This window comes from Lissotriton helveticus, chromosome 6, assembly GCF_964261635.1.
Source record: "Lissotriton helveticus chromosome 6, aLisHel1.1, whole genome shotgun sequence".
Taxonomy (NCBI): domain Eukaryota; kingdom Metazoa; phylum Chordata; class Amphibia; order Caudata; family Salamandridae; genus Lissotriton; species Lissotriton helveticus.
In genome coordinates this window covers 1,206,776,898-1,206,921,076 of record NC_136067.1, presented here as the reverse complement: position 1 = coordinate 1,206,921,076, position 144,179 = coordinate 1,206,776,898, and positions in this window count along the sequence as shown.

Below are 144,179 nucleotides of genomic sequence, written 5' to 3'. Positions count from 1 at the left end.
TATATTTCTTTAGGTTTGCACGCGGCTTCGGTGATTTTTTCTCAAAGAAAGATGCCTGCGTGCATTTAATGCTGGTTTTATAGGCTTTTATTGCTGATCTGTAGTCAGTTTTTTGGGAAGGAGAGTAGTCAAGGCGCCATTTCCTTTCTAATTTTTGCCAGGCGCGCTTCAAATCTCTAAGTTCAGGGGAGTACCGGGGGCAGTCTATTTGCTACGTTTAAGTGTAGGATGGGAGCACGGAGTCGAGTGACTCGGAGATCCAATTGTTGAATTTCTCATTAGCCCGAAGAGGGTCGGAGGAACTTGGAGGTCTGGAGGTCTGGAGGTTTCAAGACCTGCCCCCCACACAGCTAGGGGAAGTTTTGACCAGTTACGGCCTCTGCGAGCTCCTGGAGGTATAGGGAGGTGTGGTTTGGAGGTACACCAGGATAGGGGAATGAGGAAATGGTCAGTCCAGGGTAGGGGGGAGGGACATCCTACTTGCAGATCTGAGCAATTGGAAAATATGGGGTCAAGGAGATGGCCCTTGTTATGGGTCGGGTCAAGCACTAACTGTTTTAGCTGCAGAGCCGAAAGGCTGCTGATCATTTCTCAGGCAATGGGGTCTGCGGGGTCATCGAAATGGATATTGAGGTCCCCTAGGAGGGTGAAGTTATATGGGCTGATGGTATATGAGCATCCCCGAGAAGGTGGTGGTGGGGGAAAACTCTATGGTGAAGGAAAGACTTTCGCAGTCTGGTATTAAGACAAAGGAGCTCCGGCATCCACAAGCATTTTTGTAAATAACTGCTAAGCCTCCTCCCCTTCCCCCTTTGCGATTGCCGCAAAGTATTTGGTAGCCTTGGGGGAGGGTTTGAACAAGGTCGGGCTCCGACTGGGCATGCAGGCATGTCTCGGTTAGGAATAAAATGTCGGGGTTGAGCTCTTCTAGCAGCATAGAGTTTTTTAGGGAGTGTATAGGGGAGGGACCTGCAGTTTAACAGAAACATGCTATGTTGTGCCACTTTGGGTGGGGAGGTGGGGTGGAATCGAAAGCCACATTGAGGGCAGATGGTTTGTTGGGCTGCTGGGTCCCAGGAGGGGAGTCATGAGGCAGGGGTACCTCTTCTCAGTTGATGCAGAGACTTTGGGCTGTATCTCCTGATAGTGGGGGGCGTGTGGGCAGGGGTTGTGGCCCCTGGCCCGACCGGTCGCGGACGGGCGCAGACGGGCTTGCCTTTGGCGCGCCGCCCGCTGCGCACGTCCGCTGCGCGCGTCCACTGCGCGCGGAAAAAGGCATCTGGTTTATAGGGGCGGTGCAGTGGGTGGTGCGAGTTAAGTCAGCCAATAGCGCTACGCCCTCCTCCCCTCTAGCCCGGAAATGGTTTCAGTACTCCGCCCCTCCCTCCACATCAATCGGGAAGAATCCCGTGGTGGACCGAGGAGGTGCAGGAAACCGAGCGTCAAAGGGTGCAGGAGTGCGAGTAGGTGCTATCAAGCTTCGTGATACTTAATTCTAAAATGCGGCGGGAAAATATACAAATTACACACAAACTTTAAAAAAGCAAGACTAGCTCAGCATGAATCATCAGGATTTGCATAATACTCATTGCATTAACTGATGGTAGCTGTTCAAACTATAAGTAATTGCAGGGATAATATGGAATCCTTGCCCTCTGTAACTTAATGCCACAGTACAAGACTGGGGTTGGGGAGGTGGAGCAAGAGGAGATTTATAACTTTCGTGTTATAGAGACTATTGGGTTTCTGTTGTGAGGGCAGATAAATAGATGCTGTCATGCTGAGCATGTTGGCTGAACTTTACTGTGGGCTGCGAGAAATGTATAGTGAGATACAGGATAATTTGCCATATATGATATGAGATTCCACTATGCAATATAGCTCAATAGCTAGGAACATCTATGGGTTGCGACACAGATTACGTCTGCAGATATAAGGTATACCTCTCCACATCCACTAAGTTGGATGCAGTTGTGTGAACTTGGTGGACCCCCTAGGTGGGTGTACCCCATTTAAAGTTAAGTTATGTTGTCAGTTCTTGGGGGACCATGTCTTTGGCATAGTTGGGATGCTGAAGTGGGTGTGGGGAGGAGGGAGGGATGTTGGACGTTGTTTTGTAGACCAATGCACTTGAGAAACATCGCTGTAATCCAAACAAATACTGTGCAATACTGCAACAAAATGTACTCTGGAAAATAAGGAAGATGAGTACTATAGACACCATGAATCATCATGTAAGCTAACAATGGTTAAGAATGTCTACTGAAAAATTGCAACCAAAAACATTGAAATTGCTAACTTGGAACGTAAGGGGGCTAAATAACCCTAAAAAGATAAGATAGGTATTTGTGTAACTAGATAGACAACAAATAGATATTGCACTCCTGCAGGAGACACATTTGGCACCAAATGGCAATATCAATATAGGACGTAGGTGGGCAGAATCAATACATATATCGTCCTATTAATCCTACTCTAGGGGAGTTATTATATTGATTAAGAAAGGAGTACAATTCCACATAGATACTACTGTCTCTCATGAAATGGGGCAATATGTGATAGTAACAGGCGCACTAAGAGGCCGTAGACTCGCTATAATCAATAACTATGGACCAAATACTGATGATCCTGATTTCTACAGAGTGGTACAAAAGGGGGTGGTGATGGACGGAGCATCTAAACCAATCAAATACTCACACCCAGTCAACAGATCTGGGTTTAATCCATCACCGTTCTTTAGCCCACTCTGCCACCCAAGTTCAGACATGGCCATATGCAAATCAGTCTGACCCTGTGCCTCGTGGGAACAGTCCAGCCCGAACTGCCAAGCCATGCCTTCCCTGGACCAGAAACAAGCTTCCGAGGACCGGTTTCTGGCATTTCAGCCATCTTCAGCCCGGCTTGCTTGAATCCAGTGGCAAAGTGAGCAAGGGACTCACGTCTGAGCATACCCTGCCAACTTATGGCGGACAAAGTGGTACAAAAGGGGGTGGTTATGGACGGAGCATCTGAACCAATCAAACACTCACACCCAGACAACAGATCTGGGTTTAATCCATCACCGTTCTTTAGCCCACTCTGCCACCCCAGTTCAGACATGGCCATATGCAAATCAGTCTGACCCTGCGCCTCATGGGAGCAGTCCAGCCTGAACTGCCAAGCCATGCCTTCCCTGGACCGGAAACAAGATTCCGAGGACCCGTTTCTGGCATTTCAGCCGTCTTCAGCCCGGCTTGCTTGAATCCAGTGGCAAAGTGAGCAAGGGACTCACGTCTGAGCATACCCTGCCAACTTATGGCGGAAAAAGTGGTACAATAGGGGGTGGTGATGGACGGAGCATCTGAACAAATCAAACACTCACACCCAATCAACAGATCTGGGTTTAATCGATCACCGTTCTTTAGCCCACTCTGCCACCCCAGTTCAGACATGGCCATATGGCAAAGTGAGCAAGGGACTCACGTCTGAGCATACCCTGCCAACTTATAGCGAACAAAGTGGTACAAAAGGGGGTGGTGATGGACGGAGCATCTGAACCAATCAAACATTCACACCCAGTCAACAGATCTGGGTTTAATCCATCACCATTCTTTAGCCCGCTCTGCCACCCCAGTTCAGACATGGCCATATGCAAATCAGTCTGACCCTGTGCCTCATGGGAACAGTCCAGGCCGAACTGCCAAGCCATGCCTTCCCTGGACCGGAAACAAGCTTCCGAGGACTGGTTTCTGGCATTTCAGCCGTCTTCAGCCCGGCTTGCTTGAATCCAGTGGCAAAGTGAGCAAGGGATTTACGTTTGAGCATACCCTGCCAACTTATGGCGAACAAAGTGGTACAAAAGGGGGTGGTGATGGACGGAGCATCTGAACCAATCAAACACTCACACCCAGTCAACAGATCTGGGTTTAATCCTTCACCATTCTTTAGCCCTCTCTGCCACCCCAGTTCAGACATGGCCATATGCAAATCAGTCTGACCCTGTGCCTCATGGGAACAGTCCAGCCCGAACTGCCAAGTCATGCCTTCCCTGGACCGGAAACAAGCTTCCGAGGACCGGTTTAAGTTGGTTTAAGTTGGCAGGGTATGCTCAGACGTGAGTCTCTTGCTCACTTTGCCACTGGATTCAAGCAAGCCGGGCTGAAGACGGCTGAAATGCCAGAAACCCGCCCTCAGAAGCTTGTTTCCGGTCCAGGGAAGGCATGGCTTGGAGTTCGGGCAGGACTGTTCCCATGAGGCACAGGATCAGACTGATTTGCATATGGCCATGTCTGAACTGGGGTGGCAGAGTGGGCTAAAGAACGGTGATGGATTAAACCCAGATCTGTTGACTGGGTGTGAGTGTTTGATTGGTTCAGATGCTCCGTCCATCACCACCCCCTTTTGTACCACTTTGTCCGCCATAAGTTGGCAGGGTATGCTCAGACGTGAGTCCCTTGCTCACTTTGCCACTGGATTCAAGCAAGCCGGGCTGAAGACGGCTGAAATGCCAGAAACCGGTCCTCGGAAGCTTGTTTCCGGTCCAGGGAAGGCATGGCTTGGCAGTTGGGTTGGACTGTTCCCATGAGGCGCAGGGTCAGACTGATTTGCACATGGCCATGTCTGAACTGGGGTGGCAGAGTGGGCTAAAGAACAGTGATGGATTAATCCCAGATCTGTTGACTGGGTGTGAGTGTTTGATTCGTTCAGATGCTCCGTCCATCACCACTGCCTTTTGTACCACTTTGTCCGCCATAAGTTGGCAGGGTATGCTCAGACGTGAGTCCCTTGCTCACTTTGCCACTAGATTCAAGCAAGCCGGGCTGAAGACGGCTGAAATGCCAGAAATTGGTCCTCAGAAGCTTGTTTCCAGTCCAGGGAAGGCATGGCTTGGCAGTTCGGGCTGGACTGTTCCCATGAGGCACAGGATCAGACTGATTTGCATATGGCCATGTCTGAACTGGGGTGGCAGAGTGGGCTAAAGAACGGTGATGGATTAAACCCAGATCTGTTGACTGGGTGTGAGTGTTTGATTAGTTCAGATGCTCCGTCCATCACCACCCCCTTTTGTACCACTTTGTCCGCCATAAGTTGGCAGGGTATGCTCAGACGTGAGTCCCTTGCTCACTTTGCCACTGGATTCAAGCAAGCCGGGCTGCAGACGGCTGAAATACCAGAAACTGGACCTCGGAAGCTTGTTTCCGGTCCAGGGAAGGCATAGCTTGGCAATTCGGGCTGGACTGTTCCCATGAGGCACAGGGTCAGACTGATTTGCATATGGCCATGTCTGAACTGGTGTGGCAGAGTGGGCTAAAGAACGGTGATGGATTAAACCCAGATCTGTTAACTGGGTGTGAGTATTTGATTGGTTCAGATGCTCCGTCCATCACCACCCACTTTTGTACCTGATTTATGCAGAGCATTAGAGAGGAAAATACAAGATTTGCCAGACATTCCAATAATCTGGGAAAAGACTATAATATTGCATTGCAAGATGACATTGACCGATCAGGGACATCAATGGAACCTCATGAGTGAGCATTGGGTAAATTACAGGATATTATGGCTGTAAACCAACTTACTGACATTTGTTGATCCCGCCATCCTGAGCAATTAGAAGCCACACACATATGAGGAGCGAACAATAGCTGGTCGTGTATCAACTACTGGCTGGTTACTGACGAAGTCTGGATATGGGCAAGGTCTGTGAGCCATATGGTTAGGACATAGTTAGATCATAACCCGGTCATGCTCACAGTAGGACTACCACATTATACGCCACCACCGTATAGTTGGAGGTTTAATGCTAAAGCACTGTTGGACCCAGTATACACAGACACAATCAGTCAAGCAATAACTGACTATTTTGATTTTAATCAATCAAGCACTAACGATCCTGGGCTTTTGTGGGAAGCCTTTAAGGCCACAATTAGAGGTACTTGTATAAGCACAACTGCTGGTATTCTTTAAGATATAAGGAGACAACTCTCAATGCGCGAAGAACAACTGCGTACACTAGACCACGAATATGAGTGCACAAGATCCACAAAAACACTAGGGGATATTAGAGGTATTATGTCAGAATACCAAACATATGCAGAAGATGAGCTTAAATATATAATGAAGAGACAGGTGGCGAGATCTTATGGGGAAGGAGGTAGACCGGGCAGAGCATTAGCTGGGAAAATCTGCTCAGGACATGCACCCCAGATAGTAAAAGCGATTAGGGACATAAGCGGGAACCTGAAATACGATACACAGGAAATACTACAGGAATTTATGTACACATATGGGAAACTATATGATACGCAGCATTCAGTTACCTCAGAGGATATATGAGCCTACCTGGCAGATGTAACCATAGCGTGGTTATCTGACGCACAAAGAGAATACTTGGCGTTACCAATCACAGTAGAAGAGGTGACTGAAGTAATAAAGTCGTTGCCTAATGGTAAGGCACTAGGCCCTGACGGCTTTACCTGCGAATTCTAAAATACCATTGTGGATAAACTGACGCCTCATATAGTGGAACTATATGGGGATGCACATGAGAAACAGATACAACGCCGACAATGAGAGAAGCAGTGTTGATTGTACTTTTAAAACCGAACAAAGATCAAGAATGCTGCGAGTCATATAGACCACTATCCCTAATAAATGTCGATACCAAAATTCTGGCCAAAAACCTTGCCACTAGAGTACAACCACTGATGACTAACCTAATTTTACCAGACCAATCTGGATTTATCCCCTCACGCTCTACAGACCACAACACTAGAACATTATTTGCATTATCCCACTATCTGATTCCGACTACTAAAGCAGCTGCGATTCTTTTTGATGCTGCTAAAGCATTTGATTCTATTGAATGGGAATATTTACACACGGTATTAATAAGAATGGGCTTCCCCCCAATTTGCCTGCAATGGGTGAAGTTACTGTACACAGTTCTAACTGCACGTATCAAAGTCAACAAATACATATCTAGGGCCATACCAATTACCGGGGAGACAAGACAGGGTTGTCCGCTATCACCCTTGCTATTTGCAATCACACTCGAACCATTAGCTTGTAAACTCAGACAAAAACATCATTATTCAGCACTACAATTTCCTCGGAGACCCTTGCATATATCACTGTACGCAGACGACATGATGCTGTATGTGCGCGAACAGGAAACCCACTTAAACCCTATATTGAGAGAATATATCAGGTTTGGGCAGCACTCAGGCCTGAACATAAACTGGTCTAAGTCATTAATTATACCATTAACGGACACTGCATCCCCACAAACCACAGGCTATCAGCTGGAATGGCAAGAGGAACCTGTTAGATATTTGGGAGTTTGGTATCACCGGAACCCGGAGGTTGTGATCCGCACTTAGTATGGTAGAACAATTAGTATATTAGAGGAGAAAATAGAGAGGTGGATTCAGTTGCCATTGACGTTGGCAGACCGGTTAGCCATTGTAAAAATGGCTATCCTGCCCAAACTGTTATATTTGTTTAACAATATCCCGATCAAACCTCCAGCAGAAGTATTTTGCAAAATATCCACAATGGTGCTTAAACGCATATGGGCAGGTAAGCATGCCCGAATTCAGTTACGTAACCTGACACTACCTTACTCGCAAGGGGGGTTTAAGGTATTAAACTTTTTCCTATATTATCTATGTGCCCAAGCACAATATGCACATTACTGGTATCACACAATCCCCCATCTAACGCATGTTGCAATTGAGGAAGGAGATGCTGCGCCAATTCCACTAAACTCCATCATAACGCACTGTAGACCCCCGCTGCATAACAGAGACATAAACACAATAGACACAACAAACAAAGCATGGCAAATAGTCGGACACAAAGCAAACAAGTTGCCACTATATGCTCCCTCTTTGCCACTACATTATCACCTGGAACTATCGGTTACCCAGGAAGGAGTAGGTATGACATTGATGCACCAGGTGGGCATAGATACAATGGGGGATTTATACAGTAATGGTGTTTTTAAGACAATGGCGGATTTATCATACATAAGTAATCAAACATTGCTGTTCAAATTTACCTATCATCGGTTACAGGGTTCAATAAAAAGGTGTACCCAACCTACCCTACAGAACCACCACAGCTAGATACGCTACAGCTGCTCATTGCAACTCCCCGCGCTAAACACATGGGGCCAGATGTAGGTGGCCATTTACCTGCCGGTAACGACCGATTTCGGCCGTTACCGACCGGTAAATGGGTTATTGGGATGTAGGGAGCCAATTTTACCGAATCGGTAAATTTACAGAATCGGTAAATTTACTGATTCGGTAAAATACCGAATCGGTATTTTACCGATTCGGTAACTCTAGATGTAGGTGGGACTCTTCTGAGTCCCAAAGGCCTTTCAGATTCTGTATTTTACCACCCAATCCAATTGGGTGGTAAAATACCGAATCCAGGTGTGCATGCACATGTGTGCATGCACACCTATGCCATGTGACAGACAGACATGCCCTTAGGGCATGTCTGTGTGCCACATGGCACACATGCCTGTATTCGGGGTGCTAGAGGGTGTCAAAGTGACACCCCCTGCACCCTTGCTGGAATCAGTATTTACCGAATCGGTAAATACCGATTCGGTAATGCCCATTGATTCCTATGGGCTTCAATGCCCATAGGAATCAATGGGCATTACCGAATCGGAATTTACAGAATCAGTAAATACCGAATCTTAACGATTCGGTATTTACCGATTCTGTAATACCTACATCCCCCCTCTTTTTTACCACTTCTTAAATACCGAATCGGTAAAATTCGGTATTTAAGAAGTGGTAAAATGAAATTACCTACATCTAGGCCATGGTGTCTAAGCTATACACTAAAGTGCAGGAAGAAATAGCGGATACTGCCCGTGAGGCGATGAGGAGGAGGAATGAGTGTTTGGAAGAACAACTTACGGAGGAGGAATGGTATATTACTTGTTCATTGACGGGTATGCTGACGCCTAATGGAAACTTAAGGATGTTACAGACGGCTGAAATGCCGGATACTGCCCGTGAGGCGATGAGGAGGAGGAATGAGTGTTTGGAAGAACAACTGACGGAGGAGGAATGGTATATTACTTGTTCATTGACGGGTATGCTGACGCCTAATGGAAACTTAAGGATGTTAAGCTATAAATATTTGCACCAAACCTATGACACCCCGGAGAGGTTATATAGCTACGGGTTTTTGACTGAATCTAGATGCAAGAGATGCCAGGCGGATAATGCAGATTTTTTACATTTAGCATGGTCATGTGCTGCAGTGGCACAATTTTGGGAAGAAGTGACTAAGATGTTGGGGGACATGTTGGACATTGATATTAATTGTTCAGTGCGTGCATGTTTACTAGGGCTGGTGCCAAATGTACGAGCAACTAAAATAACATTTTGTGTAATAGCACTGTAATAGCTAAACGCAGAATATAACTATGTTGAGGTAGTAAAAAGAACCCAAATGTTAAACAGTGGTTAACAGATCTAGCATACTGTAAAGATACCTTGAAAATGTACGAAGAACTGCCCACAGGGTCGAAACCCAGAGATTACTGCAAATACCTAGTTGCATACTTACAAACGCATCAAGTGGACTAAATATGAGTAATGGCCATGTTATACTAGTATATTCCCAGAAGATAAGATATGTACAGAACTGGATATAGGATTGTTGTGCAAAGGTCTATATGTTTCTTACAAATTGAACACTGTATGTCTTTAAAATGCCAATAAAGAAAATAAAAAATAAAAAAACTTTGGCAAAGCCAATAGTTTTACCGAGGAGCAACCACAGCTCTGCAGGTACTTAAAAAAACCGCAAGAACTGAAGAGAAGCAGACTACTTGGGACAAGGGTCAGCCCCACCCCTTCCCTTAGCTCCCCCCGATGGAAACAAGTCAGTTTGTCTCCAGTCATACAAACATCACATGTAATATTTTCATTCGTGTCTTCTCTACAGTGCTGACATCTCACATTCAGCCACGTTACAGGGCTTGGTGACAATAATGTATGTTGAGTGGTTGCTTTTATGTCCTTTCTTCAAGTGCATCAAAGTGCAAGCTGCATGGTGGAATGCTTTCCGAAGGATCTCCTGTGTTCGATTGTGGCTTCAGGTGAACCTACACTCTGAAATATACAGTGAAGGGGTCCTTATCCGTGTCTCAGGGTTCTCCTCAAAGTGCCACTTATGAAAATCAGTGATGTAAAAGAAACCAGGCACTGGAACTGCGGCTTCTTTCTGCTAGAATTGCGCGGCTTAAGAATACAACTTAAATTATTAAAAAAAGATAATGTTCGCCTTTCATTCTGCTTTATCTGGAGAGCTGAACGGAATACTGAAATATGTACTGTATTCTGTCCACTACTACAGCCCTCGACTAATAAGCAGCACACCCACCTTTTTATTAACCCTAGGTGGAGTTGCGCTTCGCAAAACTTTGCAAAGAGGAAAAAAGCCTCAGCTGCGCTCCGCGGAGCTCCGCAAGGGGCATAGTGCGATAGAAAAATGCCATTTGCAATGATTTTCGGTGCCGGATGCTTGTCCGCACTGTGCAATCATTGCCAATGGCTCCATGCACAGCGCAAGCAGGTGCTGCTTTCCTTTCTGCCTGTCGAGTAGATTTTTACTCAAGCAGCAGCTTTCTCAACGCGAACAGGCAGTTTCGCAATGCAAGCGGTCGTGAGCAAACACAACCACTCGCAATGAGAAACCTGACCCCCCCTGCATTGAAAAATCTCACTGGGAAGTTTATTTTCCACGCTCGCGCTCACCAACTTGATGTTGACGGTCACGAATGAGCAAAAAATCTCGCGGGGTGGTGGATTTCCTTGATCGGCAACCTGACGTTGACGAACGTGAGCGAGGAAAATAACTCTGCTCCACTACTCGCAGTGGAGTTTTTCCAATCTCTGCGAGTTACGCGTAATGTGGCGTGTGGAAAACTCCGCAAACTCAGTGAGCAGAGCAGAGTTCACTGGCCAAGCCTACTTTGTATGTGCCACTGGTGTAGCGTTAATGTAACCATGTGTGTGTGTTCACGTGTGTTGTGTGTGCACCTGTCTGTGTGCATCTCAATGTGTTGCTAGTGTTTGTTTGTGTCTGTGTGTCTCTTTATGAGTGTGTGTGAGATCTGCCCTTTAGATCACATAATCAAATTCCTGCAGAGCTGATGCAGCCTTTCACTCTTTCGGGATAGATAAAATAAGTGTTTGAGAGCACACTCATATGTGCTGCCTGGGGTGAGGTCAAAACCTCCCACACACTAAAATACAACAAGGATGCAAGGGGTACTGGGCCCGGAATGAAAGGGTGATTGGGCCTAGGATAAAATGGGTGACCGGGCCCTGACCACTGGGCGAAAGCCGCTTCTCTTGGGGGCTGCGGCTGGGAAGTCAGACTCGGCCATAACTGTCCACTTCTGAGGCGAGGGCACTTGTGACTCCCACAGAGAGTGCACTGCAGTCCCTCTCTTTTGAGTTTGTGGGTGCAAACATAGGTGTCTCTCCAGGAGATACGCGTATTTCCCGCACACAGAACACTAATGCAAACAAAGAGTGAGGTCAGCTCCTTCACCTATATCCAAGGCCCTCATAACTGGTCACCCCCGGCATTTATATGTTTCTACCAGTTCTCACAAGGAAAGGGTCTGGCACGAGCTGCAGGAGCATCTAGATCTAATAGTTCAAGTTTATGAAGTGACAGCGCAGGACACAAGATGAACTGTCCCTGCTCTTAAATTACAGGCCTCCTGGATGGAGCTCTCTCATGGACAGGGTTTAAATATGTAACCTGCAAATGACACAATGACCTCTGAATCAGGTGCATAGCCCGCTGTCCTTTCTCACTGCTCATTTCCAGGCCACAGGCAGGAGAATGACAGAAGCGGCAGAGCTCTCCCACTAAGCAATAAAATTGATAACATAGTCAATATGTCATGTTTGAGGACACACACACCTCTGACTTATGTACTAGCACACTGTAACACAAATACTGTCTGATGGAGAATGTCCATACTATGGACTACAAAAAGAATCCTCCATTGAAATAAATAGGAAATTTACACCCAGTGGAATGATGTGTTCATAAATGACATTCTGAGGTACAACTTACTTGTTTTCAGAGCACTTGGAGACAGTAGGACACTGGATCATAAATATGGAGGTATACCATGCTAGCTAAACAAAGTAAAAATGAAAAAGATACATGAAGCTAATTGTGAATGACGAACATGGAAGAAAATTAAAACAATGCAACTAATGTACAAAAACAAACAAGCATTAAAAATGCAATAGACCTCGCCTTTGATTAAGTTAAAGCCATTTGCTTTGCTAATGGTATAGTATAGCAAAACGAATGGCTTTAACTTAATGAAAGGTGAGACCTAATGTTAGTCAGTGTCAGTCAGTGTCAGTCAGTGTCAGTCAGTCAGTCAGTGTCAGTCAGTCAGTGTCAGTCAGTGTCAGTCAGTCAGTGTCGGTCAGTCATTGTAAGTCAGTCAGTGTCAGTAAGTCAGTGTCAGTCAGTCAGTGTCAGGCAGTGTCAGTCAGTCAATGTCAGTCAGTTTCAGTCAGTGTCAGTCAATCAGTGTCAGTTAGTCAGTATCAGTCAGTGTCAGTCAGTGTCAGTCAGTCAGTGTCAGTCATTGTCAGTCAGTCAGTGTCAGTCAGTGTCAGTCAGTGTCAGTCAGTCATTGTCAGTCATTGTCAGTCAGTCAGTGTCAGTCAGTCAATGTCAGTCATACAGTGTCAGTCAGTCAGTGTCAGTAAGCTTCAGTCAGTGTCAGTCAGTCAGTGACAGTCTGTCAGTGTCAGTGTCAGTCATTCAGTTGCAGTCAGTGTCAGTCAGTGAGTGTTAGACAGTGTCAGTCAGTGTCAGTCAGTGTCAGTAAGTCAGTGTCAGTCAGTCAGTGTCAGTTAGTCAGTGTCAGTCAGTCAGTGTCAGTCAGTCAGTGTCAGTCAGTGTCAGTCCTTGTCAGTCAGTGTCAGTCAGTGTCAGTCAGTCAGTGTCAGTCAGTCAGTAAGTGTCAGTCAGTCAGTCAGTGTCAGTCAATCATTGTTAGTCAGTCATTGTCAGTCAGTCAATGTCAATCAGTCAGTGTCAGCCAGTCATTGTCAGTCAGTGTCGCTCGGTCAGTGTCAGTCAGTGTCAGTAAGTGTCAGTCAGTGTCCGTCAGTCAGTGTCAGTCCATCAGTCAGCGTCAGTCAGTGTCAGTCAGTGTCAGTCAGTCATTGTCAGTCAGTCAGTGTCAGTCAGTGTCAGTCAGACATTGTCAGTCAGTCAGTGTCAGTCAGTTTCAGTCAGTGTCATTCAGTCAATGTAGGTCAGTTTCAGTCAGTTTCAGTCAGTGTCAGTCAGTCATTGTCAGTCAATGTCAGTCAGTGTCAGTCAGTGTCAATCAGTCAGTGCCAGTCAGTCAGTTTCAGTCAGTGTCAGTCAGTGTTAGTGTTAGTCAGTCAGTGTCAGTCAGTCAGTTTCAGTCAGTCATTGTCAGTCTGTCAGTGTTAGTCAGTCAGTCAGTGTCAGTCAGTCATTGTCAGTCAATGTCAGTCAGTGTCAGTCAGTGTCAATCAGTCAATGCCAGTCAGTGTCAGTCAGTGTCAATCAGTCAGTGTCCGTCAGTCAGTTTCAGTCAGTGTCAGTCAGTGTCAGTCAGCGTTAGTGTTAGTCAGTCAGTCAGTCAGTGTCAGTGTCAGTCAATGTCAGTCAGTGTCAGTCAGTTAGTGTCAGAGTCAGTGTCTGTCAGTCAGTGTTAGTGTCAGTCAGTCAGTCAGTGTCAGTGTCAGTGTCAGTCAGTGTCATTCAGTCAGTGTCAGTCACTTTCAGTCAGTGTCAGTCAGTCAGTCAGTGTCAGTCAATGTCAGTCAGTATCAGTCTGTGTGTGTCAGTCAATCAGTGTCAGTCAGTTAGTGTCAGCTAGAGCAGCTCTGCTGACCTGTTTATCTGGCTCTAAAGCAGCTCTGCTGACCTGGTTCTCTCCCTCTAAAGCAACTCTGCTGACCTGGTTCCTCTGGCTCTACAGCAGCTCTGCTGACTTGGTTCGCTTTCTCTAGAGCAGCTCTGCTGACCTAGTTTTCTGGCTCTGCAACAGTTCTGCTGACCTGGTTCTCTGGCTCTAGAGCAGCTCTGCTGACCTGGTTCTCTGGCTCTAAAGCAGCTCTGCTGACCTTGTTCTCTGGCTCTAAAGCAGCTCTGCTGACCTGGTTTTCTGGCTCTAAAGCAGCTCTGGTGACCTCGTTCTCTGGCTCTAAAGCAGCTCTGCTGACCTGGTTCTCTGCCTGTAGAGCAGCTCTGCTGACCTACTTCTTAGGCTCTAGAACAGCTCTGCTGACCTGGTTCTCTGGCTCTAGAGCAGCTCTGCTGACCTGGTCCTCTGGCTCTAAAGCAGCTCTGCTGACCTGGTTCTCTTACTCTAGAGCAGCTCTGCAGACCTGGATCTCTCCCTCTAAAGCAGCTCTGCTGACCTGGTCCTCTGGCTCTAAAGCAGCTCTGCTGACCTGGTTCTCTTACTCTAGAGCAGCTCTTCTGACCTGGTTCGTAGCCTCTAGAGTAGATCTGCTGACCTGGATCTATCCCTCTAAAGCAGCTCTGCTGACCTGGCTTGTCTGGCCCTACAGCAGCTCGGCTGACCTGGTTCTCTTGCTCTACAGCAGCTCTGCTGACCTGGTTCTTAGGCTCTAGAGCAGCTATGCTGACCTGGTTAGGCTCTAGAGCAGCTATGCTGACCTGGCTACATGGCACTAAAGCAGCTCTGCTGACCTTATTCTCTCCTTCTAAAGCAGCCCTGCTGACCTGGTTCTCTCCCTCTAAAGCAGCTCTGCTGACCTGTTTGCTCCCCTAAAGTGCTTTGATAGGGATCACGCTACACAAATAACATGCAGTCCCCAAACACACTTGAGCACAAAGGAAAAAGAAGACATATAAAAGGCGGAGAAAAAGTTCAAAGGGAGTACTTGATCCAAGCTCCACTAGTAAGAAATGACAGAAAGAGAAAGATGAACACAATAGGAAATAGCATGCTGCAACCAACAGAAAACAAGGAAAACCGAACCGAAATCATACGAACAAATGGAATGTAAGGGCAGGCTGTTAGCACCTTTTAGGATTTATTTTTTTTAAATACAAAAGACTTGGCAAACTCAGTGCAAGCACTGTGCAGGTGAAACCTAAATAGTAGCTCTTCAAAAGTTAGTAGTGGAAGTTCACAAGTAATGGGCCAATGCTCCAGATGAGGGCCAAAGACAAGTAGTAAGGCCCACACAAGCTGACAAATAAAAAATAAGCATAGGAAATGACAGTAAAGTCAACCAATGGTAAGCAATGGGTGGGCTCTAAGCCCACTGTAAACAGGCAATAGTTCTTTTCACCAACAGACATGTTCAATAGTCAGGTAGGCGAGGCCTTAAAAAGAAAGTAGATGTCACCATTTTGTACCTGGCAGAAAATGCTTAGCCACTACCAGACATAATTACAAGATATTTCCTATCTGCTCGAGACACCCCTAAGTGCAGTGGTGTTGCTGAAGGTGGTAGTTTGTTCAGTGGTGGTATTGATTGTTGGCTGCTGTCAGACATTTGGGGTTCAGACTACATGAGACACTGGGACAAGATGTTAGCACAGGCACACTTTGAGGCCATAGCTTGCATTTAGAATTGCCTGAAGATTGGCATAAAAGACAGAGTCATTATTTCCTGTACTAACTAGACTTCTGAACTTTATGAAATCAATCAATCAATCAATCAGAGTACTTGTAGAGCGCGCAACTTACCCGTGAGGGTCCACAGGTGCTGAGGGGAGGGGGGTGCTTCTACAGCTCGAAGAGCCAGGTCTTGAGGAGTCTTCTGAAGGTGAGTAGGTCTTGGGTCTGCCAAATGTGGGTAGGGAGGGTGTTCCAGGTCTTGGCGGTGAGGTAGGAGAAGGATCTGCCACTGGAGGTCGTTCGTTGGATGCGGGGGACAGCGGTGAGGCTGGCGGAGCGGAGCTGGCGGGTGGTCGTGTGGAAGCTGAGTCTGCTGTTCAGGTAGGCTGGTCCGGCGTTGTGGAGTGCTTTGCTTGCGTGGGTGAGGAGCTTGAAGGTGATCCTCTTGTCGACGGGGAGCCAGTGTAGGTCTCGCAGGTGGGGGGTGATGTGGCTGCGGCGGAGGACGTTGACGATCAGTCGGACGGAGGCGTTTTGTATGCTTTATAGTCATCGTAGGTGTTTGGCTGGGATTCCTGCGTAGAGTGTGTTGCCGTAGTCCAGTCTGCTGCTGACGAGGGCCTGTGTCACTGATCTTCTTGTTTCGGTCGGTATCCACTTGTAGATCCTGCGGAGCATGCAGAGGGTGTTGTAGCAGGAGGAGGAGACGGCGTTGACCTGCTTAGACATGGAGAGGGAGGAGTCGAGGATGAATCCTAGATTGCGTGCATGGTCAGTGGGTGTTGGTGCTGTTCCCAGTGTGGTCGGCCACCAGGAGTCGTCCCAGGCTGAGGGGGTGGATCCGAGGATGAGGACCTCCGTCTTGTCCGAGTTCAGCTTCAGACGGCTGCTCCTCATCCAGTCGGCGACGGCCTTCATTCCCTCGTGCAGGTTGGTTTTGGCGGTGTGTGGGTCCTTGGTGAGGGAGAGGATGAGCTGGGTGTCGTCGGCGTAGGAGATGATGTTGAGGTCGTGATGGCGGGCCACTAGTGCGAGGGGGGCCATGTAGACATTGATCAGCGTCGGGCTGAGGGATGAACCCTGGGGGACGCCGCAGATGACGTTGGTTGCTTTGGATCGGAAGGGTGGGAGGAGGATGCTCTGGGTTCTGCCGGTGAGGAAGGATGTGGTCCAGTCAAGGGCCTTCTCTTGGATTCCGGCTTCTAGGAGGCGTGTCTTTAGAGTGCGATGACAGACCATGTCGAAGGTCGCTGACAGGTACAGGAGGATGAGGTCTTATGTTTCGCCTTTGTCTAGTTGGCGTCTGATGTTGTCTTGAGCGGCGATGAGGGCTGTCTCAGTGCTGTGGTTTCGTCTGAATCCGAACTGGGATGGGTCTAAGATGTTGTTGTCTTCCAGGTGGCGGGTCAGTTGCATGTTGACGATTTTCTCAATGACCTTTGCCGGGAACGGGAGCAGGGAGATGGGCCGGAAGTTCTTGAGTTCCTTGGGGTCTGCTTTGGGTTTCTTGAGGAGGGCGTTGATTTCGGCATGCTTCCAGCTTTCTGGGAATGTCGCTGTTTCAAAGGAGAGGTTGATGACCTTCCGTAATTGGGTTGCGATGGCTGCATCTGCTTTGTTGAATACGCGGTGTGGGCACATGGTCAGACGGAGATCCTAAGTGGATGGAGTTCATGACCTTGAGTGTTTCGTCGTCGTTGATGTTGGACCAGGAGGTCAGGCGGTTGGCGCTGGTGGTGTTCACAGGGGAGGTGGAGTCTGGCGTAGTGGGGGCGGTCATGGTGTTGAAGCTGTCATGGATGTCAGCGATCTTGCTGTGGAAGAAGATGGCTAGTGAGTCGCACAGTTCTTGTGAGGGCTGGATGTCGATGGCGTTGGCACTGGGGTTGGAGAGTTCCTTTACGATGCTGAAGAGCTCTTTGCTGTTGTGCGTGTTGTTGTCCAAGCGGTCTTTAAAGGAGGATTTCTTGGCTAGTCTGATGAGGTGGTGGTGTCTGTGGGTGGTGTCCATGTGGGCTCCAGTTTTCGGCATGCGCGTTTGGAGGCCTGGAGCTCGTTGGTGAACCATGAGGCTCTCTTGCTGGTGTGGCTGTTGGAGGGTTTCTTGAGTGGGGCGAGGGTTTTGGCGCAGTCGTCAATCCACTGTCTGAGGTTGCGGGCTGCGTCGTCAGAGTTGGTGGGGTCGGGGTGGGTTCTTGGCAAGGGAGGTTAGCAGCTGGTCTTTGGTGACTTTGCTCCAGGAGCGGCGAGGCAGCTGTTGGGTGCGATGGTGAGTGGTTGGTTTCTTGAAGGTGAAGTGGATGCATCGGTGGTCGGTCCAGTGGAGTTCGGTGGGGTGATCGAAGGCGACGAGGGAGCCTGTGGAGAAAATGGGGTCAAGCGTGTGGCCGGCAGCTTGAGTGGGTGTGATGACTAGTTGTCTGAGGCCGAGGTTGGCGAGGTTGTCGATCAGGGTGGCGGAGTTGGCATTGTTGTTGTTCTCGAGGTGGAAGTTCAGGTCCCCGAGGAGAATGTAGTCCATGGAGGTGAGTGCATGGGTGCTGGCGAGGTCGGCGATGGAGTCGCTGAAATGAGCCCGGGGTCCGGGTGGTCTGTAGATGAGTGTTCCCCTGAGGGTGGTGTTGGGTTCGGTGTGTATCCGGAGGTGCAGGTGTTTGGTGGTGTTGAGGGTGTCGTCTGCGTGGGTGGCGACTTTGAGGGTTGACTTGTGGATGATGTCTATTCCTCCTTAGATTCCGTTGGCGCGATCCCTGCGGGTGATCTTGTAGCCGTCCGGGATGACTATGGTGATGTCGGGTGCCGAGGAGTCGTTCCACCAGGTCTTGGTCAGGAAGGCCACGTCTGGGGCGGAGGTGTCGAGCGGATCCCAGAGCTCGACGGCGTGTTTGCATGCGGAGCGGGTGTTGAGGAGTATGCAGCGGAGGTGGTTGGGTCCAGTCCTTGGAGGTTTGGTGTTTCTGTCGCAGGTGAAGCTGCAGGTGGGCAGGAGACGGGTCCGTGGGTCTGTTTTGGGGCGGCCTGGAAGCAGGTGTTGTTTCGGCCGGCGCTGAATGCGTGTAGGGTGCTGGTGTCATAGTGGATTCTGGTGTCATGGCATTCGCGGGGTCCAGGGGTTCTGGTGCTGGGCGCGGTCCAGGCGCGGATGTGCGCAGACGGTCTTGCCTTTGGCGCGCTTTTGGTGTGCCAGCGGCGCGGCTGCTTCTCAGCGTGCATGGGAGGGAGGAGCAGCTGGGAGGCAGGAGCGAGGAGGCCAATGGGTGTGCTGGGGTGGGGGCGCAGGGAGGCAGCGGCGGGAAGGCCGGGTCGGGAGCGGTGGGGGGCAGGGGGAAACTGGCACGCAGGGTGAGGGAAAGCCCAGGTACCAGGAGGCAGGCAGCAAGGGGCACAGGAACCAGGCAATCCGGCTAACAGGTGACGAGTGGTGGTGTGGGGGCGACCTGCCTGCAAGCAGGGTAAAAGGTTGCTCCTGTTACCGTCACTCGGCCTGTATTTGAGGAGGCTTGGGAGGGAGGGCCAGCTGGGAGGCGGGAGCGGGGATGCCAAATGGTGTGCTGGGGGTGGGGACGCAGGGAGGCAGCGGCGGGAAGGCCGGGTCGGGAGCGGTGGGGGCTGGGGGGAAACTGGAATGCAGGGTGAGAGAAAGCCCAGGAACCAGGAGGCAGGCAGCAGGGGGCACAGGAACTAGGCAACCCGGCTAACAGGTGACGAGTGGCGGTGTGGGGGCGACCTGCCTGCAAGCACAGTCAAACAAACTGCACAGCCTGTCTTTATGTTTGTTTTGGAGAAAGACAGGGAAGAGCTCAAAAGTAGATGGAAAGCTGTCTGAATAGATAGAGGCAGTACAGTACACACAACATGCACCATATTATGGTGATATGCTTTTTATCACCTGAAAACAAATGAACAAACACAGAAAATGAGAGGGTAGGAGAGGTTGTGTTTGCATTTTCTCTGTGGATCGGGGAGGGGTCGTGAAAAAGACAGATGTGTTTTATTTCAGTGCAAGGTGAGAGTGAAAGCAGCCTCTTGATATGAATCCAGCGCAAAGCACACATTGTTCTGAGGCATAAAATGATGAAGTGAGAAGGCATGCAGTGGAGGAAGTAAGGGTCAATGGGGGTCCGAGAAGAAAAAGTGAATGGAGGAGGCAGCAAGAAGGGCAGTGAAAAAACAAGTGGAATTAAGGAGGTAGAGGCTGAAGGGAAATGCAGAGACTGGAGGAGGAGGTGTGGGAGGAGGTACAAAGATAGATAAACGGTGACATTGTGGGAGAAGGGGAAAGAAAAAGTACAGAGGAGGAGAGAGATAGAGAAGAAATGGAAGAGAGGGAGGAAATCCACAAACAAAGAGAAAGCAGAGAGATGAGAAGGGGTACTAGGGCAGAGAAAGACGGAGTGGTCACAAGGCGAGATGTAAAAGTAGACCTCAGAAAGGCCTACCGGTGCTAGGGGTTCGCCCTTCTGCTCACTAGTTCCAAGACCAATAAGTAGAGATTGGCACGGAAGCTAGAATATCAAAGAAAGGATTTATTGAAACCTCATGAGATGGAACTACATCCATACACAACCCTTCAGCAGTGTATGAGGTAGCACAAAGAGTAGAAGAACTGTGGGTCTTTTATACCCACACAGGAGCTAAAAAAGGGGCGGTACAGGTACACATAGGAAGAGTTACATACATAGATAGTCATACAGAGAATGCACAGTCAACAGAAGGGAGGAGTAATGAGTTGCTGACATCGGTTAAAACGGTCTGACATTTACAGACTAGGGCAGGTGCATGGGCAGTTACAGACTTCTTCTGAGCATGTGCAGTGTAGCAAGAGCTAAGTATAGACAGTCCTCTAGCAAAGCACAAGGGTAGGCAACAGCGAAGATGGATGGGGGACATGGCAAGCACATGGTCAGTCAAGATGGCTGCCAGAAACAATATGGCTTAAGCTCAGGCTAACAGTAATCTTGGTCAATTTACAACAGAGAAAGAAATAGGAGAGATGAGAAGTACTTGCACTGGTGTTTGAGAAGGATGTGGTGGTGGGCCCAAATTTAGGGAAAAAAGAGTGAGGTAGGTGGAGAAGAGATTTGCAAATTGAGGAGGAGAGTGAGATGGAAAGGAGAGTTTGGATATGAGCACATGGGAGATCCACGAAGCTCAGAGCTGGCCAGCGCCATTGGAGTAAACTTTCCTGCAGTAATCTAGCTCTGCCTGGCAGAAACAACAGAATCTGCACCAGGGAGAACACATGGAGCCTAATTACAATGTCGGGCGGAAAGCCTCTGGTCTCTGGAGGCTTTCCGACTGATACTGTAGGTTTAAAATCCGACTGTTATATTACAATGATGGCAGTCGGAGTTTAAACCTGCCAGTGAATCTGACTGGGTTCCGACAAGCTTAAGGAGTGCATCGGCCAGTCAGAAAAGCCTCAAAAACCCTTAAGAATGGCGTTTTCTCCATCGGGATTATGATGGCACTTTCCAACAGCAGTTCCATGTTGGCCTTTCTAACATGGAACTGCTTTCAGAAAGTGTTTTGGCGGGCCCTAGCAGTACCCCCTTCCTCCCTGTACCACCGCATGTGGCCCTCGGTGGCACCACTTCACATCCCTGTACCATGAGGTGCCTGCCACATGGTGAAGGGATGTTTAAAAACGACCATTTTTTAATGGGAGCTTGTGCTGTGTCCTGTTTATGCCCGCCGCACAAGATCCCTTTCAAAAATGGGAGTTTGTGACTGCCCCATATGTGGTTGCATCCTAATTGAGCTGTTGGAACCGCTCACCTGAGGTCGGTGTCTTCCCATTAGCAGCGATGTCAGTTGGAGGCAACTGAGACCAATATCATAATCAGTGCCATGGTGTCCACACACACAAAGGCAGACATGCATACCTTAACACTCTTACAGACCCTCACCTGCATACATGAGCACACACCTTAATATTTGCACAGAACCTCATATGTGTACTTGAACACAAACTGTTGGGACACTCACACCCACTCATTCACCCTTCCACAGGTAGGTAGGCAACCTCTGTTGCGCAATCAATGAGACACGGGTGGCCAAGCCACTACAAAGCACAGCCTTCACTTTGTACACATACTTCATTGAGAGAGCTTACTCCCTACAGACAAAAAAATCCAATTAGATGTTCAAGACTCTTCTTTGCACAGTCTTTACATTATACAGGACCCTTTGCTGGTAGGTGACCTCTTGTGCACAAACAAGATGTGAGTGACCAAGCCACTACAATGCACAGCCTTCTCTTTGTTTAGAGGTTTTTGTGGAGAACCCGTTCCTGCAGACACCCAAATCCCATTTAATGGCTAAGCCCCTCCTACATACAGCTTTATCCCTGTACCAGGCCCTTTTTAGATAGGCAACATTTTGTAAGCAATCAGAGAGATGCAAATTACTATGCCTCTACAACAAACAGCCTTTGCTTTGAACAGAAGCCTTCACGGAGAGACCACTCCTTGCAGACACTTAAGCCATATTAGGTGTCCAAGCTGCTACTACTCACAGCCTTAGCTCTGTACTGGACCCTTTGTGGGTAGGTGGCCTGTTATGCACAATCAATGAGATATGGGTGGCCAACCACTACAATGCACAGCCCTTGCTTTGAAGAAACGTCTTCACAGAGAGCCCACTCCTTCCAGACACCCAAACCCCATTAGGTGGCGTAGCCCCTACTATGCACAGCCTTCGCCTTGTGCACAGCTCTTCATGGAGGAACCAAATTCTCCTGATACCCAAACTAACTTTTATTTTAGTTATTTTATTTTTTGTGCTTATATAGCGCAGGAAGTCAACCCTCGAAATGGTATCTCCGCGCTTACACATTACCAAAGAGCCAGGATCGGGATCTAGACAATAAAAAAGAGAGGAAGAGAGGCCTAACAAGCAACGAATAAAAAGGTTTTCAGTGATTTCTTGAAGGATTGAAAATTAACAGTGTTTTTGAGAGCCGAGGGCAGTGAGTTCCAAAGGATGGGGCCTTTGTAGGACAGGGCTCGCCCTCCCTGCCTAGCTTTTTTTATCCTAGGAACCTGGAGTTGTTGCTGACTGCTGGAGCGAAGGGTGCGACTGGGTATATAGGGTTTGAATATGTTTTTTAAATATTTAGGTCCATTGCCAAACAAACATCTGTGAATAGTGCAGCAGATTTTACATTTTACACACTGTCTGATTGGCAACCAGTGGAGTTTAGTAAGAAGGGGAAGTGAGGCAGACCTTGGCTGGGCGTTGAGAACTAATCTCACAGCAGTGTTCTGGACTACCTGTAGTCTCTGTAGTTGTTCTTCATTTGCTGAAATCAACAGGCCATTACAGTAGTCCAGTCTACTTATAACCAAGGCCTGGACGAGAGTCTTCCTAAAGGAATCTGATAAAAATGGGAAGACTCGTCATAACAGTCCAATAGCCTGAAAGCAGGAACCTGCAACTTGATTTGAGTGCTCTCTAAACAAAAGTGATTTGTCTAAACGCACAGCAAGATTTTTGACGATCTGCTTGGGGCTTGGTGTTGATCCTAGGTCCGGGGGCCACCAGTCCGGAGACCACAGAAGTGTGGCCTCCCCAAACAGCATCACCTCAGTCTTGCTTACAGTGCACTGGAGGCAATTAGTGGCCATCGAGTGGGATATTGCCCTCATTCCGTCCGCAAAGGATTTTTGTATTGCGGGCGTTAGGGTTTTAAAGGGGAACAAAAGCTGAGTGTCGTCAGCATACGACACAGGGGTGAACCCATGAGATCTTACAATATCCGCCAAGGGGGCCACATACACGTTGAAGAGTGTGGGGCTAAGGCATGAACCCTGTGGCACTCCCTTGGTGAGCTCCCTTGAGATGGAATGATGGGAGCCCAGTCTTACCTCTTGTTGACGATCCGAAAGAAAGCTTTCCAAGCAGGAAAGAGCCACTCCCTCTACTCCCCTCTCCCTCAGACGACCGAGAAGACACTCGTACCAGCAGCCTTCACTCTGTGGACACGTCTTTATCAAGAGTCCACTCCCTCCAGATCCCCTTAGGTGGTCAAGATCCTTCTACGCACAGACCCCTACTAAATACAGCATCTGCCTAGTACTAAACCCTTTGCGCATAGCAGGCCTTTTGTGAGCAATCAGCTAGATAGGTGTAGGGAGGAGCCCTTTCTGTGGGTGGTCTTTCCTTTGTATATATTCCCTTATGGACAGGCCAATCTCTTTAGACATTCAAGAATCCTTAGGTATGAAACCATCACTATGCATTTTTTTAAACTTTCTCAGATGTTTTTGGGGGGAGGGTGGGTTAGAATCCTTTTTTTAAAATGCTAGATTGGCACATTGGGACTTCAGCTATAGCAGTTAAAAAATACTCAAACAATTCACAAAAACGTACAATCTGTAAACCAAGCTCAAGCTTCTTCTGCCAAATTTGGTATATTTCCATTTAGCAGTTTTTCCGGTATCACTGATAAAAAAAGTCTATCGGACATGAGTGGGAAAATTTGCTTTTGGGACCTCCCTTTTTTCTTGGTTCCGACTTGTGAGATCTTCCCAAAACTTTCCAGGAAGGAGCTGAATTTAATTTGGGCTTTTTTTTAGTAGAGTTTTGTGAAGATGTGTCAAACTGCGCCAACATTATTAGCAAATATACATTTAGGTAAATATATATTTTTACTATGTTATTATTGTAAAATAAGATACAAATACCTCTATTCTAACCTGTATGATTCTGTACAATGAGTAAATCACAAGATATTACACAGTGGACGCTAAATGTAGGAAAAAGTTTTTATTTTATTTAGTCATATTCTTCTTTACTTTTCCATTTTACTTTTTTTGTTTTTTCATATTTTATACATATATTTTTGTGTAAACAGATATAATCATCATTTCATGAAGAACCCCATGTCATAAGTATAAGAACATCTCTCTCATTCCATCATGCATACTACTACAATCGCTACCTGGACTATTGACAAAACTAAGACTATTAAATACAACGGAGATTTAACATAAAAAACATCAGACAAAAAAGAAGAACTGCTGAGGGTCCCCTATAAGTATATACAGCATCAAATGTTACATTTTCTTTTTCACTAGTTGTTTTTACATTTTCTGATCATTTTCATTTTTCTTTTTTCTTTTCTTTTTACATTCCTTTTGGCTTTTTATGTAGGGGTCTCAGATGCGTACGGCCTACGTACGTTTCGGTGATTTAAGATTTTTTTGTTCACCTTCCTCAGGGCCAACAAAAGACTAAACAAACAATACACTTGTGTTCACTCAGATTAAAACCTGGGGGTTCTTTGGTATCTAGAAAAAAGACACATTAAGTTCAAAATTAATTACAATACTGCTGTGTGTGTCCACTGCAAAACATTTATTAAAAAGTTATTTATTGTGCCATAGTGTAGTAGCCAGGCTAAATCTGTAATGCCCGTGCTACTCTATTTTGGAAACAGCAAGTGATGAGGTAGAAGGCAACCAGGATGTTTAGTAGGTATATATGAAAAGGATGTATAGAAGAGTGTTTCAAGTTTGAGCCTCCACCAGATGGGAAACAGAGAACAGACCTAGTTGTAAGAGAACATGCACCCATGCTGTAGCTTCGTGTCATTTATAGTTGGGTTAGTTCAGGTTCATTATAGGGGCACAGACAAAATCTGCGAGCTAAGAGAATACCTTTGTGAGACTACAGGGATGGATATTTCTACAATCTTTTTATACACTTCCCAGATATGCAGTGTAGTCAGCTACCTATAGGTAGAAGGCAATGACAAGATTTAAAAAGATTATTTATAATTGCCGAGAGGGAAGAAACTGGTATGTCATATATCGATATTACCTACTTAGATGTAGTCATCCATAGGGATAGTGCTCTAAAAGGAATTCTAAGGAATTTTCAATACTTCGTGGTTCCTAGTTGCTCCAATTGGAGGAATCCAGCAAAGACAATCTGCAAGATTTAATTAAAGCTCAATGTATCTTTGGAGGAGCATCTGAAACTCTGTTAGTAGTAGATATTTTAATAGATAATACTCTACCTTATTTACTTTACGAAAGTAAGGCTGGACCGTTGCGACCAGTTATCAATCAAATTAGAGTGAATGATTCTTCTCTTTTCATTCTCTGCCATTTCTGTGTAGGCAAAACACAATTGAGACTAACTTGTAGGGGGATTTTAAACACCATTGTTCATTAACGCCATGCTGTGCATCAATGTGTTACGCATTTTAATGTGTTACGCATTTTAAGACTAGTAGTGCGAGATGCATTGAGGTACTCAGTCTAGCTATATGTGCCGATATATGTAACATTTAGAGCTATATTACGAAACGGAGAATTTGTATAATGCTGCTGATTTGTATAATACTGGCAAGCCGTAGGCTAAACTAAGCGCTGTTGTTGATTAGGTAAAGAGTTCATTGGTTTTGGTCACACTGATAGAGCTACAAATCAAGACGGACTGCAACCGCGGGGATGCTGACATAGACGAATGTTTTGGCGTTCGAAACTATTTCCTCAAAATCACATAGAAATACAATTGACGAAGCGCGCTCTTATACTACCGGTCGCGCTATTAGGGTTGTGGCTCGAAAACGAGCAGCGGCCGTGGGGGCACATTCATTATTTTGAATCAGGGGACGCTAACGTGACATATACAACAGCATGCTTCAGCATGATGCAACCCTGCACCAAACAGTTTTCTTTTTCTATTTTCAAAAAGAAAATCCTAAAACTGGATTTTCTTTTTAAAAATTAAAAAAGTAATGCTGCCTTTGCCATAGGAGTCATCTCCCACTGCAGGTGGAGCATTATTTGCCTTTCATCACCACTTACGCTTGGTGGTGACAGACAGTAAAAAAATGGCTACATGTCCGCCCATCTGGATCGGGTATGTGGACATGTAGATTGATTAAGGGCCATCAGAGAGGTTTGGCTATGGCGGTGACAGAGTAGTAACCACCGTATGAGAACTAATAGTCCGCCTTCACTGAAATTAGGCTCGTGGACCAGTATGTTGGTGGTGTATCTGCCCCATCACTCTTGTGACAGATTACACACACCGCCAGTATTTATTTGGCCCCTTAGTCTCTTTTACAGAAGTCAAAAATCCTCTAGTGACAGAAAAACTGCAGGGTGGAGCTGACGAGGGCTCCATGTAGTCAGACACCCTTGCTACTAGGAGCCACTTAACAGGATTTGCTGCTGCAGAGAAGAACTTAGCAGGAGCTGCCATGAAGTCATGCGGACCGCAACCCACCTGGAGCGGATCTGCAAGCAGGAAGTTCCCAGTCTCCTCTCAGTACTCAGAGCATTTTCTGGTAGAAAATTGTCCCAAGGTTTGGATTTTGACTATCTGGGCAACTTTAGCACTGCTTCCAAGGGTTGATAACAGGAGTAGCACCCCTTGGAGTGTTACAACTCCCCGAGGCTGGGTCCGGGTGCCAGTTCAAGACGGTTGGATCCTTTTCTGTCCCTAAGGTTGCAATCAGGAGGACAGCCAACAGTCCTCAGGAGTCACTCTGGAAGTCTTGGGTTCAAGCATTGAAGCATTAAAGCAAGCAGGGCAGTCCTCTGACAGCACATTACAAGCTTTGGGTAGCTTGGCTGTCCTCTTGGCACAGCAGAGCAGTTCTCTGAAGTACATAGCAGGACACATGCAGCAGGGCAGTCCTCTGAGAGTCGTTATAAAGGTCTAGAAGTGGACTGAGGAGTGAACCTGAGGGTCCTGTTTATATACCTAAGGCCAGCTTTTAAGTTCTAGAAGCCACAGAAGTGTCTGGAATTTCCTGCCTCCCTGACTTGGACCCAGTCTGTCTGCGGTTACAATAGGACAGTGTGAAGTTCGTTGTCTGTAAGATGAGGCAGTGCCTTTGAGGTGCAAGCACGGCTGTGCAAAGCTCTGTCCTTCCCAATCCTGTGCCTACACTAAGTCCTTCTATTGTGTGGCTGTCTGGGAGGAATACGCAAAGGACAACTGCTACTGCACCTAGTCATATAACACAGGAATTGGGCTACAGGCACAAAATGGTTAGGAAAAGAAAATTGCAACTTACTAAAAGTGTTTTTTCAGAATTGTGAATTAAGTTCCAAATTTACCATTGAAGAGGATTTCAGATTACAATTCCCTGGACACATAGGTCATCATTACGATGTTGGTCGGACTCTCCTCCGACCGGCACCCTAGTAGAAGCGGGACCACCTGACAAGGAGTGAGTGGTCCCGCTGCCTTGTAGGTGCCTGCCCTTATTACAGGGGTCGCAAAGTGTGTATTTTGTATTGCAGCTTGTGCTGCGGGCAGCACCACAAGCCGCAAAAGAAAATGTACACATTGAAAATATCCCTGCACCGTGTGGCCGGCACCATGAGGTGCCTGCCACATGGTGCAGGGATGTTTAGGGGGCACCATAGATGTCAGCAACAACAACAAAAAATATTAGGAGGGGAGTAGGCAAAATGTTTAGGGAAAGACAACACTAAGGCTGAAAGTTCTAACACCCAACCTCCTGGAATCCAATAAAGGCAAGAATAATTCTAGGCTATAGAGTGTCCAAGCATGCATGTAATGCCAAATTCCACTTACCAGAGATATTGTGTCTTCATTGATGAAGATCACAAAACGGCTGCCCACCTGGCTATTTCTATTTAATTCTCAAAAATAGTGGTTCAAGCAAAGCAAGGAGTTCAAACTGTTCAGTGACCCCATTTGAATTTATTTTTGTTTGCGTTTTTAGTGGCATTTGCAATTTTCAATGATATTTGTATAGTATTATGCACATGAGCACAAATATAATCATTAATGTATTTATGTTCAAGCATGGAACTGCTCCCCACCAGTTTGGTAGTAAGCAACAGACATATTAGGATGCAATGAGCCCCTCACAACTGTGGGAACTGGGAGCCTGTGCACCTGCTTCATTTGTGATAGATGTGCCTATTTTATGTTTAAGCCTAGACTATGGTTTCTACACCCCCTTGTCACTCTCAGTTCGACGGACCTATCTCTCTGCAGGAAAAAGGGCGGAGTGCTAGCATGGACGAAACGGGTCCTGTGAGCTCTTAGTGTAACTGGCAGTTAAAAAAATAAGAATAATATTAATAAGAATAAGATTAAGAATGATACGAATAAATAATTATTTCAAGTGGGCACATCTTTCTGAAAATCGTAGGTGGAATAACAAAGAAGGTGAAATATTAATTAAAAGAGTAAAGTGTAAAACAAAGGAATAACACGGAGCTGGCGCGATTCACACATCAAAAATTCCATTTTAATTCGTAACACAGCTCCTGAGTTTAGTTTTTGTTTGTAACACATGCTCTGATTGGAAAATTGAAAAGAGCGTAACATCCATCTGCGAGCCCCAGCCCTTGACTTTTATAATCAATGTATTCTCCTCTCAGGGAGTTCGTTGTTAGTGAGTAGTTGAGAAAATAGTTTGGCCGAGGAAATCCTCTCGTAGAATTAGCTGCTGCTGAAGTTTAGCTGTGAAATTAAGTTGTGAAAAAGAAGTAAAAGCTGCAAACAGTTTTGCTAAACTAGCAATTACAGTACATCACCATCTGTTTCAGCCCACAGAAGTGTTTCAGCTTTTAAAAACCTAAGCACAGTGTAATGAGCAGGAAAAAATGTTAAGCCCAGAGATTTGTTAATTTAAACCTTTTGAGCCTAGGTACATTTGCGCATGATTAGAGGGGTTTGTAAAGCAATATCTTCTGCCTGCTGGGGAAAATTACAGAGATGTAATAAGAATTTACTTACCCGATTGCACTTTACCTCTAAGAGTGTCTGGTAGCCTGAAGCGCCGCAAACCATACATTGAGCTGCCCTGTTCCATCTGGAAGGAAGTTAGCAGCATCACTGGTTAAACCTTCAGCGCTATTTCAGGAGTAGAGTTTGCTTCTGTGATGACAAAAACAAAAATCCAATGAAAATATGCTTTGATGTAAACACTTAATATGAATTAAGTAATTTAGTAAAGGTGCAAACTATTCATTTTGTGTGTGCATATGTGAGATGTGAGGATAGATAACCTATGAAAAGTGGTGCAAGTGGTTCTTGGGGTCTTGTGGAGGGGTCCGGGGGTTGCGATAGGCTATCACAGCTGGCCATCTACTTTTTTTTTTTTTCTAAACAGCAATGATTAGAATAAAATCACACTGGATTCCACCGATGGCTGTTCATTCACCTGATTAAGTACATAATCAAAAGCATGGATGCATAAATACTGAACCATGTGCTCTCAGCGAAGCCGGAGTCTGTTAACATTACTTTTTTGTTTCCCTGATGTCATCAAAGGGGCTCGAACCACATCTGGGCCCCAGAGGTTTCCTCTTTGAACTCGAGGTCTCTCGAAATTCAAGTGCAAACTGTAGAGAGAGGGTCTTTTGCCTAGATTCACGTGGTTCGCCATGCTTACTTATCAGTGAACCTTGGCGCCTTCTCTTGGAGTACCTGCAAAGGGGCATTTTCAATACATATTTCTTTCTCATAAGACTGTACAGTTTGGCATTTTTCATCAGTAATACACGAGAAAATCTCAGATTATATTTCACGATAGATTTTCTGTTGTTACAGTTAGGTGGCATGTTTGCATTTATTGAATTAATGTTTTATGTGTATGCTTTGAAGCTCAATCTCTCTGGCGCTTTGCAAAAAAAATTCAAACAAATAAATGCGATCATAAGTATTTTCTAGTTTGAGTGGCTGCATTTCCTTTTCTTCAGAAAGACAGCTACATACATATGCCAAACCGGATTGAGATAGTGTGCCCAGTTGGGATCTCTTAATAGTCTCAAAATATTCTTGTAGCTGAAGCAGAGGGTGCAGGCTTTCGGGAATTTTTAAATACATTGGCATTCTATCAAAATGTATATTTTCTTAAGGGTCCAAAAAGAGGCAGGATTGCAGTTTGACCTTTAGGTTGCTTCTTATTTCTTCAGGGTATACAGGTTTTTAAAATCTGCATCCATAATTTTAATACGACTATTGTTGTGCCTTGGCCTTTCAATTGGGCAGGGGGATCATCACTGATTTCTAGACACCTGAACAGGGATTTCACACATTAACCATTTATATGCGCAGCTATGTGGCATATTTGAAGTAGGACTGGGAATAAAACTCCTCTCTGCTCACGAGTTTGAGGAATGGAGTGGAGTTTTTTTCCGTTGGCGCACTCTTGCGCACGTGTGGAGTGCGACGAGAATTGCTGGTCACACACAAATGCCCACAAGTTTTTCTAGTCACCAACGAGCTTCCGTGACAGTTTGTGCCTACTAAAGGGGTTTTAGGCTGACCCAGCGATTTCCAGTGATTGTCATGGGCAAGCGCTATAGCCGTGGTGGCTGCATCCTGGAAAACATTCTCTCCTTGAGACGCAGCTAAATCTCCTCAAATAGACAATTTGGAGTTAAAAACATCTAAAATGAACCATTCATGTTGTTTTTTTGCGCAAGGGGTCCTTTTAAATATTACTTTTTTTTCAACAAGGAGGAAGTACACCGGAGAGTCCAACTTCCTGTTCCTGTCCAGCAGGCTCCTCCAAGTGATGGTCCACCTCCAGGTCACTTCTCATTTGGATTTAGAGCTAGAAGGACCCCTCTATTTGCCTGCTGCATATATACAATTGGATTTGAGGACTTTGTTTTAGTGATATCACAAGTAAGTTAAAAAACTGTGGTATTAGGGTGTTGGTTGTTTGATACAGGGCATGCAACACGATTTATTTTTACTTTTTCGATTTTTTTAATTTATTGTGGTGGGTGGTCTACAGTTTCATTAGGGGCCCAATTTTTTATGGCATGTAATTTTTCTTCTTTTATAAAGGAAAAATGTTGAAATAAAATTTTGATTTGTGGAGAACTCTACTGCCCAAAGGTGTCTAGGTGCTCAAGCTCAGAAAAAGAAAGAACTTGAGAAAACAGAGTAAAAGGGTAATTCAGAGCTTCTGGTTGCAACGCCAGGCATGATGGAAAAAAGCAGGTCTGGTTTTTTCTTGAGAACTGGCAGCAAGGAATAGCTGCAAAGCTTCTGCCTCCCCAATTAGCTCTTCTGACCTTGGATGTTTCAAGATTAGATGTAGAAGAGATGTGCAGGCATCTATTAGAGATGTACCATTGAAAGCGTTGCCTAAAATAGTCTAGAGATTAGTTATGCAGTGCCTTAAATGCAATGCATAGAGATTTAAACTCAAATCATTTTTTGATAGTTTGCCAATGAAGTAAAGGAAGATCATGAGAAACGAATTAATGTTTGGGTATCGCCTGAAGCAGCCAAGCGGCCTCATTCTGGATGATCTGCAGTTTGTTTAAAATTCTTTTTCGAATGTTGGAAAATAGAGTGCTATGGTAAACTATTTTATGAAAAATTTGTGCTGAGATCACAGATTGCTGTAAATCAAGAGGTATAAAGCGAACAAGTTTCCTAAGTGTTTGGAGCATGAAAAAACAAGAGGAAGTGATGAAGTTTATGTGTCAGTCAAAGGAGAGTGTGTTATCAAAGTAAACCCCAAGGTTTTTTACCTTTGGTTGAAAAGTTCAGTACATTCTCCCCATGTTTTTAAATTAATTTGCAAAATGTATTAAATTCACTATGTGGCCTAGCCTGCCAATGGGCCTTCCAGCTAGTAGATCCAGTACTAATACCTGGAGCATGAAACATCTGTTTCTTTTGTCTGTTGAGTTGAAATATCATTTAGTTCATGGATGGCATTTGATTATTTACAAAATGTGTTTTTAGGGGTATTTCCTGTTCTTTTTTCAAACAGTGTATAGGTGGGTTAATATATGTGATACCTTTGGAGGATGTGTGTTGTTGTAAAAGAAATTTAGCCCAGTTAATTTTTCTTTTTTGGCATTGCCTAATTAATGCTGTTTTCTCATGTGTTACCATGCCTCTTTTGTCTGGCCAGTGTGTGAGTGTGTTTGCCATAGCCCAACATTTTCCTTTGTTCCTCATGCCATTCGGTCAGGATCCATTTTGTATAGTCATTGTCCATATGTATTCTTTGTTTTCCATACCTCCTGCTTTCTTTTTTACCATGTAGTTGGTGGCCATTTTGTATTGGCAGCAAGTCTGCGTCTGCTATAGGTCTGCATTTGTTCGTTGTTTTTCATGCCTCCTGCTTGTTGTCGACCATGTGGCTGGTAGAAATTTTGTGAAGCCAGCCAGCTTGCTTTTGGGATAGGCCTGCATATATTCTTTGTTGTGACCATGCCTCTTGCTTGTTGTTTGACCATGTGACTGGTGGCCATTTGGTGTAGGCAGCCAGTGTGATTTTGCCACAGGCCAACATGTGGTCTTTGTTGTTGGACATGCCTCCTTGTGGTTGTTGTTGATGTTTGACCATGTGGATGGCAGCCATTTTGAGTAGCTAGTCGGTGTGCTTTTGACATAGGTTTGCATGTATGCTCTGTGGTGGTGATGCCTTCTTGCTGGTTGTTGTTGTTTGACCATGTGGCTAGCAGCTATTTTGTGTAGCCAGCCAGTGTGTTTTTGCCATAGGCCTGCATGTGTTCTTGGTTGTGGCCTTGCCTTCTTGCTTGTTAATTGACTGTGTGGCCATTTTGTGCAGTCATCAGTTTTCAAATCCATTTTGTATAAAGAGGGTTAAACCTTTTTGTTTATGCTCTTTTTTCACTTTTCCCTGATATCAGTTTAATATATTAATATTTTTGAGACCTAGTAGCTCAATGCTAATACTTAATGTACAGTATGAACTGTGTTTTATATTTTTATATAGTTTTTTGCTTTTTTCACCTGCATCACTCATTGCCTCCCAAATCCCAATGGGTTTCTTATGGCAGTCCCCTAGTGCATCAGCAATTATATTTTTGTAATTTTTGGGGGGAATACATTTTTCACAAACTTTTTATATTTAATTATATATTTTTTAGTTACATTTGTTTTCAATTATTTTGTTAGGTTTTTTATTTTGTTTTATTTTTTCGTCAAATGAAAAAAAACATATTTTTTTACAATTTATTTATTTTAATTTTAATTATCGCATTTTCCTAACATTTATCAACACCATGTCTGCAATAGGCGCACATCCGCACAACAGCATTCAATTTCTAAGGCTTATTTCATTGTCACATCCATGAGTGCCCCATCCCAACTTGATGCACTTAAAGCAAACAGTCACATCTGTATGTTGTTGCTCTTTCTTATCCCTCCTGAGTGTACATGAAAGTTTATGTTGGGGTGACTTTACGAATGGATACACTGTGTTATTGCTAATTATTTATATCTTAAATAACCACACTAAATGATACTGTTTGAACTACTAAATGAACTGCAACAATGCCATGTTTCACTGATGTTCTTCTTGCTTGTTTGCTTTTAGGTACACAAGAGAAGAGACCTCACCCACAGTACTGCAAGACAGGAGCCCTCTGCACGACGTGATGCATGACCACACAAAACGGACTCTTCAGCTTGTAAAGCTAAGTGCCACTGCCAACTGGCAGATTCAAGATGGCCCCAAAGAAAGGTGCTACCCACAAAGTGCCCACTGATAAGAAGGATCTTACCACTACTGGTATGACGCCCCAGATCTTTCTCGGGCAAAAGCGTATGCCTGCTGCTAGGTCACCAAGCTGGGAGCAGCACTCCCACATCTGTGGCCCCACTTCAACCTAGGTCCAAGCCCTTGTCTGACACAGAGATGACCACTCTAATCACTGTAACGCTGATGAGCAGTGACATTGAATTGGAGTTATCTCTTTCGCAAAGTAGTACCCAGTTGTTGCCGGAAACTCAGCTAAGTGGACAAGAACAACCGCAGCCAGCCATAGTAGTTCCTCCCAAAGTAGGAACACTTCAGGATATGGAGGCTCATGCTGAGGAAGTATAAGAAGCTCCTTTTTCAGAAGATCCATAGTCTTCCAGTTCTCCATCAAGAAAAAGGAAGCGTTCTCCACCATCTTCTTCTCCAAGCCCCCCTTCTGTGTGAGGATGACACACAGGAGGTTGCAATAACAGCAATTGTGAACTTGATTACTATCTGTAAAATAGATAGTAATCGAGTAGAAGTAGGCACTGCAGAGAGGCAAATGTCAGATCATCCACATACCACCATTTCTTCTGACATTGGCATCAGTGTCAGAAATTTGACCTCCCTAGTTTGGCACTTCTTTGCGGTAGCGATAAGGAGCCAAACATTGCCATATTCACCATTTGCAAAGAAATTGTTAGTTTGGATAAGTTTGATACACATTATGGTACCAGAGGCCAAAAAAAACATTTGTGAAAACACCAAGCAATCCAATGGGAGGCTTACCTTTGCCAAAACACTGCAAGTGGTGTTGGTGAAGGTGATCCAATTATGGTGGAAAGTGAAAGTGAAGAGGAAGGTGATAGTTTTGTTATGCAAATCAGCCCTGTCACTAGCAGTGCAGTAGTATCAGTCACATCAGCAATATCGCAATGGCACAAGTCTCAGAGTCATGTTGAGACACTATAGCAAGAGCAATAGAGCATACAGTGATTGCCCCGTTGAGACACACATTGAACCTACCATCATTCTGCTCTCAAGAAGTCACCGGCATCAGTGGCACCAGAAAGGAAAACAATCCATGCTACTATTGCTGACATGTTTAGGCAGGATGGGCTGTGCAAATGCAACCACCCAACAGCACACTTGTGCAATGGCAAGCTGGCTAAAATGTTAGTGCTGGACCTTCTTCCTTTTTCGTTTGTGGAAGTATTGGATTTTCTAGAATTTGTGGTGGAGTGCTGTTAATATGATTCATCTAAAGACAAACATGTGGACTAGTTCCCAAGCCACTGATAACAGGTGCATCAATGCACTCTGGATCTCTTTTATTGGGGTTAAGAGAAATGATATCCGCAAGTGTTGACACTGCTCACATTTTTAATGGCACTCTGAAAAATGCAACAGTAGCCATGTTTGCCATGGATACATCCCATACAGCTGCAAACATCTTGGATGACTTTAGCAACAAGGTCTTTGAATGGCTGCGACCTAGAGGACTTAAGATTGGATTTGTTGCCATCAACAATGGCAGTAAAATAGTTAAGGCCATGACAGATGGTGGCTATTTCGGGGTCCTGTCGTCGGCGCACTCCATCAACATCATTGTACAGGACTTTAAAAAAACAAAGACCGAGTCAGCAACTTAATGTCCACCTGCAGAAGAATCAACACTCATTTCCACTATTATTTTAAAGCCCAGAAGCAGCGAGGATCTTTCAGCATGAAAATAGAAAGTCAGTTAAAGCACTCATACAGGAATTGCCAACATGTTGGAACTCGGCTTATTATATGTTGCAATGTCTTTTTGAGCAGTTCAGACTGATCAATGAATATGTCATGCAAGGAGGGAATGCAACTGTGAAAGGCATAATCATTGAGATGGACCAATGGGGCCTAGTCAAATGCCTGACAGAGATACTGCTTCCATTTAGAGTTTCCACACAGGAAGTGAGCAAGGAGGACAGTACAATGGGCCAAGCTATCCCGTTGTTCCATATGCTACAGGAACAGCTAGAGGGGGTGTCTGAAATGTACGGAGGTGTGGCCGAAAAAACAGACACACATGAGTTGGTGGACAGCTTAATCCTTCACTTAGTTGTTAATACGACGCTGCAAAGAGACATTGTGTCATCCAAACAGTACATCTGTGCCACAATTCTTGATCCAGTACAAAAAATTAATTCCCAATTACATTCCTTTTTCAGATGGGGATGTTTCAAACTACAAGACTTGGCTTGCTGAGCAACTCAGAGATGTAGGAAAAGAATGTCTGGGAATTAGAGGCCAACTCCAGGGCAGAAGTTCTGGGGTGCGGCCTTCAAATTCAATAGAGTCTGAGGGCAGTGCTGTTGGCTCACAACAACCAAAACTAACAACAAGAACACAAGTAACAACATAAACAAGAGCATCAGCCCCAAAACCTGCATTTGATTTCTAAAGACAGGTAAAAAGTCCAGTGCAGAGGTGAAGGCAAAAGAGGTCAGACAAGGTGGAGCACCAATGACTATTGAGAGGATGTCCAGGCCTATCTGGCTGACCCAACAGAGGTCTATTTGGATCAAAACCATTGGTATATTGGTATGGAAAGAGGTGCTACTGGCCAGTGCTGAGCAGGCTGACAATAAAGTATCCACATTCCCGGGAGCCAGTGTGTCTGCTGAGCACGTGTTCAGTGCAGCTGATGCAGTTGTCACAGTGAGAAGAATCAGTCTCTCACCCCAAAACGTTGAAATCTTACCTATGATCAAAATGAATCAGCACTTTATACCACAAAATAACACCATATCTGAAGAACGACAGGAGGAGGATGAGAGTGATTGGTCAGAATCAGGTCATGGTAGTGTGTTAGCTGACCAACTTTTGGGCAAACCACCTGAGCTTGAGAAATAACTCTACTTCGCTGACTACTGAGTAGGCCTGGGCCACCATTGAACTACTTTGACATAAGAAAAAATCTGAAAAAAGGCTATAGCTAGGTGAACATTATATTATTTATTTTGATTGTTTGTTTCTCGCTGACTAACACAGACTAACACAATGCCATTGTTTTAGACACATGTATGGCTAGATTGGAGTTAGACCAGGGTACAGTGAAGAAACCTCCCCCATTCCTTTCAAGGACATAGGAGAGACAGTGCCTACCTTTATTCTGTACCTATTCTTTCTTTAATCTCCTAGCATGAGTGCCCCAGAATATTTGATTTACAAGACTGGGCAATGTATTTTTCTTTAATCAAAGAGGATCGGCAATGTACCACCATGCCTAAATTGGTACAGGCAAGCAATGCACAAATGAGTGAATGATTGAGTGAAATAAGAGTGAATGTTGTTTGTGAGTGTTGAGATGATTCATGTGGTGGCAGACAGTGATAGTGGGTGCTTAACCATAATTATTAAGCTTAATTGTATTTGTGATGATTTACAATGTTGGTGGCCTAGTAATGGTTGAAAATTGTTTTCCTGAAGATGAATTTTTCCTTCCCCTTTGACACTTAGCGTGATTTATTTGACAGGTCCCCACTGCTTTGTTTTCTTGTTCTCACTCCTCAAAGACCCGACTAGTCCATTTAGCTAACAGACACCGATCTAGTCTACACAAAAAACTACTCAATGTTTCTCTTGTTGTTCATCTACAGCATTGCACTACAGGTTGATCTCTCTCATTTGGGTTGACACTGGAGTCGGTAAAAAGTTATATATATATTTGCTACTTGGAGTCAGGAGGGTGATGGAAGAACTCAGGGTTCAACAACTGCCTGAAAAAGGAAGTTATCAACTTCACAGAAACCAACCTAGTTTCAGGAGGGGCAAGATGGCCGCCGCTGCAGTGGCTGTGCGAGAGGTTTGATGAAGTGCTCTCCCGCACCACACCCCCGTGTTTCTCTCCCTACTAACGGCTTACCGGAGGCATATATGGAGTGGATTTAATGCTGTGGCGATATTTGTCAAAATCTGGCGTCGCTCCCGCTCTCCATTCTCGGTAAAGAACATGCTTGTCTGGCGGCGCTACACCGCCATTGCCCAGTGGCGTCTTCGACGTGTCGGTAGGAGCTGTGTCAGAGGTGATGCCGGTTTCGCTGATCCCGATCCTGGTGGTGCTGGAAGTAGCGTACATTACTGTACGGAGGCTTCCTCTGCTTGCTCCCCCCCTCACGCTGCAGATCAGGATGGCTCCGAAGGGGAGCGAAAGGGTGCAAAGAACAGGGGGGCGGCCACAGCAGCAGCTGCTTCCTTGTTGGCCTCCGCTTCGGCAGTGGCCACAAGTGGTACTGTGGTAGTGGCGGCTCATCCCCTGACTGTGGACGGGGAGGGCTTACAGAATGGCGGCCGCTCCGTGAATTATCCTCGGGATAACAAGCTACAGAAAGTAGATGCAGAGATATCTGCTGTGGCAGCAGCAGTACAACATAGTGGAGGTATGCAGCAAACTGTGTCAGTGAAGCAACGGTTAGTCCCTGCGATCTTTAAGAAAAAAGGAGCCTTAAGAAGCAAATCAGAGGGGCTACTTGACAGTCAGCCTACAGGTCGGGTAGGCGACTCCAGCTGCAACATTGTAGCAACAGCAACTATTGAAGATCATAGTACGTTGAATGTAGCAGGGATTGTAGCAGGGGACACGAATAGTATTAGGAGCAGTGCTATTGTAGCGAACTCTGGTGGTTCCACAGGGGAAATTATGAATGACTTAGAGTCAGCCGGATCTGGTGGGAAGTTTTACTCTATGTCTGATGTTTCTAATGTTTCAGAGATTGATATGGAGAGCAAAGCTGGTGACTGGGCTGACAAAATTGATTCTCAGCATGAGGAGGACGACCTTAGCTCTGAGCTTTCCATGAGCCAAGAGACAGTGTGAAAAATGCATGACTCTGGGAATCCCCAGTTTAAGGGGACTCCTACTCATGCCGGCCAGCCAGTATGGGACCATTCACTGGTATCTCATCCCGAGGGCGAAGGTGGGGGCGCTAGCTCTGGCTCAAAGCTTGATGGAGACGGAGACGGTGAAATTACACTTAACACAATTTAAAGGGTAATAATGGCTCCTAGGGAGGAGACGAAGTCGGAAAGCTTACGGACCCAGGGAGCTGTTCGGAAGCTTCAGAATACTGTGCGGGGAGTTGCTAAAACATGCACGGAAATTTCAGCAAGCGTTATGGAGGCGGAAGAGAGGATCTCGGCATTGGAAGACCAATTAGTCCAACAGAAGACAACAATTACAGTGTTACAAAAAACTAGGGAAGATACGGACTGGAAATTAACTGATCTTGAAAATTGATCCAGATGGAACAACTTGCGCGTTTTGGGGGTCGCGGAAGGCAGGGAGGGGAAGGATGTGAGGCGGTTTATTATAGAATTGTTTACCGAGGCCTTCCCTGATTTAAAACACTGGAACTGGGAGACTGAGATTATCAGAGCTCATAGATTTCCATTTGCCCAGAGAGGGGCCGCAGGGAGCTCCAAGGATAAGCCTAGGGCAATACTGATCTGCCTGAATAACTACCTTTAACGCGAAGCTTTATATGATCTTGCGAGGCCGGACAGGAGGAGATCTGCCAAGGGATGTGACTTTTTTGTACGTCTGGACTTTTGTCAGGCCACAGTCCAACAGAGGTGGAGATTACGTCAATTGATCTCAGCTTTCCAGGCTAAAGGGGGGCAGGCTTTTCTTCTGAACCCTGCAAAGCTAAAAGTTGTACATAAAGAAAAGTCTGATTTTTTTGTATCAGAGATTAAGGCAGAAGAGTTTTTTTTAAGTTATTGTTAAACTAGAATGCGTAGACATTATGTACTTCTGCATCTCTTGATTTTTTTCCTCTTCCCTGGGGAGTTCTTTAGTATTGGTAAAAGTGTGATTAATATGCAGGAAGAAAAATATGTTCATGGGAGATGCCGGGGGGGTTGTGGAGGGGTGCACCTCACAACCCTCTTCCCATCATCGAGGACATGGTCCTTATGCCTCATTTGGGGGGGTTGGGGGAGGTGAAGTTGGGTGGGCAGGGTGGAGAGGGAGGGGTGGTGGGCACTGTGGGCTGGTGTTGGGTGAGGATGAATAGAGGGGTGGTGACTATGACAATATTTTGTTTTGGAGAGGAATTGCCGTGTATTGCTTGATTTGGGTGGAACAAACAGATAAAATTTCCTGAATGAATAAGGATGGGACGTCTTTTATTTTGTACATGGAACATCTGTGGATTAAACGATAAAAGAAAGAGGGGGGTGCTGGCCCAAATGTTGAGGACTCAACGGTATGATTTGTTATGTTACTTGTGAATATCAAAGGCCCCCTGAAAACTAAGTCAAGGAATTCCTAGGACAGGGAAAATAACAGTGTAAGTAAATATAATTCCTAGGCAATTATTAAATGAAGCTAACACTACTTCATGGACAGCTCACAAAAAACTAACCACAAAATATCTAAAAAATACAGTATATTTTTATTGTATATAGTATATACCTCGTAAAATGTTAAAAAGGAATTATTGTGACAATACATCAGAGACTTCAATAAAAAAGTGTAAAATTAAAAATTACAAACTATAATAATAATCATTACAGTCGTAATTATCGACACGCGTTTCGGCGTACAAAAACGCCTTCTTCAGGAAATTACAACACCTGTAATAAAATAAATATGGGTGTAAAAAATACATATACACTTTATACATTTTATACATTAAATCACAAAACAATTAGCCACATAATTCTATTTCTTTGTGAGCAATTCCATTAGTGTTCTAGAGCTAGCGCAAATGCATATAACAAGCCTGTCTATTTTGAGCAACCCATTGCATCACCTGGGGAAAAAAGGCGTGGGGGGGAAATGATATGCCTAAAGGAGTTGAGTAAATGGAGAATCTTCCAAACAGGGTTATTTTTATGATAAAAATAGGGACTAGGTTTGACCTTAAGGATATATGGATAGTACATGAACCAAAAGGTTTGTGGATTCAAAGTATTGCTTAACTTTATCATCACGGGGTAAGCCCTAAAAGATCTTAAAAGAGTATCAGGGTATGGTTCAACGATAGCCCCTAGGAACATCTATAAAAACGATGAACTAGTATACTTTTTAATAAATAAACTTACTTAGAACCAAAGGACACAACAAGGCTTGGCTGGCTCTGCTGCGCAGTATGAAGGGATCAAACACGTAATATGTATGGTTCTGAAAAGCACAAAATAAAAAAAATATATATAAAAACGTATTACCAGTGTCTTAAAAATTAGACACCTACTCAGGTTCTCATATCATATGTTAGACTTACTTTTAAGACTGTTTTATAGTAATAATCTTTTCATATCTTCTTGTTATATGGTCTCTTCATTTATACGATAATTTAGACGAGTCACAATTTTAAAAGATACATCAATTCTGTGGAGAGAATGAAGTCAAATATTACCTAACAGTAAATAGGTCAAAATATTCTCAAATGAAGCATAAGATTCCTAATTTGTAGTATTCTGGTACTAAAGATAGTATTAATATTATTATTAACTGATGCTATGATTATTCTAGGAGCTAAAGTGATGCCGACTTTAATTACTCACGAACACCTTATGACGCAATATAAAATTCATTTATAGGGCAAATATTCTATTCAAAATTTAGAGTGCTCACAATCACATGATAGCTCAATCTAAGGTACAATTATAGAGCAAACATTATATTCATTGCCCAGTCCTCTATATGGCCAGCATTATTCTCGTCAATAAACCTGTCTCGCTGCTATCAATTTCATATATATATATATGTCTCCAGATAACTCAGAAGTTTATATCTAATGTAGATGATTAATATGGACTAAACTAAACGTGGTGTTTTAGCTATTTTACTGGTCTATCTTTTAACACAAGATCACATTAGTATCGACAAAAAACTCATTCTTTCAAAGCGAAAAATGTTTTATTCGAAATATTAAAAATGAACTAATACCCTAGCGGTCTATATCCACAGATCTACGTTATTTACCTTTAGGTGTACATAAATGCATTCATCACGGAGCTAAGATGAATATTTAATCCTTATGAATCCACCGTCATATGATTGGAATTGCGGTCGATAGTTTTGATAAGCATAAGCCGGTGAAGGTGGATGCCTCGATAACTGCGTAAGCCACCAAGATGCTGCTACAATAGCGATACAAAATAGAGAAATGCCTTAATTATTGAAAGTGCATGGCTGAAACTGATGTAAACCGTGTATATGAAACGGCACGAATCTGAGTTGCAATGTGGGTTCTAAAACGTAGCTCCGGAAGACAAACTTTCCAATCATATGACGGTGGATTCATAAGGATTAAATATACATCTTAGCTCCGTGATGAATGCATTTATGTACACCTAAAGGTAAATAACGTGGATCTGTGGATATAGACCGCTAGGGTATTAGTTAATTTTTAATCTTTCGAATAAAACATTTTTGGCTTGGAAAGAATGAGTTTTTTGTCGATACTAATGTGATCTTGTGTTAAAAGATAGACCAGTAAAATAGCTAAAACACCACGTTTAGTTTAGTCTATATTAATCATCTACATTAGATATAAACTTCTGAGTTATCTGGAGACATATATATATATGAAAATGATAGCAGCGAGACAGGTTTATTGACGAGAATAATGCTGGCCATATAGAGGACTGGGCAATGAATATAATGTTTGCTCTATAATCGTACCTTAGATCGAGCTCTCATGTGATAGTGAGCACTCTAAATTTTAAATAGAATGTTTGCCCTATAAATTAATTTTATATCGTGTCATAATTATGTTTACAGGAAACACCTATAGCCTGGAATAATCGTAAAGTGTTACGGGAGCTGGGAATGAAACTCCTCGGGTGTACCAAGCAAGGGTCTAACATCAGAGGAGTTGCAATCCTTATGAGATACGGTCTGGGAGTGAAGAGGCGGGTGAAAGAGGACAGCTACGGGCATTGGGTTATCGCGGAATTGGTTATTAATGCTCTCCCTGTGTCAATATGCACGGTGTACGGGCCAAAATTGAATAATCCGGAAGCCCTACATCATTTAAGTATCGAATAAGCAGAATGGCCGGCTCCCTTAGTTTTATGTGGGGACTTTAATATTCATTTGGAGGGGAATATGGATATTGGGATTAATTGCCCCTATACGGGGAAAAAGCCTAGAGTGTTTAAAGCTGTGAAAGGGCTAATTAGGTTTGGTTGATGTTTGGGTTAATCAAAGGGCCAGCACTGCAGGATATACATGTTATTCTGCTCCCCATAGGAAGCATGTTTGGCTAGATTATTTTTTTATCTCAAGGGAGCTGGCTGTGAATTCTAAAATAGACATAATGCCAAGAATTATATCGGATCACAATCCTTTGGTAATGTACTGTGGTCTAATGGCTCAGCATCAATTTAAGCCTTGGACTTTTGAGTGTAGTTTATTTTTTGATCCGGAATACTGTGAGCATATGTGTACCTGGATTCTGGATTGTTTTAGGATAAATCATGGTACAGCCCCTTCTTCGATTGTCTGGGATGCTTTTAAATCAGGCGTTAGGGGTGCTACAATGAGTTATTCGATTGGGAAACAAATAAAGAAGTCAGAGATCGGATGACGCAACTCAGACTTTTGGAGATTCAACTTTTGGTTGAACTCTCTCATCAGCGGAGTATAGAGGATACCTCAAAATCAATATCGATTATGAAAATGAGAATTCATCAGTACTATGTAGAAAAAACAGTCAGGAAGTTAATTGCTTATAGAACTCAGGTTTATGAATTGGGTGAGGATGCAGGGAAGATATTAGCAAAATGAATTCGGCAAAGGGAAAGCATGAATGGAATATCTAAGATATGTGATTATAATAATAAGGTAGTCGACTCACCAATGAATATTCTGAAAGTTTTCAGTAGATACTATGCTGAGCTATATACAGAGGACACAACAACAAATATAGAAGGGTGTGTCGAGGAATTTTGTGGGAATCTAGGAACTAATAAAATTTCAGAGGAGAATAATGTGTTGCTGGCGGCTGATGTTACTTGGGAGGAGGTGGAAATGGCGATATTATCCCTAGCTAGGGATAAAGCGGTTGGGCCCGACGGACTTCCCCTTGAGTTTTATAGAACGTTTCACTATGTTTTGAAGCCGGAACTCTTGTCTTTGTTTCAAAATGCACAATTAGGGGTAGCTCCAGATTCATGGAGGAAAACCAAGATTGTTGTTTTTCTAAAAAAGAGGAAGCCCGAACAGTCTCCCTCCTCATACACACCCATAGCATTAATCAATTTTGATAGCAAGATATGTTCCAAAAAAACTGGCTTTGCGTCTTTGGATGGTTATCTTGCCCTTAGTAGCTAGTGTACCACATGGCTTTATCCCAGGACGTGATACTGTTGATCATGTCAGAAGGGTTATTGCTCTTCTGGATTGGGCACAAGCAACAGACTCTGACCTAGGGGTGATCCTGTTGGACGCCGAAAAGGCGTTCGACAGGGTCTCCTGGGGTTATCTGTGGGAGGTCTTGAGGTGGAAAGGTTTTTGCCCATCATTTATCCATGCTGTAAAGACATTATATATGAGCCCAGTGGCGTCAATACGGATTTCAGGGTTGTTGTCCAGTTAATTTAATATCAGTCGTGGCACACATCAAGGGTGCCCATGCTCCCCTCTTTTATTTGCTCTATATATTGATTTATTTTTGTCCAAAATTAACAGTCACAAAGATATCAAACCAATTAGATTGAATGGAGTGGATTACAGAGCATTAGCATATGCTGATGACATTCTTGTAGTTTCTGCGGAGCTGCCAGCCGCTCTCTCAACAATTAAAATGCTGGCTACCCGGTTTGGCTCATTTTCTGGGTATAAGCTTAATGTTGGAAAAACTCAGGTGCTGTATTCTAGGCCAGTCCCCCCGGTTGGTATATCTGTCGTAACAGATGCTACATATTTAGCAATCAAAATTACGCAAAAGGTGGATGAGATTCCAGCCCTGAATATTTTACCTGTAATAGAAAAGGTTATTACAACTTTAGAAAGGCTGGACCATCCACACCTTTCTTTGCACAGCAGATCTAATGTTATAAAAATGCATGTTCTCCCCAAATTTTTGTACATATTCAGGATTATTCAGTTGGAATTTTCTAGTTTAGTGTTTTTGAAATTAGACAGACTTTGTGCAAGATTTTTGTGGGAATATCGTAGAACAAGAAGGGCCCATAAAAAAATGATTCTCCCAAGAAATCGGGGAGGATGGGGCGTTCCGCATTTTATAATGTACTTCTGGGCAGCTATGTTACAGATCATGGGGCCATTGATCTTGGGCCACAAAGCTCCTACTACTGTATTTCATAGACCATCAATATACAAACTTATTATGGGTGAACAAGCCAATGGCCTGTTAGTAACTATTTTAGAGCCGTCGTATTATAAGAAAACAAGGTTTAAGACTCTTCGGGCAGCGCATCGAGTTTGAGAGCAAATTAGACGGGTTTGTAAAATTTCGAAAGTGAATTTTTATACTTCGTTCTATGCTACAGGGACTCTCCCCTCAATTTTTAGAGATCAGGTTATTTTTAAATGGGAGAGAAAAGGTATCTCTTGTTTAGGTGATCTGATGGATCAAGGGTAATTGGTGGCTTTCTCTGAGCTCAAAGAGAAGTATGAATTGGATAGGGGGGACTTCTTTAAATATTTGAAAATTCGGAGCTTCTTGATTAAACATGGCCTTGATAGAGGATTGCAGCTTGAAAAAAATCAGCTATTTGAGGAAATGAGGAAGAAGACCCGGATAGGGCAAGACTATCAGCAAATGGTTGCTTTTCTTTCAGATGAACTGGATAATTGTCAGCTTAAATGGGAGCAAAATTTAGGAGTGTCTGGCATCAATATAAATCATTCTTTGGAATTTGCTAATAGGGTGTTGGTCACAGGCAGACATCGCAGTCAGCACTTTCTGGCCCTATGGGACTTATACTACTCACCCAGGAAGGTGTCTCGGTGGGGGGAAATAGGGGGTGATAAGTGTAATCGCTGTGGGTTGCTGGCGGCTAATTCTACTCATATGTTTTTTTATGCCCTAAACTGACTAAGGGCCAGATGTAGGAGAGGAAATATCAGTCGGTAACGGCCAAATTCGGCCGTTACCGACCAGTATTTAGGATTCGGCATGTAGGGGCCTGCATTTTACCAAATCGGTAATTTTACCGATTCATTAATTTCACATGTAGGTGACACTCCTGAGAGTGTCACAGGCCCTTACGAGTCGGTATTTTACCACCCAATCCTATTGGGTGGTAAAATACCGAATTCAGGTGTGCATGCACATCTGTGCATGCACACCTGGGCCATGTGACACACAGACATGCCCTTAGGGCATGTATGTGTGCCACATGGCACACATGCCTGTATTTGGGGTGCTAGAGGGTGTCAAAGTGACACCCCCTGCACCCTTGCAGGATTCGGTATTTACCGATTCGGTAAATACCGAATTGGTATTGCCCATTGATTCCTATGAGCTTCAAGGCCCATAGGAATCAATGGGCAATACCGATTCGGTATTTACCGAATCGGTAAATACCGAATGTTACCGAATCGGTAATGGAAAAATACATTTTACCTACATCTCCCACCTTCTATTTTACTGATTCATAAATACCGAATCGGTAAAAGTATGTATTTATGAATCGGTAAAATAGAATTACCTACATCTGGCCCTAGGTTCTTTCAGGATCTGGAAGGGTTTTTCAATATTCTGTTTCAAAAGCAGATAACCTTAACAGGTGAACTAGTGATTTTGGGGGTGGGTTTGGAGGAGTGCCCTGTTACAATGTCTAAAGCAGAAGCTGCACTTTTGTTTATAATGATGACAGTGGTCAGGGCATGTATCACTAGTGAGTGGATTAGCTCTGAACCCCCAACTTTCTTGAATTGGAGAGGGAGATTGTTGGCCATGTTTAGCTTTGAGACAGCGATATATAGAAGCAAAGGAAGGAGAATGAGATTTTTCGGGCGGAAACTTGGGTGCCTATACGAGAATGGATGTTGGGTGGGTTAGATGGGTCAATTAGTCAGTAGCGAGCTTGGGGAGTCAAATATTGCTTGTGTTTGTTTGCTAGATGTACCATGTTAGCCTATTTTTTCTTTTTTTTTGCTTCTGTCAGAACAATTAATCTGTATTTTTTTTTCTTTGTGTGCTGATTTTCCTCTCTGGTTTAATTATTTCTCTATTTTGTAAATATTGTGTCATGGTCACTCCGATGTGAAGGATATGTACAGTTCTCAAGGTGCTTGGGATAAAAAACCAATAGAAATAATAACAAAAAAAAGAAACCGACCTGTTGATGACTCTAAGAAGTCTACTCAACTCTGTGGACTGGTGAGAGGTGTATTGATTACTTGCTTTGGGCAATGGAATGGTACTGAGTGGGTGTGCTTGCTGGCTCATATTTGAAACTATGTGGTTGTGTAGGGAGCCTGTTGTCGTAGGTAACTGGAGACAGACATATGATGATGTCACATATTCACATTATGCATGCTCTAGGCTAAATGTTATGATGATGATCATGACATTTGCGAGTTTGATCATCCCGATACATGCAGCTACTTCTCTGAGATTGTTAGTTGTTGTAATTGCTCTCACTTAATTGTTTGCACATCAGTCATAAAATGAATGTTTGCAAAAGACAATGCTGTTGCTCTGTCTCTGAGCCTTCTTAGTATAGTCCCCATGAAGCTTACCTTCTATCCTTCTCCTTGATTCTACAGTATCATTTCTGCTTTACAATCCACAGGCCTTCTCTTCTCCTGCGCAAAAAGCAAAAGCACCATAACACTCATGCCTACCTTACCGGACCACTTCAGCCAGACAGGCACCCATGATTGACGGACAATCCAAGAAGAATGAAGATGCACAACCCAATTTGGCAATACAGTATCATTTTACTTTTCATAATAATTTTTTAAAACTGTGCATGTTCACTTTACTACTACATAATTTATATTTACTGTTTTTCAAACCTAGGTGGCAGAAAATTTAGATATATAATAATGTAATAACTTGGGTCTTTCTGGGGCTTTCAGACTGTTTGCAATGCATTTAGGTTACCTTTGTCATAGGCATTCCTTTGTTTCCTCTAACAACAGATTGATGATGGTTGGCTGCTCATCGCCTAGAGGAATGTTGTCTTTGTGTAGTGTTTGTCTTTGTCACACCTTGCCCCAATTTCCCTTTCCCATCCATTCATCAAACCCCTAACCCTCTTCCCTTGAGCTGTGTGACTTATTGAGGTGTGACTTAATAATTTACGCCATTAATTGATCACACACTTGGTGGTGGGGCTGTGGTGAAAGCAAAACCAACTCAGTGCAGGATCTTCAGATCTATTACCTAAACAAAAGCCCACACTGGCCCGATTTAACCATCGATGCATAAAAAAAGTGAACAATATTTGGAAGAACATAATTTGTCAGCATCATCATTAAGGCATTGTGTTGCGTAAACACTTAACCTTGTCCACTCCAGACGCTGAGTCCACTTCACCATTCCAGTATTTTGCAACTTAAGGTTCAAAATACTAGCTCACTATTGCTCTGAATATTTTAGTATTGCATGTTATATTTTTACCATCAAGTGTACTTTGTTGGGTAGTAGTTTGGCCTCAATTGTTTGTAAAGCTATGATATAATATTATATCACCCACTAACTCAGTTTCTATTTCAACTTAGTTGCTGCAATGAATAATCCTTCAGATTAATCCTACAGTTGGAATTCACCTAGGTGGGAGTGGGATCTTTCTTCTAATTCCTTCACTGTTAGTGCACTAGCCTGCTACTACTACCACCACCACAGCACCGCGGGGAACTATGTAGACATCGCTTCATCTATTCAGGTAAGAGAACTATGGAGCATAGTTGTGCCTGTAGGCAATATAGGCAATGGCAACCCATCCCCTTAGTGGTCAATATGGTGGCAGACTGCAGAGACTAGGAGAGTAGTAGGAAAAGGGTACAAAATCACTAATTGTAATACACCATCAGTAGATTTATAAAAAGAGGCTGTGCTAAAAGGCAGCACTGCAAAGTAAAACACCTGAAAAAGATTTGAGGCATAAATAATGTAACATTAATATTAATCACCCTAACAATATAATAAAACTTACCCCTTCCACCCAAAACTGGCCCACCCCTCTCCTCAAACCAATCTCCCCAAACATTGTCCAAAATGTCCATTGTCCAACAACTAAGTTCCAAATACATATTGTGGTAAAGTGTAGAATCTTGGAAGTTTGCCACATACACTGGATTTGTGTTGTGCAGTTCAGCCACCTGAGATATATGTTTCACTTCCTCTACATTCACCTTAGCAGCAAATACAACCCTCCCAAAACAACACAACCTAACTGGCATCAGTGCAACCCGAATCCACACCAAGTTCCATACATTTTGTGCCCTGTGATTTTCCTTGAGAGTTTTCATATCATTGAGTTACAATCCAGTTGTGGCTACTCCACTACATATCACGCAATATTTTCTAATATTTACATACTGCACTTACTTGCCATACATTTAGTGTCATCCTTTCACAAGCCACCATGGTGTGATATTGTATTCGTTAAAATGCCATATGTGGGAATAATGTGATGAGGGACAACAGTGATATTGAACACATATAATATACAGTGAACAGTAAATCCATATTTTATGAGCATGAGCATTCAGGTGCATCATTCTTGAGATTACTTCCATGGTCCCTCATCTGCCCAGTGTGTGGTTCCTGACCAGATATCACAGCCAACCTTGTAGCAGATGCCACTGTGGGGACTGGAATCCTGGACGACATCACTGGACCTACAAAGATATGTGTGTTTGCCAGTTAACATTCCAGTTGCCACATGTGATGCACTCAATTTCAGAGTTCAGTTCATAGTTCTGGCACTGTTGATGGAATACAGGTAATGGGCCTGATTCACAAAGGTAAACTGAGACAAATATCTAATTTTACGTCTTTCAGTATTCACAAAGGGCAATAATTACTCATAAATGTCCTTTCTGAATACCAAAAGTCATAGTTAGACTTTCATCTCAGTTTACCCTGTGTGAATCAGGCCCAAAATGTCCATCTGTTGTCTGCTGACAATGTAGGCTTTTGGACCCTCTCCTGTCTGGTTGATCTTACCAGTTTTCTAGGATGGTATGGCTTGATATGGATGATGTCATTTCCTCCCAGTAGATGCAGGGACATCTGCTACAGTGGTTGACTGTACTCTGGCTAATTGTGTCAATTGAGGAGAACAGAGAAAAGTCAGCAAAGCAAAAATGTACATGCGCAACTTCTCAAAAATGTCCTCACTGCATCTACACGCTAAAAGTAATGCTGAGTGCAGCTGTGGCTGGTGCAGGTAGGAGCAGGGTGGTGGGGTGTATGGCTGGGGGAAATAAGACAGACGACGGAAAAGGTAAAATAGTTTTTTTTTAAAAGAATCACTCACCTTCTGCTTGGCGATGCGGCGAGCGCAAGGAAAGTTGTTTTGATTATTCTTTTCATTTTATTTTCCCTAATTACGCTGTCGATTTTACTCCACCCGCCACACCCACCCACGAATCTTACCTGGGTGGCTAAGTGGAAGGGGCAATTTTCTATTGCTATTTGCTACTGTTAGTTATATACACTAGCAGTGCTGGGCCCATGTTTTTGATAGTAGGAATGGGATTTGCCATTTCCATCTCAAAGGATTCTGGGATTTTTGTGCAACGTACAGAAGGAGACGCATGAGGCTCTGACTCACTTTGCTTTTTCTACATACTTCGGACAACTTCCTTAGTCACAATTGTGGTGCAATGCAGACAGACATTTCATATCCATGCTCTTGTCATCATATTTACCTGGGACCACATTGCGAAAATCACTCTCAGGCAGCCCATGGAGCATGTGAGTGTGCATGGTGTTAAGGCGATCCTCCTCTAGTGTAGTGAGATGGAGGCGGGGTCCGTATTATACACTAGGGAGAATTCTGACCACCTAGCAAGCAGGAACTCTAGTGGACAAACAAGGACAAAGTTTGTGTGCTGCTTTTATATGGTTTGCAGTGCAGGTCTTGCAGATGGTGTCAATTGACTTAATCTGGTACTAGCAGGGGATGGTAAGCACTTACACAGGTGTTCAGCATTGAAGACAATGACCATCCGGCCTGAGTATGGAGATTCCGGCCCGGTTACGGGGATTTTGCCATGAGTGCGGAGATTCTGGCCCAAAGCGGATTTAAAGCTACGAGCCATAAATGACTTCTGTGAATACCAACAGTCGTAAGTGACTTCTGTGAATATCAAAGGTTGTAAAGTTAGACTTTTGGCTCAGATTACCTTTGTGAATCTACCCCCATGCACCCATAATGTATAACATGCCAGTCAAGTACCCACTTATAAACTGCCCACAATAACCATTCCAGTGGGAACTTCTTCAAGACAAGATCCAGCTTACATATTTGGCAGAGGAAGTAACTGAATGTTTATGCATCAGTAAGGGCTCGTGTTCAGTGCCTACAGTATGTAATACCAAAATCTGCCCTTATGAGGAAAGAAACAATGCAATACTAAGTAAGAAAAGTGAATAAGGGCAGCAAAGTTGCAAATTAACAATGGGACAAGTTGATAAACATTGAGAAAACTCATTTGAAGTCAACCCAAACAAATAGCTCTAAAGGTGAGAACAATGTGGTCAAAATGGAGGAAATACACTCAAGATCAATGCCACTCTCTAAATAGCAGGTGTTTAAGATTCTAGCGCACCTAAGAATTGGAACTACGAGTTGGTAAAGACAAGGCCAATGTTTGGCAACAGTTGCTAAAAGAAAGGTACTTGCGTATAATAGTATTAATTGAAGATGCATTTGACTACTGTAAATATAGACTGCTGGATATTATTAAAGTGTACAAGAAATTTCACAAATGGTAGGTGCAGCCTACTCGAATCAAGACCTTACTGGAGTTTGCGCAGATTATTAAAAATATGTCTGCAGGATTAGACGGGCTTTCTTAGGACGACACTTTTGCACCATTCTTCTGAAAGTGTTCTCTAAACAGCGGTAAAAAGTCTAATCAACAAAGAATATAGGCTTTCGGACAAGCTCTGCTCATACTGATCCATATCTTACACACATCAATTCTATCAGATCCTCTTTCCAATCTAATTCATGAACTGACCACACTGTGGCAGCAAGGAGTCACTTACAGGAGAGATACAAACATATTAACAAATATTTTGACATCTCTTATAAATTAGCTAGAGACATTGGGTAAAACATGGATTTATATTAGTTTTTTAAATGGAGAATTGTTTTCACTGGGTAGAGTGGGATTTCCTGTATTAGATAATAGATATATTTAACATATGAGTTGATTCAAGCAAAACTCCAGGCTTGCATGACTGCAAATGCCCAACATTGTTGTTAATTTTTCATAACCCAAAGAAAAGAACAAGACAAGTTTGCCCAACCTTTCCAGTTTATTTTGTACTATATATGGAACCTAATTTATGCTTACTTCAGGAACCTTTAGCAAATTAAGGGGCCGATTAGGATGGCAGACGGACTTTGTCCATCCGCCATCCCGTCGTAAGAAGGGACCGTCCGCCACAGGGGCGGAGGTCCCGTGAGGCGAATTAGGATGCACCCGCCACTGTGGCGGGTGAATCCTGCAATTTTTACATTGCGGCGGGCGATGCTGAAAGCACCGTCCGCCGCAATGCTAAAAATGCAATTTGTGCGTTTCAAAGCACAACATGACAGGCCCCACGCGGTGCCTGCCATGTTGTGCTTTGAAACACAGGGGGTGCACCCTCCCATCACCCTGGGGGCCCACAACGGGCCCCCAAAGCAAACACCGTATGCCTTTGGCATAAGACCGCCAGGATCGTAATATGGTTGGCGGTGTCTCGCAGACACCACCACCATATGTAGCCACTTTTTTCCGCCGGTCGCTGTGGAAAGGCATACGGTCGTTGCTTTGGGGGCCCGTTGTGGGCCCCCAGGGTGAAGGGGGGGTGCACATGGGGGGTACGCCGCGGACTCCCCCGCCATCCTAATGTGGCAGGGGGTCATTTATGTCAGGATGGTGGACGGATTGCCCCGCCAGGCCGGCGGTGACTACCGCCGGTCCGGCGGAGGCAATCCGTCCGCCATCCTAATCAGCCCCTTGATGACAAAGGGATACAAAGTGGCATAATGACCAGAACTGCTGTCCCTTGATCGCGCAAACCAGGTGCAGATTATGGTAGTTGCTAAACTTCCAGTGGTTCCGGGCAAATCATTAATCTTCCTATGCCAAAAAAATACCCTCCAAAAAATGTAATATAATCCAGTGCTCGTGTAAAGCGATCTGGTGCCCTTGAGAAATGTTTGTACTATTTCAAATTGTAAACAATAAAGATAATTTATTCTTAAAGTTTCAGTGTTTGCAGATGTTGTTTCAAAATTAACAGCTGAACCATCAACAGCAATATGTACTGACTAGTAAGAAAAGATGGGCAATACCCAGGTTCTAAATTAAATCAAAGTCTTGTGATAGAGGAATATGGAATTCCAGGATCAATAAAAAATACTGTTATGTCCATCGAATAAAGTGATACAACATCATTCAGGCAGCTGATTATGAGCACTTTGCAGAGGAAGGTACACATATATTGATGAAATAGGAACACTGCACATTTTCACTGGTACATTTAATCAAAATGATAAAGATTATCATATTCTCCACATTTTTGTCCTTAGTATACTTCTTGCCTACAACTTTCAGGAAAGCCAATTCTGTCCTGTCGAACATTTATGTGTGACTGATGTCTCAGGGAAGTAAGTGCAGGATCAAATCTTTTCATTCATTCACACACAGAAGCTCCTCACCCCAACTTTACCCCAACTACCCCCCACCCTCCCTGCCCTGCTACTTCCTAGGGTATTGTGATGCATCCTTCTGAGCTCCACTATTACCATGTAATGTGGATTTCAATAGCGTTTGGGCATTTCCTATCAATCTTACTTCTCACTGGGTTCTTTGACTACCATGGGCCCCTTCCCATGGTGCCTGTTCCGTTCCCTCTTCCTGTTCCTGCCCTCATGGGGCTTCCCTGCCAGGAGGGACCCATAGGGGTGTTGGGCACTCTCTGCATGGGTCCTCCTATATATGTATGTTTTAAAGTCAAAGCACCTCAACCGTTCCCCCCAGTACAGCTACCTCCTCTTTCGCTTCTAGTTGCTCTTTTCACAGTTCAGGCTGTCTTAGTTCTACTTCCTTGAGCGCTCGGTCCACCCTTTCCACGTCCGTAATCAATATCCTTTCTACCCCAATAGATGTTGCCATGCATCTTCCTCTAATTACTGGTTTGAAGGCCTCCCATACTGTTGACCTGTTATCAGTGGAGAGGGCAAGTATGTTATGATATGGCCCCTAAACACTTGGTCCTCAAGAGCCTCTGGCTTGAGGCCCCAGGTAGGGATGAGCTGTTGCTGAGTTCCCCATTGTAACCTTGCCAGCATCGGGTTGGCATCTGAAACAGTTTTTGTCAGGTATTCCATTCCCTGAAGCAATGCATGTATGTTGGGTGAGCATAAAACCATATTCAATCTTACATGGAGGTCATGGACATGTGAGAGGTGGGAGTACTCTTTGTACAAAGGGTGAGTGTGTCTCCACATGTCTATTAACCCCCACCGGGCCTGCCATTTCCTAAAACTCCTGGCCATTCTATGGACTGGGGAATCTCTGAGAGGTGGATGAGACCGATCCAGTTCCGGGTCCCCAATAGAGTTAAAGTCACCCCCCATGACAATCGAGCTTATCATGTAGGCTGCTGGGGCTCCAGACATCTGCTCCAGAAAGTTATCCTGATCAACATTCGGTCCATATATATAAATTAATGTAGTGTCCTGCCCATCTAGTCTCCTAGAGACTATCACGTAACGGCCCTCTGGGTCTACTTTGTGGCCTCCATGCTGGAAGGGGACCCCGCCCGTATCCAGATTAGGACCCCCTCGCAAACGCCGATATATATTATGCCTGCCCTCTCCATCTCTGGGGCAGGGCAACACCCTCAGAGGCCAGTATGTGAGTCACCTGCAGCATTGCTTTGTGAATCCCATGCCTGTTTAACTGAGAGAATATTTTATATTGCTTATGCATAGCATGCATACCCCTGGCATTCCAGGATAATAGGTTATATGTTCTCATTTTTGTTATTGCTATTTGTCTCTCTTTCTCTTCCCCATCTGCCCCCCAAGGAACAGGCCTCCAATGGCTTTCACAGACTGTTACATTCTTTGCTGCCATATCTCATGCCCCTTTTTGATTGGCAGCAGTGCCCCCAACATATAACATTTTTAACACCCCAACTCTCCCTGCCCAGGACAAGTGAGAAGCTCTCTCCGATCCAAACGATGCACTTGTGTGCAAATACAACAGTTACTCAAGGTTCGGGTAGTGATGAAGCTGGTGTCCACCTGGAGGAGAGCCACACCCCCACACCCCCGGATCCCCCAACCCAGTGCATGTAACATTTTATTATCAGGTCTTGTTCCAAGGTCCACTTCCCCTCATGCAAGCCCATACTCAGGTTGGTATGGCCCACCTGCATTATTTCCCTGCTTGTACTTGCATGTCTTAATAGCCTTCAAACAAGGTCATCCGCCATTCTGGGAGTCCTCTCAGGAAGAGTTTTGCTGGCCTCCCCCATTATGCTAGTGCTGGTGTCCGAGTCTGATTCTCTTGGATCGTCAACAGAAAGTGAGGAGGTGCCCGTGTCCCCTGAGTGCTCAGGGAAGCTATTGCAGCTAACACTCTCTCTCTGTTTCTGCTGCTGTGGGTAAACTCTTGGGTTTTCCTCCATTTCCTGAAAACCATGTGATATCCCACTCTGTCTTCTCTTATCTCTCCTCTCTTCTCTCCTGCGGTGTTTGTTCGTCAATCCAGTCCCACGCGTCCTGTGGAGTATTGAAGAATTTGGTTCCTTTCACGGAGACCATCCTAAGTTTGGCCAGAAACACTATTGAATACGGTACTCCCATCTGTCTTAGTTTCCGTTTTACTGCGGTGCATGATGCTCTCTGCTTCGGCACCTCTAAGGAGAAGTCTGGGAAAAATCTAACAGTGCTGTTGGCGATTTTGAGGTGGCCTTTAGTTCCAGCCTGGCTCAGCACATGATCCCTGTCCTTATAGAATAGTAACCGTGCCACTACTGGCCTTGGCGGCCTTCCAGGTAGAAGCGCTCTAGCAGGCACTCTGTGTGCTCGCTCCAGAGCACAGTACAGAGACAGTCCCACTTCCACCACCTCGGTGTGAATCCAGTTTTCCAAATAGGCAACCATGTTAGTCCCTTCAACTTTCTCTGGCAGGCCTATGATTTGCAGTTTGTTACGCCTCCCTCTGTTTTCAGCTTCTTCCGCTCTACGTTCTAGTGCATGCACTCTTTTTTCTGTCTCAGTGAGGCTTTGAGCAGACGTATTCACCCGGGCTTCAGGTCTTGGATCTCCCCCTCCGTTGCCGTAACACGTCTGTTCGTTTTCTATTATCTCCTCTGAGCAAGCCCAGATCTTCTCTTAGTATGTCAATTTTTGTTTCAACTGCTGTTATCGTCAGTTTTATGGCCAGCAGGATGTCGTAGAGGAACGGGTCCTCTTGAGTTTCTTTCCTGTCCGTGCGTGATCCTGTCCTCAAGCGAGTGTCCCCAGAGTAATCCCCCGTCAATTCTTTCTGTTGCTGTTTCCCGCCTTTTGGATATTTTCCCCATGGTGATGGTTGTTCCCTGGCAAGGGCTCTCTCCTTCCCAATCCCATCCATTAGACCTTATCCATGGGTTCCTGTTCTTCCTCCGGAGCCCAATAGCGCCAAGGTGCTTTATTCACCTGCACTTCTCTTCTTATTGCGCTTCTTCCACCATTGCACAGCCACTTATGCTTTATCCTCCAAGCTCACTGGGTTCTTCCACCAGCCTCCATGACTTTCCCACCAGGGCTCTCTTCTGTCCACGCTCCTTACTTTCAGTTGGGCAGCTCTGGCTCCAGGAGTTAAGGCCCCTCTGGGTTCTCTCTCCTCCCATAGTCCAGGAAGGGAAGAGCCTCTGTCTTGATCCCCGATTCTCTTGAGTCTCCTCCCAGTTTTGCTCCTGGCCTACCGCTCTTGTGTGTGTTCTCGCCTTCAGTCGTCTTCAGCTTCTGGTGCCACCGTCTAGGCTTCTGCCAGGGGTTCCTGCTTGCCTATCAGTACCACGCTGCCCTTGCACCTCTGGGTTCCCCCTTTCACCGGTTCTCATGCATCTCATACTGGTTACCTCTACCTAGTCACTCTGCCCGCTACTAATGAGAGGATTAACTCCATCTCCTGTCTTTCAATGCAGGCCGCAAGTACTGCCCCTCAGCTTCTAATGCTGCAGTCCATGTCTCGACCAGTGTGCTCCCTTCTCTCCACTAGTATTGGATACTACTGGGGTTGCTATTGTCACTATTCGTCCATCCCTTCAGCCGCACTTGGCCTCTCTCGTGCAGTTCCTCAGGGGTAAAATGTCACTTTATGGCACCCTCTCGGGCTTATGTCGCTCTTGTCAAGGTCTTCCTCCGTTTGCTTTCCTATACTTTATTTATTCAGTTCAAAACCTGTTGCCCTTGACCCCTGGCACACTTGGAACTACCTCCCTGCTGCTTCTGGTTTGGATGGCTGGGCAACTCATGCCGAGTCTCCCTGTCTTCCTAGGTCAGCAGTATCTTTAATTCGCTGCTCCCAGTTGGGCCGTCCCCTACGGTGCCTCCTCGGCCGCACTCAGCCGCTCTTTTCACTCTAGTGCAGCTGCAGCCATTTGGGTGGCTCCTGTAACATGCCCCGGTCTCCCCTGGCCAGCAGTACTTTCTTTTTTTTCCTGCCTACAGCTTATGGATGCATCCCTGCCTCCGGCACTTCTCTGGCCGCTCGCGCCCTTATATTACTGCGGCAGCCGGTCTGGAGGCCCAGTCACCCAGCTCCCGTCTCTTCGGACCAGCAGTCTACAGGGTCTCCTTCTTCCCCAGCACCTCTTCTGCCACTCTCAACCGCATGCAGCCCTTCGGATTCCTGTTCTAATGCCGGGGCCTCCGTCAGCTCCTGCACGGTCCCCACCAGGGACCCTCCTCAGCTTGCTCTCCTTACTGTATTTTTGTTTTTATTCCAGTGCAGCCCAGGTTAAGAAACTTCATCTTCCAGGGCCAGTAGTATGAGATACATGCTAAACATGGGATTTCGCTGCCTCAGAGGCCCCTCTCTGGTGAGGTCGTTGCTACGGGCACCGTTTCAGGTACTCTTGCGGCCTCCCGAATGATCCTGGCTTCTCACTCTCCTTACTTTTAATATCTGATGCAGCCCAAACTGCAACTCTCCTTCGCCTGGTGCCGGTAGTGTAAGGCACCCGCTGCTTGCAGGTTTTCCCCCTTTCAGAGGGTCATCTCCGATCAGGCCATTGCCGCTGGCGCCATCTTAATTCCCCTTGTGGACAATCCTGGCTTCTCAGGGATTCCGCTCCTTTCGGCTCTTTTTTTCCCAGGTCACGCAGTTCTCTAACCTCTCTGGGGTTGGGGGGTATGCGTAATGTGCTGCGGGGGCCCCTTTATCAGGCAGGATGTCACTGGATGGGCGATCACTAGCAGGAGCTCAGGCCCTGGCTCCGTGCTCCATCGTTGTCCGGCCACACCCTCCGACATTGACAACTGTCTTCAATAAAGAGTACACCAAGGTCCCAATCCATCAGCAACATCAGATGAATCCTTATTTTTAATGTGTATTTCTGACCGTCCCTCGTTACCACCAAATGTTTTCAGACATCAAACATGTTAGAATTTCTGACATTTCATGGGACAGCAAAGCTAAACATATGAATTTGCATAAACAGCATGGGGGAGAGGTTGATTTGGAAACACTGTTACATTTCTGTCTTCATAGCACCAAACTTAACTGGGCCCATTCATCTTTTAGTTTGTGAATTAATGATAAAAGGGAGTACTTTTTAAAACCCAATCACAAGACAGCAAATACAGTATGTAGTTGCGCATAAACAGTCTTTTAGATCTTTGCAACTGCTAAATATTTCCTTGAGCTACGTATAAAAGTTGGACAGAGATTACAGAAAAGGACAAAGCCTACTTAAAATAATATAGTTTTATACACTTTTCACAAGATTAGAATAGACAGAAAATTGTGTATATCCTTTAACAGACATATGGAAGTGGAATATGATCAATTTGACTATTTACAGCTGTATCCCCAATATCTACATCTAAGCAGTGACACTATAGAAAATTCTTTGACAAATAACTTCTCAAAAAGTTGCTCAGTCACACATAGGTTAATGTTTCTTGATGATTATGGAATGGGTCCCCACAAGTTAGCTGAGTCCATTTCTTTGATTTATGCCCTGAGGGGTCACTATATTTTGGATTATGTCAAATATGTAATGTGTTACGACTCATTCAGCCCTTTGGTGATTAGTGGTATTGTGATCTGAGAGTATGTTTTGTGCTCTAACTTTGAGCGGTTTAATGACTTCACACCTTTGGAAGGCACACATTACCACCGCTAAAACCTGAAAGAATGGACAAGGGAAATTTAACAGAATGGATATACAGCACATTTTGGCCTTTTCGATACCTATTTCTTTATTTGTAAGAAAGCACATCAACTTTTAAGAATGAAGAATAAATATAGTAATTTTCAATTGAAGCTCCTTGATCTTACAAACCTGCCCTTCTAAAAGGTTTGCTGTGCTAAGATCCCCATCATCCCTACGTTCAGGAACAAGCAGAGTTGTTGGGTATGATGGAAACCTATGTGTTTTTAAATGTGCACAGCATGTTCATCATCATCATCAAACCACTTTATTCGGTTAATTTAAAACCATAAAAGTACAACACAGACATACAAACATATGTGTGCAAAAATACAAAATACAGTGCCAACAATATAATGTGATCCGGCCACAACAGGCTACGTGTAAAAGGTGCAATACAGTACTGGGCAAATACAATACATTTTAGGACAAAAAGTGACAGTGCATCCAAAAAATCAATATACACATCATAAAAATTTCGATCATAATTAAAATAATTTACAAAGGGTTAAAAAGCAAGTAATCTAAAACCCCATTGATTATGGGCTTTCCTCACGGCTGTTCCTTAATCCAGCGGCTGCCACAAGAAAACTGGCTATATAAAAAATCTTGTTAGGATCATTTAATAACTGTAAGTACAATAAGTCTAGCTTTATTTGAATAAAACCCTTTTTTTGTATTGGAAATAAAAACCTCTTTCTGATCTCACTATAGAAGTCACAAAACATTATGAGGTGCATTGTATCCTGAACTGAAAAATTGTCACAGGTACAGGGCCCTAGCCTGCACCACCCCTTTGAGCTTCATAGAGAGAGGTAAATTAAATTAAAACGAAAACGTGTTAAAAGCAAACGATGGAAAGGCCTAGTAACGATTTTTAAATAGGGTTCCAGCATGGGTGAAGTCTTTAAAAGGTAATGTGCTTTTACCGTCTGTTTTGTCAACTCCATTCTTCCCGTTCAAGGGCCCATGAATTTAAAAGCTGTTTTTTCACCCAACTAAAATCTGTTCTTGTAATTTTCTCAGGATCGTCAAAAAGGTCCTGTCGGCCCACACTTGCCAAAGTTTCCTTTACATAAACAAGCCATCTAATCTTATGTACATGATCTAAAATCTGACAATCTCTGATTAGTCTATGATTAAGATCTAATTCAGGATTAAGCCATAATTTAAGCCAGAAAATAACTGGGGCCAGCCTGAGTTTATCTGTTATGTAGCCCATCCCTAATTCCTGATGAACAGCATAGGTGGATGTTGACTGGGGGACCGATAATACTCCCCGTAGAAATGTATTCTCCTCTATCTGTAATCCTTCCATGGGTCCGTACCCCCAAATCGCTGACCCATATGTGGCAATTGAAATACATTTCGATTTATAGATGTTCAACTTTGCCTCTACAGTTTTGGCCCCCAGCCTTTTTGAAAACCCATTTACGGCGGCAATAGCCCTAGCCATACCATTAATCTTAGTTTTATGTTGTGCAGCCCATGTACCATTCTCATCAAAAAGAACCCCCAAGTACATAAAAGAGGTAACCCTGGTAATTTCGGAGCCTTCACAATAAAAAGACCTGCAATTTCTTTTACTCTGGCGGCCTATGATCATCACATGTGATTTAGCTATATTTACCCTTAGATCTAATAATTTCTAAAAATTTCCAAATCCCTCTAGCAGCTTCTGTAGGCCGACTGATGTGCGCGATATCAAGACGGCATCGTCGGCATACAGAAGCACAGGGCAACGCTCCTGACCAATTTTAGGGACATCTAAACTAACTACATCTAAAAACTTGCCTAAATTATTAATATAAAGAGTAAAAAGTAATGGTGCTAAAATACAACCTTGTCGGACCCCACGACCACAACTAAAGTGCCTAGTGCAATTACCATCTTGATCAATCCGTACCCATACAGAGAGATTCTGATGCAAGTCAGCTAAAAAATGAACAAGGCTCTTTTCCATCGCCATCTCCTGTTTACCAGGTCAAAAGCTGACGATAAATCCATAAACACCAGCTGAAGTATTCCCCCTTTGGCTAAGGTGTATTTATCACTTAACAGGGATAAATTAAGACACTGGTCTTGGGTCCCCCTGCCACTTCTAAAACCGTATTGAAAATTGCTAATACCTTATTCTCCTCTAACCATCCCATCAATTTTCCTAAGACCACCCTCACAAGAACCTTTACAGCAGAATCAATTAGGGAGATCGGTCTATAACATCGGGCATCTCCCCTACTACCCTTTTTAAAAATGGGTACTATAATAGATGTAGCCCAAGAAAGTGGATGGTTTCCCTTTACTGCAGTGTTAAAAATTTTAGTCAAAACGTTTGCCCAGAAAACGGAATACGTTTTGTATAAATTGGCTGGGACACCGTCTGGGCCTTGCGCCTTCTTACTAGACATATCCTTAATGGCCAGTACTACTTCCTTAATAGGCACTTATAAACTCTTGTGATTCTTTTTAGGTATACTGTGTGTTGCATAAATATTGCAAACTTCCTCCCCTTTCATTAATTGTTGGGGTAGTCGGTATATCCTAAAAGTGTGCCTCCTTTCGTTCATGCCAGTTACCTTCCACTATCGCGCAAAATTGAAGGGGAAGGATCTACTACCCACATTCGGGGTTGCTGTCCCATGAGGTCATGACCCTCCCGGCTGGTACGAGTAAAGATGGTAGAGTGAGGTTGCGAAGACTTGTTTGTCCTTATGCAGTGGCTTTAATATATATGATGCCCTGAAGAAATTGCCAAAAAATCGATGGCAATGAAACATGTCGGCAAGTAAAGTGGTGTTGGTTGGATAGTTAGTAAACACACTCACTTTTTTTAGGTTCCACACCCAACACAAGAGACAGAATAAAATTGCTTATCTGTGTTGTCGTGTGTGTTTTATATGTTGTTTTTTTTACACTTTATTGGTTGTCCTGTGGTCTATCCTCACTGCATACTTACACAATGCACTTTCCTTTGTTTGTGTTTTTTGGACACAATTCCCTTTTCCGAGCTTGATGGTGCCAATGATGAGAACAGGGCAATCCTGGTGAGTACCTGCCAGGTTCCCGTTGGTGGTGCGCCCGTGAGGTGCCATCTCGCTCCTACACACTTTTTGTACTGTGTTCTGGGTACATTCTTGACACTAAGGTGAGTGGTTGTTTTATGTCTCGCATTTGGATTTTTATTGTTATCATAAGGGAATGGGCGATTACTAAAGGAGGCACACTTTTAGGATGTACCGACTACCCCAACAATTAATGAAAGGGGAGGAAGTTTGCAATATTTATGCAACACACAGTATACCTAAAAAGAATCACAAGAGTTTATAAGTGCCTATAAAGTCCAGGTCATTGTTGTTTTGTTTGCTTTTTGAGTGGAGGGCGACCTAGGACTAGCTTTACCCTCTAAGCTCCTGGTGTTTTCAGTACAACTTCCTTCTCATTAAAACTCAAAGGCGAAGTTGAATCTCTTAAAACAGCACAGGGTACAAATTCTATAGATGGGGGAGTCTCGTATATAGCCTCAAAATGTGCTAACCACTGTTCTTCGCTGATATTACATTCTGCTACAGTATTATCACTATCAGAGAAAAAGGGCTTGTTTACAATTTCTCAAAAACTGCGACTATTTTTTAGAACATCAACCGACATCAAGGCCTCCCAAGCTTCCTTTCTGATAACGTTCTTCCTGGCTGTTACAGCTACCTTGTAATCCTTCCTGAGTGTGGCCAAATTAATCCTATTTTGTGGTATCTGTTTATAGCGCTCATTAATTTGCTATGTGCCCGTGAACACGTGGTATCAAACCATTTCTCGGCCACTTGTTGCCCCTTTCTTACCGGGACTGTTAAATTCAAAGAATTTTTTTTACAGATGGCTGCGAAGGCCTCAATAACCACTGTGCCCTCAGATGTTACATCTAGACATATATTCAGCATATCATTTACCAACAAGAAAAGTGTATCCAAAAAAATCTCAGGGATAATCTTTGTCCATTTCAGCCTTCTACCCCGATCAGTGGGTTTAATACTGACCTCCACCCTTATGTGACTCGTAGGCCGCCCCAACCCGCAACCTTTATCTAATTCCAAAATAACCGGATTGTGATCACTAAAATGCGAGTGTTTCGCACTATAAGAATAAACACAAGACAACAGGAGGGGGGACAGGAAAATGTAATCAATCACATTATTGCAGCCTCTGGCTTTAAAAGTAGGGATCCTGCTAGTTAATTCAGTTGTACTGGGTTCATATAGATCCATTACTGCTAGGACCTCTTCCAGGCATTCCCCCTGCCTATTATGCTCAAAATGAGGTACAACATATACTGTAGAATCACCACTATCCAATCTCCCATAACAATCCTGCCTGCAAAGATGTATATTAAAATCACCCAAAATGATAATCGGATGATAAGTGGTTTGATTTTCCCTATACTCCTCTAGAAAGGATTTTAAAATTAACAGATGTTCATTTCCAGTTGAGCAATCTGCTGAGTTATAAAAATTAACTACAAAAAGTTTAATGGAATTATGATCTCTCAATTCTACTGCTAAACAAATGGGTGTCCCCACCTCAACCCTTTTATACATCCATGGCAACTTAACCGAGAATAACAAAAGAAGACCCCCTTTGGCTCTACCAGAGGAAGCAAATTCCGCTGGTTGGGAAAAAGATGTATAACCATCCAGCCACCATTCTCCCTCCGTATGCCAGGTTTCCTGGAGCCCCACCAGATCATACGAGTTAATCAGCTGTAACCACTTAGGATCATTTTTCTTAGGTCTTAAGCCAGCAATATTCCAGCTCAAGATACCAAACTTGGACATATTTTGATTACTTGGTCCACAGGGCTTAATATTCTCAGGGTTAACACTCTGATTAGGAATAACTGTTTTCAGTCAATCATTCTCATCCAAAGTAGTCGGTCGTGGTAATCTATTTACACTGTGATTATTTTGTCCCTCCGTACTTAACATCAAATGGTTGGTTCCACCCTCCTGTGCATTTACTAAACTCCTTGTCAGTTGTGCACCAAGTGGTAATCTCCCATTGTTAGAGTTATATACATATTGACTGATTCTTGTAGAAGTGCCCCCGTTACATATCCTATCCCTAGTGGTCCCTATTTTTTGAATTTTCCCTTTATTGGGTGGATAAAAAAAGGCCAGGGGAAAAACCCTAATGCCCCCCTGAACCCCAAGGTTGTCAGTCCTGCATATCTTCCCTGCTAGATCATCCCTATCAAAATTTACAACCACACAGTCGCCCTCAATTTCCTTTGGATTTGGACCTACCCAAGCTATGCGTCTTGCCATGATAATATGAGGCGAGACTTTGGAGCTATTTTCCCACTGATTACAGTCTAGCCAGTACTTTGCTTTCCTTAATAAATCTGCAGTAGATTCGTGGGTATTAACTTTCAGCGGTGGTAGACCAGTAAGAACAACCACTAGATTACTTGCTTCTGGTGGCAAGAAAAGTCGACCTATAGTAGGGGCAGATGTGAATTGTATATCAGGCTTCCTTGGTATTGACTCCTTTCCCTGCAACCCAAGATTACAATTGCTTTCGCACTTAGATGCCCCCGATGACCTTGGTTTTTTACAGTTTTTATCACTGTTTTCATCATTGTTTTTTGGCCGTGCCTCCTCTGTGGGGGCAACAGAGGGTATTTTGGGTTTCAGGTTATAGGTGCTGCTTTTGGATTTTAGGTCTTGTACAGCTAAAAGAGAACCCACTTCTTGGCGATCTATTCCCCCAAGGCCGGAGGAACAGGAAAGATAACCGGAGCACCATTCAGTGATTATTGTTTAACAATACAAGAAAGATCCAATACCAACTGTTTTAATTCGCCAATTTCTAACCTAAGCAGACCCACAATCACATTTAAATCTGCAAGATCTGTGGAATTTGTCTGAGGGGATATGTCAGCTATGTCAAGAGACACGTCCACCACTATGGGAGATTCTTGCACAAGTTGGGGGGTATCATACCTTGTGACAGATTCTGATCCACTTTCTCCTCCGCAAAAATCTCAAATCAATTTGAGCAGGGGAAATTTAAAGATTCTTGGCCACCTTTATCACCTTTATCTGCCTCCCCCCGTGGCTCAGGTAATCCAGGGGTATTCCTTTCCCCCGATACAATCTTAGAGTGAAGAATTTCAGGTTACTACTACTCTCGTCACAGGGGGGAATAGTAGTGTCATTAGTAATGGATATTAAATCGGAAGGTACCAATCCCTCGCATTCAGTAATTAACGTATCGATTCTATCCATTACGCAGTTATTTGATGTTTTTCTTGCATTCTTCCTAGCTTTCTTCCCCTTTCCTCCACCTCCACCCCCACCGGATTTTCTATACCTGACCCACCCTCCATATTCTTCCATTTCCCCATCTAGTATCTGCAGTTAGCTCTGTGCGGATTTCCCCCACTCCTTATTGTGACTGCAAGCACACAGGTTCAGATATTCGAAACTCCGAACGTCAAAAGGTCCCAGAGTCACAAATAATACCTTTTACCAGGATATCAATAGTAGCCAGCATATGACGAGTGAATAGTCAGTGGGGTGGCCCTGCCCTGGCTCTTCCTGGCGATGACGGGCGCAGGACGGGCCCTCCCTTGTCCCGGGCTTCTCCCGGCGCTACCCACGTGCGTCCCGCAGGGCGGGAGGCGTTCCTCGAACTTAAAGCGCCTCCGGGCGCGTCGCTGGCATCACTGGTGCTGCGCCGGACCCCAAGGGCAGCTGGGAGCTGTAGTTTCCTGCTGCGGCGGGTCCAGCGTGAAGGAGACTGCGGCCATTGCCCTCACGGCACTGGATGAGGTGAGGGAGATGCCGTTGCCCTCGCGGCAGACCTGAGGAGTGTTACTGTGCCTCCGTTAGCACGGATTCCCCCTCTGTGGTTCCCGAGCACGTCTGGCGCTCCTCGAACTTAAAGCGCCTGGTGCTGCGCCGGACTCCTAGGGCAGCTGGGAGCTGTAATTTCCTGCTGCGGCGGGTCCGGCGTGAAGGAGACTGCGGCCGTTGCCCTCACGGCACTGGATGAGGTGAGGGAGATGCCGTTGCCCTCACAGCAGACCTGAGGTGTGTTACTGTGCCTCCGTTAGCACGGATTCCCCCTCTGTGCACAGCATGTTAAATTTAGGCGTAGTGAGCTTTTGTACACCTCATGTGATTTAGAAAGCAACTTGCAAAATGTGATCGTTCTTGAACACTGGCTTACGTTTGGAAGCCATGACTGGAGAGAAATGTAATTTATAATGACAAATATTATACTATTCTGTATTTACACACGTCTCCCCATAAAAACACTATCCTTAATGTGTGGCTCAGGCTAGTGCCGATGACACAATAGGCACCAAAAATGCAACATGTAGATATCAACATTTCCTGTAAAAAAATGAGATGATTTGACAATTGGAATAACTGCAATATTTGGACCTAGGCTCAGCCATCACTGTGGGAAACATACCAAACCTAGACATTTTTGAAAACTAGACACTCAAGGGAGTCCATGGTGGCGTGCCATGCATGGATCCCAATAGGTTCTCTTACCCACAAAGCCCTGCAAACCACAAACTTTGCTTATAAGCATGTATTTTCCTCACATTTCTGACAGAAACCTCTGGAATCCGTAGGTATCAGCACAAAACTAACTGTTCAGCATCCCCACACTTCTCCTGATACAAACACCATCCCACTAGTGTGGCTCAGCCTTGTGCCTGTGACACACAAGGCTGCAAAATGCAATGAAGTGACATCAACATTTCCTGTCAATAAATTACTTGATTTGGCAATGGGGGCAAATATGGTATTTGGACCCAGGCTTGACGGCCTTCTGGACAAACCTATCAAACCCACATTATGTTTTAAGTATATACTCATGGGAGTTCATTTTGGTGCTTTTTGCAAGACTCAGATTATGTTTTCTACCCACAATGCCTTGCTAACTACAACCTTTGCCTAATATCACAAATTTCTCTCACATTTATATAAGATCCAGAATCTGCTTCCATCCTTAAAAATTCCTACTAACTAGCATTCCCACACTTCTCCCAATAGCAATGTTACTCAACTTGTTTTGGTCCGCCTAGTGCCTGCAACACAACATGCCCTAAAATCTAACATGGAGTTTTGAACATTTCCTGTCAGAAAATGACTTAATTGGCAGTCAGGCTAGTTGCTGTTTTTGAACCCGTGCTTGGCCACCACCCAAGGAAACCTATCAAACCCAGACATTTTTGAAAAATAGACATCCAGTGAAGTCCAGGTTGGGGTGCCTTGGATAAATGACAGAACATTTTCCCCACAATTCCCTGCATATCTCAAACTTCCCTAAAATCATGCATTTTCCTAATATTTCTGAAACAAAAATGGCTAAAATCCATGCAGATCCACAAATATTCTACCACCCAACCCAGCATTCCCAAACTTCTCCCAGTAAAAATTGCTAACGCACTCGCATTGTACCTGGTTTGATCCTTTCCTGTTGTGTGCACTGGGTTCAGCCACAAAAGTGGGGTATTGTTTTTAGAATCAATCATATTTTATTGTGCGGCAAAGGATCATTAAACACAGCTCAGTTGCCTACATCCAGGTGCCGGCAGAGCGTTTTGTTATGGTCAATACACAGCGTGTAGGTCTACAGCCCGGAGGGCGACCCCGCAGAAAAAAAAATGAAGACCACAGCATATAGGCAAGGCAACTGGCTAAGATACCACTTTTATAAAAGAAAAGGAAAATAAAAATAGACAAACACCCAATGCATCCACCCCCAATCCCCCCACCCCCACCCCTCTCCACATCAGTCTCTAACTCTCCGTCCTACCGCCCCATAACAGCAGATCACAGCTCAGAATTATTCAGGCTACATTTGTGGCCCCTAAAGGTTCCAGAGGTATAAATTGCAGGATTTGTAGGTATTTTTGGGCACGTGACTTCCCTCATTTCTTTGCAAAGAAGTTGCAGGAATGGACCCCATAGCTTTGCATATTCCGAGCCCTTCCCATCAATGCTAAGCGAGAGGCGCTCCATTGCTAAAAGGTGCCAAAGCCTCTGGATCCAGTCCCGAGGGTCAGGAGTGGCCGAGGAACCCCAGTGCACTAGAAGAACCTGTCGTGCCGCAAGCAGTGCTAGGGCTATCTGTTTATCCCTCAGCGAGCATAAAGGGACAGACTTAGGATGGGGGAGTCCCAACAGGGTGTGCTCAGGTGCCCGTGGGAATGTAATCTGAAATGCAGCATCAAGGTCTTCAAGAACCGCTGTCCAATATCGTACCAGTTTCGGCAGTGCCACAGCAAATGTATCAAGGTGTCAGGAAGGCCACACCCCCGCCTACAGGGGCCTGACTTAGTTCCATCACAGGACTTGATGCGCGCTGGGGTATAATACCAATAAGTGACTACTTTATAGGTAGATTCAGCACCCGCGGTATTGGAGGCAGTGTGGTGCGCCCGGTAAAAGATGTGCTCCCATTCTTTGTGCATCAGAGGGCACCCTAATGCAGTCTCCCAGCGGACCTGCGCCTTCCTACGCTGCTTCTTGGGGCGCGCCATGATCATCAAATACAATTCAGATATGAGCTTACGGTCATCGTTTTTGCAGACCAGCCACTTTTCAAAAGCGAACAAGGTGCGAGACATTAAAGCAAAGTTGGAGGGTTGGGTCACCCAGTGTGCAAGCTGCGAGTAAAGGAAAGCGTCCTACTCCGGCAAATCATAATAATCCTTATACAGTTGAGGGAAGGGGATCAATTCATCTAGGTCCAGGGCTCAAGTCGGGGTACCAGGCGGGTGGACGGCATCCCCTCACTTATTTTACCGGGTGGATGCCGTCCCCCCTGCCAAACAGCTGGACTTCACTCTTTGGCCTCTCTGGGACGAGATGGCCAAGCGCTTTAAAAGTGATTTCAGAGTAAGCTAACAAAGAGAACAGGCAGTAGAATCTGACCCTGTGAACCCTGGGGCTGAGAGGCAGCATGGGCCACCGAGCATGGAACAATCACATCTAGGGGGTGAGCGAGGGGAGGCAATGAGCCCCCTGGTGCAAGCCACCTTTCAGGATGTCACATCCGGTCGTAATGTCACGAAAGGTGACAGCGCCCCCCCACTTTTTTTTTAGGACTTGTGACCTGTCTAGGTCAAATAGGGTGCTCACCCTTTTATAACCCTCCTCCCTCCATTGATGAAAGACTGGAGATGTGCACCCTGGTGGGAAATCGGGGTTGTCCACGATAGGAATTAAAGGCGAGGAAAATGTAGTCCAGTCTCTGTGTAGCGCTATTTGATCCCATGCTTTAAGAGCCGGCGAGGTCACTGGAGAGGAGTAAAGGCCCACGCTCTGTGCTTGTGCGGAAGCCACAGTTCATGCCAGATATTACAGCCAGCTACTGTTTGGTCCATAAAGTTCCAATGTTTGCTGGACAAGGGCCTGTTCCACTCTGTGATGTAGCGGAGACAAGACGCTTGATAATAAGCTCCCACTAGCCCATCGCCCCCCAGCTTTCGGCAAAGTGACGAGTGATAGTGTGAGTCGCGGCCTTTTAATGCTCCACAAAAATATATTAAGGAGCCCCTGTAATTTCCAAAGGGTGCCCGGCGGAGGGCTCACTGGGAGCATTGGAAACAGGTAAAGGATATGCGGAAGCACAGTCATTTTCACTGCTGCTAGCCTCCCATATCATGCCAGTTTGAGGCGGGACCAATCAGATAGCGCTTTGGTAGTTTGATCCACCAGTAATTTATAGTTGAGGGTGATTGTTTTAGCGATAGATGAAGTCAACCGGACGCCCAAATACGTAATGTCGGTGTGCACCCATTGAAAGGCAAAATCCTGTTGCAGGTCCTGGACCTCATCGTCAGGGATAGAAATATCGAGAATTTGCGATTTCAAAAAGTTTACTGTAAACCCTGCGACCTTTCCGAACTCGAGAAGTTTCCCCGCCAGGTACCACAATGTGGAGTGAGATTGTGTGAGCGGTAAAATAACATTGTCCGCATACATACTAATTTTGTGTGTGTCAGCACCAAATTTGATGCCCACAATGTCCAAATTCGACCGTATGAGTTGGGCAAAAGACTCTATATAGAGCACAAAAAGCAGCGGGGACAAGGGACACCCCTGCCGTGTTCCTCTGGAGATGGCTGATTTACACCCGTTCACTCGCAGCACCGCCTTAGGTACCGCGTAGTGACACTGGACCCAACGAACAAAGTTATTGCCAAATCCAAAAGCCTGCAAGACTGCAAACAGGTACCCCCAATCGACTTGGTCAAAGGCTTTCTCCGCGTCGATTGAGAGCAAAAAAGCCTTAGCCTGAGACCGGTGAATTAAGTCTATAAAGTGGAGGAGTTGTTTGGTGTTGTCCCCTCCCTGCCGCATCGGAATAAAGCGGGACTGGTCCGGGTCAATAATGCCATTCATCTAGGTGCTAAGTCGCGCTGCCAAGATACTCACGAAAAGCTTTGCATCGATGTTCAGGAGGAAGATTGGCCGGTACGAGCCGCAGTCTTTAGGATCCTTTCCAGGTTTAAGGATGACCATAATTGCTGCCTCTGACATGGAGGGAGTCACCTCCCCAGTATAGAGAAAGGAATTACAAAGTGGTGTTAAAAGAGGAGCCAGCTCCATGCAAAAGGTTTTATAGAACAAAGCGGAGAAACTGCTCAGACCCGGGGACTTGGCCACCTTCAAACGTGCTATTGCTGATATGACCTCCACTATGCGAACAGCGGCATCTAAAGTGTCAGCCGACGATTTAAACAGAGGCGTAAGACCACAAGAAGTTGGATAATCCTCCGTACCATGCGGGCTAGTCTCCTCCTCCTTGTACAGGCACTGATAGAACTGACGGAAGGAGTCAACAATAAGGGTGTCTGTGGTATGCTCTACAGCCTCTGAATCTCGGATGGAGTGGATAGCCAACATCTGTGCTCATGACCTTAGCCTATGCGCCAACATCCTCCCCTCCTATTCCTGCTAAGATAAAATGTATGCTGCAAGCGCAGGAGGGCGTGCTCTGCCCTACCCAAATCTAAGTGTTTCAGCATGCGCCGCTTAGTTTCCAATTCCCTCCATACTCTTGGGGCTCCCGTCCGCTTGTGTACTGCCTCCAGGACTCCCACCTCCCTCTCCATAATATAACATACCACTACTAATTTCAGGGCTACCCCAGAGGTGTGCCCTCCTGGTTGTTATCTGTAAGGTAGTAAATTATAGTATCCCGTATTCGAGTGATGACTGATTCCGAGTGAAGCAGGGAGTCGCGACGTGGGAGATAAGCACAACCGAGATGTGGGCATGGTCCGATAGAGACCGGGGAGTAATATACGCTGTGTGCAAGTGGGGGGAGGAGAGAGAGGCTGTGGCTAAAAAGTGGTCTAGGCGTGCATAGGTTTTGTGCGCTGCGGAGTAGTAGGTGTAGTCCCGCTCATTAGGGTGCTGAACGCGACACACATCAAGCAATCCGCCATCAATCAACCATTGTTTCCCCCCTGCAATAGTGCTCCTGCCTCATGTGACCGTTGCTCTGACCTATCCATCCCTGGATCCATCACTATGTTCAGGTCACCACCCACCAATATCGCTGCATCCGGAGATGCAAGAACTTCAGAAAGGACCATGCGCAGGAAGGGTTCTTGTCGTTCGTTCGGGGCATATAATGACCCTACTGTCAAATAAGTGTCCCCCCATTGGATGCGGACAGCCAGGAATCTACCTTTAATGTCTACCACAGGAGAAAGAACTTTGCAGTGTGCGCGCGCGCTAAAAACGATTGCCACCCCATGTCTCTTAGCCGGGCCTGAGGACCTTAGTTGCAGCTGGAAGCGCTTATCCTTCATCTGCTTAGTATCTTTGGAGGGTACGTGGTTCTCCTGGAGCAGGCATATATCGCTCTCAGCGTTTTCTAAGAGTGAAAGGATTGCAGAGCGCTTTACTGGACTATTTAACCCTCTGACATTCAGACTCACAACCTTTAAGTCTCTACCCATAGCATCTGAGGGAGAAAGAATAGCCATCTAGCTGCCCCATGCAAAAAGTACTAGGACCATAAGGAGTCATTGCCCTCTGGCCAGATACCTGCCCTGCCTGCCTGAGATCTGATGCGCAGCCCCAAAACACCCACAAAACCCCATTCCCTAACACATCATGTAGTAGAACATAAAGAGAAAGGAAACTCAAAAGTTGCACACAGTGAAAACAGTCTTTCTTGTGAGCCAAACGTTTAGGGGAACATGGCGCCATCCTGGATCAAGTCACGCGCCTTGTACAGAGGAAGTCCACCTTTCAAAGAGTGAGTGATGACACAAATCCTCACCAGAGTACTTCCCACCTCTGGCGCCGAAAAAGAGCCCAACTAATGCAGATCGTATGTAGATCAAAGGACGCCGGTATTATCCATCACCTGTGCCACCGAAGTAACAGCCGCCTCTCTCTCCAGCATACTAGTGGACGCGTCCGGTTTTGATGGAGGAGGAGATTTCCCGACGCGTTGCCAACCGGTGGAGGCCTGCGTCGCCTTGATGTAGATCCGTTGTTCCCAGACTGAGGAGAAGGCCGCTCCAGCCCCAATACATTGTAAGCGACATCCAAAGAGTGAATCTGCAGGAGCTTGCCATGGTGCTTGAAGATGAGGTGAAATGGATGGCCCCATGAGTAGGGGATGCCTTGCTCTCGAAGATGGTTAGTGATGGGCTTAATGTCCCTACGTTTGGTCAGGGTTGAGGCTGCCAAATCCTGGAAGAGTGCAGGCTGATGACCACGGAACTGCACAGGGTTGAGATCGCGGGCCTTGCGAAGAATTCGCTCCTTGAGTTGGAAGTCATGGATACAGACAAGTATGTCCAGAGGGGGAGCCTTAGCACCTTGTGGCAAGCCGACACAATGAACACGATCCATCTGAATTTCCTGATCCTCACCTTCACCCAATATCTGACGGAAGAGCTTGCAGATGTACTCATGAAGGTTATCTCCTTCTCCTTTCCACGGCACATCCCTGATTCTGATATTATTACGCCTGGACCGATTTTCCAGGTCCTCAGCGTGGGCCTGGAGAACCAGATTCTGCTCCGTGAGGTGAATGACATCTGTCTGGAGTTGGTGGAGATCGTCCTCTCTTCCTAAGTCGTGCTCTTCCAAGGTCCCCACTCGCTCCCCCATGGCATCCACATCACGCTGTACTTCTCTTAGGTCTGAAGAGAGCTGGGAGCTAAGCTCCAGGATGTCCTCCTTTATGGCCGAGAACAGTTCGATCATAAAAGCTTTGTTCGCCGGCAAGTCATTTTCCTCAAGCTGCAGAGATTTGGAGTCCGGCTGAGAGGTGGACTACCCGCCAACTTCTGTAGGAGATCCTTCAGGGGCTTGTCTTTTCTATTCCTGGAGGAAGACATGACGTCTCAGGCAGGGGCCTATGCGCAGTAGCGCGTGACCAAGGCAGGGATGCGCCAGGTCCTAAACTCCAGGCAGTAAGCCACCGGCCCGCAGCACCTGACGTCCAACGTGACTAACAAGGAAAAAACCAGAGCCCTGGTGCCATGGGGGGTATATATCAGGAAGGGGAAGCCCCTGCAACACACCTCCACTCTCGGGCCCCTCACCGCCAGTGTGACATCTCGTGTGCTGGCTGCAGCTGGGTCGGGCCTCCACCAACCCACCCAGGGCCCTCGCTGCTCCGATGATCCCAGGCCTCTCCTCAGTTAAGGAAAGAAGTTACAAGGGGAATACAGTCCCATGAAGTGTATTTGAATGGGGGGAAGGAGCTCCACAGACAGAGAGCACCCTACAGTGCGCACACCTGCACGGCTGCGCCCCCAGCGGTCGCCACCGCCCCTACACCTCCGGACCACACCACACCGTCCGCCGACACACACACCGACCAGCTCCACCGGGGGGCAGGCGACCGTCCTCCACTACCTGCATCCCCCCACAGCACACATAGGGAAGCGGCTGCAAGGCTCCAACCAGGACAGTGTTCAGTATCTGCCTCCTCCCCGAATCCCACAGATGAGGCGAGATACAACACAGGGCAGAGAACCACTGCCCGCTGACTTGCGGGACGAGGGTAGGCCCACTGCTCTCAGTAGCGCAGGTCCCCGGGCCCCAGCTCCACAAAAAGTCCTAGTTAGTGGCCACTCCGAGGGGGGCGCCCCACGTCCGCTTCAGCCCCTCAGGCCCCACCGCTACAAGGGATGCACACAGCGTGGCCTCCACAGCTAAGTTTAGCCCCACCACACAGAGGAAGGCAAAGGCTCACTGCTAAACTGGGGTAGCACAGGGACCACTGCAGACATCAATGTCACCCACAGGTAATCAGCAAGGCCCCCTCACCACTTCCACTGGTGAATCGCCGCACCGTCCGCCGACACGAGGACCGAGACCCACAGCCAGAGATCTGCTGCCCCTCCGCTCCTCACCGCGTCTCTCCTGGGCCCCGGGCACCTCGGCCCCAAACAGCAACAGCCCGGGAGCAATCAACCGCCCACTGGGGGTCCACCCGCTGCTGTCTCACTGTGAGGACTGTGCACACCATATACCGCTGAGCTGTCCATGTGCCTGGTTCCCACACTCCTCGGCTAGCCCGTCTCCTCAATACCGCAAAATAGCCATTATAAAAATGGGGTAACCCAATAAGGTTCATGGACCTGGGTAATTAATGATAACAGAAACAATGGTCCAAACCTACTAATCCTCCATCAAACTAATATATACTTACAATCAAACTTTTCATTATGTATGTATGTATGTATGTATAACCCACTTATAAAGCGCTACTGTCACCCGACGGGCATCCTGGCGCTGTGATCAAGCAGATCCCCAAACACAGTCAAAGCCTTATCAGCAAAAGGATAATCTATACTAACCTAGGGAACAGGTGTGTTTTTAATTCTTTTTTAAAAGACAGAAAGTTTTCTGAGCCCCTGAGCGACAGTGGCAGGTCATTCCACAGTTTGGATGCCGTGAAGCCAAAGGAGCGGCCACCCATTCGCTTTCTCCGAACTTTGGGAACAACAGCCAAATAAGCAGAGGCCGATCGAAGGGCTCTGGTGGGGGTATACCAGGAGAACAACTCCTGTAGAGGTAGTGGTCCAAATCCATGCAAAGCCCGGAAGACCAGGCATAAAGCTTTGAACTCAATCCGCTTAGGGATGGGAAGCCAGTGCAAGTCTCTGAGTGCCATGGAAGACAAGTCAGAACGTCGACGGGAAAGTGCTAACTTGGCCGCGAAGTTCTGCACTCGTTGTAGCTTGCCTATTGCTGTAGAAGGTGCCCCCAGAAGCAGTGCGTTGCAGTAATCAAGTCTGCTCAAGATGACACTGCGCACTACTTCTGGTCTCGCATGGGCAGGAAGCAAAGGGAGGATCTTCCACAAGGTACGCAGCAAACCCATACAGGTGGATACCGTTTTATCAATGAAACCATCTAGTTGAAGGTTCGGTTCCATTGTTACGCCCAAGTTCCGAACTGATGTGGCTGCAGCTGGCGTGCCATGAAAGGAGGGGGGCCAAAGTCCTGAGGTAAAGGTCGAGGGGCCCGGTCCACTGAGCAGTGCAGCACCTCCGTCTTGGAGCTGTTAAATTGCAGCGAGTTGTTGCTCAGCCAAGTAGCCGTGGTGACCATGCAATGGTGAAAGGTCTCCCGAGACACCGCATTCTCCCCCTCAAAGGAGAAGATGAGCTGGGTGTCATCAGCGTAATTGGTGACTGAGATGCCAAAAGATTTAATTAGCTTGACCACGTTTTTATGCTCTATAGATTCAATCTAAAGTTAAATAGAGACAGAAGCAATACCCTGACAACAAACTTTCAAATACTCAGAAGGAGTTTTAATGATTCACTCCATCGTATAAGTTATTTTTATACATTTCACATTTACATATATCAACGGTATAAAGGAGCACAGTGCTAATAAAAGCGTGCAAGAAAGGAAAATTGTGGTGGTTCAAGAAAGGGTGAAAGAGCTAATAAAATTAAGTGACACAGAAGTGTTATATGCAATTTTAAAATAATTCAATAAATGCTGGTAACAAAAATCCCAGCCCTATGGGCAACGACCACTAATTAATACATCACTACTTGATACAGTCAGTCAGTCAGTCAAGATTAACTTTATTTGGTTTGTCACAACCATAAAGTATACATATACAATTTACAATTATTAAAAAGATAAAATTCATTTTCTTAAAATTCGTTTCTATTTTTTCGGTTCTTTAAAATAAAACATTATTTTCCAGTACACACTCTTAAGTTAATTCGGCCTTTGAAAGCAAAGTCTCTACTTTTTTCATAAATTTCACACCGCGGCATATTAAAATGTTCAAGCCTGCACCCATCCAGCTGGTGATACCCTGCCTGCAGGTACGGATCTGAAGAGCATTTAGAACTGATTTCAGCAAAGTTCTTCTCTCCTCTTTTATTGACTCGCCCGTACATAATAAGTGGCATAAGGTTTCCCTGTGATATCCGCATAATCTACATCTTGTTTTTTTGTTGTGTGTTTTTCCAAGACGGAATCAGATCTTTAGAAAAGTGGTCGCCCAGTCTAAAAGCCATAAATTTCGTTTTTAAAGATAGACGGAAATGTGCCGCAAGATAAGGTTGCGGTTTTAATCTTTTATATGAATTTAATACAGTCCATGCATGTCGACGTTTGGCCAAGGTCTTTTTATCTTCTACCAGGGATAGAGCTTTTGCGTTTGATTTGCAGATCTTTTTAAAGGATGCTTCTTCCAGTTGGCTGTTCCATATTTCCTCTATTTTAAGGGTTTCCAAGGTTTTTCGCAGATCCTCACCCCAAGAGTTTGGTTCATATTGATCATATTGTTTCTTGATTTCCAGCCAGCATAGGTTATTTAGTGAACCGGGTTCTGCTGATCTGAGCTTCCAGCACCATTTCGCTAAGACTGCTTTCCTTTGGTAGGTTTCATTTTGCAGGCCAAATTCCAATCTTATTTGTGCTGGAGCTGATCCTTTGTAAAGGTTGAACAGCGATTTGTATATTTTTGTCTGGAGTGTGTTCAAAATATCGATTTCTTTCCCGTGCCATATTTCTAGCCCATAGGACAGAGATGGTAATACTTGGGCTGCCATAACTTTCGGAAGATGTTCATAAGACGGGCATTTAAGTTTCTTTTGTAGTGTTCTATAAGCAAAACTAAGTGATTGGGCTCTCGCATTGATGTTTCTTTTTTGGTGTAACATGGACGTGTTTTTGCTTAGTGTGACGCCTAAGTATTTATATGATGTTATTTCCTCAATATGTTTGTCCTTTGTGTACCATTTGAATGATCGTCTGCCTGCGCCAGCCAATCTCACCACTTTCGTTTTTTTGATGTTTAGTTCCAGACCTTCAAAGTCAAAATACTCAGTTAATTTAGTTATCACTCTTTGGAGACCTATCGGTGTTTGACCACAATGTCGTCTGCATATTGTAAGAACTGGATGCATTCATTGGCTAATTTTGGTGGGTGTCCGTTTACGTTCTGCAGATGGCTTCCTAAGTCTGCCAAGTATATTGTGAAGAGGCTTGGAGAGAGCACACAGCCTTGTTTGAGGCCGTTTCTTGTTTTTAATTCTGCGGATATTCGTCTCCCATCTCCTAGCTTTACTTTTGCCCATGTTCCGCTATATAAAGCTATTATAATATCAGTTAATTTCTACGGGAGGCCCCATGTTTCGAGTTTTTTCCACAAGCGGTCTCTTGGCACGCGGTCAAAAGCGGATTTCAAATCTATATAACACGCTAATAGTCCGGTCTTCTTTTTTCCTGCGCCAGTGCTGACAGATTAGTTGTGCAACCCGTGCCTTCCATAAAACCCGTTTGGAATTTTGGTACTATTTTGTTTTTATTCATCCATTGTCGAAGGTGAATCAATATACAAGATGCAAAAAGCTTTGCCTCAACGTCAATTAGGGCTATCAATCTGTAATTTCCCGGTTCCATTCTACATCCGTTTTTATATATTGGGTGGAAGATGTTACCCTGCCAGGACTGCGGTATCTTTTTTTCCATGTATATTTGGTTAAATAATGGTGTGAGATACTTTGCCCAAAAATCGGGATCATATTTGAATAGAGCGTTTGGGAGCCCATTGAAGCCTGATGCTCCTTCCGCTTTCAATTTTTTTATCGTGATGATCGTTTGTTTTACTGTTGTCAGCGAAGTTAGATCTTCTAGATTGCCATTGGAAGAATTTTCATACCGGTCATATTTTGCCTGTCCAGTGGCTGCTTCTTTCTGAACCATTCCTTTTATAGAAAAATTATTTATTTCTTTGTGTGGTTGGTGCCTGTATGTGTTATACAGGCTTTCGATATAATGTAGCCATGTGGTTTCACTAATTCCTATGTTGTGCTGTCCGCCCGTTCCTTTTGATAGTTTATTTATTATACTCCAAAATTCACTACTATTAGGTAGTTTGCTCGTCCGTAGCAGATCTTCCCACATTTTCTCCGTGTGCGATCTTTTCGCTGTTCTACATTCCTCTTTGTATTCTTTTCTCATTTTCAATATTTCGTTATTATCTACTTCTTTTCCCAGCCTTTTGTCTACAACGTTTGTTCTTAGTTTTTTCGCGATTTCCCTTTTTTTATCTCTTAATTTAGTGGTGTACTAGGGCTCATTGTTAGAATCTTGTCCATATTTTATTGGTGTTTTTATTGGAAATTTTCCTAGCACAAGCTTATGTAAGTTCTCCCATTTTTTTCGAGCGATTGGTTTCCAATGGCCTCCATGATTTTTACTTGTTCAAACACCAATTCCATTATCTCTTTTTTAATAGGACCCCTCCATCTGAGTTTCTTCAAGTTATGTACTTCCGGAATAAAAGCTAATGATACTATCTTCATTTTTTCTTCGGTGTTTATGCTCAGTATCGTCTCTTGTGGAAAATGATCACTTTCCGGTCGAGTTATTATTTCGAAATGATCAACCGTCTTTATTAGATCTTTACTGATTAGTGTGAAGTCTAGTATGGAGTTTTTCTTTCCACTCGAGAAGGTGAATCTTGCGGGTTGGTCTCCCTTCATATTTCCATTTAGGATCGTTAATCCTAGTTATTCCAATTCGTTCCATATTTTTTGGATATTGTTTTTGTCATGCATAACACTTGTTAGATTACTATTAAAGTCACCTGAAATAAGCATCCCATGGAATTGGTATGTTTTTTGTAGGGTTTTTATCAAATTTAATAGCGTTAGTAATTTTTTAACTTTTGTTGCCTTGTCAGGATGGATATATATGTTTATGATCAATAACCTCCATCCCAAACTGTCTTTACATGCTTTGTTTACTAATTTGATGACTTGTATCCGATTCACCCCCGAATCGAGTGCTTCTGTTTTCCAGGTTAGGTCATTTGTTATAAAAGTAGCTAATCCTCCCCTTGGATGTCCGTATTTAGCAATTTTCTCCGTCATTACGTGATGTTCTTCATATCCCATAATTTGTCTCGGGATCTCGTTCCATGTTTCCTGAAGAAGTATAATTTCGAATTTGCTCAGAAAAGCTATTGTCTCTTGGTCTTGAAACGTTTCTTTAAAACCGTGAACGTTCCACGAGCAAATTTTTATTTTCCTCTCTGGTTTCTGGCCTTCCTTGATGTTTTGCTTTTGCTTGTTTCGGACCGAGTTACTGCCATCAGGATCGATGCGAGTTTAGGGCTAGTGCTATCCAAGACCAATCTTCGTCGTCTTTCGACCCATGGTTCACTTGTGTAGTTTTTATGCTGTTCGACTGTTGTTGCATGATTGTTTTGTTTCTTGTCCCCTTTAAGATTGAATGCGTGTTTTCGGTTGCGTTCTTGGGTTGGGAAACCATGTTATTTAGTAAAGGGAATGGATACTTAATTGGCGTTGGGAGTTCTAATTGTATTCCCCATTCTGCAAAGTAAGATCTTGTCGAAAGAATCAGCTCTACGATATCTTTTGATGCCCACGTAGTGTTGCTTATTTCCTCTTCTTTCTCTTTATGTATTTGAACTAATTCTACTGATATGAGGTCACTTGTTGTTATTCCCCTTAATTTGGGTATCTCTCCAAACAATCTCAGTATGTTCCCACGATTCAACGTGTCCAATTTTCCTCTTGTTTGGAATTCCGGCCTAAATAGTAGTTTACAGCCTGTTTCTGGGGATGCCGTTTGGGGATTCTGTTTTTGGTAGACTTCTCTTTTTCCCTCTCTTTGCTCCAGTTGAATATATGGTGTGTGTTGGTATTGTCGTTCCGTAGTCGTTGTTTCTTGTCGACTGGGCCCCAGTACTGTCACCACTTTTTGGAGTTCCATTGATTCTCGCTCTGCTGGTCCATTGCTTGTATTCTGCCCCGTCTTATCATTTGATAGAGTTCCATTTGAGGCATTACATGTTCTTCCTTTTTTTCCTACCATTATGGTTAGGCCTGTGTTTGTCTCCCTGACTTGATCTACTTGATACATTTATACAGTCTTAAATAGCATGTATAATGCAATTATGGTGGCAAGTGGTCCGATTTGCAATACTATAATGCATCGACGTTTCGACCCGACTTGGGGCTCAAGGGTAACTTGGAGCCTCGGCCTGCAGGTCTTCCTCAGGACGTGAAAAGCACAGCCTTGATACCGTAGAAGTAACAGGGACATATACCCAATCGACTTGTATGATTAGCCTGGTCCGCAAAGTTGTGATGTGGTCGTTGAAGATATTAAGGTTAACCTCAGTCCGAATCAGAAGTTAGTGGGCGTTTTAATTCCGTATCCTTTGTAAAAGCTGCAGTTTTTTAGATATTAGCCGCTCATGTACCGGGCAATTAGTCCAGGTCATTCTTTAATGCACGCATTTAATGCCACTTGTTTTTAGAGGAGTCCAATGCTCAATGGAAAACGCTATCGGGAAACCGCATTGAATGCCGGACTAATTGCCCGGTACATGAGCGGCTAATATCTAAAAAAGTGCGGCTTTTACAAAGGATACGGTATTAAGGCTGTGCTTTTCACGTCCTGAGGAGGACCCGCAGGCCGAGGCTCCAAGTTATCCTTGAGCCCCAAGTCGGGTCGAAACGTCGTCTATTTTAAAATTGCATATAACACTCCTGTGTCACTTAATTTTATTAGCTCTTTCACCCTTTCCTGAACCACCACAATTTTCCTTTCTTGCACGCTTTTATTAGCACTGTGCTCCTTTATACCGTTGATATATGTAAATGTGAAATGTATAAAAATAACTTATACGATGGAGTGAATCATTAAAACTCCTTCTGAGTATTTGAAAGCTTGTTGTCAGGGTATTGCTTCTGTCTCTATTTAACTTTAGATTGAATCTATAGAGCATAAAAACGTGCATGCTCGTTAAATAATGAAAAGTTTGATTGTAAGTATATATTAGTTTGATGGAGGATTAGTAGGTTTGGAACATTGTTTCTGTTATCAAATGGCGGCCGCGGCGTGGGCCTTGTCTCAGCCCTCTCTCGGCAGCTCCGCAAGTCGTGCTGTCGTCCAGCTGGCGAAGACGTTGCTTCAGATGTGTCACCGGGAACCCTGCCAAGCAGCCGGTGGCACTGCGGGGAAGGGGTCAACTGCAGCGGTAGCACTCCGCTAGGCCTGCCGGGCCGCAGCAAGGCCGGGGCCGGATGGCCCAGACAGGTGCAGAAAGCCGCCACAAATCGTAAAGGTGAGCACACTGCCAGTGCTAGGGGGTCAGCAGACACAGCCACGCTCAGTGACTAGCGCAGATGGGCATCAGGAGGGGAGATATATAAGGCTAAAGGCTGGCAGCACCGGAGGGACTGGGAAACACGTCCTACCTCGACGCCATCTTGGTTCATGCCCCGGGGTATTGTTTTTATTAGTAGACGTGTGGGAACTCTGAGTGCTAGGAAATGGATGGATCCACACAGATTCCAGAACCTTCTCTAATGGCACAGTCTACTTTATCTTTTGTTATGCTGTTATATCAGCGCAGTTTCACACTGGCATAAAGAATAAAGGAAAAAAATCAAACTCGGACACAAGGGAAGCTGTTTTGTTGCATTCTGACTTTGATTTTGCAAAAGAAAATGTTTCTGATTTTTAAAACAGAAGCATTTTCCTTTTTAGTGTTGAGGACAGCCCATTGATGCCCTCTGCACTACAGAGATAGTGTTGAGGACATCAATGGGTCATCCTCAGAACTGAAGAGCGAAAGTTCAAAAAGTTAATTAGACTTTACACTCTGCTAGCTTGGTCACAGGGCTGTGTGTTACATGGAAAAATAAACTGTGGATGCTTTCCGCTGTGGCATTAACTCACATTTTCAGAGACAAACCATTTATTTGACCTGAAGGTGATGCTTTCATTTTTCACTATTCAAACCCATTTGCAGTTGCTACACTAGATCACACATGCTAAGCAGGTGCAGGCTGGGCGTCGTTTCATGCAGACTAAGACATCAGTCATAGAAGTCATGAGGGCTGCGTGTTTGATGCTCTCATAGACAACAGAAAACAGCAGTACTGGAATCTTTCCTTCTGTCTGATACCAGTGGACCAAGGCAGGCCTCAGTTGGTCATGCCTACCTGCAATCCACCATTATCATCACTGCATGCTACCTGTTGCTCTTGTGGACTGCAAGTGAGATTGGGGGGAAGCGGGTCATCTACCAGCTTCCAGGTCACTCTTGGCTCTCAGCTATCTGCTTGCCTGCCATTAATTTAATTAATTTATTTTATTTAATGCATTTTTATATAGAGCAGACTTTACCCAAAGGTGTCAGAGCCCTTCACAATAGAACCAAGAGTCATATTATCAAGACAGGCGATATAATTATCGCCGTTTTAGCGGCAGAAAACTGCTGCTAAAACGGCAATAATGGACTTGATAATATGCTCTAAGGAATTCCAATTGAAGCCCATGTTAAATGAGAAGGACATCTAACATGGGCTTCAATTGGAATTCCATAGAGCATATTTTCAAGCCCATTATCGCCGTTTTAGCAGCAGTTTTCTGCCGCTAAAATGGCGATAATTTTATCGCCTGTCTTGATAATATGCCTCCAAGTACATTACATGAGGAGAATTTTACGTATTTACATGTTACAGAAACACACAAGGAAGACGAAAAAGTTAATTAATCATTATTCACCCGCTACCTCCTACTGTTTGCATTCAGTGCTTTAGAGTGGGGGTTATGAAGGCCTCCTGTTTCAAATTCAACATTGTTTACTTCTACAAATTGTACCATCCTCTTGACCACTACCGTCTCTTCTCTGCAGTCTACGGTAATAAGTATCAGCTTAAGCAGGCTATCGAGGGAGGCTGTAGTAGGAGAAGTGTGGAATACAGAGTGAGGGTATTGCAATTGGGTCTTGCCACTACTTATGCTCCTCAATGTAATTACTCACTACCCTGTGCAATATTGATGCAATGCGACCTGCTCTTTCCTCCCTCAAGCTTTTGGTACATCAGCACATCAGTGTATTCTCCGCAAAGTTGTAGAAATCTGGAGGCTGTGTGCATCAATGGTCAAAAAGAACATCGCATGACCTTTGCCTATGCTATTTGATGAAGAGTTTATCTCTTGGACTCTGGGCAAAATTATTTCTTAGGATTCGGTCAACTCTGTTGGCTACTCCTCTGCTTTTTGTCTCCTTTGAGGTCTATGCCTAAGCACATCTTATTGCATCCATATTGGGGCATATGTAGGTAATTTCCATTTTGCGATTCTCAAATAGCGATTTTTAAGGAATTGCTATTTGAGAATTGCAAAATGGAATGTAGGTAATAAATCCCAATATTTTTGCAAATCTCTAAAATTCCTTAATTGTGGTTAGCAAATTGCGAATCCCAATTAAGGAACGAGTGTCCCATTCATTCCTATGGGCCAAGAGACCCATAGGAATGAATGGGGATACATTCTCAAATTGCGATTTTCTCTGAGAAAATTGCAATTTGAGAATCGCAATTCCAAGGGTGCCAGGGTGTCCAAAGGACACCTGTTGCACCCCTGGAATGTGCCTGTAAGTACATCTGGAGCACATACATGCCCTAAGGACATGTCTGTGCGCCACATGGCACTTTGAATAAAAGAAAAAATGCATTTTGACAGGAAATCGCAAAATACCATCTACTTGGAGTAGGTGGTATTTTGCGATTCCTTAAGCCAAAATTGCAATTTGCGAGGCACCCCTACATAGTATTTAAGGAATCGCAACATTGCGATTCCTTAAATGCTTGAGCAAAATAAGGAATCACAATTTTTGCGACTCCTTATTTTGCTATGTGGCCCATACATACCAAAACGCTGTTTGAGATTCGCAAACGCCAAAATTCTGCAAATTCCAGCGTTTGCGAATCGCAAACGGCTTCCTACATATGCCCCATTATCTCGTGGCAGCGGCATGGAGACTCAGTCATGAGGGGTTCATTGTATTGGTCTCAAGCACTCTCCTGTCTTGATCCTATCCCCTGGTGCACCTTCCTTTTAAAATGCCTGGCTTTTGGTGTAAGAGTGGGTGCCATCTCCATTCCTGAGAGTTGTAGGTTATGGCCTACTACTCTGCCCTGCGATCCAACGACTTCTCATTTATCCACTTTTTTAAATCTGATTTCAACATACATATCACGCTGCTGTTTTGATTTCTTTTTTCACAAAATACACATATCCCGAGTTCGAATTACTGATAATAATCCTGCTAATCTACAGCCTTCTCTGTTGTGATAGTTTAAATATTCATGCCCATCCTCAAATCTTTTAAATCCCCTGTTAAACTTCCTCAACCTTGGCTATCCCTGATATCGCTACCTCCACAAAATTGAACCTTTTTGAATGTCCATGGCGTATACACCTTCTTTACCACCTCCAAATTTTTCTGTCCACTTTAGCTTTGCCTCACGAATGAAAACGGGCAAGAAACACTTCTTACTGTGCAATCTCATGAACATCGACATATATTTAGGTTGTCATCTGCTTTCCCCCTACCTTCTGAATAATCTTCTCTCTCTTTTCATACTGTTTATCAACTGGCTGTGTACTTTAAAACAGAACTTTGAGGTATATTTACTTATTTTTCTTCTCCATCAGCTAGCTCCTCTATTCTTTTTGATTTCCATTCTTCTCCCTGTGAATCTTATTACCACTCTTTATTCCCATTGTGGTCAAAATTCCAGGCGATCTTAGAACTAGATGTTCATTTTTACCAATCTATGGCAATGTTTACTGCAGCTACTTTTGACCATTTACTTACCCCTTTTGTTAAAAATGTAAATCTCTTTGCTAACACCTTATCTGGTCTTTTTTTTCAACGTAACCCTCAAATTTGAGCTCTGAACTCTTCTTTCAAATCTGCGCCCTTGCCTAAAAAGCCTACTCTTGATTCTCATGATGTTTCTAAGTTCCGGCCTATTTCTCTACTGGAATACATTGTTTCTTTCATCTCTGCTCTTTTCTTTGGGGTAGTACCCTCCATCTGATTTTCTCCTGGCTATTCTATCAAGCCTACACATGCTTTTGCATCGAACACTTAACTGTTTACACTTCATAATAAAGGGTCTTTTATAATTATTTTCTAATCTCTTTGTTGCTTTTTACATAGTGAATCATTCTATTCCTTTTCCTTATCTCTCTAAACTTGAGATTTCAGGTTTGTTCTTTATAAATTCTTCATTTATCTTACTGGTTGCTTCTTCTTAGTTTTCTGGAGGGTGTGTATGCTCAACTTGGGAGGCATTAGTTACTTCCCATGCGTTACATCGCATGCCATTCCAACGTGGACGTTAAAACGACCGCGTTGTTACACCACAAATGATTACATCAAATGTTGTTACAACGACATGCTGTAGGCGGCAGAAGGTGTTAGATTTACAATCCAACACCTTCCCTGCTGTTGCACAAACTAGAGTAGGAATAGTAAATTATACTATTCCTAGGTCCAGCGTGCCCCCTACAGCAAGTCGTTGTAACGACTTCTGATGCAATCGTATACGATGTCAGAACACGGTTTTTGTAACAATCGCGTTGTAATGGCAAGCGATGTAACACATGCGTTATAACAACATATATTCGCCCAACTTACTCTTCTTTTTTAGGTTGTTCCCTAAGGCTTGATCCACTACGTTTGTATACTATTCCTCTAGCTTCTATTATTTCCTCTTTTTGTTTTAATTTTAATGTTCATGCTGATATTCCTAGACATGTTTTATATTTTAATATTTAATTGACTCTCTTTTAGCATTGAAAAGTGGATGTAATTGAATTTCTGAAAATTCAACCCTAAGAAACATGAGATCCTCTTTATTCCTGTCTCATTGGCGATAAGGATGCTGACTCTTCTATAATTTTCTTTCATTTCTTTTGCTTTTCTTCCTCAGCTAGGAATCTTGGAATCATCTTTGATTAATCATTGACTTTCTGTGAACAACTTTCATCAGTTGTCAAGAACTGTCACTTGCATCTTTATATCTGAAAAATATAATTTTCAAAAATATTTTCTTGCTTAAACTGACTCTTCCATGTTTGTGTTTTAGCTTGTATCAACTGTTGCTCTCAACTGTACTTTGGTTTTCCAAAATATCTCTGCACTCCTCTTCAAGCTATCCAAAGCTATTGTATGGCTAGTCTTTTTTCTCTTGTGTGCCATTTTATTGTTCCTCCTGATTGATCTCAGCTTCAGTGGATTCCGATCACACTTCAACTTTGTGAGAAAGTGGTTTACTAGCTGGGGTAGATTGGTGTCCACCACAAGCATTAAAGGTTGTATCTTGTTAGGCCCAGCCAAAGGTTTTAGTAATTTAAACCTGAACTCTTTTGGTACCTACAGCAGAGAGCAGACACGTTTAATTCAAGGAAAGTGTGTACAACATTTAGAAATACCAAAGCAGTTATAAAGTGAAAAACACAACAAAATTAAAAAAACACTCCTATTTATACAAAGAGCGTAAAATGTAATCAACAAAATGTCCCCAAAACAACAAAAAGCCAATAAGAGAATCTGGAGATAAGAATTTCTAAATGATTTAAGAGAAATAGAGCCCATAAGAGCAAATCTCCAATAGTCGCAGCAGACCAGGACCTATGCATTCTGAGTCTGACCACAATGGAGCACAGTTTGGATGCATAGAGTACATTTTCACCTGTAGGTCCTGAAAGCAGTGAATACGAGGACAAAATCTTCTCCGGATATGATAAAGCTGAACTTCAATTCAATGCTGTGGAACAGCTGGCTGGATACTTTTTGCAGTCTGCCCATTGAAGCCCACGAACAAAAGTTTTGAAAAAGTTCCTAAACTTCTTTTGGTAGTCAAACAACCATGGGAGTAAACTTCAAATACCCCCTGAACCCCAGGTTGAGCACTTAAAGGCTTTCATATTGTGAAATAGCAGTCAACAGCAAAGTTCAGTCCAGGTACAGTTGCTACTGGTCAGCTGGCATTCTTCACAGTAATGTCCTTTACAGAATGTTTTATGTTTCTTGGGCCACCCAGGGAGATCTTGGAGATCTTTATATCCTTGGATTTCAAGTGGAAGGAGGTCCCACTAGGCTTGGGCAAAATTATAATTAGCCTTTTGGTAATAGCATAATGTTGGTAAATTTGCATAACAAGATTAATGCTAAATTACCAAGATTACGCTATCATGACACATCATCTAATTTCGGGGACGTTCGGGTAATTTTTGAAAGAGAGCAGCATTTCAGTTAGATTTGAGTGTACTGTTAGGGTAATTTTTGACTACAAAACTACAAATCTTAATGAAAGCAGCAGTGTTTTGAACACGTACAGCCAGAAATCAACTTGATTTTTTTTGAGTTCAAGATTAATTTCACATAATTTTGATGTAATTTGGCATGATTGTGCTATACTTTTGTAAACCTATGCTGCGGAACACTGTGTGAGCTTCCGGACACCCTAAGGTCCAACATCTTCAGGTACTTCTCACAGAACACAGATGCCAAATGAAGCAAGCTCAGTACACCTGTTATCGATTCTCATATCCATGTTTGTTTTGAGGAAGTCTGGGTAAGGGTTCACCCTTATAGCTGGGATACCACAAGAAACTCTTAGCCCATCTCTAGCCCATGGAGTAAGGGTTCCAAGGTCTTCACCTAGCTATTTTTGTGACATTCTTGTTTGCCTTACTACAGAGAGGTCAAAGGTGCAATGTGTCAGGGCAAATCCAAGATGGCAAAGGTCTTCTGCCACACTAAATATGGAGTCTAAGGCTGAGGGTGTTAGAGGTGAGTGTACTATGGTGAACTTAGCGCCCTCCCACATCTAACACAGAGTATTATGCTAATTACTAAAAGTTACTTTTGCTTAATGTTTATTAAAAATCTAACTTGACCCTTAATAACTATTCAAATAGAAGTTTCTTTTTTTATAGTGGGTCCCATTCCTCAGATTCAGTATTAGTATTTTAATATGTACTCTGGTTTTTTACAGAGGACAGCTAGTCCTGCGCTAGTGAAAATAGTTTTTAGGGCCATGTTACCATAGGAATATAGTAGCATTCATTTTCTACATGTCCTACTTTAAAATACCATGCACCCTACCTTGTGGTCTACAAGGCTTACATAGGGTGACTTACTAATATTTAAAACTGAGGTTTTTACCTACCAAAAAATGCAATTTTTATAAGTGACACTGCAGGTTTTAACCTGCAGCAGTCAGGTTACAATGGTCTGCAGCCTTGTTTTCCTTTGTCACATGAAGGGAAGGCACAGTAAGTGCTGAGGTCGACAGTTGAGATTTACCTTTTCATATCATGAGTGTATTTTGGCACCATGTACTATGACCTAATATAAAATGGAAATAGGTCAATCATCGATTAGCCAATTTAAACGTGTTTTAGTGTATGTCAGAGAACATGACCTGGGCACTTGACAGTCGTGCCTCAGTGTGCATAGTCTAAAAACCATCATGAAAAATTGGGGCAGCCCTACAAAAAAGAGCATTTTATCACAAATGTATATACTGTTTTCTTTGTGTTGCTTTCTAGTACCTACACTTGCTCGACTTTATCTATGTTCTCTGATCTCTATAAACCAACTTGTCCTCTCAGTCGCCTTTACACCATGTGTTTCTTCATGCTCTTATTCTTTCGTACTTCGTGCTGTTTATCTCTCCAATAAACCCCCACATTTCTATCCATGCTCCTATTACTCGATCTGTTTTACAGAAACTACTGAAAGAACATCTGCTGACAGTAGCTGAGGGAGGGCAGGTTTGTTGTACCCATGTAGACACCATCTGTTTACTCTTGTGTTTTACCATTTATTTTTACCTACGAGTAAAGTGTCTTAGGCAAAGGCACTATAATTAATAAATAAGAAAATTAATTCATTAATTAAATAATTTGGAAATCTTTCCTTGGTAATTTCCCTTAGGATCTCCTGCTCCTTACCAATTTAGTATGCTTAAAATGGAAGCCTTTGAGAGTAGAATTTTGGGATTCCACTTTGAGTAATTTAGGCTTGTTGAACAATGAAAAATGTTAGCAAGTATACTTTGCAGAGGGACTGTGGAATCTTTGGGACAATGTTGTTTGTTGTCAGTTGTTTGATGCACTGCTTCCCAATTTCCCCTTAACTCTTGATGTCGACAGTTTTGAGCCACATATTACCACCTTTATACTGCCCAAAACAATGACAGGAACATTGTGGCTTCCTAGTGTGTCTCTGACTATACCCACCATACAGGGACCTGTTATATGGCACAATTCTTGTTTTATTCAGTAACGAAAATGTCCGTGGGGTGTGTACACCCTACCTGCCATTAAAGATGGGGCAAAGACCGTAGAGAGGTCTCACTGTGACCGCAGAGGCTGCTCAACTTGCAGGGCCCCATGGGCTTTTCCTCAGAGCCGATGAGAGGCGACACAGTGGGTGACCAGACTATGGAGAGAGCTGCCTGCACCTGGTAATCCACACCGGCTCTGCTTTTGTGGCAATCAACTGCATGCTGCCTACACACCCGGGATGTGTGGGTGCTACTGCCTGAGTTTCTGGCAGTAGGCCACTTCCTGGATTGCCTGGTCATAGGATTGTACTTCTTGAAAGTACTACCACCTACATCTCTCCCTAGGGAGGGGATAACCTGGTGGCATCTATCTGGGACTTGCACAGAGGGCTATTACCAGGGAGCACTTTACCCTGTTGATCCAATGCCATGGATGTACCAGACAAGGACCACCATCTTGAATTACTGATTGGCTCATAGCTGGAAGGGGCAGAGTCATGTCTGTCCTGACTTGGAGCTCTCCTCTTCATATCAACTTACAACTCTCATACTGTGTTGCAAATGCTTACTTCTCCCCTGTATATCCAGGACCTTTCTTCTGCTTCTATTCCTACTTGCTCCCCTCTTAGGTATATGCTGGTATTTGGGCTGTTGCCCACGCGTTGCAGGCCTGAGTTGGTGGAAGTGATCTGCCTGCCTGCTAGACTGCCTTAGTTTAATATACTTGCAAAAAACACAGTTGATGGACAGAATGTAGAACAATGTCATACATTCACCCCAGTACAAGGATCTGGGCCTAAATCCATAGTTTTTTTGCACTCCACATCACCCTGGGTTAGACACTGGCTATATGCAAATCAGCTCTGACCCTGTGCCTCATGGGAACAGTCCAGTCCGAACTACCAAGCCATGTCTTTCCCAGACCGGAATCAAGCATCCAAGGACCGGTTTCTGGCTATCAGCCTTCATTCAGCCTGGATAGCTTGACTCCAGTGGTGTGGAGAGCCTGGGACTCACGTCTGAGCATCCCCAGCCCACTCGGGGTGAAAATTGCAAAAAACACACTTGATGGACAGAATGTAGAACAATGTCATACATTCACCCCAGTACAAGGATCTGGGCCTAAATCCATTGTTTTTTTGCACTCCACATCACCCTGGGTTAGACACTGGCTATATGCAAATCAGCTCTGACCCTGTGCCTCATGGGAACAGTCCAGTCCGAACTACCAAGCCATGTCTTTCCCAGACCGGAATCAAGCATCCAAGGACCGGTTTCTGGCTATCAGCCTTCATTCAGCCTGGATAGCTTGACTCCAGTGGTGTGGAGAGCCTGGGACTCACGTCTGAGCATCCCCAGCCCACTCGGGGTGAAAATTGCAAAAAACACAGTTGATGGACAGAATGTAGAACAATGTCATACATTCACCCCAGTACAAGGATCTGGGCCTAAATCCATCGTTTTTTTGTACTCCACAACTGTGTTTTTTGCAATCTTCACCCCTAGTGGGCTGGGTATGCTCAGACGTGAGTCCCAGGCTCTCCACACCACTGGAGTCAAGCTATCCAGGCTGATGAAGGCTGATAGCCAGAAACTGGTCCTTGGATGCTTGATTCCGATCTGGGAAAGACATGGCTTGGTAGTTCGGACTGGACTGTTCCCATGAGGCACAGGGTCAGAGCTGATTTGCATATAGCCAGTGTCTAACCCAGGGTGGTGTGGAGTGCAAAAAAACGATGGATTTAGGCCCAGATCCTTGTACTGGGGCGAATGTATGACATTGTTCTACATTCTGTCCATCAACTGTGTTTTTTGCAATTTTCACCCCTAGTGGGCTGGGTATGCTCAGACGTGAGTCCCAGGCTCTCCACACCACTGGAGTCAAGCTATCCAGGCTGATGAAGGCTGATAGCCAGAAACCGGTCCTTGGATGCTTGATTCCGATCTGGGAAAGACATGGCTTGGTAGTTCGGACTGGACTGTTCCCATGAGGCACAGGGTCAGAGCTGATTTGCATATAGCCAGTGTCTAACCCAGGGTGGTGTGGAGTGCAAAGAAACGATGGATTTAGGCCCAGATCCTTGTACTGGGGTGAATGTATGACATTGTTCTACATTCTGTCCATCAACTGTGTTTTTTGCAATTTTCACCCCTAGTGGGCTGGTGCTCAGACGTGAGTCCCAGGCTCTCCACACCACTGGAGTCAAGCTATCCAGGCTGATGAAGGCTGATAGCCAGAAACCGGTCCTTGGATGCTTGATTCCGATCTGGGAAAGACATGGCTTGGTAGTTCGGACTGGACTGTTCCCATGAGGCACAGGGTCAGAGCTGATTTGCATATAACAAGTGTCTAACCCAGGGTGGTGTGGAGTGCAAAAAAACGATGGATTTAGGCCCAGATTTTTGTACTGGGGTGAATGTATGACATTGTTCTACATTCTGTCCATCAACTGTGTTTTTTGCAATTTTCACCCCTAGTGGGCTGGGTATGCTCAGACGTGAGTCCCAGGCTCTCCACACCACTGGAATCAAGCTATCCAGGCTGATGAAGGCTGATAGCCAGAAACCGGTCCTTGGATGCTTGATTCCGATCTGGGAAAGACATGGCTTGGTAGTTCGGACTGGACTGTTCCCATGAGGCACAGGGTCAGAGCTGATTTGCATATAGCCAGTGTCTAACCCAGGGTGGTGTGGAGTGCAAAAAAACGATGGATTTAGGCCCAGATCCTTGTACTGGGGTGAATGTATGACATTGTTCTACATTCTGTCCATCAACTGTGTTTTTTGCAATTTTCACCCCTAGTGGGCTGGGTATGCTCAGAGGTGAGTCCCAGGCTCTCCACACCACTGGAGTCAAGCTATCCAGGCTGATGAAGGCTGATAGCCAGAAACCGGTCCTTGGATGCTTGATTCCGATCTGGGAAAGACATGGCTTGGTAGTTCGGACTGGACTGTTCCCATGAGGCACAGGGTCAGAGCTGATTTGCATATAGCCAGTGTCTAACCCAGGGTGGTGTGGAGTGCAAAAAAACGATGGATTTAGGCCCAGATCCTTGCACTGGGGTGAATGTATGACATTGTTCTACATTCTGTCCATCAACTGTGTTTTTTGCAAGTTAGTTTAATATACAGCACTGATTTCAGGCAATAAGGCAGTCCACCAGCTCACATTTGCATAAACCACCTGTAACAAACAACCCTCCAAAACTATGACAGACGCGGTGTACTCTCGAGTGCCAACAGATTCCATCATGGTTGAACTTAAAAACATCCAATCTACTATAGCTATATTAGAACCAACCCACTTTAGGTATTGTAGAACAGACCACCTCAGAAATGAATAAAGAATACAAATCACTTAAGGGTGAAATGACTCATATGAGGCACCGATTAGAAACTACAGATAAACGATTAGATGATTTGGACCTTAAAGTGACAGAGACTATTACTTGGAGCTTGGATCCATGGAACACTCAAAAGAAACTTACGGACCTGGAGGACAGGAGCCATAGGAATTAAATGAGAATCTTTGGGGTCCCTGAAATGGAGAAAACCCAAGATGCTGAGCCCTTCCTCCAAACTTCATCCCAAAAATAACAGAATTAACGTGATCTTTGTCACTGGTTCCAGAGTGTATATAGGACGCTGACTCATGCTTTAACTGACTGTGGCATCCCTTGCTCAATCATTCCCACCCTCTCAGGTTTAAGCAGATGAGGGGCCTTCCTCTCTGAAGCAAAACAGTGTGGTGCATATTTATACAATGGTAACAGAATCAATTTCTGATTTTCCTATGAAGCACACAGCATAAGAAAAAAGTTAATTGCCCTACGTCCAATATTCAGGAAATGTTTTTACGGTTTGGGCTTCTGGATCCGGCACTCATCGTAGTAACTATAAATGGTAGAAATAAATAATTTAGACATGCAACAGAACTGGAACTGTGTCTGGAAAATATGATCATGTATGTCTCACAACATTCCTTTAAAACCGACCAGGAAAATATCTCTACCACTAGCAATATAAGGAGATGGGTTGACAGAGACCATGCTCAAGAGACGCGCTCACTTCAAATGGACAGAGGTAAATCTTGCTTCCCTCCCAACTGTATGACCATCCCATGGGATCACTTTAAGTAGCTATAATTTCACATTCTTAATTATCAATGAATCCTGCTATATGTGTAGTGTGGGTGCCAGCTTATTGATCACCTCTAATACCTGATTCAATGGACATTTGTTAAGCCTTTTTCCTGAGCCATACTTTGCAGAAATATCCTCTTCAACTACTAATCACCTTGCTTTCTTACAAGGCAGAAACATTACACAGTATCATAATACAGACTTAAATAGGTCCCAAAAAACCTGATTTTGCCCCCATACAGGAAACCCACTTTAACACTTTTGAATCTGTTTAACTTAAAATTGACTTGGCGGGCAAGGTTGTCTCCACCTCAGGTCCAGATTATACATTTGATGGGAAATCAGCTGTCTCAGTTCCAACCAGGGAAAATGGAGTAGCCATACTCCTTCACAAGCGACTCCTATTGCAAACACTAAAAGCATGTAGATTCCTTCCCTGCGGGATGCATCAGGCACCAGGCAGGAATATACAAACTCATGGATCTGAGTCCAGATTACATTTTTTCCTGACAAGTGTGATTACACTGCAAGGATTCACACCTGCAAGATAATGATGCAAAGTGTATCCAACCAAGGCCCTGTGCTGCCAACTATGGATTTACAGCTTATGGTTCCCAAGACTCGTATGTGGAGATTGAGTGTCCTCAGGCTTGAATCTATTAATGAAAAGATGAAATTCAGAACCTTATTCAAAGGATATTTGGACATTAATTAATCTACCTCCAATTCCAAGCAACTGCTATGGGCAGCGGGGAAACCTTACCTCCAAAGGATTTTAATCTGAGACTCGTACATGATGCAGAAAGAATCTGAAGGTAAAAGCTGTCTTGGGAAACAGAAATTAGGATCATGTAGCATGCATACCGTGAACACCCTTCACTGGAAAGCCTATGCTCACTAACCAAAAGGAAGTTCAAATTCAATACCCTTAAAACCATAGTAGCAGAGAATGTGCTGATGCTGATCAAACAGAAGACCTATGAGCAGGACTAGAAAGCAGGTAGACTGATGGCATACAGCTATTACAGAGGGAGACCAAGCTAGCAATCTCAACTATTTGCGACACTTCTGCCACAATTCTTACCCAGCCTTTGCAAATAGCACATGTGTTTGCATCTTTCTAGACAGAACTATATGCCCCAAAATATCCAGAGAACACAATAAAGAAGACTCATTTATGTTGCTGATCCATCTACCAGCACTGTCCGAGGAATTCTAGGAAGAGCTGAAACAAGATATAACTGTGGAGGACGTTAGAGAGGCCATAAAATCGATGCAGACGGGCAAGGTGCCTAGAGAGAATGGATTTTTGCTAGAATTAGGATGTGTCGATACCAGCAATATTGAATCTCATCAATGACTTATCCTGTTTTTGTAGGATATATGACAAACTGGACCAAAAACAGAGGCCACACCAATGACACCTAATATAACACAACAATCCCTAGATTGATAACCAGAAAAGTGGATACAATTGGGCTGAAATACCTAGAAGTGATGTTTATCAGTCCCTTTCCTACAGTGATCAAAGACAATGTCCAGTCTCTGTTGGAAACAACGAAGGTCGACTTTAAAACTTGGTTGACACTCCAGCTGTCACTATGGTGCAGGGTCCAAACAGTTACAATGGTAACTACACCCAGATTTAATTGCATATTTAATTTTATTTTTAATATTCTTTATTCGATCTTTAAAAAAGATCATAAAAGCACAGACTAAAAAGTACAATAAAATTCATACATAGCTCATTTTCATGGATATCAAACACAGTGTAATACAAATATTTAAAAACATTAAAATCATAACAATTACACGAATATTAAGAGGTCAATTATGATCTCGTTCAGAAAGCATTCTGACCAAATCGGTTTCGGACTGCTTTCCGACCGACTCGGGTTCTGCGAGTCCGACTGACAGATTGTGATGCTTCAGAACATAATTCGGTCAGACTCGCATTGACTCCAATGTGAGCCTGTCTTCTGACCGACTTCACAGGCTCCCATTGAAAAAAAGGCTAAGTATGGAAAATCGTGCAATCTTTGGCAGCACCACAAGGTGCCTGCCACACTGGTCATGCATGCAATGGGGGGTTCCATGGGTTCCCCACGGGCCCCATTCTGAGGGCCCCAGTTGAAGGGGGGTCCCAAAGTCAGATTCTGACAGCCAATCCATGTCAGAGCAACAGATTTGGAAAGGCTGTTCGAATCCTACATAATTGCTCTCTGGGAAACACAGTCCATAGACCACTACGATTTGGCTCTGAACAACTCGGTTACTCCAAATGTCGTTCGGAACTGAGTCGTACAGTCCGAACGGTTTCCGAACATCAAAGTCAGTCATTCCGAAATGTTTCCGAGTCGGTAAAAAACAGGGGTTCCGAATCAGATTCAAACTAAACGAATCCCGTTAGGAGTCTTTCCGGACGACATGGTAATCAACGCCTATAAAGAAAAGCCCCTGAGAGCAGCAAAAGAAATGCCCTAATACCCCCCTCAATTGATTTTCTGTTACGAATGGCCACCTTAAATAAACAACAGGTGCGATAACACAATTCTGGGCTGTTTATCATTTGAAGATGGGTTAATGCCACTCTGCATTTACGGAAGGCTAATTGTCACAATACAAATATAAAAATGAAAACTACTATGGTAAAAACAACAGAAAAACATGAAATGTAACAGAGATTGTTCCTCCATGCCATTGCAGGGGCAATACATATTTAGTTTGCTACCATTTAAGATTCCGACTGGAGTTTTACAAGAGATAGATGATAATATTCGCTGATACCTCTGGGGCTCCACAATGTCAAGATTAGCTTTGGCCAAATGTGTATGCGCTCCCAACCTCAAGTGGGCTTCACCTTCCCTACCTATTATGGGGTGCAGCATCTTTCCCAAATAGCCTACCTTCTAAATCTTCACAAAGTTTATGCCTCTGTGGGTTAAAATTGAACAACAACTTTATAAACGGGTGCTGGGGCTCTCAGTGGTATAAACTGGACCCACGGCTTGAATGGATCTTCATAATCCAGTGCTGAGTGAAATGAATAGTGTCTGGAAGACTACACACAATCTTTTTTTTAAAAAGACTGCTTCATGCACCCCAAGGCCCTACTATGATATAATAGAACCATCACCATTGATGCAGCACCTTTTATATAGGTAGACTGGAGACTCAAGGGGAACACTGAAGTAAACCACCTGCTAACAGATGGATCAATTAAGACTTTTGCACAATTGTCAGAGGAATACCATCTACCAAAATCAGTTTTCTGGAGATACCTGCAGATAAGACACTGCTTCCTGGTCCAGCAGAAAGCTTGAACATTAATTCACAATCCCACTTCATTCCATGGCTATTTGATACAATGAGGTCATTACAAGAAACTCATTACAGGGTTCTATGATCTTTTAGCAAAACTTTCCTTGACCCGTTGGAAAAACATCTCTGGCAAGATTGGCACCAACTACAATTCCTACCATCAGATTGGGCCCAATTTATGAAAGAACATAACTGGTCCGGAGCTTCCTGGTGGGCACCAGGTGGGTTGTTGCAGCAGAGCCTCTGCTGATGGGATTCCCAATCGTCTAGAGGGTCAAGGCAGGCAGGTCCTCTGGGTGTCCCAAGGTTCTGTCCGCGGAGGTAGCCGGGTTTAGGCAGGAGCAGGTTCCAGGATCAACAGGCCGGTAGGGCTGGGGCCAAGTGAGTTGTTGTTGTCCTGTTGTTAGCAGCTGCACGGCGGGTCTTCTTCTTCTCGATATTCTTTCTTCTTTGATATCGGGATCTGAGGAAGGAAGGTTCAGGGAGCACCTAAATACTAAATTTAGGGGTGTTACAGGTAGGGCAAGGGCAGGGACTAATGGGTCCCTGTCCTGGGGTGAGTACACCCCCTAGCCTGCTCCTCTCCTGTGGGGGGGGGAAAGAGCCTAGCTAGGATTGGGCAGGACTCCCCATCTACAAGATGGCCGGAGCCCGTGTTCGTGCCTCACCTCACCTCCTCCACCTGAGGGGTGGAGTTGGCACAGGTAGCACACCCACCATTCCTGAGGTGGTTTTTCCCAGGGGTAGGACTGGTGGGGGGCTAGTTGCTGGGTACAGCAAATGGTCTGGAGAAGCTCTCAAAGGTTGTATGCCTTTAAAGCTTCCCCCTGACCATCCTGGGGGAGGAGACATAGCACCTCCCCCAGGATGTGCTTTGTTGCAGACCCAGGAGAGCGGGGGACTCTCCACCCAGGGGTCCAGCAACATGTCTGCTGGGTGGCAGCCTCTGCAGCCACTCAGCCCAGACGTGGATTGTAGGTTCGGGTTTTGGAGGGCATCTCTGAGATGCCCTCTCGTGCATGTTACATTAAATCCCATACTGGCATCAGTGCGGGTTTAATGTGCTGAGAAGTTTGATACCAAACTTGTCAGTCTTCAGTGTAGCATTATGGTGCTGTGGAGTTCGTAATGACAACCTCCCAGCACCATATACTCTTAAATGGCATCACTGTACTTACAGTGCCCAGGAATGGTCCTGGGTACTGTAGGGGCGCAGGGCTCATGCACCTGCGCCCTCACCTCTGGCATAGGGCACCCAGCTAGAGGGGTGACTGAGGTATGCCAGGGCAATGGGTTCTGTGGGCATGGCACACAGGGATGTGTGACATGTCGACTCTTGTTTTAGTTCTGTACTTAGGCACTCAGCCTGCAAAGGCAGGGTACAGGGCCCCTGAGGGTGGCACAATCAGTGCTGCAGCCATCAGGGATCTTCTCTGGCTACCAGGCCCTGGGTACCTAGGGTACCATTTACTAGGGGCTGACAGGGGGCCAGAGATGCCAATTGGGTATTTTGTTTCAGCATAGTTTTTAGGGAAGGAACACAGGCCCTGGGTACCTGATTGGCAGGGACCCAGGGCACATTCAGTCTAAGCACATCAGCAGTTCAGAAAAAAGTGGGGGCATACCAAGGCAAGAAAGATGGCACTTTCTCACACGCGCCTATTAGACCGGGGTACCCCTTGGGTCGAACCCGAACCTCTGCTGCTTCCATTTCCCCTTGCCACTTTCTCTTTCTCCTCATTCTCCCTATACTCATAATACTGTGCCATACTCAATATTACTGAGAGAGAGGAGGTGCTCCATGTACTTTCCGAGGCCTGCAACCTGGTTGCAATCTCGTGGAGTAAATTATTCACAAACCTGCTGACAAACAACCGGACTCCCCCCTCCAACGACAGATCCTGACCACTAAAGTCTAGAAACACCCCTTTTAACCTAGTAAAGCAATCAGACACACTCTCATCCTTCTTCTGATGACATGCAGTCAACTTGTCCCAATCCACTTGTCTCGGCTGGATAAGGGAATGCATATAAGTGAGAATGCGACCCGGCAAGGCCAATAACTCCGCCCTTAGCTTATCGCCAGGCTTGCGTCCCTTGTCCCAAGTCCTAATCTGGTCCCATGTTTCACCCAATTCCCCTGCATGATCCTTATGCACTTGCCTCTATGTGTCTACCGGTACTAACAAGCCGAAGAAACACTTAATATCAGCTAACGTCATCACCGTGGAGGAGGCCGCTTCTGTCAAGTCTTTGTAGTATACAGTCGGAATTTTGCGAGGATCCGGCAACTAAGCCTTAGGGGATAAAACCTCACTCCTCTTCCAGGGAGTATAGATCCACTGTTCCGGAAACTGAGCATCGACTCATAGCCTAATTACAGTATCCGTGGAGTTGCGCAGTTCTGGTATTTCAGGATGGTAAATGGGATGGGTTTCCCTCATGGGACATTGTGTCACTATCGTCGGAACCTTTTGGAGCAATCTGCCCTGATAACCCACCAATGTTGTTACATTACTAAAAACCTTTTTGTGGGCCATACCTGCAGCATATACCCTGTCCCGTATGTTATAGATGATCTGCGGTGCATCACCCTGAAAACACTGTTCCCACAGTCCTGCTAGTGTGGCGACATGTGTCAGGAAACAAACCATAGGGTCAGTCCTCACCGCAAAGAACACAGAACGAAATGTTTGGTCTAGAAGAGTGCGTTTGTGGAGACTCAAGATGGCCGCCGCCGTTGCCATGAAAGAGGTTCGACAGGCGTGCTAGTGTCTCAGAACCCTAGCCTTCGTGAATCAATGTGAGGCGCGAGTTCCAGAGGAAACGCACACTTCACTAGAAGTATTCGCCCTGAGAGGATCTTTTATGGGGTCTTAATAAAATTCCTGTCAGAGAAGTTAAGTTCATGTAATAGATTTCTCAACACTATGTGTGGGAGGGTATACTCAGAAGTGAGTCCCTTGCTCATTGCACCATCAGGATTCAAGCAAGCCGGGCCGAAGAAGGCTGTGATGCCAGAAACCGGTCCCCGGAAGCTTGTTTCCTTCCCAGTATAAGAATTGGCTTGGTAGTTTGGTTTGCCCTGTTCCCATCATGCACTGGGACAGGAACAGACTAATTTGCATATAGCCAATTTCTGAGCTGGGATGGTGCAGTGAGCTAAAAAACGGTGATGGATTAAAACCATGATCTCTTGACTTGGTAAGAGTATTCTGCATCATTCAGAAACTCTGTCCATCACCACCCCCCTTTTCCAAAATCGGTTTTATCCACACTATGGGGTCGATTAGGATGGCGGACGGAAATGGGTACTGTCCGCCATGGTCGGGGAAATTTTACTCCCGGCTGCGCCGCGGAGATTCCACGGTTGCGATTAGGATAATCATGTCACGAAACTCCGACCGCGGCGGACGTATCATAACGAACACCGTCCGCGGTGGACGGAACCCATCTAACTCCGTCCGCGGCGGACGGAGCCTAATGAACAACCACCGCTGCGGACGGAAATGACCGCGGAAAAAGACACATTTACCGCCATACCTGTGAATACTCCGTGTCCGCAATTAGGATAAATACGCCTGTACCACGGAACGCACAGCCATCCACGTCCGCGGCGGAAAGAATGCAACGATAAACAGTGCATCACTGCGGAAGGCCAACACGCACAACATCCCTAACGTCAAACAAATGTCAGAAAGTGTACCGCGAGTACAAAGCAAAAATACGAACATTGACAACGCCCCCCCGATACACCAACACCAAGCACAAGCCACCATGACACGCCCCAAGTACCCAATAATGCACACTAGTCAACACGCCCACCTACCACCTGACTGCCAACAACCATTGAGACACGACTATAAAATGACACCCACACACTACCACAATCCTTTGCATCACAGCATTGCTGCTAGCAAGAGGCCCTAATCGATATACAGCTTACTCAAATAGAAGACACACAACCACCACCCTACCACACCCACCACACAAACACCCACCACACCATTCCTACACATCACACACCACACACCTGCACCCCTCAACTCACTCAACCCACACACTGAGCACCACACACCATGGCACCCAAACAAAAAAAAAACCTAAATTCACGGAGACCGAGTTGAAGGTAATGGTAGATGAAATCATCTGTGTTGAGCCCCACATCTTCGGGGCCCAAGTCCAGCAGACGTCCGTGGCGCAAAAGAACCACATGTGGGACAGGATCGTCAGTCGGGTGAATGCGTCAGGGACCGTGCCGAGGACGAAGCATGAAATTCAGAGGCGGTGGCATGACCTGAAGACCCGGGTGAAAGGCATCCACGCCAAAAACTATGCAACAGCCCATCATACTGGCGGAGGAACACCCCCGGAGCCCATACCCTACACCGATTGGGAGGAGAAGGTGCTGGTGATACTTCACCCAGAGAGCCTAGACGGACTTGAGGAAGGAGAAGAGGCTGGTAAGTACAAACCAAGCACCACGATCAGTACGACATGGTCAGGCTCACACAACTGAGAAGACACATCTCCTACGCCCCAACCCATGCACGTCGGACACCTACTCACAAACATGTACATGACTACCAACAGGCTCCCATGTTCACGGGGAGGGTGGTGGTGGTGGGTGGAGGGTGGTGGAGGGTAGGGTGTGTGGGGTGTGTGAGAGGTCCAAACTACAACTCCCAACAGGCCCCCATGTTCACGGGGAGGGTGGTGGTGGTGGAGGGTGGTGTGTGTGAGAGGTCCAAACTACAACTCCCAACAGGCCCCCATGTTCACGGGGAGGGTGGTGGTGGTGGAGGGTAGGTTGTGTGGTGTGTGTGAGAGGTCCAAACTACAACTCCCAACAGGCCCCCATGTTCACAGGGAGGGTTGTGGTGGTGGGTGGAGGGTGGTGGAGGGTAGGGTGTGTGGTGTGTGTGAGAGGTCCAAACTACAACTCCCAACAGGCCCCCATGTTCACGGGGAGGGTGGTGGTGGTGGAGGGTGGTGTGTGTGAGAGGTCCAAACTACAACTCCCAACAGGCCCCCATGTTCACGGGGAGGGTGGTGGTGGTGGGTGGAGGGTGGTGGAGGGTAGGGTGTGTGGTGTGTGTGAGAGGTCCAAACTACAACTCCCAACAGGCCCCCATGTTCACGGGGAGGGTGGTGGTGGTGGAGGGTGGGGTGTGTGGGGTGTGTGCGACAGGACACAGAAATGTCTACAAATCTATATGAACATGTAATGTCCACATTACTGACCAGCTCTATCTTGTCCCTCAGGTGATCGTGAACTGACTGGGGAAACCAGTACCCGGCCGCAAGCCTCGCCTCCCACACATACTGGACTCTCTGGTGACGATGACACAGGCAGCTCCGGTGCGGAGGATGGAGCGGGCCCAAGCACATAGCCAGGGCCATCTGGCTCACAGGGACTCCCGGGCCCGACAACCGTCGCATGTGTGACTCCAGCGACACCTGCCTCTGTGATCTGCAGAGTCCCCACCACCACCACCACCACCACCAGTACCACCAGTACCACCAGTACCACGACTCCTGCCTGTGCCACCCAGCCTAACCCAGCGCACGACTCCTGCCATCGGCCTCACACCCAAGCAGGGTGAGTGGGCCACAAAGGAGAGAGGCGACGGGACATCAGGCAATCAGGCGACCCACACTCTGCCGTACAGAGGAAGGACAGCTACCCCATCCTGTGGCAGAGTCCCTACAAGCCCTTGCCAGGTGCCAGGCGTCATACGACCGTTCCCAGGAACATGCAGATCGTGCACACCAGGACTCAGTGGACAACACCAACATGTTGCGCGAAATCTCGGGGTACCTTGGCCAGATAGTGCACATCATGGGCCAGCAGACAACAATGTGGAGGGAATGGATTGCCCGGAACAACCCCCCCCCTCCACCAATTGTCGTAGCACCACCGCCACCGTCACCTCCACCTCCACCGCCACCGTCACCTCCGCCTCCACCGCCGCCGCCGCCACCACCACCACCTGTGCCCCTGGCGACGGATGTGGCCCATGAACAACCTGCACCCCCAGCTGACTCTGTTCCACCTCAGAGACGGAGGGGCCGCCCGAGGCTGGAAGTGGGTGAGAGCAGTGTTAGAGCGCCATCCACACGCTCCAAGAGGGGCCGCCAATGACTTTGTCACTGCCTGTGCCAGACATTCACCCTGCAAAGTATCCTGTCCCACATAGACAATCATTGCCACTGGTCTGCTGGACTAGCCTGACACCCCCCAATGTGGTGTCAGCACGGACATTTCATCTGCCATTACCTTCAACTCCAACTCCCCCCCCACTTACTTGTAAATAATCACCAGCACAAATGCACAACCTGTAAATAAATTTCACTTACACACTCAATGATGTTTTGCCTCCATGTTTATTCACATGATTGCCTTCAGAAACAGACGTAAACAGGTTCAGGGATCCTAGTCGTACATGATCTTGGCGCTGCGGGAGTGACCTAGGGAAAATCAGAGACAGCAAACACACGTCAGGAAACAGATTCACACACATCACAACACACTGCACAGCAACATTACACAAACTACACTCTTCACAAAAGCATGGGATGAGAGGACACACATCATGGAGACTTGTATGTCCAAAGAAATGAAGACACACATATGCAACCATCACAAACAAGAACACACAGCTGATGCACCCCACATCCACACAACGCCAGCAAACATACATAAGGCATTGTCAACTGGCACAAGAGGTAGTTACTCACATTCAAGGGAAGTAGCGATCAATGAGCTGGCGCCTGTGGTCCACACCTTCCTCCTCAGCACTATCCTCATCAGTCGACATGGGTGGGATGGGAGGCCGAGGAACTTCTTCGTCTTCAGGGTCCAAGAGCAGTTCAATGTCATTGCGCACAGCCAGGTTGTGGAGCATGCAGCAGGCAATCACGATCCTGCATACTTTTCCTGGTGAGTAAGGCAGGGCCCCTCCGGTCTTATCCAGGCACCGAAACCTAGACTTTAGCAGTCCAAAGGTACGTTCGATCACTCTCCGTGTCCTTCCATGTGCATCATTGTAGCGCATTTCACCCGCTGTAGTAGGATTACGTATGGGACTGAGGAGCCAGGGCCGGTTTGGGTACGCCGAGTTGCCTATGTAGGGGGATGACAGACACAAACATCACAACAAGATATGGTGGGTACCCCATGCCACACAGAGATCACAAGAGTCCCCACTGCACACTCACCAACAAGCCACGCTTGACCGGGTCGCAGATTTGCCATCAGTTGGGGGACAATGCTGCTCCGCATGATGTGGGCGTCATGTGCGGAGCCAGGAAATCTTGCACACACATAGGAGATGATGTTGTTTGCCAGGCACACCACCTGCACGTTGAGCGAATGGAAGTGTTTGCGATTCCTAAAAACCTGCTCACGTGCCCGTGGTGGAATGATAGCGATATGTGTGCCATCAATTGAACCCACAACGTGTGGTATGTGGCCCAGTGCATAGAAGTCTGCTTTGACTGCTGGCAACTCTTCCGGCCGTGGGAAATGGATGTAGTCATTCTTGTACAGCATCATAGCTGTTAAAACATCCCGAAGTACCGTGCTGAACATGGCCTGTGACATCCCCCCGGCATGTCCAACTGTGTACTGAAAGGTGCCAGTAGCAAAGAAATGTAGTGCCGCCATAACCTTTGCAGTGGGTGTAATAGAACCAGGATACGTCCTACGTGGCTGCAGATGAGGAGACAATTGGGCAACAAGCTCCATCAACCGACGTCGATCCAGCCGGAATTTCCTAATCACCTCCTCGTCAACCATATCCTCCAGCACAGTGTATGGCCGATGCACATTTGGAGCCCTCCTGTGTGGGAGAGAAATGTAGCTTGAGTCAACTTACAAACGACACATACGTGTGCAACTCCATCACATGTAAGCCAACATTAGCAACAACAAATTTTCTAGGGAGAATGGTCATATGTGTGACATCTCTGATAGGCTATACAATACGGAGTGCCCCTTTAACAAAGTGCAGCCACTTGCAACAGGAAGTGTGTCAACACGTACAACGCAACGTAGTCACATGTGAACCTTACTGACAATACGTGTGTCTTTACCCTAATGTTTAGTAGCCACATTACAGACACACATGCAAGTGCATGCAAACAAACGATAATGATACACACACACACCATGTCATCATGCACCAATGCCAACACCAATAATGTTGTGCATACGGTAATTACATGCATGGTGACACAACGTCCAAAACACATACACTGAATGCATGTGTACCACCACCATTGTAGTCACCTCGCCAGAACCACACACTGACAACAGATTCATATTTTGGCCATACAGCCGTGATGTACTGTGTAGTTGTGAAGATGTAATAACGTCTGTAGGGTCACACCCGACGACAACACATCCAAATGCACATCTGTTGCCCATTGTGTGCCCACCGATGGGCATAGTATGGACACACATGCAATAGTGTATGACATATGAACTTTCCCTATCACGCTCACAACCCTCATGACGCAACTGCAGACAACACATCACGGTGCAGCATCTGACAAGATAACATAATTGGCGCCGCCATGGCGGTGCACAGCTTCCGCTACTTCCCAATGGCCATACGCGGCCAGCGTCCCTCTTCCCATTGGCTGCATGTGCAGGGACCGTCACGGGCACACATCGGCAACCGCACGTGCAAGCTTCAGGCACGGATGCTTCAGTTGCAACAATGTTCTATCACTGGTGCCACCATGGCGGTGCACATACTCAGCGGGGGAGGTGCAGGCCTATACACCCTTTAGATGTACTCCATGGACATGCCAGTTCATGTCCCCTCTTACAGTCACATTGCATCATTCACCGTACACCGGCCGGAGCGGCCGGGCCTAGGACGGCCGTGCCGGCGATGTACACAACCGCCGTGCCGGCCATGTCCACAACCGCCGTGCCAGGCCATGTCCACAATCGCCGTGCCAGGCCATGTCCACAACCGCCGTGCCAGGCCATGTCCACAACTGCCGTGCCAGGCCATGTCCACAACTGCCGTTCTAGGCCGGGCCTAGGAAGGCCGTGCCGGCCATGTCCACAACCGCCGTGCCAGGCCATGTCCACAACCGCCGTGCCAGGCCATGTCCACAACCGCCGTGCCAGGCCATGTCCACAACCGCCGTTCTAGGCCGGGCCTAGGCCGGCCGTGCCGGCCATGTCCACAACCGCCGTGCCAGGCCATGTCCACAACCGCCGTGCCGGCCATGTCCACAACCGCCGTGCCAGGCCTAGGACGGCGGTTGTGGACATGGCCTGGCACGGCGGTTGTGGACATGGCCGGCACGGCCGTCCTAGGCCCGGCCTAGGACGGCGGTTGTGGACATGGCCTGGCACGGCGGTTGTGGACATGGCCTGGCACGGCGGTTGTGGACAGGGCCTGGCACGGCGGTTGTGGACATGGGCTGGCACGGCGGTTGTGGACATGGCCGGCACGGCCGTCCTAGGCCCGGCCTAGGACGGCGGTTGTGGACATGGCCTGGCACGGCGGTTGTGGACATGGCCGGCACGGCGGTTGTGGACATGGCCTGGCACGGCGGTTGTGGACATGGCCGGCACGGCGGTTGTGTACATGGCCGGCACGGCCGTCCTAGGCCCGGCCTAGGACGGCGGTTGTGGACATGGCCTGGCACGGCGGTTGTGGACATGGCCTGGCACGGCGGTTGTGGACATGGCCTGGCACGGCGGTTGTGGACATGGCCGGCACGGCCGTCCTAGGCCCGGCCTAGGACGGCGGTTGTGGACATGGCCTGGCACGGCGGTTGTGGACATGGCCGGCACGGTGGTTGTGGACATGGCCTGGCACGGCGGTTGTGGACATGGCCGGCACGGCGGTTGTGGACATGGCCTGGCACGGCGGTTGTGGACATGGCCAGCACGGCGGTTGTGGACATGGCCGGAACGGCCGCTCCGGCCGGTGTACGGTGGATGATGCAATGTGACTGTAAGAGGGGACATGAACTGGCATGTCCATTGAGTACATCTAAAGGGTGTATAGGCCTGCACCTCTCCCACTGAGTACGTGCACCGCCATGGTGGCGCCAGTGATAGAACATTGTTGCAACTGAAGCATCCGTGCCTGAAGCTTGCACGTGCGGTTGCCGATGTGTGCCCGTGACGGTCCCTGCACATGCAGCCAATGGGAAGAGGGCCACTGGCCGCATATGCCCAATCGAAAGTAGCGGAAGCAGTGCACCGCAACAACAGGGCCAGTCATTGGCCCATTTCACGAACACGCTTCCAGGGCTGACCAATTGCTGGCGACGTATGCCACTGACACGTGCTGAGGGCCCTATATATGTGTGTTGCCCAAAATCACACATCCTACCCTGGGGACCAGTGCTGCCTGTTCACCTCGACCTGCTGCTGCTGCTGAGCTGACCACCGACTGCTGCCTGTGACCATCACCTCGACCTGCTGCTGCTGCTGAGCTGACCACCGACTGCTGCCTGTGACCATCACCTCGACCTGCTGCTGCTGCTGAGCTGACCACCGACTGCTGCCTGTGACCATCACCTCGACCTGCTGCTGCTGCTGAGCTGACCACCGACTGCTGCTCTAGTGCCATACTCCGTGATCTTGCCATGTCGAGAGGCAAAGAGATCCGGTCTCGTCCCTTCACTGCCGCGGAGCTTGATGTCCTCGTGGACGGTGTGCTCCGCAACTATGGACGCCTCTACGGCGCACCCGGACAGGTGGTAAGTGCAGTGTGGGACATGTTGGTGTGCATGAGGGGGCCAAATAATCCTGCCTACTGCAATCTTAGCTGTGTAGTGTGGGCTCGACATATGTTCCGGATTGTGCATGGCTGCTGACAGATACGTGTTGCCCCTATGTGTGTGACAGGCCAACTGTCCACTGACTTACACCCTTTTGTCTCCCATCATGGTAGGTCAAGCTGCACCTTCGCAAGGACATGTGGAGGAGCATTTCACGTGAAGTACGGGTATTGGGGTGTGCAACAGACGACATACACACTGCCACAAACGCTGGGACGACATTTCCAGGCTGAGCAAGAATGTAGCGGAAGTGACACTGGGAATGATTCCAAGGACGCCCCGTCTGGCCCGACGCTCCATAACCCCTCTCATGCACCGTATCATTGCAGTGACGCATCCTGAACTGTCCGAACGTCTGAGTGTCGATCAACAGCAAACTAGCGGTGAGCATACTGTCTGTGCAGGAAACTTGTGAGTGCAATGCATGTACTGGTGCACAGACACAGTATTGAGTTCCGTGGTGCGTATGTATCTCTGTGATGCCATGTTGGTCCCATTGGGTGGGTGTCATTTGACATCCAGGTCCGCCATGTTGACACGCCACTTGCTTAGTAGTTGAGTGTTGAAGCACATCCCCTAGTGGTCCATGGCAGGAAATGTGTGCAGATGTACGTGCTCCTGCCCTGTCCGCATGCTGTACATGTGTCACGGCCACCAACGCTTATGTAATGTGAGGATGACTGGTAGAGGTGGGCCGTGTGCAGGATGGGTGCTACAATAACTTTGTCAGCTATGGAATTTGGGACTCCTTGTCCTTCTGTACGTGAGTGTGCCCATGACTTACACCTCTTTTATGTGCATTTCAGCTATGACAGAGGACACTCAGCCACAGACGGAGGAGATTAGTCGAGGAAATGAGTCCGGGTCAGACTTCGCACACACGCAGACTGACACAGAGGAGGGCAGCGCCGGAGAGGGGGACAGGACCGTCCCTGAGGACTCGCATGTGGAGACACCATCGTCCTCATCTTCGGAAACTCTTGGTGAGCCTGCACTGTTGTCACAGACTGGGAGTGGGCAATCATCACCTTCTGTCGGAACACAGCACACAGGGCCCACACTTCCGCCAACTGCACCATGTACTGTTCGTGCCCGCAGGAGTAGGGGGAGCAGAGTGGCGTTCGGTGCAGGCACCGCTGCCCCTGCCACGGTGAGCCAAAATGCACTGTGTGCTGAGGCCGTTGATCTGCTGCGACAGCTGTGTGTGGGGCAGACCAATATGACAAATGCTTTCCAAGACCATGATAGGAAGTTGGGGCAGGTGGTGGCATTCATGGAAGGGATGCATGGCGATCTTGCTGGTCTACACAGGACAGTGCAGTCATTGGCAAGCAGTGTGTCGTCTGCAATAGTACAGTCGCATGGACAGGGTGCTACTTCTGTTTCCCCATCTACACCACTGGATGTCTCAGGGGGTAGTGATTATTCTGAGCAGGACTCAAATACAGGTTATTGCACTAGAAGCAGCGTCAGACAGCACGTCAGGGCACGCAGGGCACAGACCCCATCCCCTAGGTCAGCAAAATCTGTTCACGAAGACAACGTCAGATACACTGGAGTACACACACACGATCCACAAGTGTTGTTGGGGGACATGCCTTCAGGAGCTACACAGGCATTCAACACAAAAGGTACTCCCAAGGCAAGGGATACTCACAAGTCCATGGACAGTCCCTTGGACAAGGCCACCCAAAAGACAAAGGACCCTCCTAAGAGCAGGGAGACTCCCAAGGGCAGGCCCACAATAGAGGAAAGGGACCCTCCCAAGGACAAGGACAGTCAAAAGACAAAGGCACCTCCTAAGAGCAGGGAGACTCCCAAGGGCAGGCCCACAACAGAGGAAAGGGACCCTCCCAAGGACACGGACAAGGACAGTCAAAAGACAAAGGCAACTCCTAAGAGCAGGGAGACTCCCAAGGGCAGGCCCACAACAGAGGAAAGGGACCCTCCCAAGGACAAGGACAGTCAAAAGACAAAGGCACCTCCTAAGAGCAGGGAGACTCCCAAGGGCAGGCCCTCAACAGAGGAAAGGGACCCTCTCAAGGACAAGGACAGTCAAAAGACAAAGGCACCTCCTAAGAGCAGGGAGACTCCCAAGGACAGGCACACAACAGAGCAAGGTCCATCTCCCAAGGCCAGGGACACACATAGAGAGCAGGTGTCTACTGGAGACAGGTACACCACAGACGACAAGTCTGCTGGCAGGAACAGGGCGCCGACCAGGGCACAGGCAAAATCCAGAGACAACACTCCACCTAAGGATAAGGCACATCCTACGGACAAGGCTTCTACCATGGACAATGGCGCAATCAAGGACAGGCATACTTCACCCCTGGCTGCACTGAGGCTGATGTTTTCAACTGAACGCCAAACAGATGTCTCCGCGGCAGAGTCCCCCCATACCTCCACTCCCATCCAGCCCAGTCAGAAGCAGAGGAGGGAGTCCCCTGTTGTTGCATCCCCCATTACACATGATTCTGAGTCCAGACGGCAGGCACACAGCAAACGACAAGCTGGCTCCAGCACGTCGCCAGAAACCCGATCCCCGGCTGCAGATGCTCCACCTATGGTGGGTGATATTTGTTTAGAGTCACCACCACTTGCCAGTCCTGTCCTGTCCAGGGTGCACTCACACATCCCTAAGAAACGCAGACACACACCATTGACACCTGCCCACCCCGATGTCGCTCAAGGTCAGCTATCCCCAGCTCCCAGGGCCACCCTGCCTCCTGGCCCATACAGCCCTGTGGCTCATCATTTCAGTGGTCCCAGTGGCGCAGGTGCAGTTGACTCTCATGTATCAGATAGTGGCACTGTGTCTGTTGTTTGCTGTCATGCATCATGTAGTGACACAGTCTCTGTTGTGCCCTCTCCTGTTGCAGGTCCTGGCAGTGTATCTGGGTCTATGGCTCACGTGTCAGTGAGTAGATCTGTGGCTGTGTTGCACACTCCTGTTTCTGGTGCTGGCAGTCTGTCTGGGTCAGTGGCTCACGTGTCAGTGACTACATCTGTGGCTGTGTCTCACATTCCTGTTGCTGGTGCTGGCAGTGTGTCTGGGTCCGTGGCCCATGTGTCTGTCACTCGGGCTGTGGCTGTGTCTCACACTCCTGTTGCTGGTGCTGGCAGTGTGTCTGGGTCCGTGGCCCATGTGTCTGTCACTCGGGCTGTGGCTGTGTCTCACACTCCTGTTGCTGGTGCTGGCAGTGTGTCTGGGTCCGTGGCCCATGTGTCTGTCACTCGGGCTGTGGCTGTGTCTCACACTCCTGTTGCTGGTGCTGGCAGTGTGTCCGAGGCAGGTAGTTCACGCAGTCCACCTGATTCTGTGATGTGAGGTGCTGATCACTTCACTCAAATGTTATTTCACATGGTGTGTCCATTGTCCATTGAGAACTGCGTTGCACTCTTGTGGTCCCTGGGACGGGTTGGTTGGGACACGTACTTGTGCTGCCTCTGATGTAGCTGCTCTGTACTCCACAATGTCCTGTTGATGTTCTGATACTGCATTCTGCACTCTCACGTGCTGCCTCTGATGTAGCTGCTCTGTACTCCACAATGCCCTGTTGATGTTCTGATACTGCATTCTGCCCTCTGATGTGCTGCCTCTGATGTACCTGCTCTGTACTCCACAATGCCCTGTTGATGTTCTGATACTGCATTCTGCCCTCTGATGAGCTGCCTCTGATGTACCTGCTCTGTACTCCACAATGCCCTGTTGATGTTCTGATACTGCATTCTGCCCTCTGATGTGCTGCCTCTGATGTACCTGCTCTGTACTCCACAATGCCCTGTTGATGTTCTGATACTGTATTCTGCACTCTCACATGCTGCCTCTGATGGACATGTTGAGTGCTATGGACTGTTGATGCACTTGGCCCCTCTCACGTGCTGCCTCTGATGGACATGTTGAGTGCTATGGACTGTTGATGCACTTGGCCCCTCTCACGTGCTGCCTCTGATGGACATGTTGAGTGCTATGGACTGTTGATGCACTTGGCCCCTCTCACGTGCTGCCTCTGATGGACATGTTCAGTGCTATGGACTGTTGATGCACTTGGCCCCTCTCACGTGCTGCCTCTGATGGACATGTTCAGTGCTATGGACTGTTGATGCGCTTGGCCCCTCTCACGTGCTGCCTCTGATGGACATGTTGAGTGCTATGGACTGTTGATGCACTTGGCCCCTCTCACGTGCTGCCTCTGATGTAGCTGCTCTGTACTCCACAATGCCCTGTTGATGTTCTGATACTGCATTCTGCCCTCTGATGTGCTGCCTCTGATGTAGCTGCTCTGTACTCCACAATTCCCTGTTGATGTTCTGATACTGCATTCTGCCCTCTGATGTGCTGCCTCTGATGTACCTGCTCTGTACTCCACAATGCCCTGTTGATGTTCTGATACTGCATTCTGCCCTCTGATGTGCTGCCTCTGATGTACCTGCTATGTACTCCACAATGCCCTGTTGATGTTCTGATACTGCATTCTGCCCTCTGATGTGCTGCCTCTGATGTACCTGCTCTGTACTCCACAATGCCCTGTTGATGTTCTGATACTGCATTCTGCACTCTCACGTGCTGCCTCTGATGGACATGTTGAGTGCTATGGACTGTTGATGCACTTGGCCCCTCTCACGTGCTGCCTCTGATGGACATGTTCAGTGCTATGGACTGTTGATGCACTTGGCCCCTCTCATGTGCTGCCTCTGATGGACATGTTCAGTGCTATGGACTGTTGATGCACTTGGCCCCTCTCACGTGCTGCCTCTGATGGACATGTTCAGTGCTATGGACTGTTGATGCACTTGGCCCCTCTCACATGCTGCCTCTGATGGACATGTTCAGTGCTATGGACTGTTGATGCACTTGGCCCCTCTCACGTGCTGCCTCTGATGGACATGTTGAGTGCTATGGACTGTTGATGCACTTGGCCCCTCTCACGTGCTGCCTCTGATGTAGCTGCTCTGTACTCCACAATGCCCTGTTGATGTTCTGATACTGCATTCTGCCCTCTGATGTGCTGCCTCTGATGTAGCTGCTCTGTACTCCACAATTCCCTGTTGATGTTCTGATACTGCATTCTGCCCTCTGATGTGCTGCCTCTGATGTACCTGCTCTGTACTCCACAATGCCCTGTTGATGTTCTGATACTGCATTCTGCCCTCTGATGTGCTGCCTCTGATGTACCTGCTCTGTACTCCACAATGCCCTGTTGATGTTCTGATACTGCATTCTGCCATCTGATGTGCTGCCTCTGATGTACCTGCTCTGTACTCCACAATGCCCTGTTGATGTTCTGATACTGCATTCTGCCCTCTGATGTGCTGCCTCTGATGTACCTGCTCTGTACTCCACAATGCCCTGTTGATGTTCTGATACTGCATTCTGCCCTCTGATGTGCTGCCTCTGATGTTCATGCTCTGGTGCCCACTTTGCCCATGCTCACGCATACACTGAGATTATACCCCTATTATGTAGAATAAAGGTAGTCTATCATGTCTCGTGGTTTGTCGTTGTCATTCATGTTAGCGTACTACAAATGTGTATTTCTATTTGCTTCTCATCAGTGGTTTCGGTAACATGACACTCCCCCTCCCTACGTCACGACCCTTGCAGGTATTCCCCTCCATGCAGCCAATGGTTTGTGCCTTACCTGCGCCGGCGTCGATGGTGGGCCAAGACTAGGACGTGGTGGATCGCGAAGAGCATCGGGAAAGCGTGTAGCGCTGGGTCCATGGTGGCGAGCAGCTTGTGGTGGGTCTCTCTGCTATGTATCTTTTCTTCGCTGTGGGGAATCCGCCGTGTTCAGACAGGTTGTATTTCTGCAGCGGTTTTATGTGTATTTTCCGCCATCTTGATTTGGGGGACGGTCTTAGACGTCAGTACGTACGGCGGAGCCTCCGGATGTGTTCCGTCCGCCGCGTGGTCGTGTGTAGTTCGGCGGCGGTGCGTGCTTTTCCGTCGCGGACGGAAATTTGACACGTTTTCCTATCCTGATATGGCGGACGGAGTGTCCGCGGCAGGCGGACCCGGAAAAGGCATTTTCCGCGTACTCCAGGGCCGCGGTGGCTCTTCCGTCCGCCATCCTAATGAGCCCCTATGTGTGGGAGGGTATACTTAGACGTGAGTCCCTTGCTCATTGCACCATCAGGATTCAAGCAAGCCGGGCCGAAGAAGGCTGTGATGCCAGAAACCGGTCCCCGGAAGCTTGTTTCCTTCCCAGTATAAGAATTGGCTTGGTTGTTTGGTTTGCCCTGTTCCCATCATGCACTGGGACAGGAACAGACTAATTTGCATATAGCCAATTTCTGAGCTGGGATGGTGCAGTGAGCTAAAAAACGGTGATGGATTAAAACCATGATCTCTTGACTTGGTAAGAGTATTCTGCATCATTCAGAAACTCTGTCCATCACCACCCCCTTTTCCAAAATAGATTTCTCAAGTCCCAGGAACTTTCAAAGATACATTCAGTCTCGGAGCCCGGCGTGAGATTCGAGCGCGGGTTGCCGAGATACGTCAGAAAGTGGCGTTTGAAGAGTTCGTTTTCGCTACGGAGCCAGCGCGAGTTCAAGCGCGGCTGCCATGGCCTGGGTCCGTCGAAGAAGTTACTGCTCTCGAGTGCACAAGCTATGAGGAGACGTCAGTGACTCGAGGTGGCTCAGCGCTGGAAAACAGACAAACGAAAAGCTAAGTGAAAAAGAAATGATAAACTGTGAATTTTGCTAAGAACAATCTCAAGTGCTCACCCTGTTAATTCCTTTGAGAAACTGGAAACATACCTTGAAATACCTGAAGAGAAAAAGGAAAAGAATGATGTTTTAAGCAATAAGGATATCCCTTGCGCAACTTCAGTCATGTAAAGAAAAAACTATGTAAATAAGTTTTTAGAAAAAACTCACCAGAGGTTCTCAGGATTACTATAAGAGAAAAAGACAAGAAAGAAGCAAGTTAGGAAATAAGGAGAGTTCTATTAAAGAAGAACATAAAAATACCAGAACTCCCAATTAAAGAAATTCTCAAGCATTAGTGAAGTAAGTGCACACATAGAGATCACTATAAATAACTCAACTAGGAATCACTAGAAAAATACTAATAATCTATATTGTTCCTTTCTCTCTCACTAGTAACAACTAATAGAAGAGAGCAGTAACAACAACACACACATGAAGAGAAGCTAAGGTTCTGCTATATTATGGTGGGTGAGAGTAAGCAATAGATTAGGTTCCAGTAGAGAGTGTAGGAGATTAGGATTGTAATGATGTGAATTCGTTTTCAGGTTTTCCATCTGCAAGACAGCACAGAGGGTAGCTGACAGAGGAAGCCAGCGCAGCACCAGTCTCTTCTCTGTTTATTATTTTATCCAATTTCCCCCGTCCCTTGAGGTAATGACAGAGGGTTCTGTCTAGACCCACTGGCATTGTCGAGAGGCGCTGGGGATCTAGCATCTCTGTTCCTGTGCAGCAGTAGGAGAGTCAAGAGTAAGTTGTTAAGGTTCTGACAACATGTGTTTAAAAGCATGCTGCTGTATGAAAGGCTCATAATCTTTCATCACACTCCACACATCTTCCACACTATAGATCACATTCCAGGCCCACTGAGCTGCTTGATTTGCCACCATTTGCTTTTCCTCATCACCCACAGCAGAATGCACCAACACCTTCTACATGCGATCTCGTGCTGCCACCCAATTCCCTTCATATGTCCACATACGGGGGACTCACCATTCTGCAGTACTTGGGGAGTCATATTTGAAGGAGAAAAGGCAGATGCAGAGAAAGGTACTAGCATGAAGTGAGACAGTGTTGTAGGGGTGAAAGGAGGCGTAGCTGCAGATACAGAGTCAGTAGACAGAACAGGAGTGCTAACGGTGCCTGCCCCTGTTACTTGCATGAGTAGAGGAGAAGCAAGTGGGGCCGGGGTTGAGGCAGTAGAGCTAGAAACAGAAACACTAGAGAGGGTGACACTAGGGGCTTAAGACTGGGATGTTGGAACTGTAGGTTATATCCGTTAGGGGCATAGGCATAGATTCATCAACCAAAATTGCGATCGCAATAGTTGCGAAACAGCTATTGCGCTCGCAATTTCAGTTCCCGCAGTTAATGATAGAAAAAACAACCAAATTGCGAATTCGCAAAAAATATTTTGCGAGTTCACAATTAAATTCACAGAATCAATGTGGAACCCCCTTTGCGATTCTGTAATTGCAATGTTCCACTGATTCTGCGAAATCATTCGCGAACTCGCAAAATATTCGCAAAGCAAATTCATCAATAATCGCAATTTGAGAAAAACCCCGAAATCGCTATTAGCGAGGCGCTATTTAAGGAGAACTCAAACCAGGTGGTAACCATAAAGTTCAATCGGAAAAAAAATAATAATAAATTCCTAACAAGATACAGGTGCGGGGCAAAACAAACACACTTAAGGAGACACAGTAGGAGCATGAGGACATTCACAATGCCAGGACTCTACATCGTGGTAAGGCAGCAAAGGATCCAGACTGCAGCCCGGAACCGACGCAGGATCCAGGAGCGCATATTCCGGCTGCGGATCACACTCCTGGGCCAGACTGAAGAGGAGATCTACCCAAAATACAGGCTGAATGGGGCAATGATAACCAAGCTCATCCGAGACCTTGACTCCCTGATGCAGCACCCAACAAGGAGGACCAATGCCGTGCCCGCCCACGTCCAGTTCCTGTGCTGCCTGCACCTCCTGGCCTCTGGAAGCTTCCAGGGGATAGTTGCAGTTGCAGGGGGGATCTCCCAGAGCACACTGTCCCGCTGCCTACAGAGTTTCCTGGATGCCATGCTGACCCGGATACACCATTACATAACCTTCCCAAACACCCAACAGGACTTAAATCAAACAAAGCTTTAATTCTACAACATTGCGCAATTTCCCCATGTAATTGGATGCATTGACTGTATCCACATCCACATCTGCCCACCCGCTGAGACAGAATACACGTACCGGAACCGCAAGTCCTACCACTCACTAAACATCCAGATGGTCTGCAATGCAAAGACAATCATCACCGACATAGTGGCCCAATACCCGGGAAGGAACATGATTCTTTCACATTCAGGCACAGCGTCATACACACCCGGTGGCCAGGTAAGACTTTGGCGAAGGACACCTCCTAGGTAAGTACACATGCCCACATACAGTACATCAAGCCCATGTAGCTGCGCATGACAGGCACTGACCCTCTGCTCCTTACCTTCAGGTGACAGCGCCTATGGCCTCCGTGAGTACCTCCTCAACCCATACCTCAACCCTGCCTCACCACAGGAACGGCGTTACAATGCAGCGCACATTCGCACCAGGAATGTCATTGAATGGACATTTGGGATGTTAAAGAGCCCATTCCGCATCCTACATAAGACTGGTGGGGCCCTCAAATACCAGCCTGAGGTCTGCTGCCGCATTGTGGTCATGTGTGCCATACTCCACAATATTGCTATCAAGCGGAGGATACCTGTGGAGATCTCTGGCAGTGAGTCAGAGGGGGACAACTGCCCACCTGCACATGTGCTTCATGCACGCGGGGAGAATCCTGCTGAAGGACACAGGCGCCGCAACAACATCACATTGAATTAATTTTAGTGCTCCCATACCCCTCACATAAACACTGCACTCATGCATGCCAAATGAAATATTGACATGAGTTGGATTTGCGATTGAAATAAATTCTTATTATTATGTAAACAGGATTTTTCTTTTACATTTTTTTGTTCACAAAACATGTAAACTGTATTAAGTCATACAGCCCCATGATTAGGAAGCAGGCCTGCTTGGTACTTCAGCATGGCACTGCTGCTAATAGTCAGGCAATCACTAGCGCCTCCGGAGGGACGCGCCCTGTCGCCTCTCCACATCTACCTCGCCAGTATGGGGCCTTGGTGCTGCAGTGGGCCTGTTACTGCGGCGTCGTTCTTGTACCACCGGCAGGGACAGGCTGCTGAGACTGGATGTGCCCTCACTGGCATCATCACCCCCCCCCCTGCATGTTCATGGCCACATATCTACTGGTTCTGGACAGCGGTTGTGACCTGTTCCAACTCCCTAGCAACGTCCTGGCAGAATTGCACCATCTGGCATTTAATTGCCAGGGACCGGCATGATAGTTGGGAAGTAGTATTCCCGATCAGGTGGTTTGACCTGGTGTATGCCGATAGGCGGGTCAGCAGCTGGCGGTGGCGGCGGCAGCTAATGTCCTGCTGTAACACCATGATCTGGCTGTTCTCCCTTACTGCAGCCATTAACACCTGCACGCTTTCAGTGAGCTGGCTCACGTTGCGCGCTGTCTTGTAAAGCTGCAGCTGCATGGCTGCCATGTGCCGTGCCTGCTTTTGGTGGACAGCTAGCATCCGGCGTTCGATGCCAAGCCCTGGATCTTGATCATGTTGACCCCGGTCAGCCCGTGTTGCCACGTTGCCCTGCTGTCTCATCCGGCCACTTGACTGCAACCACACAGTGGCTGTGCGCCGTGTCTGCCTCCTGGGTGGTGGTGTGGCCTGTTCCACTGCCATGTGTGACGCATTGGGTGGTTGCTCTCCTCCTGTGGCTGCAGGGGTGGCCCTGTTTGCATGGGGAGGTGGTGGTACTGGTGCAGGTGTGTCTGAAGGTCCAGGTTGTGGGGCAGGATGGCTCTCTCCCTCGGTGTCCTCTGTGTTCTCCTCAATTTAGAGTGCCTCGCTGTCTGTGCTCTGTGGTTCTGCAGCACCTGTGATGTAAATGGGTGCATGATTAATGATATGAATCTTGCACATGGTATGTTGCGACATGCATGCAGGCTTGCATTCCCTGACTGGCTTTAGGGACATGTTTTACTTGACAGGTCTGGCTGTGTGTGGCTATCAGGAAACTATTATCACACTACAGGTCCAACAATGCAAAATGGCGTTTCTGATGTGCATGGCCTGCATTACTGGGGTTATCAGATGGCTAGTTCTAGGGGGATGGACATTGTTAGGGGACAGGGTCGCAGTTGCATGGCTCTTACCTTTGGATTGTTGGGTGAGTCGGGAGGTGTCCAGCTGGGTGACCCCCACGCAGGGTTGATGGTGTCCTCCACCAGGTCTTCAAGTGGTGTGTTGGGCGCAACTGTGGGGTCTCCTTCTCCCGTGACATGTTGCTCCCCCAGCCTCTCTGCAATGTGCTTTTTGGCACGGCCTCTGAGGTCGTACCACCTCTTCTTTAGCTCACCAATACAGCGCTGGGTCACTCCTACTGAGTTCACCTTAGCCCTGATGTGCTGCCAAATGCGCCTCTTGTCTGCTTCTGGCACCTTCTGGGATTGCTTCCCAAAAAGCCTATCATGGTCCCTGCTTTACTCGATCCTGTTCAGAAAATTTAATTTCTCTTTTTCTGCCAGGTGCACTGCTTCCTGCTGCTTCCTGGGACATTCTGGTTTTGGATGTGTGTCCTGTTGTGGGGCTGCAGGGTGTGTCTGATGGAGCTCTGTGCTGTGCTTCTTCCATTCTCAAGCTCTGTGTTCAGAATGAGTGAGGGAACTGCCTACTTCCTGGTTGTGATGTCATCATTGTGCTCGAAATGCGACTTTACGTTTTTGCGATCTCGCACTTAGCGAGATCGCAATTTGCGGTTTCGGTAATTGCCAAATTGCAATTTCAACATGGGAAAGAGGCGATTCTGCGATTTTTGTAGGATTTAGCGGGATTCGCAATCGGCGATTGCGGCCGACTGCGAAACGCTTCTTTGGTTAGGTTTTATTGATGCATCCCATTCTGCGAATTCTAATTTGCGATTCGTTATTTTACGCAATATAGAATTCGCAGAATCAGGGCTTGATGCATCTGGGGGATAAGGAGGTAGGGGATGAGAATCTAATAACTCCTCAACAAAAACATCTTCCTCCTCTCTGACGACATAACAGTTATCATTCTGCAATCAAAACCTTCTATCTGCACATTCTATGCCTTTTACTGTCTTTTCCCGTTCATAGGCCACTGCTTTCTGCGTTATGGTTTGTGTCTGTCTCTTCCGGGTCTCTTTCTCCGCCGTTGCTTTGCTACTTTCTTCAATACCTTAAAGAATGAAACATCGATTGCCTGCTCTTTTTAGCGAACAATTTGTCCTGCAAGAAATCAGTTTTTCTTCATCAAACGAGCAAGTAAGTGGCCACTGGAAATCAGCATTGGCCCTCGTATATTTATTCCACAATGTGCTAAACATAATAGGGCCAATGCCGTGCTTGACATGTACAGCAAACTCTGGGGTACCCTCTGGAGGAGCAGGCTGACTCTGTTCTAGTCGAGCCTCAGTAGAGAAACACCGACATCCAAAACACCCTAATTTGCTTAGACAAGGCATCTTAACATAAGACTCATGCAATGTCTCCACTGGACAAATATAACTAGGGGTGGGCGGAATTTGCGTAATCGCGTTACGCAAATCTCCGCAAAACGGTAAAAAATCTCCACGAACACGCAGAAATTCTGCGAACATGCGGAATTGCTTGTTCGCAATGCTTTTTTACTGTTCGCAATCGCTGTTTGCGTGCTCGGGGAGAAATATCTCGCGAACACGCATTTGAGAACGCGAACAAGCAAAATATTTCGCAAAGTTGCGGAACGCACAATTTGGGGCAATTTCGTGATCTCCGCGGAACGCGAAATTACCCAAATTCCAAAAATTCCGTGAACGGAACGGAATTTACCACCCAGGCCAAAATATAACCACAACCAGTAAAAGCGTTAGAGAACCAAACCTAAAACCGGTCTGAGGACAATACCCTTCAGTCCAAAGACTGCACCACGTTCAAGAAGATATGCTTCAGCCCCAGACCTTTTCAAGAGTAAGCCGAATTTCCAGTTGGCCTGGCAGATTGTTTGCAAGCACTCTGTGTCTTTCAGGGGTCCACAAACCCACCAAGTTCAAACCAAGACATTCCACAAACCGTACCAAGACACAGCCCATCGGCTAGTGTCATTCAAGCAAGGCAGTCCGAAAACTGCACCAAGACAGTCCAGAGACTGTACCAGGACACAGCCCTTAGGCTCATGCTGTTCAAGAATGGCGCCATTTTTCCAAGTATCAAATCACTCATCTGGTGCACTCAGGTCGAGTCAAATTATACTCCACTGACGACTCTTCATTTAAAATGGTCAGCTCCGGCCGGACGCAACCCCAACACTTCAACCCGATTGCGAGTGAGTCGGGTCATCTTGCGGGGTACCTGTATGTGCACACCAACTGAAGGAAGTTGCCCTTAGGGGCCATCCGGGTTATTTACAACCACCTGCTATGCCTTCCCAAGTAATGAAGAGTCGGTCAGACAGTAGATAATACAAACAGGCTTTTATTAGCAATACTCTGCACAGGAGTCCAATCTGACCTTCACCCTAAGATGTCTGCCGAGGGACTGACCCCCCAACAGTCTGCAACACATAATTATTCTTCCCAAGAGCCTCCAACCACACCCACAATGGAAAGTTACAGACCTGGGCTGAACATGAACAAAGAAAACACAGAATGATGAGCTACCACCTGCCAGATGGGCACATGCTATCTAAAACTCAAGTTTCCGGGCTGAGCCTCAGCATCTCCTAAAGTGGGAGCAGAACTACACACTCGGATAGGTATGTGAGGGAAGAATGGCCTATTCATTAGTAAGTTGAGAAGCAGCCTTGAACGAAAGAGAAAATAATAATGAAATACAGTGTTCTGCTGAGGCAAGCAATACGAATAATGAGGCCTAGTTCAGGCACAGCCTTAGCAGCCTAGTAGTGATTACAAAATACAAAATGGAGTCACACTCGCTAACTAAAGCTTGCATGTTACAGGGATAACTCAGCGGGTTGCATGACGTAAACACACATGAGATGTCATTTAGCCGCACACAACTGAGCTATTATGGCACAAAATATGTGTATAATAAGAATGGGGTTTCTTAAACCTAACACGACTCTCGCTATTAGGAAGGGTCAAACCTTCGTAATATCGAGTCTCAATGCCATGTACTATTGTTTTGTGACTGCATTTGCGGTTGCAAAACACTTGCTGTTTACCACCTACTTCAAGTAGGTGGTAAATCACTCTCAAACGGGAAGGGGTCACCAGGGGACACCTTGCCCTTTATGAATGGGTACAATAATATTATTGAAGAGCAGTCAGTGATCCCAGGGACCACTGCGCGCCCTTAGAAAATTAAACTGAAAAGTTTTGTTTTACTTATATAAATGCATCTCATTTTCCTTTAAGGAAAATGGGCTGCATTTAGAAAAAAAAAACTGCTTTATTAAAAAAGTAGTCACAGACATGGTGGTCTGCGGACCCCAGCAGGCCACCATCCCAGGGAGGGCTTGCCATTCCCAATGGGGTCGCAAATTGCACTCGCCTCATGAATATTAATGAGGCATACAATTTGCAACACCATTGGGAATCACAGTGTGTGAGACACTATTGTACATTCACTTTTGCGAGTCGCAAATTGCAAGTCGCAATTCAAGGCAATTTGCAACTAGCTACAGTGAACAGTCGTGCATCTGGCCCGTAGTGAACACAAAATATCGCATCCTTTCTATCATTAATCAAATTTGCAGGCAGGTTAGGGGATTGTTATTGACAAAGTGTTCACACTGTTTGGCTTAGGTATTTACGTCCTAATTGGTCAAAGCGGCAGGCCAGTTAAGCGCTAACACAAGGGGCACTGAAATGATGCAATTATTCAGCCATGGCTTATTCTGCATAATTATGTATTTGCCACACTTGCTACATAACCAGTCATCTGCTACATTATACATAGAAACAAAACATCTGTTTTATTTATTGCTCAAACTGATCAAAAGTTACTTAAAAAAAAGCAGCGACACATGTTATCCAAAGTAAAAAAACATTTGTAAAGACTGGCTGGCCATCTTTTCAGCATTTGGGTGTTAACGTGATACTAATAACCTGAAACCTTTAATGAGTCAGTGCTAACATGGTTACAAATAACAAAATAATGAAGTAGTACTATACCAACATGTGCCGCCTTATGCCAAATATTAATTCTCAACCTTGCTACATAATTTGGTTCTCTCCTGCCGCATAGTTTCAGTGACCCTGCCTAAAACCTAGCTAAGACAGTGTGGGCATTTTTGCCACTCCAGTATTCCTCCCCTTCTGGTAATAATAGTGCCTTAGCATCAGCCGAGCATCACCTCAGCACAGCACCAACTCAGCACCACCTAAGAACCAGCTAAGCTCCACCACATCACCATGTCTCACTGCAAAGGTTTGCTAGGTTTTAAGATGTCCACCAGTCTGTTTGTCAGCTTTGGTGTTGACAAAAACGTCACTAGTGGCGTGTCATTCTCAAGGCCAATCCAGCCACTGGACATGTATGAGTGTGCCAATTTAGGGGTCCATTACGATGAGCGTTCAACCGACATCATAGCAGAAACTGGACCGCTACACAAAGAGGAAGCGGTCCCGCTTCTAGTATTACGATGAGATCGCATGCAAGGCCGACGGAAAAAATACATTATGAGAACATCCATGCACTGGATGGCCTGCGCCATATGGGGCCAGCCACATGGTGCATGGATGTTTGCGGGGGCACAACAGGTGTCTCCCAGGCCTAACAGGGGAGACTGCATGGGGACAGGGGCCATGCTAGGGACCCCGTAAGTCATTTTCTGGCTGTAAAATCTATGTCGGGAAGGCCAACATTGATTAGCTGTCGGAAACAGACATCATAATCCCGACTGCGGTGCTTGAGCAGGCACCACTGCCATTTGGGGATTATCTGTTCAACCAATGTCCTGATGGGCTCCATGAGCGCTTCGGAAGTGGAGTGGTATTCCCCCGTGGGTTTCCTTCCAACCCCCAGTATCGTAATATGGCGGTCGGATGGAAACCTCTGATGTCGGGTGTAAAGCCTCTGACAAGCTGTCGGAGGGCTTTCTACCCAACATCCTAATTAGGCCCTTAATGAACCACATCACCAGCAAAGCAGGCCTAATTTGAATCACACCCATGCCTAGTTTTCAACTGAAATGGGAATGCAAAGTCACTCTGAACGAGCGCCTAAAAGTCTCCACAGATCATGAAACCTTTCCCTGCACAAAAATAGAGCTAGACTATAGAGGCAAATTGTGCTCTACACAGCAACCCATATCCTCTCAAACTGGAGTTGTGTGGCAGGGTAGTCAGGTGCAAGGTATTAGCACTCAGTGCCTCTCTTGTTTAGCAGTACGGAAACACATTTGCCACCACAGATGAACTAGTAAGAGAAAACATAACTAAATGTCATTGGCTCCTGAAGGTCCTGCTTCAGCACCTTTTTTCCCATGAGTGGCCAGGAGTCAGCATAAAGTAGTGAATTAACAAAGGCACTGATTGGTAGTATCAATTATAGTAACCACCTGTTAAAAAACAGCCACTACAGTGAAATGATTTAGTAACCATACCCGTCCTAAGCCCTGCTCCTCTTTGCTATACTAGTTCTTTGTCCTACAAATGTTAATCCTCCATCCCCAGTCTACATACATTATCAGTATCTCTCAAAGGGTACCTACAAAGTGGCAAACACTGCCCCTTCATGAAGCAAGAGCAGCTGTGCACAGGGAGTCAACCCTCACCCTTTGCCTACCTCTCTCAGCCATTAATACCCCCAAAATTCCATTTTGTTTTTTAAACCTAGAGGTTCATATAAGAAAATTCGTGCAACACAGTGCAGCAACCAACACAGTTCAGCAACCAAAGTTGCTGAATTGCATTGCATGAGAGGGACAGAGCAGGAAAGATGTATTTCTACAGATATGGCTTGCCATGCTCTCTCCCCTGCACTGGCACACTATCAGCTGCCAGCACCATGCACAAACATTTCCACTAAGGTGCAAAGGTGCTGGTATCATGTCTAGCACTTGATGCCGACACATTTGCGCACCATACCTTTTCATCTTTTCCTATTTGTATGTTGCTGTACAGTGCATGGCACATCCAAAACAGCTAAAGATTTTACAAATAAAAGCATTTCACCAAGGTAATGCCAATGTCAAAACAAAGTTATTTTTTCATGCAAAATCCTATCTCCCTTGGGAGATAGGGTTTTGCATCAAAAACCGTGGGTGATTGCTTGGGAACACCAATGCACCAACCATGCAATGCCTTCTTTAGGCAAAGTAATAAAAAGCAGCTGTAGTTGCTCCCTTGTTTTACTTTGAGAGGGCTTTCCAGCGCAAAACGTTTTGCATTGGAAAGTATATTTTAAGTAGTACTGTGCATCTATTTGCATCATTTTTGTGATACCAAGCCGGAGTAAAATGTTAGCAGCTGCATCCCCTAGTGTCATATCCCCACCAACCCACCACCTTCGAAAAGTCTTCTCTATCCAATCCTCATATATACAAATATATATATATATATATATAAATGACTGGTGTCTGGCTACCACCGTTCCATCCTACCTAAGGATAGGGCTCCTTTGTCCTTCCCCAAAAGTGAAAAAATAAACCTTGTGCCCTCCTACCCTCTCTCACCCTCTCTAAACATATTTTAAGCCAGTATCTAAAAGATGATCCTGCCACAGTCTCTCATACCCTCTGAACCATCCATCCCCACCTTATTGTCGTGCTTTATTGGTTCAGTTGGAGGATGAAGAGTTGGTGTCTGTACGGACAGCAGTTCCCATTGAGCCTCATTAGTATGAATTAACCTGCTTGGTCAGCTGTGTGTTTGGAATACAATGCCACAAGCATGGAATTTTAGGATAAGTTCTTTGCCCTGGTGCACAAATTAAGGGAATTTGCACATTTGAAGTATTGATACCTTGCCACCAGCATTCAAAACGTTATGAGATAATGGCTTTGGTGAGATAACAAAAGCAAGGGGAAAGAGAGGCTCCGGATCAGGGAATTAAGCAAATGAAAGAGGCTTTCACAGACTGAAGTCAGATGGGACCTGCCAAATACAAGAGATTCAGAGACAATAGACTTAAGAATATATGAAACACACAAGAAAAGTGCACACATTGAAAGGACAAGGATACAAGGAAATAACAGTTCAGGTTGAAATTGGGGAAATTGGAACTTGACTTAGAAATAATACACCACAGACAAGAAACTGAAAAGTCAAATATACTGCACTACAAATACGCTGTAGCAAAACCACCAGGGACATTTTCGAACACCAATTTAAAGGTCCATAAGGAACCAATGGCCTGATTTATATATTGATGGAGAGGATACCCCATTGCAATGGCGACAAAGTTCCTTCCCTGACAATATAGTAGTCCTCTCACTACATTTACATGCGGGTGGACCTTACAGTTAATCATGGTGAAGACTACTCTGTCTCCACCATGATTAATCCCTTCTGACAGCACTGGGGAGTAAAGGCTGTTTAGAGAAATGGCAAAATGTCTGCCCAACCTATTCAGATGGGCGGGCATGTAGTCATTTTTTACTGTTTCTTACTGCCAGGTTTTAGAACAGTAAAATCAGTATATGGGAGATGACTCCCATAGTGAGGGGAGCATTATATTTCATTTATCAAAAAGAAAATCCAGTTTCAGGATTTTCTTTTTCAAACAAAAACTGTAATAATCTGTGCTACAGGGCTCTGCCCTTCTGAAGCAGCCCCATAGCAGAGAGTTAAATGTATTGACAGGAACCACTGCCACCGTGGTTCCTGGTAATGATTCTATAAATGACCGCCTGCTTGGCGGTCCTTTAGAAATCTGGCTGGTGTTTTTGTTCGACCAGAGGAAAGGGATAATTCCCTACTTGCCATCTGGGAGATGGCAAGTAGGGCCCTGGTGGCCCTACTTGCCATCGCCCAGATTTAAATCAAGCACCAAGTGCGATGAGGGTTGTCCATCACCATCACTGTTCAGCCAAAAAACAAACATGGTCAAATGAACAGGCATGGAATAACTGAAGAGAACTGTCACATATTACTGGACAGTTTTGGAGTACGTTAATATAGTCCATTCATGCAGGTCCCAAATATCTATACAATCTGACTGTTTCTTTCCATCTCACACATATATGGGATGTTTATTAAAATTTTCACCCATATATATCTCTCCACTTCTCTCCCTCCAGGCATGCAAGCTCAGGACCACAACTATACACAAAATCTCAGATTGGTCAACCCAGTGCAGTAACCAGCTAAGCAAACTGTATCATATTAAATAGGGACATGCTGAGCTGCTCAAAAAATAATAATAATAATAAAACCATTTGTAAAGCGCCTGGCTACATAGAAAACAGTGTGTCCCCGCACTAAATACTACTAAATCACAGAGGCAGACAAGGGAATGGCCAAAAAAGGGTTAACCAGCAGAAAGGTATACAGAAGGAAAAAGGAGCATCTTGAGTTTTGCACGGAACCTAGTCTCAGAAGGCTCCATTCGGAGGTCGAGCGGAAGCTCATTCCAACACCTGGAGGCCAGGTATCTAAATGAGCAGCCTCCCATCCTAGCTCTGGTAATTCTAGGAAGTTTAAACAACATTGCACCGGACGATCTCAGGTTTCTGATGGGGCGGTGCATGGTAAGAAGATTTTGTAAGTATTCTGGGCCTTTGCCCTGGGTAATTCGATGTGCAATGCATAGGGCTTTAAATTTAATTCGCTCCATAACAGGGAGCCAGTGAAGTTTGGCCAAAGCGTTCTTCCCAGAAGCTCTGCGGGGGAGTCTGAGCACAAGGCGAGCGGCAGCGTTCTGCACGCACTGCAGTTGGTGAAGACCTTTTTTTTTCAAGCCTAGAAGCAGAGCATTCCCATAATCGAGATGGGGAGTCACCAAGGCGTGGACAATGGTCTTTCTGGCCTCGATGGGAAGGAGAACTAAAACCTTACGCAAGACTTTCAGAATGCTGAAGCACCTGGATGCCACTTTACTGACATGCGATTTGTAAGAGAATCTGAGTCCAACATAATGCTCAGACTACGTACCGAATCCACAGGACGAGGTGGGCTACCCAGTTCTGCAGGCCACCACATGTGTGACCATGCCGAAACTTATTTCCCTACCACCAGCAGTTCCGTTTTAGCACCGTTAAGGCGCAGACAGTTGCTGTTCATCCAAGATGCCACTGAAAGCAAACAATTGGAAAAATTTGTGGCATCTTCTCTGTGGTCGGGCGTAAGTTTGAACATCAGTTGGGTGTTGTCAGCATAGCTTACAATGCCCACCCCAAATATTTCCACTAGGCGAGCCAGGGGTTCCATATAGATATTAAACAAAGTGGGGCTCAAACTCGAGCCCTGGGGAACCCCATGGCTTGCCTTTCTAAGGGAAGATTTGAAGGGTGGACAGTGCATCTGAAAGCTCCTGTCAGCCAGAAAAGACTTTATCCAGGCCAAAGCCTGTCCCTCCACTCCCATATCAGAGAGCCGAGACAGCAGCGTTGTGTGCAGCACGGTGTCAAAAGCTGCACTGAGATCTAATAACACCAACGCTGCTGTCTCTCCTTCATCCACTATTTGTCTCAGACATTCAGTGGAGTAGAGTAGGGCTGACTCCGTAGAGTAGCCAGCTCTAAAACCCGATGGAGTGGGGTGGAGGAGAGAATGCTCCTCCAAATATCTCATCAGCAGCCTATTGACCACCTTTTCCACAACCTTTGCACAAAAAGGAAGGAGGGAAATAGGGCGGAGATTTTGGAATTGGGAAATGTGGGTATTGGGTTTCTTCTTTAGAGGAATAACCTGAGCTGTTTTCCACACGTCCAACACATGGCACTCTTGGAAAGACAGCGATATGATGTGAGATTGATGATCATACTCTCCATGATTCCTTTGCAGCGTGCAGGTGGACACACGTCACAAGGCGAGCCAGATTGTATACTATTAATAATGCTTAATAGTTCCTGTCTCTCAGGTGGAATAAAACATGTGAGGCAGGATTTCTCCCTACAAGTATCTTTAACTGCTGCATGTTTATTTGAGAGGTCATCGTCATCTGTAAAGGTGGCATGGATTTTGTCGATCTTACCAACAAAAAAATCAGCTATAGAGTCACACATCTCCTTGGAGTAAGTATCTTGGGCTTCTAGTCTGGACGGGACTGTGAGTTCTCTATAGATGGTAAAGAGTTCTGTGGTGGGATTGTCTGCACGATCGATTCTAGTTTTAAGATGGATGGCTTTTTCAGTTCTAACTAATTTATGATATTTTTTTAGCTCCTCCTTGAGGAGTGTTTTGGACTCTGGGTTATAGTCTTTCCTCCAGCTGCGTTCTAATTTTTTGCAAGTAGCTTTAGCTAGCTTAAGTTTTACCGAGAACCAGGAGGCAGTTTTAGATTGACTTGCGGGAGGTTTAGAGGTCCAGGGAGCCACCACGTCCAGCGCATTGGACATCCATTTTTCATATCTGCTCCATGCCTCCTGAAGGAAATCGCTGGGGGAGGAGGGATTTTCTGATAGGGCACGTTTAAAAGTCTCTGGTTTAAAGTTCTTCCACTCTCTGCGTGTAAGAGGAGGGAGTTTACTGAGTTTCTTTTCTGGGGACAAATATTCTATGGAAAGTGGAATAATGAAATGATCTGACCAAATTGTTCTCACTGGGGAGGTAACAGAAATGCCCTCCCAGTTGGCAAAGATGGGATCTAGAAGATGGCCCAATTGGTGTGTGGGGGCATTGGATTGTAAATTAAGCCCTAAGGCTTTCACTGTCCAACTAATTTTTAAACTTTATCGTCCAACACACTGCTGTGCGCTGAGTCCCATAACATGATAACCACACCTCATGATCATCACACACAAAATGAAAACACTTCCCACATAGGATCAAATCAAAAACAACATCCTTCTGACCACACACCCTACATGGTGTAGCATGCTACTCATGTAGGCAAGCACTTCAGTCCCCGACATAGGGGTAGTAAGCGCTATATAAATGCTGCAATACAATACAGTACAAGAAATGGAAGACAAGGCAGTAAGGTCATATCTCTCAATTTGTTTGTCGCAGCTTGATCGTGAACATCTCAATTTTAGCCAGAGACTCCATTTTGTATTACAAAGTTTGACATTATTTTACCTTCCAGCCATATATTTGAATATGTATGTTTAAAATACTCTCAATACACATTGATTCAAGTGTATGCCATATTTAACATAGTAATGTAAATGTTTACATGGGCTCTGTCATGATTCAATCTTCTACCATCTATGAAACGATGACCAACATGTTGGAGGAATAGCACAAATAGTTGAACCTGTTGATCACCAGGTTATGAGTTTGAATTCTGGCAAACCCCAGTCCGCCTACTGTCTGCATGATGATTGGTAAAAAGAGTTTCATAAACTGGAAAGTAGCGACATCTATTACATACACCAGCAAGGTAAGAGCCCCTGACCTTTTCCACTGACACTGCTTCGCTCAGACTGTTGTATTGAACAGCAAGGCAGGGGAAGAAGGGAGCCTGGAAAGTCAGTTGGTGTCACCTTCTAAAGGTGGTGAGTTAACAGTCATTGGCTATATTTAAGACCTTAATATCCCTCACCTAGATCACTGACAGGAAGAATATATTATTGTTATTACAAAAATGTTCTCTGCATGATAAATGGCGGTGTACCCCTGCCCTGAGTATCTGCCTACATGTGAAACTGGTATCCTGACTTTTTGATTGGTCCTGTCACCCTTCTCAGCTAGCATGTGCATGGAGGCCTAGGTCAGTCCCTGATACTGTGTGGTCCAGATCCTGTTCTGTGATCCCAAAGGATGCACAAAGTGTATGCTCATAGCAGGTGTAGACTACCCTCTATGCTTATGTTCCACTTATGGTTTTTACTTTAACACCCTTGTGCGTTGTGGCACACGTTGTTGCTTCTGGTTCCAAACCTTGTCCAATCATGTCTTGGTGGGGTACTTAGCTTAGCATCATGGTTTTTGACTACTAAATACATTACTTCATTCAGACTTACTTCCTCAACTTGTGCAATGTTCAGCTCAATTCTACACTATTTCAGGTTTCCCTGTTCTCTTCCTTGCCTGCTGTCTTACATCCCTTTTCCAAGTTCCTGTATAACCTTCTCTTCATTCGTAGTTCCTTGATTCTCTTTGCTTTGGCACACTCTCTGCACCCTTGCTCCTCCCCTAAGCCTCCAACTATGTATTGCTTGGTGGCTCAGTGTGCAGCAGCTTGCAACAGTCTTTTCTTCTGAGGCCCGACTTGCTCTTGTTCTGACCTCCTACTTTGATTCCAGGCTTGTTGCTCAAACCTTTGAACCTTGTTTTCTCTGTGTTTCTTGCTCTCTACTCTGTGCTTTGTTACTTGATATTTCCTGTTTCTGTCTCTTGTTCTTGCTACCTTTCCATCCCTCCCCTTATCTGTGGTTCTGCTTCTGTCTGCACACTCCTTGTCCTGCCCTTGTTGGTGTGCAATTTCTTAGTCTTGAATTCATGTTCCTTACCAAGTGAACATTGATTCAGTCCAGTACCCACGTGTTTGTAGCTTCCCTTTCTACAATGAGGTTTGTGATCCCATTTGCAAATAATTTGAGGTCTTTCTTGTCCCTGTTTTTATAGTGTTTCTTGCTCTACATCCTTTTGCCCTCTCATATGGTTATTTTGGTTTCCGGACTCACCTGCGCTCCGTACTGGTAATAGCAGTGGGTGGGTGGGGCGGTGGGGCTGCGTTGGGGGGGATTTCAAGGGACGATGCAGAGAAAAAATTAAATATTTATTAAATTCAAATTCAAAAAGCTTTATTCGACAATTAAGTCATAAAATCATACATAAAAATCCATAGTTTTCCAGTATAAAATCCATAAAAACACTACAATAAATACTTAAGAAAGGATTAAACTATTACAGACTATTGCCGAATATCAATTTTGATCAATTTCATAAAATCCTAAAATCCTAAAAAGCCTTCATTTTTCATACAGTAGAGGGTAATATTGCACATAACTCATAAAGTAAAGCATCCCCCGTGTTTTTCACATAATTAACGGTGGTAGGTACTTAGTATTCAGGGCACAACTGCAATTGATCGCATGCGAATTACCCATGCCCATTTCAAAAATTTAGCCAAAGCAATAGCGATTGGAGGACTAGAATCTGCACATAGGATTCTTAGAGCTTCAGCATGTCAGCGTATGCCAAGCAATCTGCATATTGGCTTAACCCGCATAGCTCTAGGGACAGTATACAAGGGACAGAAGAAAAGGAGATGACTTATTGTCTCTTGTTTCTCCCCACACTTAGGGCATTTGTCCTTGCCACTCTCACCTGCCCATTTGGCTGTGAAAGACCTAACTGGGAGGGAGCCTACTCTAAGTTGGAAATAGAGTTTACGGTCCTGCTGTTTCTCTATGGCATCCCAATATACTTCCAGCTTCGGTTCGGCCTTAAATTCCAGAAAGCGTCCTGTTAAGTGTGAGGAGAGACCATTTGTATACATTTCTGCATTTACCATCTCCCAATACTTTTCTTTCAGGATTTTCTTGGAGTGGAATACAGCATTAACTGGGTCATCCCATAGTTCCCTCATTCCCAGTCTATATACTAGGGACCGGATGGACTTCAGCTAGTGTATTTTTTTACAGCCGTCCATAGCTATAATCTCCCTCACACCCTGTGCATAGTGCTATAGCTCATCTGTGGTCCATAGGCAGCGCCAGTACAACAAAGGCCGCAGAAAAGCAAGATCTTGAATTGCTTTTTTCCCAAGGTCCCACATACGAGGTATTAAAGAGGTACTTATAGGTACGCTAGTTGCTTTCCGCAGAAATTCATTTTTTGCTAGCGTCAGGTTTCTCAAATTCTGAAAGCCCCAAAGTTCGGCGCCGTAAAGAGCCGAACTTAGCACCTTCATCCCATAGACGTCCAGTAGTGGGCTAATGGGCTTTGTTGTTGAAGAGCTAAACCTTTTCAGAAGAATGCCAGCCTGCTGGCGGTGTTTTAGCACTAAAATATCTAATTGGCTGGTCCAGCCCAAATCTCTCTGGAGGGTAACCCCCAGATAGGTAAAGGAGTTGACTCGCTCCAACGAGGAGTCATTCATGTATATCATCCCTCCAAAAGGGTCTAGCAGACCCAAGAGATGTACGACCACTGAGAACCATAAACTTTGTCTTAGCCGTATTTATTTCGAGGCCCCTTTCCAGACAAAAGTCTTCAAATCGCTTTAAAGCGCGCTGGAGCCCACTTGGCTTTTTTGACAATATCAAGGTGTTGTCCGTGAACATGAGGATCGGGACCCACTCACCACACATCGCAGGGGCATCAGTCGGGATCAGGGAGAGGTACTCCGCCACCCCGTTCACGAAGAGCGAGAACAAGGTAGGCGCCATGACGTCACCTTGCCTCACTCCCCGCTCAACCGGGAAGGTTTCCGTAACCTCCCCCTGACGACCCCACCGGACCCGAGCGAACGTGTCCTCATGTAGGCGGACGATTAGGTTCAACAGTTCAGGTGCCATCCCTAGCCCTGCAAGAACTTGCCATAAGATATTACGTGGAACAAGATCAAAAGCCGCTCTTAGGTCGACAAAGACAGCGTACAGGGTGCCTTTCTCCAATACCACAGTGCGCCAATATAACATAATGGACCGGAAGACCTGGTCTATGGTGCTTGTTTTTGGGCAAAAGCCAGCCTGGAGGTGGCTCACAATGTTATTGTCATGCATCCAGGACTGGACTTAAATTATTTATTTAATTTTCCCTCTGCATTGCACCCGGGAATCCCCCCCAATGTGGCCCACCGTCCCACCGCTGTTACCTGCACGTACCGCGGCTGTCTGGACTACTATTACCAACAGTACCAATGAGATTTTTAGGCTTGATGCTTCTTGCATCGAGTCTCACCCAGCACTCTCAAAGGAACTGTTAGGTGTGTTCCTCGACTTTGCAAGAGTAACTACTCAGAGAGATCACTTCACAAAGAGCATGCAAACTCTCATCTATTTTGCTTCTGTTTCAACCATCATCGGTCCGTGATAATGGACATAAACACTTTACCCTGGGAACCAAGGTTCTTCAGAACCCAAGGTTAGGTTTCTTTTCAATGGTTATTGTTTGGTTCCATGGGTATGACTGTTAAGGAAAGGTTGTGATCCTTGACATAAGGTGTGAGCAATTTTCTGCAATACAATAATAGGGATTAAGGCGAACATGCATTTGACTTACAAATGCCTATGCTCAGAGTAATCAGGCAGGCAAAAGATGGAAAGTAAGGGGAGTTTCATTTGAAAAAATGGAGAGCAAACACTTCAAAGTTTTAAGTCAAGGTCACTTGTCATGGGTATACAGAGGAGGTTTTTAGAGATTGCATATAATCATAGTGTGCAGAACTGTAGAAAGAAACAACGTTATTTGCCTGGTAGATAGGGCTATACCAGATAAGTTTGATAAGCACTAGAAGAATCAGGTGAATAGGCTATCTCCTGAAAGGCTACCACTCGGCCACCTTATTTGCAAGAACAGGTGATCAGCACAAGGGCTGGAAGCATATGTAATGGCTGTACGCTTGTAAGGAAAGATCAAGAGGATTAAGCTATGGTCAAATTGGGGGGCAGTTTTCTCATGGCCATAGCAACGTGAGAGAGTACATTAGTGACTAGGTTGCAAGATAAGGTCATAGGGCTGAGACAGTAGCTGGGTGTTGGACAGTGTACTAGGGATAGGTTACCGACCTGGACCCAGGATACTGTAGTTGAGTTTGAATTACTTGACCTCAAAATACTTAAGCAGATGTAGGTGACATGTGTTGATCAGTATATGGAAGTATGGCTGGGTTAGTGGTATGGACACAGTATACTGTACTTGGGAAGTGGGACGGATGTCAGTCGAATGAAAGTAGCTATCATAGGAGGTACACATGCATAAGGTGCTCACACTGTGCTTCTTGCTCATCGATGATTTACCATTCTTAAAACCCACCCCCCCCCCAACTTTAAACCAGTGTTCCTACAGCAATCCTAAAGCACAAAGTGTGCAGGAAGCCTGGAATCAGCTTTTCCAGGAGCCCGGTAGTCAAGTACACCACGGCCCGATGGTGCCCATCCCTTTAATAAATAGATCAGACATTCTGGCACCTGAACATCTCTCACTAAGACCACTGCCGCAGCAGCTCTGCTTACTTATTTAAAAAATAATAATTTTTGTTAGCCTAATAAACAAGCATTTGCAATGCAATTGGTCTCGCCTTTGGGACCTTATATGTATTTAGCTATTTAGCACATTAACCTGGGTGCTGAAACATCTACTGTTCTTTAACATGGAGGGAAAGTAAGCACCTAACTGCCTGACATGCCAGGTATGGGTACACAAGGAGAGAAATATTGCCTTTCAGCGGGAAATGGAATAGTCCAAGGCCCTATTTGCAATAAAAATAAGGGCCTTCGGTGGTCATATCACTGAAAATACAAGATTTAAAAAAAATATTTTTGTCTACGGGTGCACTTGGAAGACAATTTCTATGGACTGGAATCTAGAGAATGCTAAAGTGATTCTGGAATTTTACGAGCCTCTACTGGTTGTTTTCTATCATGACAGTTAAATAGAGGCAGTTGAACAGAAAAAAGTCCCTAATCGGGAGCAGACAAGTCCTAGGGCTGATCTCCAGAGCCCACAAAGTACATACACATATCAGTATATATAAGTATATACTAAAGTATATACAAGAGGTCTCGAAAGCTCGACCTAATACAAAATGGCCTTGTAAAATGATTTTTCCAATAAAATGGTTGTGTGAAATCTTATTCTCTCACTAAAGTTTCATGAAAGTAATGCGATTTGCAACTTCACAAAGTCGAGTGAATTTAAAATATGCACAAACTTTGACAGTGTTGAAAAGTTTGTTGCCACCTTCACAAAACTTCACGTATGAACTAAATTTACAACACAAATATTATTTTACGGAAATTGTTTTCTAAAATACTTTATCTGCAAGAGGATTATCCCCCAGAATATAGGTTTGATTGTAATTTTCATTGCAAAAACTGTTTTTTGCGAGATGTTTTCACCAGATTTTTTTAAATGTCTCCATGTTTGAGAAGGCAACCACCTTTGAAAAATAACTCACCAGATTTAAATTCCTTAATTGTCCCTGAAATTCAAAAGCACCAAGGAAGTGAAAGTAATTAGTCAAGGTTGTGCTTTCCCCATATTCACTATCAGAAAATGTGCAATTAATTTAACCTAATTAATTTGCAATGTATATTATTCTTAGTGCTCCTGTGTATTCCAAGTGAACTTTAACTGGTGCACACACAGTTCGTCCATATGCACACTGTTTTAAATTATGACCAGTTTCTCACTAGTATATCAGCTGTCAAAATCTATTCGTATGAAAGTGAAAAAAAGCATAAAAAAACAAAACAATAGTCATTTAAAGCCAGAATACAACATATTTATCTCTGTTTTCATAGTTTTGGGTGCTCTTTTTTCACATTCCTAACACTCATCTGTGGGCATGCAGCTGTGAAGTAGACAATAATATTTATTGTTCCAACATCTTATCAATGTAAACAGCAGACAGCCCAGGAGCCCGCTAATGGGTCGTGAATCCTGATCCTTACCCCTCTATACTGTGCTCCACACTTGGGTCGTGCAAGGTTTAAGGACTAATTGGCTGACAGAGCAAGTCTTGTTATTGTTAAAGATTGCATTTCTAGCGAGAGGGAAACTTACAATAAGTTTATTCGATTGAAGAAACCTAAGACCGTTCCTTGGAATTTGTTTTTTTGTTTGTTTTACTTTGCCTATTGGAATGCAAGTCAAAATAAAAGATCAGACAGCCGATATCCTTGTTTGGTGGCTCCGTGCCCAAAATCAGGGGCTATTATTGACTTATTTATGCTTCAGCAAAAGTCCGAGGTGGGCACATTTTCGCTGACAAACATGCAATGCTGTGCCTGGTAAAGAAAAATAGTAATATTTGGGCAGTCAAATAAATAGCACTTACATTATGGAGATATGAGAGGGCTGACTTATTTTCGGACTAGGACAACAGTGAAAAAAGCAGAAATCGTTCCTTCAATGTCAAAATCACTTACATTTTTCAAACGTGCAGTTATTTTCCCCACATGCTAAATGTTTAAATCTAATCAATTAACTTCCCATAAAACATTTCCATTCCTGGCCAAATGTACTGGTACTACATTTTTCAGTCCCTGATGATTATAACCATGCATTTTCAATCTATTGATTTCCTTACACCACTGACCAAACAGCTCTAGGCTTTTTAACAACTACATGTCTCCACCTCAGTTGTAATAAGTTCAGCCGCACTAAAATTCACTTTGCTTCCAATGACTTGAATTAATAAAAAGGTACAGAAGCTGATAGAACAGTGCTTGCTAATTTTGATCTTCATGAGTAGTTACACATTTTGATGAGGCAGACTGGGTCTTCTGTCCATGACGAGTGCTCCCTAAAAACTACAAATATTAGCAAAAAAATCCTTTTCTAAAGAGGTCAAGTAGTGCGCATTTTGTATCATTTAATGACAACACGCAGTCAATACAATAAGACGCTTCTTGATAATCCACTACTTAAAACGAGGCATCCACTGCTGAATATAAACTGAATAAAAAACTATTGTCGGTAATTAATTCCAAAAATAACTCGGTGCAATTGCTTCTTTCTAAAGTGCCAGACTGGCTTGGACAACAATTACTTTCCCACACCTCTTGAAAGGGTTTCTTCCTACAGGAGAGGATTCTTTCTGGGGGTTGTGTATTGAAATTACTTCAATGATTGAACTTTCCCAAAGACGAGATGGATAGCCGTCCCTCCACAATATTTATGGATGGTTACTTCTCATGCGACTCAAGGTTGCCCCTTCCTCTTGACCTGAGGAAGACCCTGTGAGATGGCTCTAAACTGCCACTATCATTTAGGTTGGAACCTAGACAATATATTTTGCCTACACCAAAGAAAAATCCCTCCTCGACGTCTAAGAACTTCCAGAACTCCTATCCTACTTGCCGAGGATTGTTTTAGGGCCTGATTTGGATTTTGCCAGACAAGTTCCTCCATCGCAACAGTGACAGATATCATGTCCGCCTAAATCTATATGTCATTATTTCCTATGGGATACAGATTTCAGTGGACGCGATACCCGCCACTATTGTGATGGAGTAACCCATCTGCTGACATCTAAGTCATGCACTTAGTATGCTCTGGGTAGTCATCTTGCAGAATGCATCAGCACTGCATTGCATGTTTTGTGTCATTTTACTTGTACAGTCACCTTATCCCTCAATTGTTCAGTTCACATGAGCACTTGTGTTACTTTGGTCCCAAGATTAGGAGCAGCCGTCAATTCATGGTGCAGAGTTTTTTTATCAAGTACTTGTGAAAAAATAAATATATATATACATTGTTGAAATTAACTTATTTCTCGCTGGTTGTGTTTTCTCTCATCTTTGTTGTTGATTCTCTTTTTAGTTAACCTTGAGTTGCACTGCGCTATTTTGGGAATTAATTACAAACAGGATTTTTGCTGTACATGCCAATTGTTACCCCGATTCTGAGGTTTACAGGGCCACCCCCTTTAGCAAGCAATGAATGAAAGCAGATAGCTCATTTCTTCACCTTGAATCCAGTATAGTGGCGCAGATGCAGCCTTTGGAGGATACACTCTCTTGGTATAGTCTGTTATTTGGCTCTGGTGTGCTGTAGACTACTTGTAGTATGAAGTGGGATACCTTTTTCTTTTTGAGGAGGTCCTGCACAAACAGAGCAATGAGATGAGCTAAACACAGCACTCACAAGCTTTTTCCATCTGTCATGGTTTGTACAATATTTCTACCACCGTCAGTGGCAGCAAATCCAATTCTCAGACCCATGAATTCAAGTCATTTGAAGATCTTCACACTGGATTCAGTGTTCATTGTCTAGCAGTGCACATATAGTCTGATGACTGACTACAGGTCCACATGTCTTTAATGAAAGAGATAGATAGCAGTGTCCCTCGGTGCTTCAGCAACCAATCCTAGCATTTGACAATGTAGCTGTGGTACACCGCATTTGAAAAATAAATTGAGCTTGGAATGTTCCATTATTGAAAAAGGAACTCCACAAATTCCCAAAACGTGTTCCCTTCTGCCAAAAAATGGGGTGATGTAAAGCATCAACTCTTTGCAAGTTTCCCAATTCGTAAATCAACCAGGCAATTGTTTTGTTGCAACCTTGCTGTACATAGCCATGATAGTGCTTTGTGTTTTGTTCACATCATAAGTTAATGAGCTTAAGTGGAGACATGCTACTTCAATACTTTGGGATATCTGTGATATCCCCTTTTATTTGTGCTAAGCAGAGCTTGCTGCTGATGACAAATGCATACAATGGAGGACACACCTTGTTATCCTGTTAATGCCATGTTCTTCATAATCTTCTTGTATATGTTTGGGCTCTCCTGTACCAGTCATACCTTTCTTTCTTAAGGTGCATATCCTATATTACTGTATGTTTGTTTTCATACTGGCCTATGAGACTCCAGTAGAAAAATGTTTACATGGTTTTCAATGACACATTGGTTTGCGGCAAATTGTTCAGATTACTTACCGCTAAGCTTCCTTACTATGAGTCACTGTCTTCCTTATCACAGTCAAAATGAAAATAGCATCAGTTGTCTCTTACCAGTCACCACTCAGCCCCTATACAAAAATAAATGTGTAGGTTCTCCCAATATTGCTGATACAATTATTTATTGTGTCAACCTTCTTAGGAGGCGCAAAGATGTAACACTTCCTGAAATATCAAAGCTCAAAACTATTTCTAAAGAGGTGATTTTATTCTTCACTCCATGACGGGAAGGTGAGGGCCAATTATGACTGTAACAGGGAAGAAAATGACTCGGAGTAATGAAGCTTACCGGTAAGTAATTCAAGCATTACCTCCTCCTCAGTCTTTCTCATCCTAGTCAAAAGAAATGAGCATATACCCAAGCTGAATACAATTGCTGATATTGCCAATAACAAAATTCAAATGCAACATCAAATACTTCTACATCTTGTGTATTTATTTACCAACCTAACTATGTGACTGTAGATTGAGAATTTCTCCCCATGAAGCCTGTAGTGGGAAATAAAGGCATCGGGCAATGCTCACTTTGCTGCTGCGCAAATGTCTTTAAATATGCTCCTTTGAAGGTGGCCCAAGTTGAGGAAATACTCTGGTGAACCTGCCCTGTACTGATGGAGATAGAGGTATCCCTGCTTTAGAGTATGTAAAGGAAATAGTTCCCATTTCTCACCTCTGGAAAGAAGAGGTCGTAGGCTAATGACCATTTCCTGCAAGACCAAAGATACCAAAAAGGACATCTGTTTGTCTGACAGATGAAGATCTGTTCAAATAAATAGAAAGAGCTCTACATACATCAAGTGTGTGCAAAAACACACAGAGAGATTCAGGTCATGTGAATAATGAACAAATTATGACACGTTTGGCAAAAAAACTGGGTCTGGCTTGGAAACCAATTTGTCAGTAAAAATCTAAGGAAAGGATAATTGAAAAGAAGGGCCTAAATCTTGCCCAATCTTCTCCCGAATGTGATGGCAACCACGAAATAATTGTATATGTTATGAAGTTTAGACTGACAGAATCAAGAGGCTCAAAGGGACTTTCTCTTAGAAAATTGAGGACCAGAGGATGATACCACACTGGATCCAGGAACTGACTTATTGGCCTTGCAAAAGCATAAATCCTCAGAAGAAGTTATATCAGATTGTCAAAAGAAAATACTTCTGGACCTCTAATGGCTTTAAAGACTGACCATTGACCTCACAAAGTAGAGCCAGCTAAGCCAATAAAAAGTGCTATCCCTCAAAAAGTCCAGCACCAAATTTCCATCATACCCAAAAGCAACTAAATTCCTTGAAAGAGAGCAGGAATTAAAGTTTCCTAGTGTCTTTCATAGACTCTGAGAGTGCTACACCCTTCTAAGTTTTGGATGGAAACTGCCATGCTGAAAGTACAGCCCAGAGTCTTCTTTTCTCTAAACAGCCAATATCAGGCAATTGTTGGAAATGAGTGACAGCAATGTAATCCTCAGTAAGGACGGAGACATTGGAAATACAAAAGAAGGGAGCACTGAGAGCTGGAGAAGGAGAGGGTCCCATTATTGGCAAGACCGGTTTGGGGCCATCAGAATTATATCTGCCCGATCTGTTACTATCTTCTGATGAACTCAAATGAGCAGGATAATAGGAGGAAAAGCAAACAATAGCCACTTGTCCAGGTTATTCTCATCAAATCTACTGCCCACACCACAGGGTAAAGAAGGGGAGAGCAGAACTTTAAACAAAGGGAAAGATGGAGAGCTCCAACAGTGTGATTCTCAGGGTCACCTGCAGGGCATGGAAAGGCCTGAGAGATAGGAGCATTTCCATTGGTGACCGAAAGACTTGACTCACACTGTCAGCTAGCCATTTTCCATCCATGGAATAGAGTTTGCTAAGAGAGAAAGAAGATTGTGCTTTGCCCACATCCCTAACTCCCCTGCCAGCAGAGCAACAGAAGGAACCTCTGAGCCTCCTAGGTGATTGCCTTTTGGGTGAGTTGCTTTTGGGTAAGCTCTGGTTATCTGATTGTATGTTCGAGCATTGAATGGTTGATTTTGTGTATGAGGGGCACAGTCTACCAGGGACTTGAATACTGCTGCTAGCTCTTTCCAGATGGAGAAGATTAGCCTCTCTTGCTCTGACCACATAACCTGAATAGAGGGTTTGGCCAGAAAGGCTACCCACCCCTGGATGCTGGCATTTGGGGTCAATGCAAGAGGTGGAGGAAGAGAAAGAAAACAATCTCTGGTTAAGTTATCTGGATTCAACCACCATTGAAGCCTTTAGAAAAATCCTAACTCACTAGGACCTCAGCCATGTAGTTCTTGGAGGATGGGTTCCAATGAGCTCAAAGGTGGTTGACAAGGGCATGGAAATGAAAGTGGGCCCAATGTACCAGATGAAGTGCTGCCTCCATATCGCCTTCAATAGTCAACCAAGCTTTAGCTGTCAACGGACGTCTCTGCAGTAGGGTATGCAGATGAGGGTTATGATTCTGTTGCCTGTGTCTGTTCTGTTGAGGGAGAAATATTGCCCCAATATCTTTCAGGATCTGTGTTTTTTCAATGTCCTGCAGAGAGAGAAATGATGCCCCAATATCTGTCAGGATCTGTGGTTTTTCAATGTCCTGCACACCTCATTGACTACTTACGATGCCTCAGAAAAAGAAAAATTTGAAATTAACTAATCATCCAGTTATGGGAAATTAAAATGTCTCGAACATTTAAATTTACTCACCAGAGGAGCTAAGGTTTCATGAATATTCTTGGGGTTGCTTAAAGCCCAAAGGGAAGGATACAGAATAGGTAAAGGTCTCCTATAACTGAAAACCTTAGGAGCCTTTGCCAATATGGATGTACCAGTTTGTGCAGGTATGCATCTATTAAGTCCTAAGAGGCCAGAAATTTCATTGGAAGAATAAGAGGGATAATCAACTGGATGGTTACCTTTTTGGATCTCTTATTGGGGGTGTTGAGATTTACTTTCTTTAAGTCAAAGAGAATCCCCTGAAGATTATTGGACCAAGAAGATCAGCACGTTGACTTATTTCCTCTTCCGAAAAGGGCACGATTGAACCCTCCAGAAGAAGGTCCAAGACACATTGAGTCAAGGCTCATTTAGTTTTGACAGGGATGAGGAAGACTGATGAGGAGGTAATGTGAAGTCTGCAATGCGTCTCTCATTCGGCCTAGCTATTATAAAGCCCCAAATTGGGTAGCAGAGCTTCTTTATGGAGATAAGCCCAGAGTATGTGGTGGAGCCAGGCTATTTTTGCTTTTATTTAGTGGGGACTTGGACTATGAAGGGGTTGTTGCTACTGTTTTATGGAATTTGAAGAAGACAGAGACAAGTGGTCATGTCACAGAAGTAAGACTAAATAGAGGTGATTTACACTTCATCACTGTCACACTCGAGAAGAACAATGAAAGGTTCATCTTCCTCACTGCCAGCTATACTTTCTGGATGCTTTCAATTGCTTTGCTTCCCATGATGAGGTTTGGAGGTCCACACAGAGATTTGAAGAGGGGGTTTCAGAGTAATGAAAGCAATGCACAATGATAGACCAGGTAGAACATCCTGATAAGTAGCAAGTGCTGCATCTTGCTATCCAATTTCCTTCTGTGCTCCTTCCTATTGTTATGTTTGCTGTGAATTCTGTTTGCTAGGAAGATTCTGTTTGCTGTGACAATTCAAATTTTGACTTACTGGTCTCAGTCACAACTGCAGTCAAGGCAGCACTGAGAGACATGGCCTTTGCCTTTCGTGGTGGTACTGTGGATCCAGAGTGATACCATTGTCTTTCCATCCAGAATAGCAAAGAGGAAGATGGTCTGATGTCAGTACTCCTCCTAGTAGTGATCGACTCCTCCTCTGTCTACTTTCTTGGAAGGATTCAGTTTCTCATATGCCATATATGTTTACTTTTCATTGGTTAGCACTTAGCAGAGATGTCTGGAATCTAGTGCTAGCAAATGCACAGAATTCTCCCCCAATCTTGTTTCCCTCCAGGCCATAAAGAATATAGAGGGAGCCTGTCAGGCATTGCCATACTAGTGAATGC